The sequence below is a fragment of the Pimephales promelas genome, chromosome 2 (genome assembly GCF_988280905.1).
Source record: "Pimephales promelas chromosome 2, fPimPro1.hap1.1, whole genome shotgun sequence".
Classification (NCBI taxonomy): Eukaryota; Metazoa; Chordata; class Actinopteri; order Cypriniformes; family Leuciscidae; genus Pimephales; species Pimephales promelas.
In genome coordinates this window covers 2,458,271-2,561,688 of record NC_142770.1, presented here as the reverse complement: position 1 = coordinate 2,561,688, position 103,418 = coordinate 2,458,271, and the positions used below count along the sequence as shown (strand labels likewise).

General features: G+C 37.0%; 9 protein-coding genes across 15 annotated transcripts in view; 4 read left to right on the top strand and 5 right to left on the bottom strand.

Moving 5' to 3' along the window:
• Positions 1 to 7,660, bottom strand: part of cherp (calcium homeostasis endoplasmic reticulum protein) — a 17,683-nt gene extending 10,023 nt beyond the window's left edge. The window contains exons 1-6 of one of the 3 annotated variants that reach the window (XM_039682360.2): positions 7,451 to 7,659; positions 6,760 to 6,933; positions 6,504 to 6,539; positions 5,724 to 5,887; positions 3,698 to 3,835; positions 2,419 to 2,570 (exon numbers count right to left, since the gene is read on the bottom strand). In XM_039682360.2, coding sequence (XP_039538294.2) covers positions 2,419 to 2,570; positions 3,698 to 3,835; positions 5,724 to 5,887; positions 6,504 to 6,539; positions 6,760 to 6,933; positions 7,451 to 7,475 — 689 coding nt within the window. In that variant the 5' untranslated portion in view covers positions 7,476 to 7,659. Of the gene's footprint in view, positions 1 to 2,418; positions 2,571 to 3,697; positions 3,836 to 5,723; positions 5,888 to 6,503; positions 6,540 to 6,759; positions 6,934 to 7,450 lie in introns of all 3 variants that reach the window. The other 2 variants (XM_039682362.2, XM_039682361.2) reach the window with 2 other exon arrangements.
• Positions 7,661 to 12,167: 4,507 nt separating this feature from the next.
• Positions 12,168 to 22,055, bottom strand: rx1 (retinal homeobox gene 1). The gene is made up of 5 exons (XM_039682397.2): positions 21,913 to 22,055; positions 18,289 to 18,511; positions 17,370 to 17,722; positions 14,281 to 14,531; positions 12,168 to 13,949 (listed from the first exon to the last, which is right to left on the bottom strand). The coding sequence occupies exons 3-5, from the start codon at positions 17,656 to 17,658 to the stop codon at positions 13,515 to 13,517; spliced, it is 975 nt and encodes a 324-aa protein (XP_039538331.2). The 5' UTR covers positions 17,659 to 17,722; positions 18,289 to 18,511; positions 21,913 to 22,055; the 3' UTR covers positions 12,168 to 13,514.
• A 5,190-nt stretch (positions 22,056 to 27,245) lies between these two features.
• matk (megakaryocyte-associated tyrosine kinase) lies at positions 27,246 to 40,693 on the bottom strand. Of its 2 annotated transcripts, none has more exons than XM_039682369.2 (13): positions 40,555 to 40,693; positions 39,467 to 39,527; positions 39,279 to 39,392; positions 37,380 to 37,495; positions 37,037 to 37,256; positions 35,016 to 35,109; positions 34,875 to 34,940; positions 34,534 to 34,633; positions 34,373 to 34,457; positions 34,223 to 34,296; positions 32,289 to 32,484; positions 31,401 to 31,487; positions 27,246 to 28,886 (listed from the first exon to the last, which is right to left on the bottom strand). In XM_039682369.2, the coding sequence occupies exons 2-13, from the start codon at positions 39,473 to 39,475 to the stop codon at positions 28,704 to 28,706; spliced, it is 1,344 nt and encodes a 447-aa protein (XP_039538303.2). In that variant the 5' UTR covers positions 39,476 to 39,527; positions 40,555 to 40,693; the 3' UTR covers positions 27,246 to 28,703. The 2 variants fall into 2 exon arrangements, with proteins under 2 accessions (XP_039538303.2, XP_039538304.2); XM_039682370.2 differs by having other exon boundaries at positions 39,279 to 39,389.
• Positions 40,694 to 40,786: 93 nt separating this feature from the next.
• zfr2 (zinc finger RNA binding protein 2) lies at positions 40,787 to 66,487 on the bottom strand. 2 transcript variants are annotated; one of them, XM_039682358.2, is made up of 19 exons: positions 66,334 to 66,487; positions 64,478 to 64,724; positions 63,659 to 63,773; positions 62,944 to 63,156; positions 62,495 to 62,769; positions 59,635 to 59,817; positions 58,382 to 58,598; positions 55,283 to 55,431; positions 52,554 to 52,673; positions 51,928 to 52,073; positions 50,741 to 50,870; positions 50,125 to 50,327; positions 49,773 to 49,941; positions 47,313 to 47,460; positions 45,670 to 45,755; positions 43,548 to 43,643; positions 43,352 to 43,463; positions 42,327 to 42,424; positions 40,787 to 42,249 (listed from the first exon to the last, which is right to left on the bottom strand). In XM_039682358.2, the coding sequence occupies exons 1-19, from the start codon at positions 66,399 to 66,401 to the stop codon at positions 42,079 to 42,081; spliced, it is 2,946 nt and encodes a 981-aa protein (XP_039538292.2). In that variant the 5' UTR covers positions 66,402 to 66,487; the 3' UTR covers positions 40,787 to 42,078. The 2 variants fall into 2 exon arrangements, with proteins under 2 accessions (XP_039538292.2, XP_039538293.2); XM_039682359.2 differs by having other exon boundaries at positions 50,741 to 50,867; positions 66,334 to 66,486.
• A 962-nt stretch (positions 66,488 to 67,449) lies between these two features.
• Positions 67,450 to 76,934, top strand: atcaya (ATCAY kinesin light chain interacting caytaxin a). Of its 2 annotated transcripts, XM_039682393.2 has the most exons (12): positions 67,450 to 67,785; positions 69,075 to 69,152; positions 71,881 to 71,939; positions 72,029 to 72,265; positions 73,193 to 73,369; positions 73,543 to 73,645; positions 74,443 to 74,574; positions 75,482 to 75,568; positions 75,652 to 75,750; positions 75,826 to 75,861; positions 76,269 to 76,334; positions 76,422 to 76,934. In XM_039682393.2, the coding sequence occupies exons 2-12, from the start codon at positions 69,076 to 69,078 to the stop codon at positions 76,450 to 76,452; spliced, it is 1,104 nt and encodes a 367-aa protein (XP_039538327.1). In that variant the 5' UTR covers positions 67,450 to 67,785; position 69,075; the 3' UTR covers positions 76,453 to 76,934. The 2 variants fall into 2 exon arrangements, with proteins under 2 accessions (XP_039538327.1, XP_039538328.1); XM_039682394.2 differs by lacking the exons at positions 67,450 to 67,785; positions 69,075 to 69,152 and adding an exon at positions 70,391 to 70,554.
• A 926-nt stretch (positions 76,935 to 77,860) lies between these two features.
• On the top strand, positions 77,861 to 80,883 carry mibp (muscle-specific beta 1 integrin binding protein). 2 transcript variants are annotated; one of them, XM_039682407.2, is made up of 8 exons: positions 77,861 to 78,042; positions 78,768 to 78,858; positions 79,337 to 79,385; positions 79,554 to 79,728; positions 80,010 to 80,081; positions 80,163 to 80,269; positions 80,363 to 80,448; positions 80,544 to 80,883. In XM_039682407.2, exons 1-7 carry the CDS (start codon positions 78,017 to 78,019, stop codon positions 80,446 to 80,448), a joined length of 606 nt encoding a protein of 201 aa, XP_039538341.2. In that variant the 5' UTR covers positions 77,861 to 78,016; the 3' UTR covers positions 80,544 to 80,883. The 2 variants fall into 2 exon arrangements, with proteins under 2 accessions (XP_039538341.2, XP_088977779.1); XM_089121653.1 differs by lacking the exon at positions 79,337 to 79,385 and having other exon boundaries at positions 77,867 to 78,042.
• Positions 80,884 to 82,393: 1,510 nt separating this feature from the next.
• On the top strand, positions 82,394 to 85,688 carry loxl5a (lysyl oxidase-like 5a). Its single transcript, XM_039682413.2, has 6 exons — positions 82,394 to 83,237; positions 83,735 to 83,843; positions 83,917 to 84,054; positions 84,688 to 84,844; positions 84,949 to 85,044; positions 85,527 to 85,688. The coding sequence occupies exons 1-6, from the start codon at positions 82,394 to 82,396 to the stop codon at positions 85,644 to 85,646; spliced, it is 1,464 nt and encodes a 487-aa protein (XP_039538347.2). The 3' UTR covers positions 85,647 to 85,688.
• A 1,328-nt stretch (positions 85,689 to 87,016) lies between these two features.
• On the top strand, positions 87,017 to 92,462 carry mydgf (myeloid-derived growth factor). Its single transcript, XM_039682411.2, has 6 exons — positions 87,017 to 87,271; positions 88,571 to 88,621; positions 88,702 to 88,763; positions 88,935 to 89,016; positions 89,469 to 89,541; positions 91,861 to 92,462. The coding sequence occupies exons 1-6, from the start codon at positions 87,122 to 87,124 to the stop codon at positions 91,938 to 91,940; spliced, it is 498 nt and encodes a 165-aa protein (XP_039538345.1). The 5' UTR covers positions 87,017 to 87,121; the 3' UTR covers positions 91,941 to 92,462.
• A 1,973-nt stretch (positions 92,463 to 94,435) lies between these two features.
• On the bottom strand, positions 94,436 to 100,736 carry LOC120486379 (uncharacterized). Its single transcript, XM_039682388.2, has 3 exons — positions 100,608 to 100,736; positions 96,835 to 98,148; positions 94,436 to 94,848 (listed from the first exon to the last, which is right to left on the bottom strand). Exons 2-3 carry the CDS (start codon positions 97,645 to 97,647, stop codon positions 94,513 to 94,515), a joined length of 1,149 nt encoding a protein of 382 aa, XP_039538322.2. The 5' UTR covers positions 97,648 to 98,148; positions 100,608 to 100,736; the 3' UTR covers positions 94,436 to 94,512.
• Between the last annotated feature and the right edge of the window lie 2,682 nt (positions 100,737 to 103,418).

The window sequence follows — 103,418 nt, the reverse complement described above, 5'->3', positions numbered from 1 at the left end:
GTGCTGGGGTGAAACGGACCGCAGATGATCCGTGATCTGTACGGATCAGCCGCCCCGCAGTTCGGCACGCATGCGATTCGCCGATTAACTGCTAAATTTAACCGTCATAGAGTGAAAGTTTATCATTTGGACGTGTTTTGTCTTGCCAATTTGATTGGCAATTGATCCGTTCCCCCACTACATGCGCCAGTTCCCCAGGAAGTAGGGGTGCAACGGATCAAAAAACTCACGGATCGGATCATTTTTCGGATCAGCAAAAAAAAAAAAAAAAAAAAAAATTTCCCCCAAAATAACTGTAATAGCCTACTGACAAATTCTTTAATAATAAATAGACTTAACATTATGATATTCTGTTTTATTTTAACTTCACAGGGTTCCCTCAAATGAGAACTCACAGCGAGTTCTACAAAAAAAAAAAAAAAAAAATTCTGGTAGCACTGGGGCTGACAATAAATCACTAAGCTTAATTTAGGGTGTAGATGAAATTAACTTAGTTATTATCATTTATAATGTCTTAATATCAATTAATAAAGTAGTGAAAATATCATCGTACTTTTTTCATTTTAGGACAATCTTTAAAGGATAAACAAAAAATGTGTTGGTAATCACATTAAAAATTCAAAAAAATAAAACATTTATTTATGATATTATTGAAGTGCTGGGAAAAGATGTGTAGTAGGCTACTTGTAAGCATTTGACTATTTCTTAAACATTATCATATATAGGCTGATTTGTGGACTGAAAGCCTTCTATAAGTGTTTCTCCTGGTTTCCACGTCAGCTCTGTTTGATCTGATATGGTTTATAACAGAAACCTGCGCCGAATCGGACTGTTTCTCACTGGATCTCGTGGTGTTGATGTTATTAATTCTGAGGCGAATTCAATGGATTTCTTCACTGGATCTCCTAGTAACAGTGTTGCGTGAGCGAGATCGGCCCACGACTGTCAAGTTCGGGGCTTTATTTTGTCAATGGATCGCTGCTGCTGCTCCACGGTCCTAATCGTATTTTCGTTCCACTTTCATTTTGTTTGCATTCGCTGCTAGGCAACGACTAACGAGTCGATAGATCGCTGATTGCTCAGACGCACATCAGGTTGTGATATTTGTCTCCGTCTCCCTCCCACAGATGTTTACGCGCGCTATTCTTGTCACGGATTCATTGACGCGCCGCTTTACCATGCGTTTAACGTGTGGCAAATTTACTGGTCGCACATGTGCGACTGGATGTAAAATTCAGTCGCACACTCTCAAATTTTGGTCGCAGTCTGGTCTGGAGCCCTGAAATGACGCGGGGCGTTCAAGCTTCTCCGTTCCTCCGCTCGCTATGACGAAGCTGTGCGTTGACTGAACAACATGCGCATTTTTTTTTTTTTTTTTTTCATAATCAATCCGCGGATCACGTGTGTGCCGAACCGAAGACATTGATCCGAACGGATCACGGATCAGTGATGATCCGTTGCACCACTACCAGGAAGTGATGAGTGTTATCTTGAAAACATGGGATGGAATGTTTTCTGATAAATAGGGAAGCGCAGCTATGAACATTTCGGCCGATACCGATAACCGATAATTCTTTATATTTGAAAGCCGCTCACCGATATATCGGCCGATAAATTTAAATTAAAATTTTTATAGAATATTTGAGAGTAGGGTTGGGTATCGTTTGAATTTGAACGATTCCGATTCCTTGTTTCGATTCCGGTTCCTAAAGATTCTCGATTCCGATTCTTTTAAGAGGCAGGGTCAAAAAAGTTTAGCTAACCTTGCTAACCAACGGTCTTTCTGAAGGAAATACTTCTTTTGTCACAAATTTTGCATTTTGCCGAGATTTCGTTATTTTTAGAAAAGTGAAGCCACACTTTGGATCGCTGACGTAAGCTACTAATGTTCGACTCGCGCGGTTATGCCAACACTTCCGGTAGACGCTTCTTCGTTGGTGTTGTTCAGCGGTTTCTTCTTCCGCTCGGCGGACTGTGAATATCGAAACTAGGAATCGAAATTTTAACTTTTGAACGATTCCGGGAAAAACGAAAAGTTAGTCCCGGTTCCAATCGATACTCGATTCTCGATACCCAACCCTATTTGAGAGCCTGATTACAAAACCAAAAGTCTCACCATTAAAATCCACGTCCAAAACACACAATTATGACGTTATCATTATAATTTTATTTGGCCTATATTTTCCTTTTTTTCAAACAATTGAAAACCATCATGTTGAACAGTGCGCATCTTAGGTGTCTCAGCTGAAGGAAATTCTATATTATTTATCGGATTTAATAAAATCGACCAAATTTTCATATCAGACGGATAACATATCGGCCGATATATCGTGTATCCCTATTTTTGCACACAAGTTAACTTTGCAACTTTAAGATGAAAACACAACTATTGCCACATAACACAGTTGTGCGTCTCACCAGTGATGCAGGACGTCGTTGGTGAGATAGATGAGGTGCAGGCGGAGCTCGAAGTGCGCATCGTCCGCAGTGATGCGGTTTCGGAGATGCGACGACATCAGTTCGCAGTGCTGCGGGGTCTTGGCATTCCCAAACATCCAGTTCTTCCCAGCCTGAGAGAGAAATAACCCATAAATAACTCATCTAACAGACAGATCAGTGGCGAGCGAGGCCGAAGTCCCTTTAAAGGAGTAGTTCACTTTTAAAAAAACTTTTGCTGATAATTTACTCGCCCCCATGTCATCCAAGATGTCCACGTCTTTCTTTCTTCAGTCGAAAAGAAATTAAGGTTTTTGATGAAAACATTCCAGGATTTTCTCCATATAATGGACTTCAATGGGGTCCAAACGGTTCAAGGTCCAAATGAGAGTTTCAGTGCAGCTTCAAATGTCTTTAAACGACACCAGACGATGAATAAGGGTCTTATCAAGTGAAACGATCTGTCATTTCAAAAATAAATAAAAAACTTTAAGTTTTATAACCACAAATGGTTGCCTTGCTCTGTTCTGTGATGCGCGTTCGTGACTCTCCTGTTCGAACTCGTTCATCAAAATGAACAAATCTTTTCAAATCGAGTTATGACTCGAAGGGTCCTTGATAAGACCCTTATTCATCGTCTGGTGTCGTTTAAAGCCCTTTGAAGATGCACTGAAACTCTCATTTGGACCTTGAACCGTTTGGACCCCATTGAAGTCCATTATATGGAGAAAAATCCTGGAATGTTTTCATCAAAAACCTTAATTTCTTTTCGACTGAAGAAAGAAAGACATGGACATCTTGGATGACATGGGGGCGAGTAAATTATCAGCAAAAGTTTTTTTTAAAAGTGAACTAATCCTTTAAGACAAGTCCTTTCAATCGGCGGCCATCTTTGAAACGCAAGTACAGCTTACGTCTCTTTGAATATCTCCAAAACTGTTCGCCATCCTTACAATTAAATATCATATTTGAAATCACCAATGAGCAATTGTCTCGTGAATTTTGTTTCTAAACCATTACAGAAAATGACATTTTTCATTTTTCGCTTGATGTTTAAACTGTCAGGCTCGTAATGTATGCGCTGGTGCAAAAACAAACATCACCGCCCCCACACTCACGTCAAACACACAGGAATGATCATCGGCTTATTCACATCAGCCCTATTTTGACATCGGAACGATACGATGTGTAAAAAATTGACCATATCGACCATTCAAAACAATACGCGTCTTGTGTAATCCTATAGTCGTTGGGCACGTACCGAGATGGCGTCTTTCGTGCAGGTGTCTATGATGGGCTGAAGGAGGCTGTCCAACTCGTTCGTGTCCAGCTGCGTCTCCACCACCAGCTTCTGCATCTGTTGCTCCATCGCCAGAGAGATGGCGGCCGTCACCTGCTCCTAGAGGCCCAAACACACGTTTACACAACACCGCTTTTCAATTAGAAACAGAAAACGTACGACTTTTGACACGGCAACAGCGTTTTTTGGGGGGGCGCAAACTTTTGAAAATGCGAATCTGCGAAAACAACGCAAATTTATGATTCATAACCTTAACCCAGAGTCCTAACTTAGTGATGCGATAAGATTCCAGCGACAAATAATTTGTCTGTCCACGCCAGTCGTGACTATGGGACGTGATTAAAATCACAGCCAATCAGAAGAGCGCGTGGACGGTAATATTAACCATTAATATTACACCATTTTAACATTATAAAATACATACTGAGTTTACTAAAACAATCATTGTCTTAGAATACACTTATCTGTTAACAACGAGTACACATTTTAAACGTTTTTGTTCATTTATTTATTTTGAAGATCCAAGGTGAGTTGCTTTCAGCACGGCTATAAAAAACACACTCGAGTGATATATTAACTCACACAGACGCTTTTAACATTAATATTAAATAAAGCACATAAACAGTAAAAATATTGATTTCTCAATTTTAATCGATTCTCATTTTTACGAACCGATATCGACTCTTAAATCCCAAGAATTGATTAGTCGTCCTGTTTTCAGTTGACGAATGAATTGAACATTGTAGCGCGCATCCCATCCAATAAATCGCAATGATCTTTATGCTTGTGTTACTATTGATATGAAACAAAGTCTCAGATTTCTAAGTACGTTCATTTTCTCACGAAATTACAAAAAAATTAACCGTTTTGTCTCGAACGGGCTCGAGAGAAGCAGCAGATGCACATGATCCTCTCTTCCGCCTTAATAATACCAGTTACAGCGCCAAATAAACATGAATGAGTGTGTTAAAAGATAGAGTACAACTTATCGAAATCCATATCATGTCTCATGTAATCGCTCAATCAGTGTTTCAACTGTGGAAAGACGTCAGTAAAACGCTTGTAAACAATGTCATGTAACGTCACATTTACCTCAGAAAAACCATGTGACCAAAAACTCGTTAAAAATTAACTCCAAATTTAAAAAATATATGCACCATATTACACATGCATTATTATCTTAATGTCCTTCAATATGTAATGCATATTTGAATAAATCTGGCAAGTTTTTATGAAGGCCACCATTTAAATGTTTATATTTCATATAACTTTATTATTATAAAAATAAATAAAAGTGTAATTTAAGTATTTATATACAAATCAGTATATAATTACTAGGGTTGTGAAACGATTAATCGCATCCAAAAGAAAAGCTTGTGTTTACATAATATACTGGTGTAGTGTGTAAAATTACTTAGTATATATAACTACACACATATGCATGTTTATATGCATATATTTAAGAAAAATGTGTTATTAATATATCAAATATTTATATTTATGTATAATATTATATGTATAAACATATATAAAGTATATACATGCAAATATTTCTTAAATGTTTACATGCATGTGTGTGTATTTATATAATACTACACACACATATATTATGTAGACACAAACTTACTTTGGATGCGATTAATCACGATTAATCGTTTCCCAGCCCTAATAATTACCAATATTATAGTAGGCTACAACTGACTCCCATAGTTTACAGCATTAGTTTAGATTTGTTTCGTACCTGATATCCAAAATAATCAATATTGAATCGAATCGTGAAATTTGTGTCAATACCCAGCCCTAATAAACAGTACCTGAGATTATCATACTTTCTCTTGTTGTTGCAGTCTGGTTAGGATGGTGTTAGGCTAGCATAATCATACTAAAAGCTAAGAAAATGACATTTTGTTTTCAGAAAATCAAACTATCATTATCGGCAAATATCATTCTGAATAATCAGTATCGGTGTGTGTGTGTGTGTGTGTACCTGTCTGAGGCTGAGCAGGTGTTGCTCCTGTTGCTGCAGGTTCCACTGGCTCTGCTGGACGAGCTCATCCACTGACGGTGTCGTTGGTGGGATCGGCGGAGGCGCGAGCATCGTCAACGACGCAGGAACATCGGACACCTCTTTACCCGCAGGATTACAGAGCACTGCGAACACACAAACGCAAAGAACATGACTTCTCCTACTGTACGCCGTGACCTCTTCACCTCTCGCCTGCCAGCACGGCCAAACACTGGGAAGAGGGACTCTCGTTTGAATGGCCGTTTCCAGCGCAAAGCCATTCAGATCAGAGACACATGCAGAAAATCACTCATGCTGGCTCTGGTCTTTCCATGTCCAACGCGAAAACATTTTAAGTCAAGGGAAGCATGGGGATACTAAATCGACTCCCAAGAAACCAAAAGAAGAAACCAAGAGAGAACCCAAAGACGCTTGCGGATTAAGATTTTGACTGAATATTAAACAAAAAACATCATGATTCATGTATAAAGCAAAAAACAGTGCTGGAAAGTTACGTGTGTAACGGTAAAACTTTGATAAAACTATCAAATCCCTAGATGTGAGAAACAGTAACAGCAATGCTTGGCAAATGCCACCAAAAGTGCTGTTTTTACTCATTACACAGGTTAAAGTATGACTGAGAAAACGTAAGCCATAACATAATTTAACAAATAAAAAAACATTTCAAGCACTGATGATGCAGAAAAACTCCATGAATACCAGGCAAAATTAAACATTACTGATGATCGATCTAATAAATACCTTCCATATTATATTCATCATCATGACTGGAAGAATCTATAAAGGAGAGAAGCACACCTTAAAGACGAATATATATATATAAACACAATACAGTAAAATCTAGCTGCACATTTCCATCACAAATGCCCAGTGTTAGTAGCAGGGTTACTTTTGGTTAAATACAACTATTAATTGAAATATAAACATAAAATGAAAGCTATTTCAAAATATGAGTAACAAAATAAAACCGGTTAGTAAGAATAAATGTGATGCGTACGCTGCTGTTGTTCGATGGCCAGTTTGTATTTGTAGTAGCCGAAATATTCCCCTCCGAAGAGAAACGAGAACTTGGGGTTGTCCTTCTGCTTCTCCATGGTCATCTTCTCAAACTCGGGGCCATTTCGGGCCACAAACTGGGCCAGTTTGTCGATGACATTTCGCAGCTCTTGATCTGATGGGGAAAAATCAGAGAAAAACGATAAGATACAATAGGCTATACAAAATAATGTATTTTTTTATATATATATATTTACTTTTTTTTTACACAATTTATTTTTATTAATATAACGAGTTATTTCAATAATTATTAACCAAAATTAACATTCGATCTTTCAAAAAAATGTAACAAAAAAATCACTCTTTTTATCCTCTCTTTTTGTGACGACAGCGACGGCTAAGCGTCCACGGTTTTACTGTAGTAAATATGGTATTTTTACTGGAATCGTTGGTTATCTAACGTTAGCGTTACTGTAAAATTGTTTTATGTACAAAACTATACTCAATGAAAACACGCCAAACGATTTGACTACTTCATTTGCCATCCTGCCCACACAAGTCAGTCAATATAAACTAACTCTGCTGATTTCATGTGTCAAGAGTGTGTTTATTACTGTCGTTTTGATAATAATATCAGTTCATTCGCGCTCGCGCTGCATTTCTCTCACTCACGAGCGCGAGCGCACTGTTACCTTCTGGTGGCGTGGAAATATCCATCTTTCTCACGATTACACGCTAGTATAAGACCAGGAATTCATTTATACCTTATGACGCTGAGACGCGAAACAAAAATAAATCGTTTTTAAACAGGTGCGACCATTATATCGGCATGAGTTTGTTGTGTTTTAGCTCAAGATGAGGCCACAGGAAACCGAATCCTGAGCACTTCCTCCGGCGCATGCGCGTTGGCGACATAGGTGACATGCAGAAGAGTCGTGACGTCACAGCGTCGCCTGCCGTCGGGAGGCCGTTACTTACAACGAGTTTTTAACGTTTTAATACTGACTGGATTTTGGACGTGATAACTAATGAACTTGTTTGTAAGTAATCTTAATTTACTGCTCGGATACTTCCCTTTTCCTTTGGCCAATTTGCTTTCTGAAGATGTTTAGCCTTCGAAAATCCATATGCAATTAATTATTAAAAAACACTTGATTATGAGCATGTCCGAATATAACATAGAGCAAGTATTTCACAGCATTATGATTGGTAAAATATTCTCTGTGTTGGTGTTTGATAGAATATTTATTGTTATAATATTATAGTTATTGTGGTGAACCGCAGGTGGCTTTAAACAACTAGGTCAATCTATCAGCACAGTTGACTCTCTTCACTTTTAGGATGATTTGACATTTAATCTGGTTATAAATGAAGGTGGTTTATATAGGTTTTTTTAATAGTGCGTGTTTACAGGCGTCTAGCCTTTCTCTCATGCAGATTACAGATTACTACTAGATTATAAACATGACGCCAGTGCTGATTGATTCACCCAGATGTGTTTGTGAAAAAGATGTTAAAGTGAGACCTTTTAGACTTTTTTATGACACACAACATCATGAAAAAAGCATAGTTTTGCCCAACAGAAATTGGAATGAATGAACTGCATAATAGTACTATAAATTAAAAACAAATTTATTTCAGTAAAATTAATAAATTGTATTACCACATATTAAGCATGCGTGACAACTTGCCCTTTACAAAACATACCTCATAAAAAAAGAGTTCAACTTTTCATCAAAGTTCTTATGAAAAAGTGTAATTTCTGATCTGAACACGTTGTTCACATCCTTGCCAATTCCAAGATTTCAACAATAAAAAGTTTCATAGCAATTGTAGATATATTTGATCACCTTTAGGAGTCAGAAAAAGTGCCCTAATTGAAAAAATCACCCATATAAGTTATTATGTCTCTAAATGATTCATGTCCAACTGTCCTACTAATCATTAGCACTCCACATGTTTACAAAGGATGACAAAAAACCCTTTTCACGTCCACTGATGAGAAGAACACTGGCGCCAGCTCTCAAATCCACCCCACACCTCCCACCCATTCTCCATGACCTCTAATTATGTCATGCGAAAAGAGCCGTATCCCATTGAAAACCTCTCTTAATCAAACCCAATTAATTCCGCTCGCTTCCCTTATTATCCCCTTCGAGGAACGCGTCATCCCCATCAGCCTGTTAACTTCAGCCTTCGCTGTGTTGAGGGAGCGAAATAATAGATTATGCAATTAATTTAGTCGTTAGAGACTTGATTGTTCTTAATGAATACAGTAACTCAGTGTTGTACAGTACAGTGCGGGGGTGTCCTGTGATTCAGAATATCCCCTCTTGTTCTCCGCCGATAACCTTATGATCACTCAGCAAAATATCTCTGAATTTGCTGAATTTTTTATTTTATAGCTCACAGGGATTACAAATAATTATACTTACATTTGTCAATTCTGATAGCCAGTATTAAAAATATTGTTTGCCTGAATAAGCATGAAAGCGAAAGCAAAAATATGTCCAGGTCAAATCTCACACAAAACAGAACCAACAGAATCCCGAAAGAAATTATATTTTGCATAAAGCTCTTATTCACATTAGATCAAATTACTATAGTATACGTATATAAGTAGCTTAAAAACAGCACAGTTAATCCATCCCTAACATATATAAAAATAAAATAATATTATTAATTTAAATTGTATTATTGTAATATTAACATTTAAAAATTTATCACTTTTTTCATATTATAGTACTGAGATATTTGGCAAAAAAAAAAAAGAAATTTCTGCATTAAATATACTATATTATATACTTTCCTATATTATAACCCAACACTGATATTGTGACCGTCATATTGTGCATCTGTAATCAGTCTTATAGGCCTAGTAGATTAGACGGTAAACACCACATGCATTAGTATGGTGACTTTGAAAATGAGAAGACCGTGCATCGCTCTGAAGAAATCGTCTTAGTAGCCGAGGTCATGGATTAACCTTTGGTTTATGTTTCTTGCTACCAGATGTGTGTCTAAAAAAAAATGTGCCGTATTTTTCCAGTCGGTTCATGATGAGGCATTTTTAGCTATTTTGAAAGTTACACTCCTGGACCTGCAAGGTTTTAAGCTTTTAAGCTTTACTTGCATATAAACAAGCATTTAAAGGTGCACTATGTAACTTTTTGGTTCAAAATGCACAAAATGTAAATAACGAGTTAATACACCATCAATACTCTCGTCTTAGCTTGATTCACTATGGGAAGCCTGTTATAAGTGTTTATATTTTAGACCTGTTGCCGTTGGGATGTTTTGTGTGGGAAATTGTCATTGCGTGTCATCATATATCCATAAATACAGAATAGTTGCCCTAGCTACTTTTTTTATACGCATGTATGATGTGGCAGTGGCATAGTGACATGGAGCAGCTAAATGTCTTGCCCTTTTAAAACAAACCCCGAATAGTTGAGAGTCGGCCGGCAAAAAGAAAACGTGATAGAGCTCGTAATAAAACAAAAATCAACATTAGCTTGGCTTTTCGGAGATGTCAAGAACTAAAAATGTTGTAAAGTGATGCGGAGATGGCATTTTTTAGCCTGGATGCCAGCCCGAACTCCACCCACAACATTTTTTGGTCGGGAAGTTCGGTCTGGACTCGATCCATTGAGGAGAAATTATGATCAGGCAAAAAATGATCGGGCCAATCAAATTGCCAGGGCGGGCTTTATACGATGATGGACAGATGATCTGCAGGGACGTAATCATCACGTTATCAAAGAGCGCTTGTCAAAGATGACTGCAGCGGGAGAATTGAGATCGCGTCTTTTGTAAAATAAATCGACAGCGCATTCATTTTAATAGACAAACAGAGAACTGCAATCAAGGCATTTGTCGATCGGAAAGATATTTTTGGCGTCCTTCCTACATGATTCGGGAAAAGTGTAACTTATCAGCTGGCTCTGACGGTCGTTAAGTAGATGGGACGTAATGAAAAGCCTGTGGTCGTTGTGGTTTCTCCTTTGGTGGCACTCATGGAGAAGTAAGTAAAAGAAGCAACAATCGTTATTTAACTTCTAAAATAAATAAAGTTAGGCTACGTTCTGTATTTGAAAACTGCGCTATGCAAAGGAGTTGACTTATGCGTTGCTCTGATTGGTTGTAGGTCTACCGACTATCCAATTGAGTGCAGAGGTTTTTTTGTTTCTTGGTTCGGTTACGACACGCCTCATAATCAAAGCCCAACTGAGGAGTTTCAGACTCATATTCTCTCTTGAATATGAGTATGACGAAGTCAGGCTAGGCATTTTTATCACCGTATTCCGAATATAAGATGACCCTGAATGGGCCTTGATTATAAGGCTATTGTTGTACCCTACTCGAATAATATGTCACTCAAACATGTGAACCAAGCTTGAGATTATCAAATGGACCTTAAACACAACAGACTGACCCACATTCAATGCATGAGAGTGGAAAAACAGCAGATTCCGCTCAGCTTGGCGAACAAAGCTTTTCGCAGTGGATGAACTGCTGCTTTCCCATGATTCCTTTGTGCCAGTCCAGCCGAACGCATGCCTACCCACAACCCAGCCACCCGTGTGCCAAGATGTGCAGCGGTCAGTGGCTGTTCGGTCTCAGCCTGGGCACTAATCCTTGCACTGAACTCATCCTGGCCTGCGGGAAAAAGCTCTAATTGGGGGATTTTCTCCATCATTAACCTTGATGAGCGGCCTTCCCACCCTCTGTTCCCATCCGCGCAATAGCTAATACTTCCTACCTTGATCACCGTAAAGTTCAGCCACAGTACTTATGTTTTTTTTTACTGTGCATTTACAACAGCAAAACAGATGGTAAGGAGTGTATATTCCCACGAAGATTAATGCCATCTGTTTTTAATGCCACCAGATTGTAACATTAGTAGTACATTAAAGTACTGTAAAAACACGATACCATTGGCACTGCTACGCAAGTGTTCAGAATGCTTCATATGTTGCTTGGGTACTAACACACTAGTTACTAGTGTAAAATCTGGACGTTCTGGACTGTGCTAAACATCATCGGGAAAGAACACACATTCACATCCCTTTTGCTCATTTCCCAGCACATGTTTTTTTGGGGGGGCCCCAGATGGCCCCTGTAGTGTCCCGTCTGTCCAAGAGCATTGCTCACACATCATGAATACAGCCGAGCACCAGACACTCTGAACATGTGCCTTTACAGCAGCGTCATGAGGCAATTAGGGAAAGGCGGACCCTTGGGCCAATACCCCCTCCCGGGCAAGGCTGATTGACTGGAACCTCATCTTCCTAACAGGCTGGCTTGGCGCCACCAGTTAGGAGAAACAGGGCAATGAAATAGACAGTCTTTCCAATAGTTCAGACTTCTAAACAATCTTTCCAGGAATGGATGAGTCAACAGCAAATCTCTGAGAAACTAGATTTGTTTATTCTTAAGAATATTTGTGGACATTCATTCATCTGTTCAAGGGTAATTGTGGAAACGTCTAGGACACATTTTAAACATGTAACGGAAATAACATCATACACACACGCACACACTCATATTAATGATTGTCATTATTGCTGTCTAACTTTGGCGTTTTTTAATTGTTCAAACTGTGCAAGTTACCAAAAACATCATAGATTGCCCCATAACAGGACTGCGATAAACAATGAAAAACATCTATAACTCCTTTACACAACTAAACTTAAAACATTATTAGTAGTTTTGTCGATTGAATAATTCAATCATCCCGAAAGTTTAATATTCTTCCTCGTGGGAGTCAATATCTTATTAGTCAAACACAACTACACAATGTATTGCTACAAAAACTGTGAGTTTCCTTTCAAAAATAAGCAGTGAATTCCACTTGCGTGTTTGTGGGCAACACATGACATCACAATTGGGGTCCTTTGATGATAAGCCAGGTCTGTTTTGATGGTAAATTATTCTCTTAGTAATCCTGAAATTAACCTTTAAGCACATTGATGGTGTTTTATCTAAAAATAATTGTGATTGGTTTCTTAGAGTGACAGTCTCTGATTGTCTTTCCCTCTAAAAAAGTGAAAACAAAGATCAGACTTGGATCAGCTGGCACAAACAAAGGGGGAGTCATGGTCGGGTGACGGCAGATAGTTTCCCCTTCTGCTCCTCTGCACGTACAGAAGAATGGTCTGCCAATAAGCCTTTGCCTCTAATGAACACTGAGGCGTACAAATTTTCCCCCCAAACCAATCATTTCTGTCCCCTGTCCCTGACTTTTTGATCAAAATGAGGGATTACTCGAAGTGAAATCAGTTCCCTGTGTGAGAGGTCTTTTCCGACAACTGGCCATATTTATCGTCTGTCAACCCAAAACATTTGGATCAGTCCTTAAGGAGGAGGTGTGAATTTGCAGACAGAGGTCATGTGATGCTAAACACACCCTCATATTCACATTTCAGTAACTCTGGCTCTAGAAACCATTTCAAGAAACCAATTTAACTTGCCATTGTGTGCTGTATGTGATATGGAACAGCATTGCTAAGCAATGCTTCTTCATTCAGATTCAACAGCTGCTGGTTTTCTTGGAGCCTGTTGTTGTTGTACATCCAGTAATAATAAATAAATGGCACCCTATTCAATTAGCACCATTTCGGTGTACCAACATTTTCTGAACTGAAGAACAAGATAACCATCCAATTCAAGAATCATGGTTCTTGATTAACCTTCAGTACCAATTAGTTACCAAGAAACATGAAGGCCCACAGTCAAAGAGAGATGTACCCTGTCTTAGCACATGGGTTGCCAGGTTTTGTCCATGGACTGGATGTGTTCCTTTGCTTTCATCCTCAGAGCAGCGATGCTTGAACTGCGCTGATCTAAGTCCTCCAGAGGGTATTTGTCGGTGAAGGGAGGATGGCATTGATATGGAGGTGGTGCCATGGACTGCATGGATTGGGGTGGGCTGAGGAAACCGTGACTTGGATAACCCGCTTGCAATCCTTGTGTAGGACCCATGAACCCTGGGATGCTGTGCACTGGAGTGGCACTGGATAGAGGCGATGTCAGCCAAGGGTCAAGGGGAAGCGAGTTGTTCATGGGCCCCATGGTGGTGTGCATGGGCGTGCGGTTGAAGGAGAGCATGGGAGAGTCATGGAGCTTCATGGTGCTTGCATCTATTTTCTCCTGTCGCCTCCATTTGGCTCTGCGATTCTGAAACCAAACCTGGACAAAAAATGATTTAAATAATCAATGTGTTTTGGTAGTGCTATGCCAACAAGAATATTTGCTTCCAAAACTAAGTGGGAAACAACCAAAGTTGAAAAAGCTTGAAAAGCTTGGTCTTTCCCAATGAAGCTGCTTGACCATGATGGTCTTGCAGGATAATCTGGCTCTTGTTGCTTAAAGTGACCAATCAAATTGGCCTTGCTAGTTAAGAAGTTAAAGCAAGCTGGTCAGCAAGACTGTGGTTGAGCAACTAGGTGAGGATAAACCAGAACACCAGCATCTCAAGGTATAGCGGATCCTTTAATTTCACAAAGTGATTCAAACACACCTGAACTCGAACTTCAGGTAGGTTGACTTTCATGGCTAGCTCCTCTCTGCTGTAAACATCAGGGTAGTGGGACTTCTCGAAGGCTCGCTCAAGCTCGTGGAGCTGGTAGGTTGTGAAAGTGGTGCGGTTGCGTCGGTGCTTTTTCTTGGGCTGCTCCCCGTCCGCCGAGTCCGGAGACTTGCTGTCACTCTCGATGGACTTCCGTAGGTCGCCCAAGTCCCCGTCACACTTGTTGGAGAATATATCAGCATCTAAAGCAACAGGTGACACAAGAACAAAAGACATGACTTGACAGTTCACATTATACTTGTTCTGACAGAATTGCACTGCATAAAACCAGCCAACTGGAGCAATTTCACATTGCAATGAAATTGAGCAGTGACAAGATGACTAATATGATCTCAGTTATTTACGGGTGGTGACTACATGTAAATTCATTACTGATATGGTATTTCCAAAAATGAGATCCTAATCCCGTAATACTCCTGGCCGAAAGCTCTTGTAATACACAGACCTGGACTAGAGCAGTTTTATTGTCACTGATGGTAGGCATAGCTTTCACTGAGTGTTTCCCGTCCCGTAATCCAAGTAGAACAGATGCAGCCTGTTAATTCCCCTGATGGTTTCCCCATAGACCAGGCCCTAATCTACCTAAGGGCTTCATTTGATTCTACCCCCATGTCCTCAACATAAGGTTCTAGGAAAAGCTTTATCTTGGCGAACTGGTGAGGCACATTGGAAAGCAAATTTAATTATTTCAATTAAAAGCTGGTTCAGGGCAGGTGAACGCGTCTACTGCCTCACAAGATGTTGTTGACATACTCTAATTACTACTGTCAGAACACGTGCTGACTAAACAAGTTAACATTAGAAATAGCTACAATGTTGTGGTGTACATGCAAGCCAAGTAGTGGAAGTTACAGATGTCCGCCAAGGTGGAATCTGTTATTATATTTTCTTTTTTTGAAATGCATAACTGTATGTGGAAAGGAAATATACAGGACATTTCGCAGAGATCTGTCTGGTCATGGGTTCATTTCCCAAGGAGCTGCTAACACATGAATGGCAAGTGAACATAACATGTAAATATCCTTGCTTGACTAGTAGCTCAAATGTTACAGGTTTAATCCCAGATGAGATCAACCAACGAACTGGAGAGTGAAGAGACTCTCTATCATCGTGTCCTTGAGTAGGACACTTGACCGCAGGTTTAAGCTTCCCTGGGTGCAATCAATTCACAGTAAGTCCACACTTTAGGAAAATTGTATGCAAATCAACGTACCCTTTCTGACTGCCTGAATACAGTTTCAGGTTAGGTTAGGTTAGCTAGAGTGGTTGACACTCCTCAAAATATTGATTACAAGAAAGTAAAGCATGAAAACACCACTCACTTTGGCAACATTAGAAGGACAATGTTTAATAATTATAAGGCAAGAATAAGTGTCCTAGGCTAGCGGAGCTAGCATCATTAACAAGCAATAGACTGAACTCGCACAATGGTAGTAGGTCAATCCTGGTTCAAGGATCACCACACCGCCTGTCAGATTCAAGACAGCCCAAAAAGAAAAGCTCAGACTTGCTGGCAACTCCTGTCAAATGAGGACAATCGATCTTAAATGCCCAAACCATTCAAAAGAAACTTGTCTCTTCTGAGTCACGATAACAGACAATTCAACTCTGGGCCGTGCAAGAGATTCTCTCATCACAGGACTAAAGAAGCATGATGGATTATGAGCCCAATGGGAAAAAAAATTGGCGCAGAATGGAAAAATGATTATGTCGGCATGCACTGTTGTGCAATCTTATTTAAGATAGAGGAAGATTAGAGGAATTCCACAAGGGGATGAGAACCAGTGATGAGCCAAGTCAAGTCAAGTCAAATATATTTATATAGCGCTTTTCACAATACAGATTGCATCAAAGCTGCTTCACAGTATCAATCAAGACAACTTAACAGTGTTTGTTTATTCATGAAAACGACAATCAAGTTTGGTAGAGCTGATCAATGGTATGATGGGTCATTCAATCCCCAACTGAGCAAGCCAAAGTCAACAATGAGCCCCCTTGCCAAATGATTTTCAGGTTTGAAAGGGCCTTGTAACGTGAAAATGCGATTGCTCTGTCGTATTTGGATTCCATTAAGTCTGGCATTTTACCACAGCCAGAAACATCCCATAAAATACAAGATGTTTAATATCGTTTCTCCTAAAAATCAATGAGATTGAAATCAAGACAAATGGACGTCTCCTGCGTCCCATTAAGCAATCGGTCATCGAAAGAAATCTCAACCTCTTAAGATTCTTCCAAGACCAAATGTTCAAATTCTTCCAAGACCAAAACAATCTTCTTCCTTTACATCAGTCATTTTTAGTGAAACATCTGAGGTGAATCATCTGCACGATGAAAGAACAACTAAATCAAAAGATAGTGTCTATAGAGCGTCCATCTTTCTACAATCTATAGAGTTAATGGACACTAAGAATGGCATCCCAGACAGCAAACTGACATTGAATCAACGTGGAAACGACATCTCACATGACATCGAAACAACGTTGATCTGGCATTGTTTTGCTCATCGAATTAACGTTGAACCAACGTCAGACGCGGCATTCTTCAAAGCTAAATGAAAATCGAAAATTGGTTTGCTTTCATAACATTAGAACAACGTTGATTTCAAGTTGATTTTCCGTTAGTTTTGAAAGAACCAGTCTGACGTTGGTTCAACGTTAATTCGATGAGCAAAACAATGTCAGATCAACGTTGTTTCGATGTCATGTTTCCACGTTGATTCAATGTCAGTTTGCTATCTGGGATAGTAACAATCTATTTAGGGCTAGTTTTTAAATCTGCGTGAAAACTCGTCCGACTTTCGTTTAGGTCTTTAAGGTGACACTTGATGCTAATCTCCTGGCGCATTGCCACCGTCGCCTTGAAGTCTCAGCATAAGAACTCGGCTTGTGTCAGTCTCTGTGTTTAGTAACAGTGTGTCTTAGTGTTATAACCATCACAGGAAGCTTGTTAGGTAGTAATTGTACATAAACACCATTTATGGCTCAACAACACCCTAGTTTCATCCATGTAGGACTCACCATGAAACGCAGGTTGTTCCGAGTCGTCCCTGAGGCTTGGCAGGTGCCCGTAGTGATGTGAATCCTGCTTCCCCGGCTCTCCAAGACTATCCCCTCCAACTCGGTGTGCTACAGCATTGCCTCCAGGGTTGAGCAAAGGGTCCTGGTCCTTGTTGAAGCCCAGGATGACATCTATGCTGTGGACACGGGTGCCCATCGCCTCACTCCCCGCTTTGACCATCTCGTGGAAGTTATTGGGCGAAAGACAGCTGTCATCCACCATGTTCATGGTGTCCAGTGACAAATGCATTCGAATGCTGGAATGAGGACGTCCAACTGATAAAACCACTTGACCAAAACGCACCGGTTTTTACCTTGTTGAACATATCAAAAAGAGACTAAAATCAACAAGTGCACCAAATAAGGCGATTTCTTCATTAATATTAGTTTTATTAATGTGGTGCCAATGTATATTTATATACTCTGCATTCAGCTGGTTTTCAGTAGTACAAAATACTGTAGTATCTACATTCAAATCCTGGGCTTCAAAGACTACGTATGTGCTTACATTGAAATTATTAATTTGATACCACCACACCTGTCCCTAATCTCACCCGTATCACACCTCAATAGCACCAAAAGTGTTTTACAATACAACATGAACACAATACGTACATTGTACTTAAATCCACTTAATATAAAGCGGGACCCATATTTTAGATTCAAATAGCAATGTGTAAACCCCTCAAATTTTTTAATTGTTCCATAAAATATAAAATATTAACTAGATGTATTAGATATTCCTTGTAATGCATGTACACGTGGGTCTCATAACGTACATCTTTCAAAGCACATGCATTTATAAACGTTATATATTCAATTGACAAAAGCCAAGAAAGAAAGTTTCCTCAGGACAGAGTGACCGCGGTTCGGGACGTACCTCTGACACGAGATGCTCCCTGCGCTCTCCGTCTCCAGTCTGACCCGCATCCACCTGTTTCTGCCGGCAGCAGGGTCACACGGTGATGAACACGCCTCCGTCTGCTACTGTATGCCCCAACCCGCCTCGAGCGCTCTCACGTTAAGCGTGAAAAACATATACGAATGCACAGATATTCTCCAGTGGATTCCGCTGGACAGAGAGCTGGTGTGTGTGTGAGTCTCTTCAGAAGGGAAATAATAGCAAGGGATTACAGGAGCTCATTAATTGGGACTCTTCCCCCTTAAGAATGATTGACAGACGGTTTCTGCTCAAGTAATTGCTCTAAATGGAGCTTGAATTCACCCCACAGGAGGAGGGCGACACTAATGAAGCCGTTTCTCCTTCCTTTACAAAATTCAATTGTTTTAAAGACAAAAGGATGAACTGAAAGTTTTCCCTGATGCCTGTCGTCAAGTAAAAGATTGTTATTTAGAAAGCTTTTTTTGACAATCATAATTTTTGTCATATTCTTATCAAATTTTAATACAATTTCAATTAGATTATAACATCACACATTGACCGCTGGCACATAGATCGCGTGTTTGGATTGTTACGTTAACGACACGCATCACAGCAGGTATTACGGTAAATACTCAATACTACCGCACGAGGAATAATTAGCCGAGTAATTAAAGCAAACGACGAGAGAGCAGACTCGTTTAACAACTCATTAAAGAGTTAACCCAGGCAAACTCAGGAGTGATCGGCGCTTATTAAGACATACGACCTCGGAACAAGATTAACTCGCTCGCTTTCAAACGAATCCATGCAAATGGTCTTATTGCAAATGACCAGTCCAGTAAATTATGACATATTTGCCAATTTCTCAACTATACTTGTGCATCAAATATAACAATAAATACTGTAGAAACATTTATCTGATATTATGAAACCGAGTTAAGCGCCTAAAGTCACTTTGTATGTTGTACTCAATCACAGGGAGAGCATATGAAGACCAAATGAATCTCAATTAAGTCTTAAAAGGTGCCCCGATCACTGCATTTGTTTTGGCTTAGCGTTAGTGAATCTTATGCAGTACAGAACCAGGATGAGTCCTTAACCCTTGTGCATCCTTATGGACATTTTTGTCCTTTTCAGTTTTGTTTTTTTGATCACTTTGTGTTAAAGCTAACTGCAAAAAACTTGGCACAGGTGTGTATTTTTATTGGAATTTTACTATTTCACCGTCATTTTCTTAAAAAAATATTTTTTGCATTAGGTATAAAAAATACTCCCTCTCAGCGCCTTTTGGACAAAAATGTCCCCATTGAAACCCATTAAAACTGCCATTTTTAATCCCCGGTTCAGTTAACTATAACATTATGCAATCTTTGTTAAGAGGCTTTCATTCTGATGGCAAGGCTTCAAAATTTTATTTTGTACAATTTTTTATCAGATGTTGCCATTTTTTTTTAAGTTTGGCCAATAAAACAAATATCGCTTTATTCCTGTTTTCTGCTTCGGCATATTATAGAGCCAACGGGATAAATGATGCAACAATATTTGTGTGGGTGTGTTGGTATGAATGTCAGAGTGTGGTTAGTATGTGTGTTATAAAAAAATATGTGTGTGTGTGCGCATGTGTGTGTTTATAATACTGAGAGAGAAAAACTGCAAATTTAAATCCAATCACTGTGAGCTCCAGTGGGGTTTTGCTGGGACCCAATGGGGAAAATATGTTACTACGCCCAAACAAACTGTTACCCAAAGCTCATTTTTTGAGATATCATCCTCAAATTTGGAACACAACCTATTTAGATTTATGGCTTTGATTTTATTGCAGTTTTGAGTTCAACCTGATTTAAAAAAATATATATTTTATATAAAATATTTTTTATAAATAATTTTCATAAACTTATACCTATATAACTTTTTTTGGATTTACTTATTATTATTTTTTTACTTCAGCAATAATCTGCAAAGGGTCTTCTTTAAAATGATACCAAACTTAAGTCTGTGCTCCAAAGCGTCACGTTTTTATGACAGTTTTTTGACATGGACATTTTTGTCCTCTTTTTACCTATGTGTAACTTTTTTAAATTGATGCACAAGGGTTAAGGGCAAAGAAATGGTCTGAAATTTTGGTAAATGGACTGCGAATACGTCTCGGATCTCACTGAAACCCATCAAACCTTGGCTCAGCCAAAGGTTAAAGCCAGTGCACGTGACCAACACGCATGAAAGACCTCAAGCGAAGACTGACTTTAAACATATGTTTGCGTACACAATCCCAGATAGATGCCAAAGTCTCGTGAGCAAGAGTCAATCCTTGAAAGACAATTTAGTGATCAGAACTAGCGAAAGCTCGGAGTTAGAAAATACCTGGAAAGCTTGGAGTTGGCACCGGACAGCTGTTTCCTAGAAAGGAATCTGTCTATCCATTCATCCTCCAATCCTCCTACTTATCGCCATTTATCTCCCTACGTATATATTTTTTAGACGTCAATGAGCCTAATCAAACAACTCTAGAGTATTTTAGTGCAATTGGGTTTTACTTTGTAGAATCTAGTCAAACATGGGACCGGTTGAGGAAACGCCACTTGACCATTTTGGCCAACTTCTTCCAAGTAAAACCAAATTGCGTCCAAAGAGTTTGATTGGGCGCATTAAAAAAACCTTAACGCTCAAGTGACTGCGTAGCAACCATTCGATTTTGTACAATTAACAATTGTGATAGGGTGTTTGGATAACCAGTTGAGAACCATTGATCCAAGCAACCAGAGTGTTAATGTGCTCACAAACGTGACGTAAAAATGCAATCGTAACCAGCTTGTTTTTGAACGGGATTCGTACCCGAGCTGTAAACCTACATCTGCATCTGTAAAACCGAACGTATGGAGCTGGTTACCCTTACGAAAAAGAAGTTTATTCAAGTGTCTCATTAGTATACTTCTTTTAAACTAAAAAAATAAGAAAGTATACTTTCAGTTTATTTTTCCTGTACTTCTCAGAAGTATAATTCAAATTACACTTAAGTGTACTTGACTTATACTGAGAGAAAAGCAAGTATATTTGTCCTGTTCTTGTACTCAATCTTTTGATCCAGAAATACTTAAAAGTATAATTGAGTATTCAAAGTATACTTGTATAAGTAAAAAAGTAAACTACTAGTATACCCATAAACTCACTTGCAGTACACATGAGATACATAATTATGAACTAGTTGTGCACTTGCTGTTACACTTATAGTACACTTAAACATATACTTTTATGTACTAAAAGTGGGCCAATTTAGTCCCAAGCGGTATTAAAATAGTACACTTACAAGTTTACTACTAGTACATAGTGACATTAGTATACTTACTACATAATGTATACTTAAAAATATACTTGAACATTACACTACATAAAAATGAACTTGAAATATACTTCTTTTTCGTAAGGGTAAGTGATGCAAACTCCAAAATATATTTGTTTACAAATCATGCACTATGGTAAACAAAGGGTTAACATAATTGTGCAAGGAACCGCGTTAAAACAAGTCTTTATTAAGTCCTAATCTGCCCCTATAATCATAATGTGTGAAAATGATTAAAAGTGCTTGCTGTTTTACAGCCAATACTATGTATGTACGATTGCTACCTTGGTACGTTTTTCCAATAAGCCTGTGTTGGAGCCAGGCTTTCGATCTGGTCATTCGAGGCATCTCGGGAAAGAGAGGTGAGTTCTTGTCACGATCCGAGTTCTCGGTTTGATGTTTGATGGGATTGGGTAAGAGACTCAATCAGGATTCGATCACGCTGATGTAGTTCCTGAAGCTCCGCGCTTGTTTCCTCATTACGCTAATTGAGTGCAAATTGGCTCAGAAGGTGCAGCACAGCTATCAAGAGGATTAGGTTTATCAGATGACAACGTAAAGCCCTCTGATCCTATTAGACGCAAAGCAGCTAACGCAGAGGAGCTGTGTCAGCTCACCGGGGGGAAGCGAGGAGAAAGACGAGAGGCAGAAAGTTGGCTGTTGGACACAACATTTTGTGTAATGAAAGCATTTCACACTGATCACCAGTACAACTAGCCGAACTCTAGCCTTCATACGCATGATAATTACGAGTAAAATGGATTTGTGAATCTCCAAAATAAGACCCCATGGTTGACAAGTGTTGTTTTTATTTATCTAATGACCTTTAAATCCCAGTTTTTAGCATGACTCGCTACTTGCAATTGCTAATTTGAAAGATTGGATTTGTGTGCCCAAGGAAACAACAGATGTGAATTGTGTCAGCTTTGATTAGCATGTTAGCTATAGATGCTAGCCTCAACAATCCACAAAACTTCAGGTTTGATTTAATGGGCATTAGATGTGCAAACCTGACCCATAAATAAGATTCACTGAGATGAATGCGAATGCTAATGGACAGTTAGCGATATAGCATTGGCCTTGGACACTACCACCTGGAGTTTCTTGGTTATTGATGCCACAGCCAAAATGCACTATTAGCAACTCTTAGTGTATTTCTAGTGACATGGGAGTCACCAGGATGAAGTGGTTTTCAGCTAGTCATGCAATCACAAAATCTCACCTTTGGAGGCAGATATTTGTCTGTCGCAAACAACCTGTAGTGTAACGAAAACAAACGCAAATGGACAGATAGTTATCTTCTTATGGAAAATGTTTATCAAAGTTATCAAAGTTAGCGAATAGGTGACTTGGACTTACATTGACACCTAACAGTGAAAGCAAATGCTAAATGCTAATGAATAATTGATAACAGTAGCCTTGGACTTACACTAACACCCAGCTAATGCTAATGGCCAGTTAACGATATGCTAATGTAAAACACTAATGGATAGTAAACGATATAACATTCGCCTTGGATTTACACCGCCACCTTGCGGCCTGGAGTTTTTCGGTTATGGTTTTCGGTTATGGTTTTCGTCATGCAATCTCAAGATGTCTGTTCGTTAGGCAAGAAAGACGAGAGATTTGTCAGACAGTCGCACATGGAAATGCTAATGGACAGGTAGCGATATGCTAACGGAAAGTGCTAATCACGGTTAATCATATAAAAGTTGCCTTGTTACTTGATTTACCTTGCGGCATGGAGTTTTTTTGTTACTGAAGCCACTGCGAAAATGCAATATTAGGAATCAATAGCATGATTAGCGTATTTCAAATGGCATGTTAGTGATGAAACGAGTGATTTTCAGCTAGTCATGCGATTTCAAGATGTCTGATCTTCGTTAGGGGAGAAAGACGAGGCAGAAAGTTGGCTGTCGCACACGTTTCATGGAACAAAAGCAAATTTAAAATGTACAGTTAGCGATGTGCTAATGGAAAATACTAATCACAGTTAACAATTTATCAGTCTCCTTGGACATACATTGACACTTGAAGGCAAAAGCAAATGCTAACTGCTAAAGGATAATATAACGTGTTGTTAGCAATAAATCGGTTACCATTAACTTACACTAACACCCAGCTAATGCTAATGGCCAGTTAACAATATGCTAATGTAAAACACTAATGGATAGTAAACGATATAACATTCGCCTTGGATTTACACCGCCACCTTGCGGCCTGGAGTTTTTCGGTTATGGTTTTCGTCATGCAATCTCAAGATGTCTGTTCGTTAGGCAAGAAAGACGAGAGATTTGTCAGACAGTCGCACATGGAAATGCTAATGGACAGGTAGCGATATGCTAACGGAAAGTGCTAATCACGGTTAATCATATAAAAGTTGCCTTGTTACTCGATTTACCTTGCGGCATGGAGTTTTTTTGTTACTGAAGCCACTGCGAAAATGCAATATTAGGAATCAATAGCATGATTAGCGTATTTCAAATGGCACGGGAGTGATGAAACGAGTGATTTTCAGCTAGTCATGCGATTTCAAGATGTCTGCTCTTCGTTAGGGGAGAAAGACGAGGCAGAAAGCTGGCTGTCGCACACGTTTCATGGAACAAAAGCAAATTTAAAATGTACAGTTAGCGATGTGCTAATGGAAAATACTAATCACAGTTAACAATATATCAGTCTCCTTGGACATACATTGACACTTGAAGGCAAAAGCAAATGCTAAATGCTAACTGCTAAAGGATAATATAACGTGTTGTTAGCGATAAATCGGTTACCATTGACTTACACTGACACCTAGAGGCCTGGAGTGTTTTGGTTGTTGAAGCCACTGTGGAAACGCACTATTTCATTTATTAGCATGAATAGTGAAGAGACACATGAGTCACCAGAATCAAGCGCATGGTTTAAGGCTAGCTATGCGATGTCTGTTCCCCATTACGCAACCCATTCAATGAAGAATAAAATGGCTTTTAACATCCTTTTAAGTGCAAGACATTTCATGAAGTGTAAAACACGTCCGTGACGTCACCCGTAGTGTTTCTGAAGAGCATTTTTGAAGCCAAAAGTGGGCGGAGCCGGCCGTCGCCATCTTGGCTGCGCGTTAATCCCGGATAACCAAAAATGGGCTAAAAGGCGTATTAGCTGAGGTGACGTGACGCTAACACACAGCAGACAAGCGGCTAGTAGTGACATCAGCGACAATCCACCTGTCAATTAAGTAGCCACGCGCTTAATTATGCAGAAATTTAAGGCCTAATATAATTTAAAAGGATGAGTTATAAAAACATTCACCTCCCTCACAGTCGTCATGAAGGGCAGAATTAGCTATATAGACCAAAACCACTTTTTTTACCAGGCTATAAACATATTTTTTCCGTTGGGCATATTAACACTGGATTGAGCAGCCTGTCTCTAGTGGCCAGTCGATGAATTGCAGTTTGAGAATTCAAGAGAGAGACGGGAAGGTTGTCGCTTGGTAAAACAAGATTAAATGAACTAAAAATGACGCGTGGCATGTCAGAAGCCGAGACCCGAAATGAACCTGTTCAGAATGACTGACACGCGTTTATCCCTCCTTCGAGTCCCCGTTCTCCTGACTTCTTTCAGTAATCTGTAGATTAGCGCATAAGACCCCTCTGTCGACCACGTTCACCTGTACTGCGATTAACCAAACCACCATATGGAGACTGCTGGGATTCATCGGCAAACTCTCACAAATCTCAGCACCTAGTTTCCTTTAACACAGACGGGTCTTAAAATGCATGCTAGTTTAATCAAATTAACTTAACTCTTTAACCGATTAAAACCAACGCATTCAATTGCATAGTGAGATGCGCCACACGTCAATTGCTGAACTAATTATGTGGTTTTGTAATCAGTGGCTCTTGGCAAATCATGTATCAACGTATTTCTGGATCTACACTCCAACCGTTCAATCGAAAACCAAACATCTAGAGCTCACGGAGATAATATTAGTGATCTGATCAACTAACTTTAGCTGTAACTCGTCCAGATATTTGTGCACCAAACAGGAATGATTCCTCAAATCTGCATAGTAACAAAATAAAAACACCTTAGTGACGGCATAGCAACCGGCTAAAAATAAATAAAATACCTTAGTGACATGTTACGTGAAATAAATGTGAGAAAATGGAACAATGGTGTTTTATACTGTTGATTATGAATGTTTTTTGCGGTGTCATGTCCTTAATTAGCGTTTTTGTCCCCGATTCCCCCCTGTAGGATCAGAAGACGCTCCTGCTATCGAGAGCCTCTTCACAGCCCGGAAGAGCAAGGTTAAACTTTCCTCCTTAACACTTAATCTGATACTCTTAGCATCGATAAAGCGGATGTTCCTTGGGGTGCGCTGACGTACTTACACCATTAATCGGCTGATTCGACGCGTCGCCTGTCAGTCAAACATCTTCTCCGCCCCCTTTAGTCTATAAGGCTTCGAGGCTCCTCCCACTCTGACATCACTGGGCAAATCTTTCCATGACTGTGAGAGAGAGATTAATGCAGCCGCTCGTACCGTACACACACAGAAAGGGCAATTCAACTGAAAAAATGAGAACATTTGAAGAGTTCAGATGCAAAAGCCTCTAAATGCCATTTGAAATTTTCTTCTTTAATGACCATTTTTATCAAACTTGTATATTTAAGTTCAGTAATTTCACTTAAATAACAATTAATAGGTAATTATCATTGCCATTTAAGTGAAATTACTGAACTTAAATATACAAGTTTGATAAAAAATCATCATTAAAGAAGAAAATTTCAAATGGCATTTAGAGGCTTTTGCATCTGAACTCTTCATTTACTCACCCTCATGTCTTTCCGAACTCGAAATAGGTGAAATTTTTGATGAATCTAAATTTTAGCTGTTTTCCATGCAACAATATTCATAGTGATGACTATCAAACTCCAATCATTTTAAAAAGACTTATGTGAGACAGAGAGACAAACATAAATAATAATCATTATTATTTTTAAATGTACGCTTAACTATTACGTCTGATATTCAACTGGTGTGTTTTAAGGTTGTGTTTTCATATACATTTACACACACACACATAGGGTCATTCCTGGTTTTCTGTGCCTTTTGACCATCATAAAATGCAAAAAATCCCTTTTTTTGAGTGTAGTCATGATCTAAAATAAATATTTCTGGTCAAGCATCTGGGAAATAAATGTAAACGTTTACTGAAGAAAATAAATGAAATGGAAGATCAAGTTGCAAACGCCTAAAATACATTTTTGTTCACTTTTTAAGGTACTACATTATAGTAAATTATTAGTACGTTTTTTTTAAAATTATTATTATTTATGCTTGGATGGACATTCCAGTTCGAAGATTTTAAAAGGGAATAAAGACAGGAACTTCAATCTGCCGACGGTCTCACGGGTGACAGATCAACACAAATCCAATGACATGGGATGCCGAAATACATTCAAAATCATTTCCCATGAGCCTTTGAGTCATTACTGGCATGACGAGCCATTTCTCTCAAAATAAACTGGATTTGTGGAAATTTGCCGCCATGATGCAAGATTTCCTGCATTAATCTGAATCCCTGGACATATTGCTGGAGAATTACTGGAGATCCGGACACTAATCCTGGATTGTGACCACTTTATTCCTCAACAAGAAATCAAGATTAGAACACAAGACTTCCTTAGGAAAACCCATTTCCGTGTGTTTATTACTGCCGTTACAATAAATACATACATTCCTGAATTGCATATGAGCAGAAAGTCTCTTATTCTACAGGACCTCATTGAGGACTGACATCTTTTATTTACACTCACAAAAAGCTGGGTTATTTTAACCCAAATTTGGGTCAAATATGGACAAACCCAAATGCTGGGTTAAAAATGTAATTAAAAAATGTACAGTTGAAGTTGGGTTAAAATTATAAATTACATTTTTTTACCAAACATTTGGGTTTGTCCATATTTGACCCAATTTGGGGTTAAAACAACCCAGCATTGTTTAGAGTGAAGGCATTTGGGTGAAACCCGTCAGTCATTTTTCTCCCTAAAATGAACTGAACAACACCAGAATATATTTTTTAAGACTATTGTGATATTATTTTCATGACAATTAAGCACATTTCCACACACACAAAATAAACAGAGCAAATCCAATAATCAAACTAAATTTATACGTCAAATAATGCTAAATTATTTACAAAATTATATTATTTGCTGTACTGTTTTACTGATTTAAATAAAATAATAATAACGACAACATGTTTAACAGTCTATTAATAATTCAAATAATTTATAATAAAAATAATTAATAAAATAAAAATATAAAAACCTAAATCAATAATGCTACAGTAATAGGAACCACTTTTGAGAATAACTCAATTTATATGTAAAATATACTATTTATGCATAACATTGTGGTATTACTTCCTGTACTGCTTACCATTTAAAATAAAATAAATGAAAAAATAATAAAATAAAATGTGTATTACAGTCTATCAATATATATATATATATATATATATATATAAACTAAATAAATAATATTAGATAATCAGATTAAAACCAGAGAGTTAGTGTGTTAGTGTGTTTGGATCTGACGTTATATCCAGAGCAAGAAACTTAGCCATTGACTCATCAGATCAGCGTTTTTGGTTGGAATATGAAACATCAGCTGCGCTAATCACGCCTTCTGAGAATATAGTTCCCAATATTTATACGGTTAAAATATGGCTGTGTCTCATATGACTTTGTTATTTGTACACTCAGTGACTATACAAATCTCAAAATTGTAAATAGGAAAATGTTTGCGTTATTTTGTCACTTATTTGGGATTAGTATGCTAGCTGTAGCCATTTACATCCAGTCTTTGTGCTAAGCTAAGCTAGCGTCAGATAGAGTTACAGCACGCACGGAGATGAAAAAGGTGTGTATGGACTTATCTAACTCTTAGGGATACGGTGAACAAGCCAAAGTCCCCAAAAAGTCGGAGTGTTCCTTTAAAGTATAATTCGTCTTATGATTTTGAATCGATGAAACAAAGAAACATAAATATAAAGTGTGCTGAGTAACAGGTTGAGTGTGTCTAAGCAGACGTGAAGCTGGCGAGCTCTTTCTCCAGCGTGTCTCTGAGCTTGTGGAAGGCCGGTCTCTTCTTCGGGTCGCTCTCCCAGCACGAGCTCATGATGGAGTACACCTGAGGCGGACACTCGTCCGGCGGATCCATGCGGTATCCCTGATCCACACGCTCCCTCACCTCACACACCGACTGACACACACACCAGAGAAACGTTAACAAATATCAGGTTTCACTTTATTTTGATGGTCTTTCACACATTCTGTTGACTATAAATAACGCTGCACCTGTCTGCTAACTCAGTAGAGTATTAAAGGTGCAATATGTAGGATTTTTCGCCACCAGGGGTCGCTAACCTCTTACAATAACAAAGGCGTATATTAATGACGTATATTCCGCATCAAGCTGATGGATCTGTTATGGATGAGTGAAAACATTGATGTTTTTAACATGACTGTGGTGAAGTAGGGCGTGATTGCTAGACGTATACCAGCGACACACGCGAGTCCCGCGGATATAAAGGAATAAGGACATTTAATTCTACCGAACTACACACAAGTGCTGAATAATACTCACACAGGTCAGTTTATTAGAGGAATTAAACTTGAGGTAACACACTTTCTCTAACAGTTACACTATCACACTGAGTCTGTATTCATGTTGTTAGTTAGTTTGTGTGTTAGCTATATGACACTAGCATATAGTGAGCTAGATCAACATTAGCATAACCTACAGATCATATTTTAACATTTCATTATGTTAAACTAAATAACATTGATTAGTTATATGTGCACTTTGCTAACCTGTCTAATAAAGCAGTCCCTCCAGAAAAACGCGATTATGCGATCACTGAATTCAATGCAAAATCAGCCAAAGTCCGCATATTTATGCGGGGGCCGTTTTTTTTAAACACGCCGCACTTTTGCCGCATAAATTGCAGATTTCCGTGCAAAATATGCGGGGTTTGCATAATTTCATTATCCTCGCATTTTCGTTGCAAAACAAGTCACATGTATCTTAGCAGAAAGTTGAAAAATGTTCGTTTGCTTCACACAAGAGCAGCCATTTCCCTCTGTTTCCATGGGAACGTTATGACGTGACGCAATTACGCAACGCCAGACTCACGGAGGCGATTGAAATCTCACAAATCGAACTCGTATAACTGTCTGTCACACGTTCTACCGCCACATCGTTACTTAATAAACAACATAAGATAAAAGAAGTAGCGTCAAACAGAAATTACACGCACACACGGGGTGTTCGAGGAGCTCTTAAAGGGGCCACACCTTATTTACACTCGTTACAGTCTGAAATCAAACAAGATGAGAAATTAAATATTCCCAGCACTTTCTATGACGTAGTATGCTTGTTTATCAAAGGAAGTAATAAGAAATGACTCTTACATTAGCCTAGTGAGAACAGGATGTTGGGGGAATTACTTTTTTTTATCTTTTTCATCAAACCGCAATTTTTGCAAGTTCCCTCAATTTTTGCGAATTCCTGCAATTTCATCGCATAAAATTGCATAAATATCCCGCATATTCCATCACATTTTTTAAGAAAACGGGCGGCGTAATCAATCAATTTTTGCCCGCAATAATCACAAAAAAACTCCGCGTTTTTCTGGAAGGACTGAATACTATTATGGTAAATGTTGTATATAAATCGCAAATTTTTTTTACAAATTTTTGGAAATTACCACCACAAAATCAGTCATTTTGATTGCAAAAATCACACAAAAAAATCGTGAAATCCTAGAGGGACTGATAAAGTAACATGCAACACTCGCGAAGTTAGTCGCGGACGCTAGCTCTCGCCGTCTCCAAAGATGTTCGTTCTATTCCTCTTTTCGTCTCAAAGTCTGCTCGCCATGATCCATAATGTATGAACAAAACAACAGCGTGAGCGTCCTGCTAGGCGTAACCCAGTTGTCCATGTCTGTCGCCATGGTTACTATAGCAGTGCGAGCGGATATGACGTCATTGACTGGCGATTCCTCAGCGCTGCTAACACGCCCTGTTTTATTGGCTAAAATCGCAATTTTCTCACGATTTACAAATGGGTGGAAACATTGGGGATATTGTAATTAATAAACTGAACTAAATATATAACACTGGCCTAGTGGTTTTTGGATATTTTACTGCAAAATTTTTACATATTGTACCTTTAAAGGGATACTCCACTTTTTTTTTGGAAATAGGCTCATTTTACCACTCCCCCAGAGTTAAACAGTTAGGTTTTACCATTTTCTAATGTATTGAGCCGATTTATTTTTATATTTAGAAGAATATCAGTGACCAGACAGTTTCTGGTCTCATTGACTTCCGTAGTATATTTTTTTCCTATATGGAAGTCAATGAGACCAGAAACTGTCCGGTTAACGATATTCTTCTAAATATCAGAAAATCGTCTGAATGGATTTGAAAACGGTAAAACTCGACTGTTTAACTTTGGGGGAGTGGTAAAATGAGCCTATTTCCAAAAAAAAATGGAGTATCCCTTTAATAGAGTATTAGAGTGAGTTTGTGTCAGAATAAGTTGACAAAGTTATTTATACTCAGTGTAATGTCTGTTGTTGGAGGAGCATCACGCAGATGCTCTACTAATACTATATGAGAGTTACTTATAGCGTACAGAATGTTCAAAAGGGACCATCAAAATAAAGTGTTGGCAAATATCTTTATAGTGAGAGGGAAAGAAACGCACCATCTTGGGATACGGCTGTCGGCCGAAAGAGAAGATCTCCCACAGAAGCACTCCGTAACTCCACACGTCCGACTGAGTGGAGAACTTCTACAGGAACAGAGCAGTTCACTTATAAAGCTGTTGATAAATGTCTTAATGTTGTTTTCAGGCTTGAATGTTGATTATTCTCCTCATATTCTCCATTGTTGCGGCTCCTCTCTTCCCAGTCTGTCAGTAACGCTCTGTTTACTTCCTGTCTCTATGAAGCCCCTCCTTCTGAAAAGCACACTGTGCTCTGATTGGTCGGCTGGATCAGTGTGTTGTGATTGGTCGAGTGCGTTTGGGAAATGTCCCGCCCCTTTCCATAACCGCCAGTTTAACACACTAGTAACTAACTGAACCAGGCCCCGCCCCTTTATTCTGCGTATGAGTTATTATAATGAGGAATATTGTGACGTGTTCCCGGAAGAAACTCAAGACTATATATATATATATATATATATTTATATATAATTCAGAAAGTAAAAAAAGAGGCTGGAACGATTTATATAGATATCCTATATTGGATATTAACCCTAGCGTCACTGCGGACTCGTGAACGCGGATCCACAACAGAACCGGAATAAAGTCTTTGTTTTTGTTATTTTTGGACCAAAATGTATTTCCGATGCCTCAAAACATTGCAACTAACCCACTGATGTCACATGACTACTTTGATGATGTCTTTATTACCTTTCTGGACAAGGACAGTATACCTTACACACATTTACAAAGCTCTCGGACTAAATCTAAAATATCTTAAACTGTGTTCTGAAGATGAATTGACGGGCTTGGGACGAGTCATTAATGACATCATCTTAATTTTTGGGTGAACTGGCCCTTTAAGAGTGATGTTCCTCCAGCGCTCACCTGGCTCCTCAGGGCTTCGGGTGCCGTCCACTTCACGGGGAGTTTGGAGTTGTCGGTTGTCGTTGAACTGACCTTGGCCAGACCGAAATCACTGATTTTGGCAATGGTGTCCTCCGACACCAGGATGTTTCGTCCGGCGAGGTCTCGGTGCAGGAGCTTCTTACACTCCAGGTGCTCCATACCCTCACACACATCTCTGAGGGAAACACACACAGTCACATGGTCACCTTTTTCAAGCTCATTTCTAATGTCACATTTCACTTTTTTTATATTGTAAATATTTGTACATTTATTTTTATAAATAAGTAAAATTTAATTTTTTAATAAGTAAAAAGTTTAATTCTCAGCACTATAATACCAAAAATTGCATAAAAAGTCTAAACTTTAAAAATAAAAATTAAGTCATTTTTATTAGCTTGATAGAAAATAAGTATATAAATGAAGGCCATTTTACAAAAAGAAAAAATAATTCTTACTACCGTAATACCAGAAACAGCACAAAATAAGAAAATAATGCATCTTTTCGCAAAATCTCATTACATAACATAAAATAACAATTATAAACGAAAAAATAAATAACTTTAAATTTAAATAGAAATTAATTCTCACCATCACAAAACCTAAAATAGCACAAAATAAAAAAGTAAAGGCTACTGTTTTAAAATAAAAATAAAATTCTCATTTAATATGTTTATAAAAAGAATATTATTAATAGAAAATAAATAAATAAATAAATAAAATTTTACTTTAACCCTTATGCTGCATTAGGGACATTTTTGGTCTTTTGCAGTTTAATTTCTTTGACCATTTTGGCTGTTTTAATGCAAATGGTATGAAATTTGGCAAAATTGTGACTTTTTGGATACATGTAAAAAATGTGATCCCATTTTGCAAAATATGTATAACACACACTGTGTAGATCAAATAGTAACACTCAGCACCATAAAGACCAAAAATGGCCCATTGAAACCCATTAAAACGTTGTTTAAATCTGAGGCTGTCAGTAATACATGAAACATGATTTTTGCACAAACATCCTTTCATTTTGAAGCAAAAGCATTATATTTGCATTATATAGTGTATTCCACCAGATGACGTCACTACATATTTATTCCCTATGGGTGGAAATGCACCTTATTTTAGGCAATAGGCAATGTTTAATAGGTGGCCATTTTTGGTCTCAAATTTTTTGCAAAGTGGGACTGTGATAATCCAAATCTAAAGTTTTCTCTTTGCATTTAGTTTATTGAAAATAATTGAATTTTTGTGTTTTTTCCTCTTATACAAATCGATGGTTTCGCAAACAAAACTGGTAATTAAAGGGTTAAAATCCTGAAATTGAATACATTTTTGGTAGTTATGATGAGGACTGATGCTGGTTAAAAGATTTAACTTGGTAAAAGTGGAAAATAATAATAATATATAATATTTTAGGCAATGTTTAATATGTGGCCATTTTGGTGTTAAAAATCTAATGCAGCACAAGGGTTAAATAAATAAAAATAAAATAATTCTTACAAACATAATACCAAAAATAGCACACCTTTTTTTTTTTTAAGAACAAAGGCTATACATTCTTTTAAAATAAAATTATCATTACCGTAATACAAAATAATAAAAATAAACAAATAAATAATCCTGTGTGTCTGGGCATTTTTTTTGACTTTTTGAAATTATTCTTATTAAATTCAAAATAACGCACTGTTAAATAATGTTTGCATTTTGGAGATGAGAACAGAGGAAACATTTTTTTTTAAATTAATTGTAGAGCAAAAATATATATAATCTTGATTTTAATGTAATTTCTTCTTGTTTCGAGTGAAATACTAATTCTATTTCTACATTTAAATGATTGATTTACTTTATTAAGACGATGTGAATGTTAATTTTACAGCTTGTTACATCATAAGTTAGTGTAGTTGTGTGACGCTTACAGTGCGAAGCGCAGCAGCTGACACACACTGACCGCGAAACGTCCTCGCGAGCGCAGGAAATTCACCAGATTCCCCTGCGACGAGAACACACACACTCATCAGAACACACACACACTCATCAGAACACACACACTCCTCTGACAGCGGTACCTTGGTCATTAACTCGGTGACGATGTGAAGGCCGTTGTGGAGAATCACCCCTAATAACTGCACCAGATTCTTATGATGGAGATTCCTGCACAAGAGGATGTTATATTAGTGAATGCTAGCATGACACACACACACACAAATAAACACACACACACTCTTACGTCATAACCGACGTCTCCTCGAGGAAAGCCTGAGCCGTGACGTCACATTTGATGTTCTTCACGGCGACTCTCTGGCCGGCGTACTCTCCCTCGAACACGGCTGGACACAACAGCAGAGTCCCGTCACACACTACAGCACAACACCTATACACACATCCTCACGCAGACGTGATGTGTGTATGTGTGTATCAGCAGAGGTGATGCTTCTGATGAATAGTTTGTGTAAATTATTAAATAACTGTCCCTTTAATATCAGTTCAGATCACGTGCTGCCCTCTAGTGGCTCTCTGAGAGAACACAACTACAACACCCATACAGTAGATTACAGCAGAAGTGCTCACCGCCGAACTCTCCCTGTCCCAGGAGCTCTCCCACCGTCAGCTTGGACAGATCCAGGAGCCAGCCGGCTGAGGAACACAGAGGTTACACTGCTGGAGCTCAGTCTCAGAGGATTTCTGGGGCTCTTTTGCATTAACACTTACATTTCAACAGCTTGGTCTCGGCAGATTTCGTGCCTTCCTTCTTCTTGTGCTTCAGCAGAACCGTAGCGAGAGCGCCTTGACTTCTGCTGTAGAACTGCAACGACACAGAATTGTCAGAATTGCGTGAATATAAAGTCAGAATTGCGTGATATATAGTCGCAATTGCGTGATGTAAAGTCCGAATTGCGTGATATATAATCGCAAATGTGTGTTGTAAAGTCAGAATTGCGAGATATATAGTCGCAATTGCGTGTTGTAAAGTCAGAATTGCGAGATATAAAGTGATAATTGCATGATATATAGTCGCAATAGTGTGTTGTAAAGTCAGAATTGCGAGATATATAGTCACAAATGTGTTATAAAGTCAGAATTGCGAGATATAAAGTGATAATTGCATGATATATAGTCGCAATTGTGTGTTGTAAAGTCTGAATTGCATGATATATAGTCGCAATTGCGTGTTGTAAAGTCAGAATTGCGAGATATAAAGTGATAATTGCATGATATATAGTCGCAATAGTGTGATGTAAAGTCCGAATTGCGTGATATATAATCGCAAATGTGTTATAAAGTCAGAATTGTGTGATATATAGTCGCAATTGCATGTTGTAATGTCCGAATTGTGTGATATAAAGTCAGAATTGTGTGATATAAAGTCGCAATTGCGTGATGTAAAGTCCGAATTGCGTGATATATAGTCGCAAATGTGTTATAAAGTCAGAATTGTGTGATATATAGTCGCAATTGCGTGATGTAAAGTCCGAATTGCGTGATATAGTCGCAATTGCGTGTTGTAATGTCCGAATTGTGTGATATAAAGTCAGAATTGCGTGATATAAAGTCGCAATTGCGTTTTATAAAGTCAGAGTTGCGAGATATAAAGTCAGAATTGCGTGATATAGTCACAATTGCGTGATTTAAAGTCAGAATTGAGTGATTTAAAGTCAAAATTGCGTGATATAAAGTCGCAATTGCGTGTTATAAAGTCAGAGTTGTGAGATATGTCTGAATTGTATGTTGTAATGTCAGAATTGCGTGATATAAAGTCAGAATTGCATGATATATAGTTGCAATTGCGTGTTGTAAAGTCAGAATTGCATGATATAAAGTCGCAATTGCGTGTTGTAAAGTCCGAATTGTGTGATATAAAGTCAGAATTGCGTGATATAAAGTCGCAAATGTGTGATTTAAAGTCGCAATTGCGTGTTATAAAGTCAAGAGTTGCGAGATATGTCTGAATTGTGTGTTGTAATGTCAGAATTGTGTGATATAAAGTTACAATTGAGAGATATAAAGTCAGAATCAGAGCCGTTATCGGCTCTGGTCAGAATTAATCGATTTAAAATGTGAGAATTGCGAGATATAAAGTCAGAATTGATTGATAGTCAGAATTGCGTGATATATATTCACAAATTCGTGTTATATAGTCAGAATTGCTTGTTATATAGACACAATTGCGTGTTGTAAAGTCAGAATTGTGAGATATAAATTATTCTAAGGGGAAAAAAAGTCTGCCCCCCCCCCCCCCCCATAGTAAAAATGTAAAAAATGAAACGGTAAAAATGGGCTTTTTTTTTAAGTGGATCAAAACCTTTAATCAAAGTTATACATGAATTACAACAATACCCCATCTCGACTTAGCACACCTATGATGAACCTTTTTTACCCACTTCAAATGTTGACTCACTGTAATAATTTGTTGCACCACAAAAGGTGATTAAAAATGGTGAAAACAATAATAATCTCACCGCCTACAGCACTTTGAAAATCAAAAATAATCAATACATAAATACAATTATGATATGTTGCAACTCTGACGTAGCCTATGACGTTTTGCCAGCAAAAAAAATGTTAAAAGGGAACAAAAAAAGTGTTGAAACGTACAATAATAAACCACCACACAGCCACTTTAAAAACACCCAAAAGTATTTCGACTATGAGCACAAGCTAGTTTTAGAGTTGCTGCTTCCCCTTTAAACCACAGACACCAGCAGCCCGAGATAGCATCGCCTCTGACGCACCTCGATCATGTCGATGAGGTTGTAGAAGAACTCTTTGTTGTCGATGGACAGTCTGTTGCTCTGGAAGATGACGCGGTAGTGAAACACCTTCTGGTTGCAGCACACACACAGCACGAAGTCTCCGGGGTGCCGGACCGACTCGCGCACCAGGAACAGCCCGTCCTCCGCCGGCTTGAGTTTGCCCACGGCCTGCAGTCCGGAGATCTTACCGTGAAACCATCTGAGGAGCATCAGAGAGGTCGTCGGCTTATTTTCAGCCCAACCACACCAACCACATCCTTCCCGTGTGTAGTGGAACAACAACAACAGCGCGTTCCTCGTAACTCAGAGGCTGGACACTTACGGCATGAGGCTCAGTTTCGGGTCGATACGGAGGGCTTCTCGTTCCCTGAGGTTTGAACCCGACACCAGCCCTTCCTCTCCCGTCGTGTTGTGTCTGGCTCGGTATTCTCCTTTTCTCTGAAAACATATTTTAATAAAAAAAAAAACCGTCTGTTCACACGAGCATTACTGTTCACACCAGTGGTTAATATCATTCTGATTATTAAAGGAATAGTTCACCCATATAGTCCATAGAGTTATGTTAAAAATACCCTGGCTCTTCCCAGCTTTATAATGGGAGTGAATAGAGTTTTTGACAGTGTTGTAGTCGAGACCACCTCACTCGAGTCCGAGTCGACACCGAGACCAGAGAGAGTCGAGTCCGAGTCAAGACCGAGTCCATAGAGAGTCGAGTCCGAGACCAGAGACGGTCGAGTCCGAGTCGAGACCGAGACCAGTGAGGGTTGATTACCTAATTTACTTTTATTTACTTAGAGAAATCCTTTTTTTTTTCTGAATTTACTTAGAGTTTAAAAAATATGATCAGTTTAGGGTAAAAAGGCGGTGGTGTTAAAAGTAATTTTATTACAATTTGTCATGCGCAGTTGCGCACTAGAAAATCGCCAATCACTGGGGGTGTCAATCAATTTAAAAAAAATATTTTATTAACATACATTAATAATCATGAAAAATATTTTGAATTGAACTCGAGTGGACTCGGGAATAAGTCCGAGTCCTAAAAAAAAAATGTTCGAGTACGAGTCAATTCCGAGTCCATGACAAGACCAAGACCATTAAAATATGGTCTCGAGACCGAGTCTGAGACGAGTCCGAGTCGCGAGTACTACAACACTGGTTTTTGAAGCCCAAAAAAGCTCGTCGATCCATCACAAAAGTAATCAGCACGACTCCAGTGGGGTAATAAATAAGAAAAATATCTATTTAATAACTATAATATGGATATTTTCTTTCATTTTAGGGTGAACTGTTCCTTTAAGCGAGCGCCTGTAGCTTTAAATGCTAGGTGGATTTTGATTGGCTGTAAATGTTTTTTATCCTTAATAAGCATCACCTCCAAAAGTGTTATCGCTATAGCTGTGGTGTGGACTTACCCTTATAGAATATATAATATAATATATTTCTAAGTATAGTTAAGGTCCACACCAACTGACGAAACATTGTTTGTTTTGTTAAAGGGGTGGTTGATTATGATTTGACTTTTCTAACTTTAGTCAGTGTGTAATGTTGCTGTTTGAGTATAAACAACATCTGCAAAGTTACATCACTCAAAGATCAAAGCAAAAGGAAGATATTTGCTTTGAGAGAAATCGTTTTTTAAGGACTACAACAATTACAAGTGCTTCCCAAAATTTACATAAACCCCGCCCCCCAGGAACGCGATTTATAGGTTATCATGACAGAATCATTGTCTGACTCTAGTTTGAACAAGACAGACTAAAAGTTTTTGAAATCTTCATGATGTAAATAATGAATATTGCTGTTGTAGCCCCGCCCCCTGTGCCAGGAGCAGCAGCTCATTTGCATTTAAAGGGACACACACAAAAACAGTGTATTTTTGTTCATCCTCAAAAAGTGGCAACTTTAACTTGCTATAAAATATCTGTGTATCTCACACACACTCTGGGGACATCAGAGACTCATTTTACACCCTGTGACAAGGGCATTAGCACCGCTTTAAGCGGAAGTGTGCGCTATTGCTGCTGCTTTCAGGCTCTTTAACCGCTCGACCGTTTCTATCAATCATGACAAAAAACGATCTGAAAGTTATTCAGACAATGTGTTATCATCGCTATAACTGCTAATTGTTGTATAGTTAGAATGATTATTATTGGCATCGCTCTTTGTGTGAATGTAAACTTGTATAGGAGAATGTTTTTAGAAAGAAAGCTGCTTGTGTTACCGTTCCAGGCCCCACGAGCGTCAAGACGTCGCCTTTGCGGTACGTTATCGCCCCCGCTTTAGGTTTGCAGTGCTCCTTTTTGGCGACGCACTGCGTTCCTGCCGTCCATTTCTTCTAGAAAGAAGTTAAAGACGTGAGTGTGAGAAGAACATCGAGGTTTCAGACATTTAACTAGACGTCTCGCTTACCATGTCCATGTGTTTATAGAGTAGCGAACATCCGCAGGTCGTCTTCAAGATGTTAAAATAACTTCACACACCACATGGCCACAAAAAAAGAAATGCAGAAAGTTCATTTACAAAAAACTCCATGCACTTAAATTTAATACAAATTGTCACATTTATCATTACCGCTAACTAAGTGATTAAAAATGGTGTAAAATAGGCCCAAAAAACTTGACTCAACCCCATCAGCGAGATGTTATGCCCTAAATTAATACATGATTTACTAACTGTATATTTCTATGTACATTTCTGAAACACACTCTCTGTAAAGCTGCTTTGAAACAATAAAGTTTGACTTTTTTTGTTAATAAATCACATAAAATACACACAAAACAGTCCCACACCACATTTAATTAAAGCTAAAATGTGATTTAAAACTAAAACGCCCAAATAATTTATTTTAAAAGCCCTCAATACACACAATAACTAAATAAGTAGAATATATATACATATATATATATATATATATATATATATATATATATATATATACACACACATACATATATATACACACATACATATACATTTATATATATATATATATATATATATGAAGAGTTCAGATGCAAAAGCCTCTAAATGCCATTTGAAATTTTCTTCTAGAATGATCATTTTTATCAAGCTTGTATATTTAAGTTCAGTGATTTCACTTAAATGGGCATGATAATTACCTATTTATTGTTATTTAAGTGAAATTACTGAACTTAAATATACAAGTTTAATAAAAATCATCATTAAAGAAGAAAATTTCAAATGGCATTTAGAGGCTTTTGCATCTGAACTCTTCATATATATATATATATATATATATTACAACAATTTGTATTAATGTCACATAACCCCTTGACTGCAAAAAAGCTAAAATGCCTTTTAAAATGGTCTAGAAAAACCTCAAATGAATTGACCACTTAACCTTAAAAAGCCAAAAGGTAGTTAAAATGTAGATGCATAAATGCACAAAATATATTTCATAAAATAAAACGTATAAACGATAATAACCAAGTAGTATAGTAGCCTATCTTTGTAAATGCAGTGAAATTAAAACCGACCTAAATGATGTTTCCACACTTCCTTGGTTCGGCTGACAGAAGAGCGTGTTGCTTGTGTCTTAGTCCATGTGAGCGGTTACACACTCATCAGAGGTTTATTACACACGAGCTCACTTCCTCCTGACATCGCAGCTCTGACGTGTTTTTCCACCCCATTTATGACCATACATGATGGCAAAAATATAAAGCAAAAAAAAAAAAAACTTGAGCCAAAGCACACACACACACTCACTTTAGTCCGATCGTTTTTCTGTTTATTTAGTTAAGCAGCACTACACCGATATTCTAAAAGAAAGATCACAATATCATTTTTCACAGTCCTACAAAACGAGAACAAACACTCAGCAGGAACATTTAAAAATGCGATTATACATAAAAACATGTGGCAGAACATAATCCAGGCGATATCAATAATCAATTTAAATGTGCTAACAGCAATCTTCCTAGTGCGCATCTTTACTCTTTTGTATAAAAAACTTAAGAATAGAGAGGTATTATTACATTATATTATATTGCAATATGAAAAACCGTAAATTCACCTCCTCGTTCACATTTCAAGTACTTTAAATCTCTAGCGCAGGCACGTGTGAAGAACCACAGACTCGCGAAACTAGCGCGTACGATACCCTGTCTTCTCACTGTGAAATCAGCGATTATTCAGTATGCAAATTAAAATAATGATAAGTAACAAGTCTATTTTTGTGCATTTTTGCCCTCAGATCGGATACCCAAACGTGTATAAATCCAGTGTCGGGTTAATAAACAACCACACAAAGCCGATTCGTGTCGCTTTAAACAGCTTATTAGTGAACACTACCAACTACCTATTTTAAAAACGTCATTTTTTTTTTTTTTAAAGATACAACTCATTTCTTTGCATTCACATAATACATAATATTATTATATAGAATAAAACTGATTTATAAATATATCTAAATATTTTGATTTATATGCAGTGGGATCCAAAAGTCTGAGACTTTTACATTCCCTCCCCAAAAAATATATTTTTTAAATCAAATTATAACAATTTGCGTTTAGCCGTTTACATATTCAATGTTATTAACGTGCCGCCATATCATTAGTTACGGAGAAATCTGAAATATTTCTTATTTTGTTACAATGATTGTTGTACATTATTCTAAATCATAAAACGTGTTTATTTCCAAAATCTCAGAGTGTTCTCAGACTTTTAGGCCCCACTATACATCTGATGTAAACATAAAAAAGACTGGCCTGTGTCGAGATAATTAAAGCTTTTAATTAAGTGCCATTAATATGTGAAAGTGCCTAATAGATCTAACGTGACGTTCAGTTTATTTTATATGTCGGTTTGAACCTCATGAGCATTTCGGCCTATTTGCAGCTCAGATGTAATAGAACGACGCAATACATCATAAAAGGGGAACTACTGTTTTTTTTCCATTTCTTGTCCTTTTGAAAAAAACGGAACCATCAAGTGCTATTTTTTTCCTCGTTGAGTGATATTTATACATTTTAGAGGACATAGAAGATTACGCAGACATCTCAAGGATTGGAATCTTCTTTTTTATCCTTCTTTCCGTCGGTTTCTCCCTCGCCGGGGTCGCTGGCCTCTCGCCGCCTCTTGCGGTTTCGAGCGGCGGCTTTAGAGGCCGCTAAGGAGCCCATGCCCAGGACTTTATGGATCTGACGGAAAGCCAGAAGTCGCAGGGCGTGCTGAAAAACACACAGCGCTTTCAGAAGAGCTACAGTGAAATGGAGGGAAATGTTGGCAAGTCACACCCGTTTAGTACCTGTGCGCTCGCGGTCACGTCTTCCCTCGCTTGTTTTGACATGCTTCCCAGAGAGTCCGTTTGACCTTTCTCACAGGGGTCTTGAAGACCTGGACCATCTGAGGGTCGGAGAGACGTTCCATGAAATAAATATTAGATGAAAACTTAAACACCGCCTTGGCACTCCACCCAAAATAAATATTCAATGAGACACTTAAACTTTGAAAGACTTAAAATCAAAAAAAATGAGACATTTCATTAAATAAATATTAGATGAAAAACTTAAACACATGAAACTTAAACGAAAAGTATAAATTTTGCCTTGGCAACAAACTGAAATAAATATCAGATGAAAAACATAAAACTAAAAAATAAAAATTAGAAATGTTGCCTTGGCAACTAAATTTAGTAATTTTTTTGATGGAAAACTTAAGTAAAAACGAGAAATGTTGCCTTGGCAACTAACTGAAATAAGTATCAGATGAAAAACGTATAAAACTTAAAACAAAAATTAGAAATGTTGCCTTGGCAACTAAATTAAATAAATATTACATGAAAGACTTAAACTTTGAAAAATTTGAAATGTTGTCTTGGCAACTAAATGAAATATTAGATGAAAAACATAAACAAAAACGATAAATGTTGCCTTGGCAACTAAATTAAAAATCAGATGGAAAACAAAAAAGAAAATTAGAAATATTGCCTTGGCAACTAAATTAAATAAATATTAGATGAAAAACTTAAACTTTGAAAAATTCGAAATGTAAATTTAGAAAATTTAAGCGAAAATTAGAAATGTTGACTTCGAAATTAGAAATGTTGTAACTAACTGAAATAAAATAAGTTCAATTTAACTAATTTACTAAAACTGGAATAAAATAGAAAGATAAATAGAATTTTTGGGGAAAACATGTATTAATAAAAATGCCAAAAGCCAGACAGAATTACTAAAACTTAAACTAGAATTAAAAAGAAAAATAAAAGATAATGAAATGTTTCTTATAAATATTACAACAGTATATAAATGTTCCTATATTAACTCCTACCAGGCAGGAGAATCCCAGTGGTGATGCACTCGAGGACCCTCCGCAGAGCCTCTCCAGGGCCTAGCGGACCGGTTGCGCTGCTAATTGCTTTCTCCACCAGCAGCTCCATAGCCTTTGCGAAAGAAACAACACATTAGTTATTACGACCATTATTAGCTGTAGCTAAAATCACCGTTAGCGAACAAGGCTAACTGACCCAGTTGGGCATCTTGCCCCAGGAAGGTACGCGCTGACACAGGTCCCGCAGAACACGAATAATGATGACGCAAGATTGAAGACCGTTTGCCCGAGCCTGTGGATAAAAAATCATTAAAACGCAACATAGCTAAAAATGGCATTTCAATTGTTAATATAAACACAAGTGCTAATGCCAAACTGCTAATACAATTACACTGTTCTGAACAACGGTTGAGTCAAAGGTCAGAAACGTACTTTAAGTATGCAAACACTTGTAAGCTACCAGTTCAATTAAAAAAATACTTAACGGTTACTTATTCAGGTAACTAGCTAGCAAACATGTTGACATTGAAAGTTTTAACTTTGAGCGCACTGCCAACGGTGTGTGTCCTGCACTTAAGCCTATAATTTAGTTTTTTAAAATATAATTATGCATTTAAAAGTTGCAGAATGGATTCATTTGGAGACTTCGAAATCGAAATCTCTTCCGGTCTCGACTTGGTCTTGGTCTCGACTTGGTCTTTGTCCTCGGTCTCGACTTGGTCTTGGTCCTTGACCCAAGTCTTGGTCTCGGTCCTTGGCCTCGGTCTTGGTCCTTGGCCTTAGTCTTGGTCTTGACTTGGTCTCGGTCCTTGGCCTCGGTCTTGGTCCTTGGTCTTGGTCTCGACTTGGTCTTGGTCCTTGACCTAAGTCTTGGTCTCGGTCCTTGGCCTCGGTCTTGGTCCTTGGCCTTGGTCCTGGGCCTCGGTCTTGGTCTCGACTTGGTCTTGGTCCTTGACCTAAGTCTTGGTCTCGGTCCTTGGCCTCGGTCCTTGGCCTTGGTCCTGGGCCTCGGTCTTGGTCTCGACTTGGTCTTGGTCTCGGTCTTGACCCTTGGCCTCGGTCTTGGTCTCTGGCCTCGGTCTTGGTCCTGGGCCTTGGTCTCGACTTGGTCTTGGTCCTTGGCCTCGGTCTTTGTCTCGACTTGGTCTTGGTCCTTGGCCTCGGTCTTTGTCTCGACTTGGTCTTGGTCTCAGATTCGACTTGGTCTCTGTCTTGGTCTTTGGCCTCGGTCTTGGTCTCGACTTGGTCTTGGTCCTTGGCCTCAGTCTTTGTCTCGACTTGGTCTTGGTCTCAGATTCGACTTGGTCTCGGTCTTGGTCTTTGGCCTCGGTCTTGGTCTCGACTTGGTCTTGGTCTCAGATTCGACTTGGTCTCGACTTGGTCTTTGTCCTTGGTCTCGGTCTCGACTTGGTCTTGGTCCTTGGCCTCGGTCTTTGTCTCGACTTGGTCTTGGTCTCAGATTCGACTTGGTCTCGGTCTTGACCCTTGGCCTCGGTCTTGGTCTCTGGCCTCGGTCTTGGTCCTGGGCCTTGGCCTTGGTCTCGACTTGGTCTCGGTCCTTGGCCTCGGTCTTGGTCCTTGGCCTTGGTCTTGACTTGGTCTTGGTCCTGGGCCTCGGTCTTGGTCTCGACTTGGTCTTGGTCTCGGTCTTGACCCTTGGCCTCGGTCTTGGTCTCTGGCCTCGGTCTTGGTCCTGGGCCTTGGTCTCGACTTGGTCTTGGTCCTTGGCCTCGGTCTTTGTCTCGACTTGGTCTTGGTCCTTGGCCTCGGTCTTTGTCTCGACTTGGTCTTGGTCTCAGATTCGACTTGGTCTCTGTCTTGGTCTTTGGCCTCGGTCTTGGTCTCGACTTGGTCTTGGTCCTTGGCCTCGGTCTTTGTCTCGACTTGGTCTTGGTCTCAGATTCGACTTGGTCTCGGTCTTGGTCTTTGGCCTCGGTCTTGGTCTCGACTTGGTCTTGGTCTCAGATTCGACTTGGTCTCGACTTGGTCTTTGTCCTTGGTCTCGGTCTCGACTTGGTCTTGGTCCTTGGCCTCGGACTTGGTCTCGGTCCTTGGCCTCGGTCTTTGTCTCGACTTGGTCTTGGTCTCAGATTCGACTTGGTCTTGGTCTTTGGCCTTGGTCTTGGTCTCGATACCCTCTGGTCTTGGTAGTGTCTTGGTCTCGTTTTAGGCGGTCTTGGCTACAAGTCTACGTTACGTCTGTATGCAACTACTTTATAATTTAAGTTTAGTGTGAGTAGCTTGTAGAGTAGCAAACTCAAAGTGTATTTATTTAAATATTAAGTGTATTTAAATTTTTTTAAGTTTTTTTTTTTTACCTGAAACCATTTAGCATGTCGCAGAGCCGCTAAATACTCAAGGCACTTGATCCTGTTGAGGACATCCGGAGGGTCTTTCTCAGACACTGCCAGGACACACGTAGAGAACATCATCAATTGTATTTAATGCTTTACTATCATAATAAAAAGGTTATAAAATTACAAAATTATTAAGTAAATAAAAGAAAAAGTTTTGTAGGTGATTTGTCAAACTAGATAGTGTTCATTACAACACACATCAAAACAAACAACACCAAAATGTCACAATACAAGGGTTTTTCCAACACGTCCAGGTTCCTAAAAAAATTGTTGCAATGTTATGCAAAAGATGTAAATGGCAAGTATTTTTGCTTGGGTCTGTTGATGCAGCCGAGGGCGAATGATTAACAAACCCAAACAGGACAAATATAGAGAGAACCGTTTGGTGGTTTGAAAGAAGCAGAACTGAGAATATCGTTAGCAAAATAAAACAGTCTACACAATGACCTCAGGTTACAAGTCGGAATTTCAGAGGTTGTTTGAGGTCACCGTTCGAAAACTTCAGGATGAAAGGACGAATTGTTTCCCATGGTGGATGAGAATATAACCGTTCTCAGTCGGTTCGGTTAAATATACCAATCGAGTTAAACTTTAGATTAGATTTAGACTTATTTACAGACATGAAACTCCAAAATGTTGCTGTTATCACTATGAAAAACTATTAATACATCGTCAGTCCCAAAATATTGCAATTCATTATTAGAGTTTATTTACAGGAGTGACAAATGCATTTCACAACTGAATCGCTGTATGAAAAAAAAGCTTTTTTAAAAAAAAAAAAAAAAATAAGTGTAAAGTAGGGTAATTTACGCAAATTCTTATAATTTGATAAGATTATTATCAAATTATCAGACTTTTGGATCCCACTGCATATAAAACAAAATATTTAGATACATTTATAAATGTATAAATCAGTTTTATTCTATATAATATTATAATGTAGTATATATATAATAGTTACTTCAAAATAAAATAAATTCAATAAAAATAAAACTAATATATAAATTGTTAGTAACAATAAAATGTTAGCAACTTTATTCTTGAAGTGTTTTAAAATGTAAAAAAATGACGTATCTTATAAAAATGGCAACAATCACAATTTTGCAGGAATGGAGGAGCGACTTCTGTTGTCTGCACACATGCAAAAAATAAATGCGATTGTCACTCCTAACAAATTGTTTACCAGCACTTTTATTATATATATCTATATATATATATATACACACACACACATATATATATATATATATATATATATGAAAAACTTGGCATGGAAAAGTTTGTGGTCAAAGCTAAAAATCGTTCTCATCCTGAAGTCTTACAACACAACTTGTACAATATTGCGCCACAGTGGTAAAGAAAGGTCAGAGATCCTGTTTTTGATTCCTTTAAACACTTTCAGAAAGCAACGCAAAACCGAACGAGGGCAAATAATGGACTCCACCGAAAGAAAAGAAGAAAAGAAAATGAAGGCGGGGAAGGGGAATAACAATGAACAGGAAGGCCAATTCACTGATGGCAATTTTTCTGCATGGAAATATCCTTGTTTTTGTTTTGTTTTTTACACATATAGTGCTGCTGAGGGAAAGCACGGGTTCTCTAACCTTTCTCCATGTTGGGGACGGGGTCTTCGCGCATCACTGGCGAGGTAAGAGAGATGGTGACCTGCATTTTTGGTTCCTTGCTTGAAAAAATGACGATGTTGGCTTCCTCAGGGTGTACCTGCACCTCATACTGATCTTCAGAAAAGGTCTGCCGGTTAAAAGGACACTTTGCATTACTACAGAGGAGACGGCGGGGGCCTGAGTAAATGGGCTCTGTATTTTGTCCCTTATAGTCCCAGTGGAGCCATATATTCCCATAATGCACTGGTTAAATGGCGATGTAAAGTAAGTACACGCCCCAGTCTCTCTCTGTAGGTGTCGTAACCAGGCAGTGAACTAAAGATCAGTTAAAGATACATGGACCACAAAAGCAGCAGTGTAAAAAGCTCATTTTTTTAATAACATATGAGTGGATCACATGATAAACGATCCAAAATGTGTCTAGGTCGTATTTCATCCCTAAAATCAAAAGGGAAAAAACATGAAATTATATACGGCATTGAGTAAATAAAGGTGTTTTTAAGGTTTTTTTGCCCATTTTAAATGACACGCATCACATTTTCAGCTCGTAATCAGTCATTACCGCAACATACAACAATCTCATTACTGTAATGTGAACAAAATTTAGTTTGTAAAACATAATTAATGACAGTATTGTACAAATCGATGCTGGTTTTAAATGATGTGTAAGTTATGGTAATGATTTTTTTCTCTGTATCAATAGCTATGTTTCCATCCAAAGTTGTGATATTAAAAAAAAAAATTTAATTTGAAATTATATCCTGCATCGAGTAAATAAAGCGCGTTTTTAAGATCATGCATCACATTTTCCCCTCGTAATTAGTCATTACCGCAATGTACAACAATCTCATTACTGTAATGTGACCAAAATTTTGATTGTAAAACATATTCATGCATAATTAATGACAGTATTGTACAAATCTATGCTGGTTTTAAATGATGTGTAAGTTACGGTAATGATTTTTTTTCTCTGTATCAATAGCTATGTTTCCATCCAAAGTTGTGATATTAAAAAAAATAATTAATTTGAAATTATATCCTGCAGCGAGTAAATAAAGCGTGTTTTTAAGATCATGCATCACATTTTCCCCTCGTAATTAGTCATTACCGCAATGTACAACAATCTCATTACTGTCATTTGACCAAAATTTTGATTGTAAAACATATTCATGCATAATTAATGACAGTATTGTACAAATCTATGCTGGTTTTAAATGATGTGTAAGTTACGGTAATGATTTTTTTCTCTGTATCAATAGCTATGTTTCCATCCAAAGTTGTGATATTAAAAAAAATAATTAATTTGAAATTATATCCTGCTTCGAGTAAGTAAAGCGTGTTTTTAAGATCATGCATCACGTTTTCCCCTCGTAATTAGTCATTACCGCAATGTACAACAATCTCATTACTGTAATGTGACCAAAATTTTGATTGTAAAACATATTCATGCATAATTGATGACAGTATTGTACAAATCTATGCTGGTTTTAAATGATGTGTAAGTTACGGTAATGATTTTTTTTTCTCTGCATCAATAGCTATGTTTCCATCCAAAGTTGTGAATATCACATTTATCATTTGCGAATAAAAGCACAGTTTCTATCTCAAGTGTTCAAGAGAATAAAATCATCAATTTCTGGGAAATTTCTGGAAATTGCTGCAATCGGGGAAGAAACTGAGGCTCTTTTTCCTCCATTATAATTGACTTGAGTCTCGGTGTCAGACGAGACGAAATAAAAGCCGTGTTCGTGAACACATTTGAGATGCTGCGATGCCATTGGTCCACTGGTTAGTCCAGTTATCCAATCACAGCCTCTGCTGAGGAAAAGTCACGGAAGTTTTTTTGTTGCACATCAAGGGATTTACTTGGTATATGCGTTTCCATAGCAGTTTGATGCAGGTCATATTATCGGATAAAAAAAAAATCCTCCTAAATTGAAAGCATGTTTTTTCTATGCGCATTTTGGCGGTGTTTTGTTTTATGCGACATCCCAAAATGCGCATCAAAAATAGGTGGATGGAATCACAGTAATGACATTTTAGGGAAAATGTTTACTTGTCAAGTAAAAACTAAAAATATACTTCAACTGCTTTATGCGAAACATACATTTAAATATTTATACGGTTAAAAAAAGGAAATTCCCTTCTGATTCTGTTGAGAAATTTGACCTGAATGTGTCTGTGAGACTCACAACCAAGCTTTAAGAAATTGAACATCAACCACAGACTCTACATGTCACTATAAATAGACCTGTCATGACACCAGTGATCATGTGACTTCTCGTGTAGGTGATTTCCAGCCAGAAAGAAAGGAAACAAGGTGATAAAATCACAAGTGCAAAGATATGAGTATAAACAGATCAATAATGCTTTTCAGTAGCTTCGACAAAAAAAAAAAAAACGTTATTTTTCATGCATCCTAACGCAAGACAGTCTTACCGCTAGTTGTTTGGGCAGCTGCTCCGCGACGGTTCTCAGAAGACTGACGGTGGGTTTCTTGGCCGCGAGCAGGATGAGCTGCACGTTGCGGTCGCCGCGCAGGAGGAGACCTTTAGCCAGGATTCCCACACGCATGACTCCTTTGAGAACACGAGCCTGAGACTCGGACCTGCCCGCGAGGAAGAGCGGAAAGGCCCGTTCACACCAAGAACGAGAACTATAAACTTCTTTAATGTTGGGAATGATTTGTCGAACGATATATTTATCGTCCTTGGTGTGAACGGGCCTTAAATCTAAACGCCCGCTACAATTCAACGGTATAAAAAGTCAGGTAGCCAATACAAGTACTCACTTTTTGTCCGTCACGTCATCGGCGGTGTCGTCGTCCGCAGAACACGCCTCCTTCTCCAGCAGCGAATCAGACACCAGCTTGAGAGCGCGCTCAGCATGCGAGACGATTCGCTGGACGGCCTGAAGCTCCTCCTCCACGGGGTATATGGCCGAGTGTTTGGACATGATGTGCCGGTCGTCGGGCGAATCTGGCCGCCGCACGGGCTGAAGAAAAATTGGTGCGGTTTACCATTTAATAAAAGCTTGTACACACCTAAAAGTAGTTCGAATTTAAATTTCCTGATAATTTACGTAAAATCACGTCAATTACGTAAAAAATGGCGGACTGTTTGTCTAGATCAGACTCTTATTCCTCGGCTGGATCATGTCGAGACTTTGAAGCTTACATTTGGACCTGTTGAAGTCACTTTATGGAGTGTTTTCCTCAAAAACCTTAATTTCTTTTCGACTGAAGAAAGAAAGACATGAACATCTTGGATGACGTGGAAGAGAGTAAATTATCAGGAAATGTTCATTCTGACATGAACTACTCCTTAATCTTCTAGCATCAGTTTTGGTCTTGGTGAAAAATGTCCTATCTGGGAATGCCCTTGATCAAGGTCAATGCATTTACTGACCAGTAGGGGCGGCACCGGCATGTTGGGCCGGCCCATCAGAGGAGGCGGAGCCATCCTGTGCCTCTGATCCCCCCAGTACAACTGGTCCTCCTCCATCCTCCTCCAGTACATGTCCTCCTCGTACCTCCTGCTGGACCACACGAGAAATCAGGACATAATCAGGCTGGCGTAAGCAACAACAAAACTAAATGATTACGTCGATATTATTTACAGTATAATATTTGCAAACGGTATACACAAATGATTTAAAGACTGCTGAATTGTAGTTATTGTATGTAAAATGTTTGGAGATATAAACACATTTTCAGATTGCCTTGAATATAAAAATTATTGTTATTCAAAGTGACTTAAATCGTGTTTGCTGCATATCTAATACAAAAAAATAAAGTGTTTCAGACTCCTATTTGAGATGCATTTTTTTTGTATTTGAATGTGTTTTTCATACCTAAAATTGATATATATATATATATATATTTTTTTTTTAAATTTATTTATTATTTAATATTTTGTTTTGTTTACAAAGAAAGCTATATAATAGCTATATATATTAGGTATTTTTCATATTGTGCTGAATATAAATTATACAGATTAATTATTCAAAGGGACTTAAATCCTGTTTGATACAAAGTTGTGAAAATGTCAAAGATTCACAATTTTTTTGCACCAAAATTAGTTCACCAAAAACTGCTTCAATAAAAAGCATTTTTCAGACTCTGATTGAAGGAGTTAATTGAGATGCATATTTTTGTATTTTAATGTTTTTCATGCTTAAAATTGAAAAACAAAAAATGAAAAGGCCTCCTGAAATTATCAATAAATGTTTCAATGATCAAAAAATATGAGAAAATTATTATTTTGTATTTATAATTATATTAATATTACATTTGCAAAATGTAGTCTTTATATGAAAATTTACAGGCATTTTTTCCCCAAAATATAAAAATGATTTATTTTGATGCATATTAAAAAAAAACACAAATATTTAAAGTATTTGCACCAAAATAATGGACCATTTTCACAGACTGAAAATAAATTCTTAGATAAAAAAAAAAACAGATGAAATAAACAACAGTATGTTTTGGATTCTGATTGAAGTCATTGATATAATTGAAATGCATGTTGTTATTTTTGTGCATTATTTTCATTAAAAGGCCTACTGAAATGTGCGATAAACGGGAAAGGATGACCTCATCTCCATGTGCCAGCGCTGCTCGTCCTCTTGCTGTCTCTTCAGCACAGACTTCTGCTTCTGTTTGCGTAACTTGACTTCCAGAAGCTTCCGCGCTCGATTGCTGGGCTTGATCTCCACAGGGAGGTCTGGGTTCACTTTTTTCTAAAAAAATAAATAAATAAATCATAACAGGATAAAAACTGATCATAACGTTTCCATGGCAACAGGGGGAAACGGCGGCTCTCGTGTGACACAAACGCAACATACTTCAACTTTCTGCTCCGTTATATGTGACTTTTGCAAGGAAAATGCAAGGATTATGAAATCATGCAAGCCCCGCATATTTTGCAGGGAAATCTGCGATTTATGTTCAAAAGTGCAGAGTATCAGCATAAATATGCAGACTTTGGCCGATTATGCACTGAATCACGTTTTTCTGGAGGGACTGATATTTACAACATGTTTCTGAAGCGCTGATCATTGTAGCCAATCACAGACATATTTGATGAGCTCGTGAACACAATGGCCAATCAGAGGATTTCACGATTCATATTTTTTAACCTGGTACCAAAGTCGATATTTTTGACAAAACTAGACAGGAATATCGTTATTGTGGTGTTTTTGGGGGTGATGATGCGTTACCTTGTACTGCAGCCGGTGTCTCCGTCCTTTCAGGTGCATGTCTTTAGCGTTGGGATCGTTGAAACTGCATTCACACAGTTTACAGTGGAAGCGAATCACCTTCCCGTCGTCGTTTCGAACCTGAGGAGGGAAAACGCATGATTCAAAGACCAGTTCGCCTTACGCATCACACACATTTACTAGAGGAAACACTTTTGATCCAGACTGATTTGCTCATATATCGAATTCGGATGTGTTCACACTTGTAGTTCGGTTCACTTGGTTCTTTTGGTCCGAAACAAAAAGAAAATGATACATTTAGTTAGGGGTGGGCGATATGGAAAAAATATCATATCACGATTTTTTTAGGAAAATCACGATCACGATTTTTTATCACGATTCTTTTTCAAGTTGGTTTTAATATTTTGCAAGTGGCTGTTCATTACAGCCAAACTAATGTCCCTATGTTAAAAACAAAGCCTTAGGTAACAAAATAAAAAAGAAAGGCATACATTTAGGCCAGTGGCGAAGATAAAAATCTTTGTCATTATTTTCTTTGTTATTAAAAAAATAAGACAAGATAAACATTACACAAATTAATATTCATATTAAATAAATAGTGCTTTATTTTTTCAGATGCAGTAGGTGTATTTAGCAGTAGCATTGAAGTAATTAAAATGAACAAATATGAAATTAAAACACTACATAGACTTCACTGAATAAATTGATTCTTATTAAAACTACTATTAAAGTTCTCAGTCAGTGAGTGATTTTCTCCTTGTGTTTTTTTGTGTGTTATTAACACTAAAGGGATAGTTCCCTCAAAAAGGAAAATTGTCTTAATTTACTTACTTTTAAACCCGAATAAGTTTCTTTCTTCTGTTGAAAATAAAAGTTATTTTAAATAATGTGGGTAACCGAACAGTTGCTGGTCCCCTTATAGTTTTTTTTTATAGGTTCTCTCCTGGAAGTTAATGGGGACCAGCAACTGTTTGGTTACCCACATTAAAAAAAATTGTCTTTTGTGTTCAGCACAAGAAGTAAATTAATACAGGTTTGGAACAACATTAGAGTGAGTAAATAATGACGGATTTTTTTTTTTTTTTGTGAACTATCCCTTTAAGGACAAGCGGCAGTAATATTTATTCCTGTCGCTTTTAGACCAGCACGCGACGCGTTTAATATAGACGCATATTACACCAGATATTCTCTCAAATGTTTGCTTTCACTTTAGACATAGCCTGTTTATGTAAACATTGTGTGTATTTAACAGTATTAGCATAATAAGACTCGAGAGATAACTTAGTCCAGTATTCAGGCGCTGTTTGACAGGCTTCTAGTGCCTGTGAGCGTCGGGGATATGCGGTCAGGAAAGCGCATGTTAGAACAGCGCATCATCACATGAATTAAATGTTTAACCGGCAAGGCTTATGCAAATAATGAACTTTTTTGAATTGCAGTGTACCGTACCTATTGATTAACGTGTGATCATGTGTAGGCTACGTCGCGTTGTACAGTTTAGAGACGGAGGCGCCAGAACTGAACTGATAGAATGCACTGTAACACGATACTACGATATTTCTTCAAAAGCAGATCGTGGAGACATTTTAATCGTCCACGATTAAAAATCGTCATATCGCACACCCCTACATTTAGTCCTGCCTCTTTATAACACCAAACCTTAAAGGAGTAGTTCACTTTTAAAAAAACTTTTGCTGATAATTTACTCACCCCCATGTCATCCAAGATGTCCATGTCTTTCTTTCCTCAGTCGAAAAGAAATTAAGGTTTTTGATGAAAACATTCCAGGATTTTTCTCCATATAATGGACTTCAATGGGAACCAAACGGTCCATGCAGGAGATGCAGCTTCAAATGTCTTTAAACGACACCAGACGATGAATAAGGGTCTTATCATGCGAAACGATCGGTTATTTCAAAACTTATTCCAAAAATGTAACTTTAAGGACAAATGCTAGCCTTGCTCTATTCTGTGAGGCGCGTTTGTAACGTCAAGTAATACGTAATTACGTTCAAAAGGTCACGGGCGGCGTAGCCGGAAGTACAGAGTCAGAGTGTTTACAAGTTGAACGCATAGGTTGAACGTGCAAACTAACTCAAACGCCGTTTACAAAAAAAGGAATTAAAAGGTAAAACAACGATGTCGGACGATTTTGATTCTGTACTTCCGGCTACGTCGCCCGTGACCTTTTGAACGTAATTACGTATCACGTGACGTTACAAACGCGCCTCACAGAATAGAGCAAGGCTAGCATTTGTCCTTAGAAAAGTTACATTTTTGGAATAAGTTTTGAAATAAGCGATCGTTTCGCATGATAAGACCCTTATTCATCGTCTGGTGTCGTTTAAAGCCCTTTGAAGCTGCACTGAAACTCTCATTTGGACCTTGGACCGTTTGGACCCCATTGAAGTCCATTAAAAATCTTGGAATGTTTTCATCAAAAACCTTAATTTCTTTTCGACTGAGGAAAGAAAGACATGGACATCTTGGATGACATGGGGGTGAGTAAATTATCAGCAAAAGTTTTTTCAAAAGTGAACTAATCCTTTAAGGTTGAGCCACTGTAGCCTATGGAGGAGTGATCCAGCTCTCAAATTTAATAAAAAATATCTTAATTTGTGTTCTGAAGATGAACGAAAGTCTTACGGGATTGAACAACATGAGGGAGTTTTCATTTTGGGTATGAACTGTCCTTTAAAACTATATGTGCAATAATTGAGAGTTCTCACCTCTTCTACGTAATCGTGTCCCACAGGCTGGATGTCTCCTTGAGCTCCGGCTCCGTCACCGTCCTCATCCTCACTCGAAGGGTCCGTCTTCACCGCGGCCGGCTTCACCTCCTCCATCTTCGCCGGAGCCGCTGTGGAGGCTCGGCTGCCTGAAGACAAATGCATTTTGGGAGATTTATTTCTAATTCACTTCATTTATGCGTGGCTGATCATACACTGGGGACACAAAAAAATAGTTTCTTTACCAAATTACACTCAGAAACTGCTCGTAAATTTCACAATTAGCTACGATTATAACGGAGGACTATAGAAACAATGACAGACGTTAGCTTCAGCGTCAGTAAAGCTTCCTTTGGGGTTTGTAGTCTTTGTAATTACGTGTTTTCAGTCTTATAACTCAACAGTTTTACATCAAACTGTGACTTTCTTGACTTTAAAATGTATGTTTTACATTGACAAACATCATGTGTGTAATTCAGGGCACAATTAAAAAACGAGATCAAAATATTTGTTGTCTCTCGCCATTGATTACCATACATATTTTTCCGAAATAAGGTCCCATGGTGGACGACCGGACGACCGGAAGGCTTAGACTCTATATACTAAAAACATAAACGTTTTTCCTTTGCGTTTCCTTTAAGTTTACGCGAAAATTAAAAAAAAAAAGCTGTATTCTGCTGTCAGGCCAGTAGGTGGCGATGTCACAAGGTTACTAACCAGACACCGTTTTTACAAATTTGAGCTTTTGTAGTTTAGACAGAGACGATAACGGTATCAAATTTCAAAATTTGAACACCACCGTCATGTAAATGAATGGCCAAAATGCATCAAAGTTTTTAGTTAAAAACAGTGTCGTGAAAATGAACCCTTTAGCATGAAAATTACAATTATTTATTTAGTTAAAAGTACGAATGAACATTGCTAAAATGTGGAAATTTAATACGTAATTAAAATACATGAGTAGTTTCTTGTGTGATTACTTCTGAATCTATTACCTCATGACCCGATGAGTAAGATTACGTGGAATAAATATCACAACTCTATAAAGCAGAAGCAGAAAGATTGAGCAAGCGTTACGTGTTCATTTCATGTCTTAATCTGAAAGACTGAATTACGGCAACATGACTAAATCTGTATAAATAGACGCTTCTTCTGCAAAGCATCGGATGTAAAGCATCTATTTCCTCATGCGGGTTTTGCGAGTGATGCATTAAAGAGGAATTAGTGTGATCAAGATTGCTGAAGATTAAAGTAAAGTGACATCATTGCATCACACTAAATATGGAAAAATCACATCCCTGGTAAATGATTCATAAAAATAATTCTTGCAATAAATAATTTGTAAAATATTCTTGCATTTGTGGATACATTTCTGAGTGAATCATTCTTAAATTAATTCTTGCGATTGCGAATAAATTTCGGTGTAAATCATTCTTACAATAATTTTTGTGATTGTGAATAAATTTTGGTGTAAATCATTCTTAAATTAATTCTTGCGATTGCAAAATAAATTTCGGTGTAAATCATTCTTAAAATTAATTTTTGTGATTGAGAATAAATTTTAGCATAAATCATTCTTAAAATTATTTCTTGCAATTGTGAATACATTTCTGTGTAAATGATTTTTAAAATAATTCTTGCAATTGCGAATAAATTTTGGTGTAAATCATTCTTAAAATTAATTCTTGCGATTGTGAATAAATTTTGGTGTAAATCATTCTTAAATTAATTCTTGCGATTGCAAAATAAATTTCGGTGTAAATCATTCTTAAAATTAATTTTTGTGATTGAGAATAAATTTCGGCATAAATCATTCTTAAAATTATTTCTTGCAATTGTGAATAAATTTCTGTGTAAATGATTTTTAAAATAATTCTTGCAATTGCGAATAAATTTTGGTGTAAATCATTCTTAAAATTAATTCTTGCGATTGTGAATAAATTTTGGTGTAAATCATTCTTAAATTAATTCTTGCGATTGCAAAATAAATTTCGGTGTAAATCATTCTTAAAATTAATTTTTGTGATTGAGAATAAATTTCGGCATAAATCATTCTTAAAATTATTTCTTGCAATTGTGAATAAATTTCTGTGTAAATGATTTTTAAAATAATTCTTGCAATTGCGAATAAATTTTGGTGTAAATCATTCTTAAAATTAATTCTTGCGATTGTGAATATATTTCGGTGTAAATCATTCTTAAATTAATTCTTGCGATTGTGAATAAATTTCGGAGTAAATCATTCTTAAAATTAATTCTTGCGATTGTGAATAAATTTCGGTGTAAATCATTCTTAAATTAATTCTTGCGATTGTGAATACTTTTTGGCATAGATAATTCTTAAATTAATTCTTGCGATTGCAAATAAATTTCGGTGTAAATCATTCTTACAATAATTTTTGCGATTGCGAATAAATTGGCATAAATCATTCTTAAAATTAATTCTTGCAATTGCAAATAAATTTGTGTAAATGATTTTTAAAATAATTCTTGCAATTGCAAATAAATTTTGGTGTAAATCATTCTTAAATGAATTCTTGCAATTGCAAAATAAATTTTGGTGTAAATCATTCTTAAAATTAATTCTTGCAATTGCAAATAAATTTCTGTGTAAATGATTCTTAAAATAATTCTTGCAATTGCAAATAAATTTTGGTGTAAATCATTCTTAAATGAATTCTTGCAATTGCAAAATAAATTTTGGTGTAAATCATTCTTAAAATTAATTCTTGCAATTGCAAAATAAATTTCTGAGTAAATCACTTATAATAATTTTTGCGATTGCGAATACATTTTGGCGTAAATCATTGTTAAAATCTTGTAAAAGATTCAGGTCTCTCTTGTAAAAGAGATTTTTAATCTCAATGAGTTTTTACCTGATTAAATAAAGGATAAAAAAAAAAAAATTAACTCTTGCAATTGCGAAATAAATTTCTGCATAAATCACAATAATTCTCATGATTGCGAATAAATTTCTTAAATTAATTCTTGCGATTGTGAATACATTTCTTTGTAAATCAACCGTAAAATGAATTATTTTGAACACAGTTAGTATTACGAAAGATTGGCAGAAATTCGTTCTGCTCAGACTCCACTCACCGACGACGGCCACCTTAGCAGCGGGGGGTTTTCTCACAGGTTTGGACGGAGCCGCCGCCGCTAGCGTCTTCTGCGCCACTGATGCCGGGGTTGTAGCGGCTGTCGTCGTCGCGGCTGCTTTACTAGTAGTCGTCGTCATGGCAACAGAGGCAGAGCTCACGAAAACGGGCTCGGTGGAAGGGATGGGTTTGCCAAGTTTGGTGTGTAACTTCACGACCTGACGAAAGGTTTGCATTTCAGATTAATCAATCATATCTGATACGCAAATCTCTACGTTATTAACATGATCAAAACTTTCCTACTACATGCCTTTTGATTAATCATCTGATTAATAGCTTATACTTTTTCATTACCTAAATGGCCAGCTCGTGCTTCATGTGTGTTTTTGCTGTGAAATCTTTATTGATAAGAATATCTTTTACATTGTTAGTAATATTTCCAGATGAACACTTACTGCACTGAAGGAAGTTGGGATTAATAGATTATCTATCCATTATATTTTAGTAACATCTGTGATCTCAATCATCATTGCATTTTACATTTTAAAACTACAAAGCTTTGATCAAAAAACTAAGATTTTAAATCTCATCCAAGAGATATTATTGAGAGATGACTGATATTTATGATTTATGACTGTTAAAAAGATTGATTTACATTAAAAACAATCATAATTTTATATTTTTTACTTACTGTATGTTTTTTTCAGTCAAAAGTTTTGGTCAGTAAGAACGTTTTATTGTTTGGGGGGGAAATAAATCATAAGAAATCAATACTTTTATTTATCAAGAATGAATTAAATTGATCAAAAGTGACAGTAAAGACATTTATAATGTTACAAAAGATTATATTTCAAACAAACGCTGTTCTTTTGAACTTTCTATTCATTAAAGAATCCTGAATTTGTTTTTTTTACACAACTGTTTTCAACACTGACAATAATAATTTATGTTTTATATATTAGAGTGATTTCTGAAGGATCATGTGACACTGAACACTGTAGTAATGATGCTGAAAATACAGGAATAAATTACATTTTAACATATATTAAAATTGAAAACAGTTATTTTAAATATATATTACTGTTTTTTAATCAAATAAATGCAGTTTTGGTGCGCAGAAGAGTTAAGTTGACTTATTTTAAAAAACTCTAAAAAAAAACTCTAAAAGTCTAAAGCTTCAATAAAAACCGTTCCATAAAAATAAAAATATTTCTCCAAGACTATTATTTCATGTTTTGCTAATATTAGCCTCACCTTCTGGTGCTTGGATCCCCGAATGTGTGCGGCATACGCATCGGCGCCGGTGCAGGAGACGTCACACAACTCACAGCGCAACTGCGTCTGCACGCCGCGAGGCCCGTTGGTCACCTGACTGACACTGCTCTGAGACGCCTCCTTCTTCTTGTGCTTCTGTCCTTCCAGATGCTCTCGATACGTCTGCAGGAGAGGAAGGAGGAAACAAGTTAACCTTCAGTGATGCAATCATGGAATCTACATTAAAAAATGGAATTCACAGAATAACGCGGAATGTCGCGGAACTTTTGGAATCAGAAGGTGATAGATACTCGCGTCTGTGAATAATATTGTTATTCAAATATAAATAGTCACTTCACCATTTCATTTCAGAAAAAGTATCATCTGAAAATACACTGAAACTCAAAGCTCTTCAAGGCAACCCGCCAAAACAACAGTTTGGTTTAACTCAAAATTGTGACAGAAAAACATCACAATAGATATAACTTACTGTAATACAAAAATGTACTTCCATTTATTAATTTATTTAACATTTAGTTTAATAACAATTAATTAATTAGACATGCTTTTCTATTTACAAAATGGTATTTAACCATTAAAATGGAAAGCAGATAAAAATGTAAAGGAATTTGGAAAATTTTGAATTTGGGAGAGAAAACAAAATGAAAATTTAAATAAACCATTCAAATATGGGGCCCTAAAAAATATACGTTTTGTTTTTAAACTGTATAAGTTTTAGAATTGAAATTAATTAGACATGTTTGTTGAAATTAAAATTAATATTTCTATTTTATCTATTTAAAAGAACCATAAACCTGGAAAAAAAGGAGGAAAAAACATAAAACGGATTTCGTGGGGCCCTAAAAATATACATTTTGTTTTTAATAAATGGTATAAGCTTCACGATTGCAATTAATTAGATATGCTTTTTGAAAATTAAAATAGAATGAGAACACAAAAAAAAAAACCTGAATAAAAAATTAGGCCGTAAAAATATACGTTTTGATTTTAAAATGGTACATCACAATTTAAATTATAGCATTAACATAGAATTCAGAAAAAAATAAAAGAATTTCGGAAAGATAAAACATGAATTTGGGAAAAAATTAAACGGATTTCAAATGTTTTAAAAAAAATAACAGTAAAAATGTAAAACAGAAAGTAAGTTGTTTTTAAACGGAATAAGTTTCACATTTAATTAGAAAATTAAAATAAACCATTAAAATAGAATGAGAACAGACAAAAAAAGAATTTGAAAAGAAAACCTGAATATAAAAATAAAAACAGATTTCATTGGGCCTTAAAAATATACGTTTTGTTTTTAAATGGTATATCACAACTGCAATTAATTAGACGTGCTTTTTGAAAATTTAAATTATATCATTAAAAAACAATCCCAAAAAAAAAAATTTAATGGATTTCATTGGGCCCTTAAAATAGGTTTTGTTTTTAAATGGTAAAAAAAAAATAACAGTAAAAATGTAAAACAGAATGTACCTGTTGTTTTTAAATGGAATTTTTGGAAGTTTCACAATTAATTACAAAATTAAAATGAGAATGAGAAGATTTCAGAGGTTTGCTAAAGCAGTTACCATTAAAATAGAATCCAGAAAAAAATAAGATAATTTGGGAATTTGGGAAAAAAAATTAAACTGATTTCATTGGGCCCTAAATAAATGTTTATTTTTTTTAAATGGTATAAAAAAATAACAGTAAAAATGTAAATCAGAATGTAAGATCAATTAGCAAATTAAAATAAACCATTAAAATAGAATGAGAACAGAAAAAAAAGAATTTGAAAAGAAAACCTGAATATAAAAATAAAAATATACGTTTTGTTTTTAAATGGAATATCACAACTGCAATTAATTAGACGTGCTTTTTGAAAATTTAAATAATATCATTAAAAAACAATCTAAAAAGAAAAAAATTTAATGGATTTCATTGGGCCCTAAAAATAGGTTTTGTTTTTAAATGGTTAAAAAAAATAACAGTAAAAATGAAAAACAGAATGTACCTGTAAGTTGTTTTTAAATGGAATAAGTTTCACAATTAATTACAAAATTAAAATGAGAATGAGAAGATTTCAGAGGTTTGCTAAAGCAGTTACCATTAAAATAGAATCCAGAAAAAAATAAGATAATTTGGGAATTTGGGAAAAAAAATTAAACTGATTTCATTGGGCCCTAAATAAATGTTTATTTTTTTTAAATGGTATAAAAAAATAACAGTAAAAATGTAAATCAGAATGTAAGATCAATTAGCAAATTAAAATAAACCATTAAAATAGAATGAGAACAGAAAAAAAAGACTTTGAAAAGAAAACCTGAATATAAAAATAAAAATATACGTTTTGTTTTTAAATGGAATATCACAACTGCAATTAATTAGACGTGCTTTTTGAAAATTTAAATTATATCATTAAAAAACAATCCAAAAAAAAAAAAAAATTAATGGATTTCATTGGGCCCTAAAAATAGGTTTTGTTTTTAAATGGTTAAAAAAAATAACAGTAAAAATGTAAAACAGAATGTACCTGTAAGTTGTTTTTAAAAGGATTAAGTTTCACAATTAATTACAAAATTAAAATGAGAATGAGAAGATTTCAGAGGTTTGCTAAAGCAGTTACCATTAAAATAGAATCCAGAAAAAAATAAGATAATTTGGGAATTTGGGAAAAAAAAAATTTAACTGATTTCATTGGGCCCTAAATAAATGTTTATTTTTTTTAAATGGTATAAAAAATAACAGTAAAAATGTAAATCAGAATGTAAGATCAATTAGCAAATTAAAATAAACCATTAAAATGAGAATGAGGCGATTGCCGGGTTTGCTAAAGCAGTTGTGGGCGAGCGCTGACCTGTGGCCCGGCGCAGCTGATCTTGCAGATGTCGCAGTAGTGCAGCTGAGGCTGTTTCGGCGGGCCTTTGGGCTTCTGGATCTTGTTCTGGTGGAAGACGGGCTTCTTGTACGCGGGGCCGCCGCTCCAGGACGAGTTGGCGAGCTGTTTGGGAGGCTGTGGCGGTGGAGGCGGAGCCTGCTGAAGAGGAGCCTGAGGAGGACACGGACTCGGCTGGAAGTACGACGGCGCGGACGTGTAACCGCTAGACTCGTAGCTGGAGTAACTGAGGCCGGCTGGAAGAGAGTTAGACGTGGAATATTAGCGCTGTCACTTTAAGAGTTGCACACACAAAAAACAGTGCTTGAATGGTTTAATCATATTGAAATGCTCAAAATCTGATTCCTGATATCAAGTATTCGATTTTCGATCCCCAACCCTACACGAGTGTGAATGTGACGCAGGCGTACCGGAGTAGGACGTGGCGGCGGTGGAGTTGAAGGAAGAGCTGTGTGTGTAAGTGGAGATGGGGGCTGGAGTTTGCTGGACGCTGGTGGACGTGGGGTAGATGGTGTAGCTGGAGGACACGGCGCTGGCGGCGGGGGGCGGTTTCAGAGCCGAGACCTGTCTCAGGACCGGCTGACTGTACACTGTGCTCACGGGGGTGTAGCCACTCTTCAGCCCTGACGAAACACAACAGTTACACCTAAACCATTAAAACCAAACCAAAAACTACAGTAGTCGACATTTGACAGAACAAAACTTGATCAGAAACTTTTGATCCACTTCAAATGTTGATATTGTTCTGAATAGTGACAAGTTTTGATTGGCCTGAAATAGCTTGATATGCATCAGTTCAACCAATCAGTGACGTAAAAAAGAAAAAGTACAATTTTGCCATCTGTAATTCAAAACAGATCGTGCGATTAATCTTCAAATTCACATCATACAGAAAAGCAGAGCGTTTTTGTGAATAGAAATGTTGCAGACCAGACTCGAACCTGCATCACCCGCATGAGTGCCAAAGCTCAACATGTCCGCGTCAGGCAAAAGCTAAACCTCCATACTTGCTCAAATTTGTTTTTGATCATTTTTAACCCGAAAAACTTGCGGACTGCAGCTTTTAGGACACATGACTGTAACCTTACTAAATCCGGTGAGCACGCAGAGAGAGCTGAGGTTCACCTGTCTGGAAGTAGGCCTCTGTGGCGGTTCTCTGCGCGGGAGTGATGCTCGTCTGGAAATACTGCTTGTTCTCGAAGCTGCTGACCGCCGGCGGGCGGCCGTAAGTATAATTCTCCTGGAAGATCAATTCATACATGAGTGGACAAGAAATACTAATGTAGACAACTGGGGTAACATCACTAAAGGGATAGTTCACCCAAAAATTAAAATTAGCCCATGATTTACTCACCCTAAAGCCATCCTAGGTGTATATGACATTCTTCTTTCAGACGAATACAATCAGAGTTATATTAAAAAAATATAGTCTCTTCCAAGCTTTATAATGGCAGTGAATGGCCGTTTCTGTTTTGAAGTCCATAAAAGTACATCTTTCCATGATAAAAGTGCATCTGTCCATCATTAAACTGCATCTATATCCATCATAAAAGTGCATCTGTCCATCATAAAAGTGCATCTGTCCATCATAAAAGTGCATCTATCCATCATAAAAGTGCATCTGTCCATCATAAAAGTGCATCTGTCCATCATAAAAGTGCATCTATCCATCATAAAAGTGCATCTATCCATCATAAAAGTGCATCTATCATCATAAAAGTCCATCTGTCCATCATAAAAGTGCATCTATCCATGATAAAAGTGCATCTATCCATGATAAAAGTGCATCTATCCATGATAAAAGTACATCTATCCATGATAAAAGTACATCTATCCATGATAAAAGTGCATCTATCCATCATAAAAGTGCATCTGTCCATCATAAAAGTGCAAATTTTCATTTTTGGGTGAACTATCCATAAGAGTAGTCAAGAAAACACTGACCGGTTCAGTCAACACCTGGTATGTTTGAGGGGTGGTTGTGGGCTGCGGGGTCGTTTCGGGCGGCCGGTAGCCGTAGTTGGGGGTGGGATGGGGCTGGTAGGTGGGGTAGGGGGCGGTCACTGCGGGACGGGCCGGTTGGGCAGTGGGCACAGGGTACGAGGCCGTCACCGCGTGTGCCACTCCAGGGGCGGGCTGGACACTATAGCTGCCCGTGGTTGGGTGAGAATATGCTGGAGGCGGCTGGGCGCTGGATGGAAATTTTGGGATTTAAAATCAATATAGTCACTGTCAGTTTGGAACAATTGCATTTTTTTTAAGTAAGAAGTCACTTATGCTCATTTCATCATCATTTCTAAAACAAAACAAAAACAGCAAAAAACATTTTCAGCATTGATAAGAAAAATAATCATATTTAAACACTCTTCAGTCGCTCTTAAGTCATTTTTGACTGAAAATTTTTAAAACAACAACATTTTTTTTTTACTTCATCGCAATTGTAGGAAACTTGGTTAAGGATTTGCACTTGCTTTGTGTGAAAAATGAGCGCATTGGAAATGAATGGGTGACAAATTTCATCTAGTGGAAACTTTTGGTACTGCAGCCAAACGAACTCTTACTGAAAGCTCATTTTTGTAGATATCAGCGTCAAATTTGGAACACAACTTGTTTATATTTATGGCTTTGATTTTCTCACATTTTTCATAACAATAAACGTAATTGTGTAACTTTTCAAAACTTTTCACTTAATCTGCCAAGTGTCGTCTATGAAAAGAGATCAAACTTAAGTCTGCGCTCTAAAGCATTCAAGATTTTCAGGACTATGCTAAAAAAAATTAATAAATGGATTATAAATACAGCGTTAATATAATTCAGTACCATAAATCCCCTTAAAAATACAAAATCTTAAATTTAAAACATTAATATAGAACTAGGAACTAAAATATAGTCCATTAATCTCATTGGAAATAAATAATAAAAAAAAATCATTTTTGACCAACACGTGAAAAGCAATAATAATTGAGCAGCAAATCAGATCTCTTATCATGAGATGATTAAATGATCCCGAGCCATAGTTGCACTAAAGTTAAGTTTTACATTTCAATAATGTGCAATATAACAAAATAAGTAGAAAGTTTGGCCTAATTATCTTGCAGAATTCCACAGAAGATATGTATAATATATATATATATATATATATATATATAGAGAGAGAGAGAGAGAGAGAGAGAGAGAGAGAGAGAGAGAGAGACCAGTTCTATTGTAAACAAATATTGCTTACCCTACCTTTAATATTTTGAAATAGTAAACATGTAGCAGCTATTTTAAATTGTAATGATATTTCACAGCATTACTGTTACTGTATTTTTAATCAAATAAATGCAGCCTCGGTGAGCATAACAAACATCTTTCAAAAATATTTGTAAAATCTGAATTATTCCAAACTTTTATAGGGCATGGCCCCAAATACAACGAGAGTACAAAAAAAGAGTAGACTAGAGGTACTTATTTTAAACATTGTACTTTCGCGTATATATGATCCATTTACAGTGCTTATAGGAGTAAAACGTTAAAATGACAACTATATGTTTACCATGGTATTTCCATGCAGTACCATGATATTCTGGAAGGTAGTAACTGTCAATAAGCATGACAGCACCATCGTGCTTGTACTAGCACTCGCCTATATCCCGCAAACACACTTTCACGATATTAAAAATCATGCAAGCATCAATAAAAACACGAACAACAGCAGCTCATGGAGATTTGATCCCTGGCCGTCCTCAACACACAGGTTTTGTGTCTCTGTGCCTGCTGTAAATAAGCGATGTGATCATACACATGTGTTTATCTTGTACCTGTACTGCGGGCCGGCGGCAGCAGCGGCTGCATGTGTGAATCCATAATAATTACTGGCCGCCATCATAGAAACTTCAGCAGCAGCAGCAGAGCAACGGCGGCTCCGGGGGGGTCACGTGATCAGTCACGTGTCTGTGACGTCGCCTGTCACATTCGCGCCACTGCCCCCCGCGGCGCCTAAAAATAAAACCGTCACGATGCCACGACGAATTTATCGTTTATATTATTAATAAATATAATTATAGCAAGTTAATCTATGTCAATATCTATCAATTGGTTACTGTGGTGTTCTGAAATGGTGAGGTTAGGATTTTATAAATTGAGAATGCAGAAACAAATTTCACATTTTGTGTAGGCTATATGAAGAGTTCAGATGCAAAAGCCTCTAAATGCCATTTGAAATTTTCTTCTAAAATGACCATTTTTATCAAGCTTGTATATTTAAGTTCAGTAATTTCACTTAAATGACATTTAATAGGTAATCTTCATTGCCATTTAAGTGAAATTTCAAATGGCACTTGGCTTTTGCATCTGAACTCTTCATATGTTTTTGTGAAATGATGTTCAACCATTCAAATGCTCGATAAACAACCATGATGGTCTCTCAGGCTTTCATTTGACTAAAAAAAACCCCATCTCAGTCACCTCATCATTTTCCAGTTTACCCAGATGCGTGTGAATAACCAAATTTACTAAACTTTATTTAAAAATTACAATATTTTACCTTAGAAATTTTCAATATTATTGAAATTATTAATAAAATGCACAACATGCAAGATTAATGTCTATATCAAAAAAGACTAACACCAGGCAAATATTTGCAAATAACCAAATTTACAACACAAAGAAATTGCAATATTTTACAAAAGAAAGTTTCAATATTATGTAAAAAATAAATTAATATAAATAATATACATGCATATATATATATATAAATTATTGCAATATAATAATATAATATTTTAAAAGATAAACAACTAAATCTGCAGATTTTGATTACAGATATTATGTATTTTTATTAGTAAATAATGTAATCGTCTCGCTCATCCTAAAGCAGATGTCTTGTAGGCTACATCAGCGCCACCTGTGGGTTCAGAGGTGTCAGGCTGGTTTGAAAGGCTGTGGTGTTTCGAGGATGTGGAAGTGCCTCAGCAACAGATGCTCTATTTATCCGGAGATCCAGCATTCAGGACAAGTAGGAATATGACGAAGCATTGCTGATATTCCTGAAGATCCTCACTGGTCATTTCTTCACTGAAACCGCAGCTTCTAGAAACTACATGGGTTGAATCAGTGTTAAAGTGTGTGTGTGTGTGTGTGTGTGTGTGTGAGCTGGAGAGTGTGTAGTGCTCACAGAGTGAACAGAGGACTCTTGTGTTTCTTCTGGACCAACACCTGCGTTCTGCTCTCTGGATGAAGATCAGCAGTTCACCGGGAAGATCCTGATCTGTGTGAGTAACAGTGGCTTAATGTAACGTTATTATTTTAATCTATCAAAGATTTGACCTGTTAATATACTTTGAATGGGATGCATTTATTGCAAAATAGTGCATTAGTGCTTTCAAGCGATTACCATAAAGTTTCAAGTTACAATTTATAATTTACTTTCTATTACAGTTTTTATGAATAGGCCTGTTTTTTTTTTTTTTTTAGATATTTTTATTTGTAGTATTTTTTTTGTCATTTTTAGCTGTTGTTGCTTTAAAAAAAAACATTTACAAAAAATTTGAAAAGTTGTATTGATTTTTGTGGTAACTGTTTACAATAAGGTGTCATAAATTAAATCGTTGTTAATAATAATAATACTTCCAGTCCTTGATTCTGATTGGTCAATAGCTTATTCATGATAAAACACGGCTATGACCGCTTCACCACGGTTCTGTGATTCACTGCGCAATTCACGGTCAGGGACGATTTTTGTTCTAGCGGAAGGAAGGTTTTTAGTGATTTTACTTCATGAAAGTTGCAGTAATACATTTTTTTTTACTTTAATATTTTAATTGTGTGGTAACGGTTTAATAAAAGCAATAAGGTACTCGAGGCAAGTGCTGTATCGTGAATAAGTAACGGCTGAAGGGGTTACTCCGCTTCGCGTCGAGCCTAACAACGCCCTTAAGCCGTTACTCAAAGCCTCTCGCACCTTATTGCTTACTTAACGAACACAATTTAACACAACTTTTGATTTTTAATAATTTCATTAAATGTTGAAATTAACATTAACTACGATTAATAACATTAACTACGATTAATAAATGCTGTAGAAGTGCGGTTCATTTTTTTTCTTTTATTTTCAGATATGTAATTGAGAAAAGTTGTATTAACAACTAGTTTATTTGAGTTAACGTTTATTTTATTTGAAGTAACAATTTTTGGGAAAAAAATGGTTTTAGTAAAATGTTTGTTGTAGTTAACTATAATAACCCAGTTTGAATATAAATTCTTCAGACAAATGTTCAGACAAAAAAAAAAAAAACACCCCTCCGACGATTCAAAGGTGAACAAAAGGGATTTATCTCCACATCAAAGTGAAGACTAGGGATTAAAAGAGGGATTTAAATGATTTTCCATTAATCCGCAGCACACTAACTTTCCTGTGGTGTGGATTGACTCTTGGGTTGCAGTTGATGAAGCCAGTGTCACATGACACCCGTATCGGCCTGCGACCTGAAAATATTTCCCTATATGAAAAATAATCGTGTTTAGATAAAACGCATGAAGATAATTTGAGTGTTTTCTTCAGCATGGGCAGCGCTGACTTCGGCCGGCTGATGGACACGATCGAGGCCAGAGACGAGTGGCTGGACGATGATTTTCCCGGGTATGTGCATCTTTTCTTTTTGTGAAAATCCATAGGTTGCCACTACAGAACACGGTGTAACGAGACCCTCACGATTCGATACATATCACGATACTGAACTCACGATACGATATTATCCAGATACTCCAAAAAACATGATAAAAGCTTTCCCAAAAATGGACTGTAGATTAAAATACTAAATTTGATATAACATCGTGTGCGTGAATGAATAGGATTGGATTTGATGCTGCAAACCGGACACCAGAATAACAATATTCACACTGAAAAAAATAATATGCTTTATCTAATCAATAAAATTGTGGCAACATATTACAAGCAATATTATTAATTAAATTTTACAAATTAGAATTAATTAGAATGTTAATTTGATTAACTATTACTCAATTCTAATTTGTTCAATTTAATAAATAATATTGCTTGTAATCTGTTGCCACAATTTTATTGATTAGATAAAGCATATTAATTTTTACAGTGCATAATTATGAAGATGAAATTACAGAAATCGTTTAGATGAATATGCTTGCACACTTTCACTGAATGCAGCACTTTTTCCTGGTAACATAAAACAATAAGGCATTATCAGGACACAAATATTCCCCCTGTTGCATTATTATACATTATAATCAACATTATATAGAGTAGTTTAATTTTGTACTGACACTAAAACTCTGAAATCTTGATTTTTTTTTTTTTCTCACACAGTAATTTTTATTTTGGGTGAACTATACACAATACATACAGGTGAAACTGGAAAAATTAGAATAATTCAACTTAAAAGGTGAAACTAATATATTATATAGACTCATTACATACAAAGTTAAATATTTCAAGCCTTTGTTTGTTATAATTATAACAAACAAAGGCTTGAAATATCTCATTTTGCATGTAATGAGTCTATATAATATATTAGTTTCACCTTTTAAGTTGAATTACTGAAATAAATTAACTTTTGCACCATAGTTACACTATTTTCACCTGTATTGTTGCATTTTTGTATTACATAAACATAAAGCACATTTATGGCCTTTGTGGGATGCATGAAATTTGAATTCTGCTGAAGATGCATTTAAGTGTTTTTATAAGGAAACTAGATTTAAAAAAGCCTATAGCCTAAAAGCTTGAAGTGTGAAATACTTAAGAGAGAAAGAAAGAGAGTTTGAAGGCTATTACAGATAATAAAAGAAAAGAGAGTCAGCGAATCGGGAGCAGGTGCAGCTCTCTCAGGGACGAGCCGCGTCATGTGACTCAGTGACATGCCAACAACACCACACAGCATCAGCAGGAAAATGGAGACAGGAGCAGCTCCAGCATGATGCTCGAGAAACACTAAACAGCGCTAAGACCATGACAGTTCACGCTAGCGTGGAGTAAGACCTCGCAGAATATTCGTCTTTAACAGCAGGTGAGCCAGAGTCTCGATTTTATAAATCATACATTTGATCAAACACACACTGATTGAAACCGTTTTGGATGATGCATTATGGTAACAGCAATCTGATGACGCTCTACAGGGAAGCTGCTGCTGTTGTTATAAATAACATGGTGCCAAATTTAGTCTGTGATTCATACATTTACGTACACATGTTAGTACTGTGCATTTCTTCGGTGTGTTTTCGCGCTGATCACAGTCTTTGGATTTGTCGTTGTCGTCTGAAATGGGGGAAACAATGAGAACTGCGAGTTGAATAGTGTGTTAGCACAGGAACAGCATCTGTGAACCCCAGCGGACCTGACAACCCCCTCTCTGTTTATCAGCTGCGTGTGCACCGACCCCCGAGGGCCCATGCTGATCATTAGCATATCACAATCTGCTACCGTCTTAAAGAAACAGTTCACCTATTTAATTTTTTTTTAAATAACTAAAATATAAAAAATTACAAACGTAGGGCTTTCTTTCCTACAAAAATGAGTACTTAAAAATATTTCAATTAAAAATCAGGTGCCGTTTTAGGTTAATTTAAATATTGAAGAGTACTGTCTTAAAGAAACAGTTCACCTATTTAATTTTTTTTAAATAATTAAAATAAACAAATTACAAACGTAGGGCTTTCTTTGCCACAAAAATGTGTACTTACAAATATTTCGATTAAAAATAAGATGGCTTTTTAAGTTAATTTAAATATTGACGAGTACTGTCTTAAAGAAACAGTTCACCTATTTAAAAAAAATGAATTAAAAAATAACTAAAATAAACAAATTACAAACGTAGGGCTTTCTTTGCCACAAAAATGTGTACTTACAAATATTTCGATTAAAAATAAGATGGCTTTTTAAGTTAATTTAAATATTGACGAGTACTGTCTTAAAGAAACAGTTCACCTATTTAAAAAAAATGAATTAAAAAATAACTAAAATAAACAAATTACAAACGTAGGGCTTTCTTTGCCACAAAAATGTGTACTTACAAATATTTCGATTCAAAATCAGGTGGCATTTTAAGTTCATTTAAATGTTGACGAGTACCGTCTTAAAGAAACAGTTCACCTATTTAAAAAAATGAATTAAAAAATAACCAAAATAAACAAATTACAAACGTAGGGCTTTCTTTCCTACAAAAATGTGTACTTACAAATATTTCGATTAAAAATCAGATGGCGTTTTAAGTTAATTTAAATATTGACGAGTATCGTCTTAAAGAAACAGTTCACCTAAAAATGAATTTACTTAAATTTTATTGTGAATTTTGTTAAAAATGTACTCACCCTCATGTTATATTGTCTTTTGCTAGGCCACTTCCTGCGGAGGGTGAGATGGACTCTTCCTGCGCCCTGAGCGAGGGGAGAACTTGTAAGTGGCTTTGTTTCATACGCAAACGTTTATTTTAAAGTGATAATTTTCATTTGCATAATGCTCATCTGTCGTATTGATTGGCTCAGCTCCCCCAAACTCTCTCCTCATTGGTGGAGCCGGAGGGGGCGGAGCTCACCGGAAGCGGCGCACGCTGGTGGCGCCAGATATGAACGTGTCTTTGGACCAGAGCGAAGGGTCCTTGCTCTCCGATGACTTCCTGGATACGCCTGATGATCTGGATATTAATGTGGATGATATCGAGACGCCCGATGACACAGACTCGCTCGAGTTTATAACCAACGGCAATGACCTGGAGTGGGAGGGTAAGAATACACTGTTCTTCATGGATCCAGGACAGACAGACAGACAGACAGACAGACAGACAGACAGACAGACAGACAGACAGACAGACAGACAGACAGATAGATAGATAGATAGATAGATAGATAGATAGATAGATAGATAGATAGATAGATAGATAGATGGATGAATGGATGGACGGATAGATAGATAGATAGACAGATGGATAGACAGATGGATAGATGATAGATGGATGGATGGATAGATAGATAGATAGATAGATAGATAGATAGACAGACAGACAGACAGACAGACAGACAGACAGACAGACAGATAGACAGACAGACAGACAGACAGACAGACAGATAGACAGACAGACAGACAGACAGACAGACAGACAGACAGATAGACAGACAGACAGACAGACAGACAGACAGACAGACAGACAGACAGACAGACAGACAGACAGACAGACAGATAGATAGACAGACAGACAGACAGATAGATAGATAGATAGACAGACAGACGGATATATAGATAGATAGACAGACATACAGACAGACGGATAGATAGACAGACAGACGGATAGATAGACAGACAGACAGACAGATAGACAGATAGATAGACAGACAGACGGATAGATAGATAGATAGACAGACATACAGACAGACGGATAGATAGACAGACATACAGACAGACGGATAGATAGACAGACAGACGGATAGATAGATAGATAGACAGACATACAGACGGATAGATAGATAGACAGACAGACAGACAGATAGATAGACAGACAGACAGACAGACAGATAGATAGATAGACAGACAGACAGACAGACAGACAGACAGATAGATAGATAGATAGATAGATAGATAGATAGATAGATAGATAGATAGATAGATAGATAGATGGACAGACACACAGACACTGATGTCGTCTCGTTGGTCAGATGACACCCCCGTGGCCTCAGTTAAAGCTCCTCCTGCTGACAGTGAGGCTGATGGAGAAGGTCTGGACGGGACGGGGGTCAGCGGGCGTCTGTGGAGGACCGTCATCATCGGGGAACAGGAACACCGCATCGACATGCAGGTCATACGACCCTATCTGCGCGTCATCTCGCATGGAGGTACGGCACGTTATCTGCGCATTAGCCGGACAGTCACTTTATTCTAGAGCTGCCAAAACAACCTGTTACTGTAATCTCCTGTTATCTCTGTAGAGCCGCTCTGAAACAGTGTGTATTGTTAAAAGCGCTGTATAAATGAAGGTGCCTTGACTCTCTCTCTCTCTCTTCTTCAGGATACTATGGCGAGGGCTTGAACGCCATCATTGTGTTCACAGCGTGTTATCTCCCCGACAGCAGCTGCCAGGATTACCACTACCTGATGGAGAACCTCTTTCTGTAAGACACACTCCACAGTCCTTTGCTTACTTAACTTACTTACTTAAAGGAGTAGTTGACCTCAAAATGAGCATGATAATTTACTCTCCCCCACGCCATCCAAGATGTTCATGTCTTTCTTTCTTCAGTGGAAAAGAAATTATGTTTTTTGATGAAAACATTTCAGGATTTTTCTCCACACAATGGACTTCAAAGGGCTTCAATGCAAGTTCGTCTGAAACGAAATTAAAATAAATGTTTATTTTGAGGTGAACTACTCCTTTAAAAGCAATGTATTCCAATATTATAAGTTAGTAATTGCATTACTTGGTTACTTTTTACGATACGTTACATTACTTTTGCATTGCTGTTTCTCACCTGGGCTGGGCTTGCTTGTTTGTTTCTTAATAACAACAAAAAAAGTACTATTTTCGGCAAATGTTAAGGCCCTTTCACACTATAAGAAGTGAAAGTGAGATGAATAATACTCAGGCTGGAGGAAATGCATACTGACGGCTGTACAGTAGAGGGCGCCGCTCACACACACCTCTCTCTGATGTGCTGCCGATTACAGAACAACACAAGTTCAACACTCTTATTTCTAAATCTAATCTAAACTCATGTTTGCTTATTAATATGGTTGAATTAGATAATTGCAGCAAAGACTTATTAATATGAAAATTGAGATTAAATACATTTAAAAAAAGTTAAAAAATTGAGATTAAATACATAAAGTATATCTGTGCAATTTAATATAGTTAATTATAAAAGTTTTGCGCACAATTCTTGAGATTGCATGCACCCCTGTCCTCCCGCAGGTATGTGGTGAGCAGTCTGGAGATGCTGGTGGCGGAGGATTACCTGATCATCTACATGAACGGAGGAACGCCGCGGAGTAAGATGCCCGGCATCAGCTGGCTGAAGAAGTGCTATCAGATGATCGACAGACGGTACGGAAGAGTGATCCACACTTTAATGCACACAGAGCTATAGATTCAAGTTAATTTTATCTACATCTATCTATCTATCTATCTATCTATCTATCTATCTATCTATCTATCTATCTATCTATCTATCTATCTATCTATCTATCATCTATCTATCTATCTATCTATCTATCTATCTATCTATCTATCTATCTATCTATCTATCTATCTATCTATGTCTGTATCTATCTATCTATGTCTGTATCTATCTATCTGTCTATGTCTGTTTGTATCTATCTATCTATCTATCTATGTCTGTATCTATATCTATCTATCTATCTATCTATCTATCTATCTATCTATCTATCTATCTATCTATCTATCTATCTATCTATCTATGTCTGTTTCTATCTATCTATCTATGTCTGTATCTATCTATCTATGTCTGTTTGTATCTATCTATCTATCTATCTATCTATCTATCTATCTATCTATCTATCTATCTATCTATCTATCTATCTATTTATCATCTATCTATCTATCTATCTATCTATCTATCTATCTATCTATCTATCTATCTATCTATCTATCTATGTCTGTATCTATCTATCTATGTCTGTATCTATCTATCTGTCTATCTATCTATCTATCTATCTCTATCTATCTATCTATGTCTGCTTGTATCTATCTATCTATCTATCTATCTATCTATCTATCTATCTATCTATGTCTGCTTGTATCTGTCTGTCCATCTATCTATCTATCTATCTATCTATCTATCTATCTATCTATCTATCTATTTATGTCTGCTTGTATCTGTCTGTCTGTCCATCTATCTATCTATCTATCTATCTATCTATCTATCTATCTATCTATCTATCTATCTATCTATCTATCTATCTATCTATCTATCTATCTATCTATCTATCAGACTGAGGAAAAACCTAAAGTCACTGATCATCACTCACCCTTCCTGGTTTATCCGGACAGTCCTCGCGATTTCCAAACCCTTCATCAGGTAAACATGGATAATAATGCATGGATCTAAAGTTCACTGAAGGTTCACAGAACTACTCATAAATGATATCGTTTGCTCCACAGCGTGAAGTTCATGAACAAGATCCGCTACGTGCACAGCCTGGAAGAGCTGGAAAAGATTGTTCCTATGGACCATATTCAGATCCCAGAGTGCATCTTACAGTAAGGAGATTACCCTCTTCTAACCAAACCCATAACCTGATAAAATTTACAAGGTCAATTTGTCCATTTTTGCAGATTTGAAGAGGAAAGAATCAATGCTAGAAAAGAGAGGTAATCATCAAAATCCTTAAAATTGGTTTATTTGACTCCTATTAGTTCAACCGGACGAGGAGAGTCCCATTTGCTGCGTCCCAATTCACCTTCTTACACTACACCCTAAAAAATATGTACTGTTTTTGTGAAGAAAAAGTACATTTTGTGAGTGTGTAGCAGAAGAGTAGTAGCCATGTTTGTAGTTTTTTACCCTTTTTTTACTCATGTTTGTAGTTCTAATCGAATCCTCGTCCAACGTGCAATGGGTTGTGGGTAATATTACAGATTTCAACTGGAAAAAGTATCTTTGGAAACACTCTACGAATTGGAATATTAATTCTAATTTCGAATGGTATGCGAATTGGGACGCAACAATTGTGACTGGATAATAGAATAAGTTACCCAGAATGCCCTTTTCTTTGTAGAATGGAGCAGGAACAGAAAGAACAACAGCATCAAGAACAGCAACAGAAGCCAACCAATCCAGAGCGGTGAGCGAACACGCATAACACGTCATTATTCCATGATTGGTTCGTATAACGGCACATTAAAATACTCAAACGACTTTCTGTCTCCAGGACAACAACGACTGAAGAGCCTGGACTCTGAGCGGGACGAGCTTGAACGTTCTTGTTGCAGATCTTGGACCATTTGTCACATTCCCAAATTATTCGAATACATATTAGACGACGCAAAACTAGTTTCAGATCAGCAACAAAGCAGAAAATAAATTTACAGAGAAACGTTGCTGTTTTCGGTATCAGGATGTACCATCATGCATTGTAGCCTCTTTGCAGTTAACGCTTTTTTAAATAGGCTGTTCCCTGCTTTCTGAGAATGTCATGTGACCTGCCTTTAATTGACGGATGTGTCCGCTCAGGATTCGATTGGTGGTGCACGTGCTTCTCTGTGTGTATGCGCTCAAATCCAATGTGACTTTATTCCATTTCGCCCGTTCTGTTTGTTTAATGAGCAGCTTTTGTAAATGATAAGTGCCAGTCTGAAAACATTCATGTATTCAGCAGTATTTTTATTTTGCCTTATGTTTGCTATGAAAAATTAAACATCCTGCTACGTGTACGAGAACAATATTGATCTGTCTATATTGTCTATATCTGAATCAGCGATCATGTGTTCTGAAAGCTAATGTATAAATGTAAAGAGTAAAAACATTTCTTTATGATATTACATATTACCTCATCATCAGACAAATCAACATCCTTAGTTTTACAAAGTCTCGCATCTAATCACAAGATAGTTATTTCCGTATTTCCATGATGTGACAGACAGACTATTTATATGTGTGTGTTTGTGTGTGTGTGAGACTATTATATCAGCTTTACGATAGAGTGACCAGTCACACTCTTTGACCAAAATAAAAAATGACCCTCACTGTCATTTGGACACAAACAATTGTCATTAACCGTAAGCTTTGAATCATTTACACCTGGATTTAATTGTTCTAGTCAATAACATTCAAGTGAATATGAATTTTTAATTTTGATTATAAAAGATATGTCATGTATTTTTAACTGTCCCAGCCACAATGCATGTGATTTTGCCCTTCAATTATTTCTGACCCCTCACCTAAATATTTGAGAGTCCATTGAGGATATCCATAAACTGTCAGTATTTTGTGATAACATAAAACAGATAGACCAAAATAAGTGTAAGCGACACTACCCTTGACATATGATTTATAATATTGTATTGTGTGGCACTGTTAACTTTCCTTAAACTGTTGTTAATTTTAATATAGGCTACGTTTCAATGCTCTACAGTCCTATAAAGAGAACTAAAATGATTCAGTAGAGTTTCTCCGTGCTGATTTAGATAAACAACATTTAAAAACTGTTTTCTTATTTGTTCTAATTGTACCAAAAAAATGTATGTGAGATACGTGAGGATCTATGGGCTGAATTTGTTCTATGTATGTTCCCTCTGAGTGAACCGCGATTGGTTGCCTAGCAATTTAGCCTCGCCCCTTTCTATGACGTAAAACTGTGGTTATATGCCCACGTGCAACTTTTGTTCCCATAACGCAGCAGTCAGTCACTACGGAGAGCTGAGACTAGATTGAAAATTTACCTACAAGCAAGACTTTTTAATCTAACTTTTAATTTGAGGCGCTTTGCGGAGTTTAAATTGTTAAACTCCAACCAGATCGGATACAATGAAGTACATCATTGGAATCGGAGGGTAAGTGACTTTTTAGAGTTATATTGTGAACAACTAGTTGTAATAGTTTCAGTCCAGCCATGTGGCTTTTAATATATTTAATTAAGTTAATATATTATACAGATGGTAGCCTAATTTATTACATTATTTCCGTCTTATATTCTCACTCACGACGTGTTGGATGCGTGCTTTGACAGGATCGCGAGCTTTGAAGCGTTGTTTATGTTTTGAGCGGGAGATTTAAAATTGTAAGCGCGCCGAAGTTGCTGAAAGTTTATAACGGCTATTCGCGCCTTATATATCTATTCATTTATTATTCTTGTATTAATGTTATGTGTGTTAAGTAAATCAACAGTTTTTTATTCACTCTCTGTTTTAGGTTTAATTTTTAATGTTATTTGGGATTTGTAATGTTTGTGCCTCACCGCTATTTGCTTTAATACAAAAGTAGTAAGTTAAAAGTGACTTTAAAGACGATGAAAGTTACTTATGTGTTTTTAGTTTATAAAATAATTTAAGAGGTATTGTATTGAACTCGAGAGTAATTAACAACAATGGGATCTTTTTTGTTGTTATTAGCAAACTGAGGAATCCATCCCGCCAATTTTATAAGAATAAATTGTTAACTTGCACTATTAAATATTATATTAACTTAAAATAAGTTTATTTTTTCTGATTTTCATTTTAACTTTTAACTGTGTTGTTATTTTTTTTAACATTTTCTTTTATTATTTACTCATTTTCAGTGTGACTAATGGTGGTAAAACCACCCTGACGGACAGGTTAACCAAAGCCTTGCCAAACTGCTGTGTGGTTCACCAGGATGACTTTTTCAAGGTGAGCTCATCTAAATACAGGCTACTATTGTTATTTAATATTTCTGCTTAGTTTTCTAAAAGTTACAGCTAAGATCCCTTGTAGTGTATCAGTTTTGTAATTAAACAATAGATTTTTAATTTTTTAAATATTTAATTTGCTATGCCATTTTAATTGTAGCTTTCTTGCCTGTTAGTAGAACTGCATGCATGACTTAAATAAGAAATAAGGTTAACTTTAATATAATGTACCTTTTGATAACTCTACATTCGCTTTTCCTCTATTTATCTGATAAAACTTTAATTTGGCTACTTGTATAAGAGCTGTCATATGGCATGTAAGAACTCAAAAGTGCTGCTCCAAGATCAGTTTCCTCCCATCTATTAAGTTCTATTCATCAGGTCATGGTGGCCGAGAGCTGATTCTAGATCAGCAGTCTGGCTCTGTAATATACATGACGGCATTTGCTGCAGTGTTTTACTGGTCACTGTTATTTCAGCCGCCGGATCAGATAGCAGTCGGAGCGGATGGCTTTAAACAGTGGGATGGTAAGAATATAAATTGTAGGAGAGAATAACTCATTCTACGCATCGCCTCCCATAACTAAGATTTTACAATGTCCCTCCCAACCCATTGTCATTCTCTCCAGTGTGGCTTTGCTAAATTAAAATTCAACATTTGTCCTTGCGCTAAAAGATTTCGTCCTGCTTTTGTAGTGATCACATCTTTAGATATGGAGGCCATGGTGAATACCATCAAGGGCTGGGAGGAGAACCCAGTTAAATTCGCCCGATCTCACGGCATCCAGTTGACCCCGGCCGCAGAAATGGACGACCCCGAGAGCCAAGTGCACATTCTCATCGTAGAAGGATTTCTACTGTACAACTACAAGTGAGTGTCATAACTATATGTTGGCATGAACCGAATGAACTGAAAAGATTAGGTTTCTTGGAACATTTGGTTACATAAGCTCAGTGCATGTAAGGAGACATTGGGGTACACGATGTACACGCCAGTCATGTGACTCCCTGGGGGGGTGTAGATAAGGAGACTCTGAGCTATTGGCGTGGAACTGGCATGTGCTGATTTCCATACCGGCTATGTAGAAGTACAGTAATCAGCAAATGACTTCGTTCACGGTCTTCACTTTTTATCTTTTTCTCCCTAAACAGGCCTTTGCTGGAAGTCTTTGACAAGTCTTATTACATAACCATCCCGTACGAGGAGTGCAAGCGGCGGAGAAGGTGTGATATAATTGTATACAAACCCTCAGAATTGTGCTAAATATGAGCATCTTGAATAAATATGTGTATTATTGATTTCAGTACAAGGCAGTACACTGTTCCTGACCCTCCTGGACTGTTTGACGGTCACGTTTGGCCCATGTACCTCAAACACAGATGTGACATGGAGAACTGCGGTTTGCCAATCAGTACGACATAAGTTCCTTACATTGGGTTTAAAACAAAAAACGCACTTTTTTTTTTAGATAAATATTAATTTTGTGTCACGTCTGCTTTAACAGAATACTTGGATGGCTTGAAAACAAAAGACGAAATGTACAACCAGGTTCACGAAGACATCCACAATACACTTCTGAACCGCTTATAGGTGAGATGACCAATCCAGATGTAGTCAGGTGGAATTATTAATTGCGTAAGTTTGTGCCATAATAAAGGAACTTGTCTTGTTTTGTTGTCTTTCAGCAGGAACAGGCTGCCGCCCATCATCTGTACTATATTGTAAATAGGGGTCTTGCTTAAATGGGCCTTTTCTTCTGTTTTGTTTTGTTTTTTACCCGAAATTGTTGTAAATAGTTTGACTGGAATTTAATTTAAATACTTGTGGAGGAAGTTTTTTGCATTACCTCTTTAAGGACCATCTCCATATTTTAAGTTTTTTTTTACATTTATATATATATAGTTTTTGTGACTCTTTCAAAGCACTCATTTGTGACTTCATTCTTGAAATCGTGTTTACCGCATAAAAATGAATTTCCAAAGCTTGATTGTACTTGAACCAATAAACATTGTGCTTTGACTTTTATATTTACATTTGTCAGTCTTTCCATTTTACACTCAAATTTAACATTACCTTATTTTACTGTATAATGCCCTACTTTTTTGTTTTATTATACATTTTAATTTGGATTCTTAAACTTTCCTTACCCAGATACTCAATCCAAAGTCTTCCTTTTATGAAAATGCTAGTGTTCATTTTAACTTTTACAATTTGAAGTGTGTACTCGATTTGTTGCCCATTGTGACCTTTCTTATGTTATTATAATCTTAATTGAACCTGATCTGAACAAGGGTAAAGGGTTTAAAGCTCAAATACTATGAATATGTGCACTTAAAGATAAGAGCTGAACATGTTAGTATGATCAATAACAGGACCAGTAGCTATTAAATAACCATGTTTTTCCCTCCTGACGTCATCCTAACAGTATTAAAATGAAAAATAACCTGACAAATCTCATTCCTGGGATCTTTTTTTTTTCCTCCCAAATTTGTTTACATTAAACTCATGGATTATTTTCATAAAGATATAACCTTTTGAATGTATATGATGATCTCTATAATCAGCTTTTCCGCTCCGCAAGTTCCAGCTCGGCTCTTCAATGTATCGCTCTGTGTAATAAAGCCTATGCTTAACTTCAACTTGCATGAAAACAAACATTGTCTAGACATTTTCCTGAATAAACCTTTAGCTCATGCCCTGTTTCAATAGTGTCCCTTTCTCAGGACAAATGCCTACACACTTGAGATATTTGTGCAAGGGGAAAGAGAAGATATTCATCACTATTAGGAGCAATTGTCGTCATTGGAACGGTTTAAGCATTTCGTAGGGCAGATTTTCTAGCGATAATGGCGTGACTTATACTTTCCTAATATTTCATTTAATGTATTGACAAAGGTAGTCATTTTGTTTAAATTATTCTAATAATAAACTATTATGCCGGTCTCAAATATTAAATTTAGCTCCCTCTAGTGGCAAAAACTGTCATATTCAATAATCTGCTATGATAAAAGACTACAAAACAAATAGTCTATGAGCGTTTTTAAACTTAATTTTAGTTGTTATACAGGTTGTCAACTAACTTCATCTTTCCCATTAAAGTGGTATCACATTTCCCATTTGTGGTAACACTTTACAATAAGGTTCATTAGTTAGCATGAACTAATAAAAAACTGGATTTATAAAGCATTTAGTAATTTAATTTCAACATTTAATAATTATTAAAATCTTGTTCACGTTAGTTAATGAAACAAACAAAAAGTTTTATTTGTATTAACTAACATTAACAACGATGAATAAATACAGTAAAACATGTATTGCTCGTGGTAAGTTAATACATAATGTTAACTAATGAACCTTATTGTAAATGTGTGGTGTGCCTATTGGTGTCTATGTGAAACTTTCAAGAGGAAAAGTGGGAAAGTTTGTAGAGAAACGCCTCCAATGCACGCCTTCATCTGTACGGGCTCTTATTTAACAGCTTTGAGGAGCACAAAGTGCCACACTTTCTATTCTATCCTGGTCCAAACATTTCGAAATGAAGAAATATTTGTTTATTTTCTTCTTCTCCTTCATAAAGCTGTGCGTCCTGGTGTGTTTTAGTACCGCGCAGCGTAATGGACCCTGGAGACACAAGATTAAGTGGGAAACGAACGGACAGGTTTACAGTTTACTGGGCACCGGTTCTCAATATCACACACCTGTTTCTGGAAAACATGCAAGAGTCTTATTGACCAGGCACATGATGCCAACAGGTAGGATTTTCATGGGACGCTTCCCCAATTATAGGATGCACAGAGTTGGGCATGTGGTCCATTCAAACTCAGTGCCAGAGCACAGTCTGGGAATGGATCATGGAAGACACTACATGATGTCTGGTACATCTCATATGAGGAATAATCAGTTGTCTTTGCATGCAAAAAGAACTGAACTTTCTTCAGATGAGGCACTGCAGACCCAGTTTACGCTCTACAGGACAGCCGCCCCAACTGAACAACCTACACTGGCACCTGTGAAAGCTTCAAGGGCACCAGGACACCGTAACACACTTACCAAAACCCCAAAACGAACATCACCCTCTATCAATACTGAGGAGAATCCACTTCCACTTTACACTTCGACTCGGAGTAAAATTGCTAATAACTCTAAACTTTCATCAAGAACCAATTCAGCTTCACCTTCAGCATATGTTAATAACAGAAATATGGGAAATCCTCCCTTCCAGGTTGAGGAAAGAGGAGGAGAAACTATCACTGGCGATGAACCATCGAATCATCACGTAAACAGCAGGAACTCTTTCTACTTTAATCTGCTCCCGTATGGAAGCGTCAATAGATTTCCTCACAGACAAACGGGTCAGGGTACAAAGTATTTCCATAATGGTAAAACAACAATTTTAACTTTTTAGTCAATGTGCCAATTTTACCATGTCAGTCGGCATTAAAGTAATTTTTAGTACATTTTCGCGGCGCGAGCTGATGCTGATCTCGCGCAACGCGCGTCTTTTTGGCGCCAACTGTTGGCCAGAAATCAGCATTTTAAAACACAAACGGTATTTAACCACTACTATGATGTTAACTTATAAGTAAGTGACTTGTCCTGGTTTCTAATATATTGTGTCGAATCCCGATGAAAAACGTAACGTTACTGTTGCTATGATTACCTCAGGTTTATATAAATACTGAAACGGTGTTTGCATAGGCCTACCTTGGTTAAACATTTGAAATGACAAACGACCTCATTTATTCATCATAGAGACAGCATTGAGATACAATTTTGAGGCTATTTTGGTTTCTAAACTGCATTTGAATATAGCGTATTAAATTTGTTTCTCTTTATAGTCTGAACATTTAAATTAAAGACTAATAACATTTTCCAGGACTGCCCGATCTCATTCCTGATCCACACTATATCCAAGCTGCATCTTATATCCAGAGAGTGCAGATGTACACATTAAGATGTGCCGCAGAAGAAGACTGTCTCTCCAGGTGCTGACTCGGAAAATAGAAAATACAACTTTTATTGACCATTTTAAATTGAATATTTGCCTTTTCCCTCAAGTTCAGCGTATGGTGCGAGAGTGAGGGACCTTGATTACAGAGTGCTTCTCCGATTTCCTCAGAGGGTCAGAAATCAAGGCACGGCAGATTTTCTCCCTGTGAAACCTCATCATCAGTGGGAATGGCACAGCTGCCATCAGTAGGTTCCTGACAATTTTATGCTCTAATCTAGAACGTTACGTACTTACACCTATGCATATTTGTTAAAGTCCCCCTTTAGTCAATCATTTATCCCTTAAAACTCATCATTGATCACCAATATTACATATTTAAACATTTTGTCCTTGAAATAAATTTCTTCATGCCTTATTCTTGAATGTAACTCTACACCCTTGCCTCAATGAATATCCAAATAAGCCCCGCCTCAACTCACTCAGCTCAGAGATCCACTTGTTGGCGATCACACGTTGATTCTGATTGGTTACAAGGTCGTTTGTGACGTCAGAAACACCAGCGATTTCAAACCGTGTTTTTGAGACTGTCTTTGGTTCTCTGCAGTTTTAAGGAGAAAATACTCAGCAATTCTGTCGACTTATGAATTTACACATGGGTTCTCTTAAAATGTATTAAAAACACCACATGGACATATAAACAACATTGAAAACTGGATTTTCACCACAGGGTGACTTTAAATGCTTTGCGTTTTTTATTTTTATTTTTTTACGTTGGCGTTACTAGCTAAAGAAACTCAAAGTATATAGTTAAAAATGACTCTTCTATTAATTTTTTGATAACAAAGTGATTATTTTACTATATTTGTTTTCATCATAAGACATTATCACAGCATGGATGCCTTCAGCAATTACGACCTCCTGGACGCCTCCACGGGCAAAAAAGTGGCTGAGGGTCATAAAGCCAGTTTCTGTCTGGAGGACACCAGCTGTGATCCAGGTGTGAGGAGAAGATACGCCTGCACTGCTCACACACAGGTGCGGAGAATAATGTCACTCATGGCAGTGCAAAATGTCTTATTTTTTCCACTATTAAGCTGTTTTATCAGCCAGTTAAGAAAGTTTTGTCTTTGGTGGAGCAGGGATTGAGCCCAGGCTGTTATGACACCTACCACGCCAACATCGACTGTCAGTGGATTGATGTTACCGATGTTTCTCCTGGAGATTATGTTCTAAAGGTGAGTCATTGGATTATTTACGTAGTCGCCGTTTACACAACTTTTTCAAAAAAAAAAAAAAAACAGTTTTGTGGGCCTGAAAACGCAAACTTTTGAAAAGTATACCGTTATTGCCTCTGTGTAAACTACAAAAATGAGAATTTGTGAAAACAATGATATCATGCAAGTTTTTGCACCAAAAAATAAATAAATACGCCCAAATATTGTCAATCACGTTGATCAACGCCCATACGTTGTCAATTTACACAATGTCTCCGAAACTTTCGTCAAACATATAAATATTCGGATACGAAAAAACGCTTGCGAAAATTCTTTAGAAAGTGATATCGCCATCTACTGGCCTGGAAGAATACAACGTTTTTAGTCGTTTTCGCAGATCAGTGTGAAAGGGGATCGTTTTGGCGATGTTTTTGATGCGAAAAACGCAAAGGAAAAACTTTTCTTTTTTAGTGCATCGTGAAACCATGTGATCCACTTTACAGGTGACCGTGAACCCAGGTTTCCAGGTGCAAGAGACTGACTTCTCCAATAACGTTGTTAGATGTGACATCAGATACACGGGGTCGTACGTCCAAGCACACAACTGCAGAATCACAGGGTGAGTTTAAGAGTGGAATCGGAAATCTTATTAAAACTCCTGCCGCATTAATAATGTTTATTTATTTCACAGATACTGATACAGTACTTGAAATCAACCAAAGTCACATTGTCATGTGGATCGACTGGGCATTAACTTGATTATTTTTATGTATCTGGATTTATGTTCGCGACAGACTCTTCTAGCAAAATGACATATTTGGTAAAGCTTAACATCCAATGCCAATAAATTCTAACTTATTAACCTTTTGTAATTTTTTAATAAAAAAAGTATTCAATTACATTTTCATCATATTTTATTTTTGTCTTTATTTCTGTAATTTTGTGTCATTTCCCACCGGAGCCCTCAAATTAAAGTTTCAGTTACATGAAGTAAATGATGAATAGTTTCAGTCAAAGAAGATCAATAAAATACTAGTGTTTCACAAAGGTGGACAGCATAAAATATGTATGAAAGGGCAGATTTTTATAGTCCACTTATAAATTGATTTTACTACTAGTTGATGTTTTTTAACTACTGGTTCATATATATATGATCTTCTGAAGTAGTTCAGGTCATGGCTCATTTGAAAATGGGTCTTTGGGGTCAAATCAGCACAGCCAGACGTCAGTGTCATGAAAGTTTAGTTTGCTCAAGATCTCCAAACGTGCTGAGAGTGCAACAACGTCCCGGAAACATTCCTATCTGTCTGAACGTTTAAAATGACACGAGAAAGAGAAATGCCGGAGTGGAATTTGTGGACAGAGAAACATTCATATGTGAGAAGGAAACTCATCCTTGTTGACAATGGAGAAGACTTCGGTTAAAAAGTTTTAAAATAAGCAAAATGTGATTATAATTCTGTGTTTGGGGAAATTTGATTCAAATGTGTTTTGTGAATTGCATTTTTCAAGGGTAGTCAAAAACAAAACAAAACACAAGCTTGTGACTAAATCATTGACAATGTACTCATTGAGAAGTGTTAGTTAGGAAAAACAGACACATTCTGATGGTGAATGATATTTAGATTCAGTCAATTAATCCATTACCTAGTCTGTAAAATTGTTAATGTTCAGGATTAGAAGTTACAGAGGAGCCAGTGTGTTTCCAGTTCAGACAAAGACGTGATTCTTTTCAATTCGTCCCGAATGAAAGACAACTATTGTGTTGCAATATATACCCTTGAGGATTTAACTGCATATTTTACAGACATCTAATGCTTCCAATCATCGGACAATTTGAAATGACAATGATCTTTTTGTACATTCAAAAAGCTATGTCATGAAAATGTTATTCATAAATGCACATTTGAATATAAATTACCCAAGTTGCCAATTTTTTTGGGCTACTGTAAATTGTAGAGTTGTTATTCAACTCCAGTCCACTAGATGCTCAACACCTCGCTACACCGAACTATCCCATCCTATGAAGGACATACAGGAACAGTGCTGGCAGCTTTTCATCACAACATCAACACAGATCTCTGCCACATAAAGCATCATGGCATGCGATGATCACATAAACTCGTGTGTGAAGCTTCTACTACTGTTGGTTGTGTTGTGCGCGGCGCGCGCTTCCGCTGAAAGGACCAAAACACTCGACTTCGACGTCAAACCTGGGGGAGTTGTGCAGACTTTCTCAGCTAAACTGGTGAGTATTACGCACATTAATAATAGCAACGTAATAAATATGACACAACATGTTTTGTTGGATAGAAACGTAAACGAATAATTGTCGCGGTTTTCCTCATTGATTACTACGGACTCGATTTCGTGTCGTTTCCCAGTTCTTCTCAGTCATTATTACGTTTGAAACTATGCAATGTACTTCGTATGCAATGTACTTCGTAATGCGTTCGTTTTAAACTCTACAGTAATTAATGGATACTGTGTGTGTTTGGAAAAACCGCGACGCTTTGAAAGCAAATCCACACGTCATCTTCTCATTGGACTGTTGTGGAGGCGCGGACGGACGTGCAGCGCGCGCCACCTAACGGCTCAAAAATACGTTAAAGTAATAGTTTTAGTTAGTAAAAAGTATTATTTACTCACTCATGTCGTTCCAAATCCGCATGACTTAATGTTGTCTCTGAAACCCCAGTATTTTGATGATTTTCCGAAGGTTTTTTTCCCTAAAATTGAATCGAGGAAAAAATATCGTCCATATCACCTGTGCGCCATTCGACAGTTGTGAGGGACAGATCAATGAGCTCTAGCTCTTAAAGTGGTAGTGCACCCCAATTAAAGTGGTAGTTCACCCTGTCATCAGTTACTTACCCTAAAGTTGTTTCAATCCTGTATTAATTTCTTTCTCCTGCTAAACACAAAAGAAGGTATTTTGAAAGCTTTCAGTAAGTTAACTAAAAAGTTGACAGTCCTGTTGACTTCCATAAACCTATGGAAGTCAGTAGGGCCCATCATGTTTGGTTACCAACATTCTTCAAAGTATCCTCTTTTGTGATTAGCAGGAGAAAGAAACTCATAGAGATTTGAGAGTGACTAAATTATGGCAGAATTTTCATTTTTGGGTGAACTATACCTTTAAGAGCCACAGCAGAGCGTAATATTTTGGTCTGTCCCTCACATAAAGCTATTGAATTAATTTTATTTAATTTAATTTGGGTTCCTATATCAAATATCAATTATTGAAACGCAAGTTGTGTCAGGTGTGACACCAGTGGCCATGTGTATCTCGTGCACCAAATGTAAATCTATATTTAATCTGAAGAATCCTTGTCATTGTCAGTTTATATATATATATATATAAACTGACAGTAAAAATAGCTGTCAGGCTTTTGACAGGAACAATGGTTACCATGGTTATTTTTGTAAGGGTCAGCATATTTTCAATAGGAGTCATTCTCAAAAGATCAGTCTGGGAAATTTGCATATTTCGTGGGAGGAAGCTTGGCATGTTTATCTATTCACAATGATCTATTTCTTGTTTTAGAAAAAGTATAAATGCACCTTCACATATGCGTCTCAAGGAGGAACCAACGAGGTAAGACCTTTTCTGTTATTTATAATCTCAGATAATACACAGTTTCTGACTTAAACCCTTTGTGCTTTTATTCCCCGTAGCAATGGCAAATGAGCGTCGGACTGAGTGACGACGAACAGATGTTTTCCTGTTCGGTGTGGAGGTAACTTTAAAAAAAACACTGTTATATTGCTGTTACAAAAAGCTCGACTCAATATGCAATACTAAAAAGTAGAAGTACAAGCAAATCTAGTCTAGTGTTTTCAAACGTCGTGGTGAAACTTGAGATGAAAGAGGGAACGATATTGATTTTTCTCTGTCATTTTCACGATAGGCCTCAAGGAAAGTCCTACTTGTTTTTTACCCAGTTCAAAGCCGAGATAAAAGGAGCGAAGATTGAGTACGCCACCGCATATGTAAGTATCACAGCTATCCATCACCACCTCAATGAGTGAAACACACAGCAATAGGCATGATTCAATACGAGGAAACCTGCTTTTAATGTGTTGTTGCATTTCATAGACCATAGATTTTAATTTGCGCATAAAATGTTTTTTTTAGAATTTATCCTCAGTCGTGACATTGACATTTGCCGCAGATCAAACCGCAATTCAGATTCCTAACGCTCGTCGCTCTCGGATCAAAAGCAGTCAGCCCTTTTTTATACAGGTGTTGCATATCAAGACTTTTGAGATTCAAGACCGCATTGAGATTCTCGATGGCCTTGTTCCCTGGTGCAAAAACGAAAAGTTCATGTGTCTTTTTGTTTTTCTTAGATGAGATCTCTCTGTTATCAAAGCCCACTCCTCTAGGCTTCTCCGCTAATGTCTCGTGTCGCTCATCCTCTCTCTCGTTCTCTTCTTCTCAGTCCCAGACGGCCGTGGGTGGACAGAAGGATGTTGCTTTGAAAGAAGAAGAGTACATTGTGTCAGAGTCTGCAGGTGAGTCAGCGTATTACTGCTTTCAGATGGGTTCATACAGACGTGGAAAACATGGAACATTTTAAAGCTGACACATTTTTACAGGACGTAATATTAATAATATATATATATACACAGTTAGCTGGGCATTGTCACAAAATAAACCCCACCAGGGTGATAAGCTACCCTTAAGTGGTTTATTTTTATGTTAATGACCCGATGCACGGACATGATCACACTTAATACACCGCTACTTGCCCAATGAATTCAGGGTGATTGATACACTCTTTACTATTGAGATAAGTGTCCCAATCAACCTGAATTCACCCCAAAAACATAACGAATATATTAGGGCTGTGCAAAAGTTAATTGCGATTAATCGCATCCAAAATAAAAGTCTGTGTTTACATAATATATGTGTGTGTGCTGTATATAATTATTTTCTATATATAAATACCTATGCATGCATGTATATATTTAAGAATTATTTGCGCTTAAATTCTGTATATATTTATAAATACATAATCTATATTATATAAATACAAATATTTTATATATGAATAACACATTTTCTTAAATATATACATGCATGTGTGTGTATTTATATATACAAAATGATTATATACAGCACACACAAATATATTATGTAAACACAGACTTTTATTTTGGTTGCGATTAATCGCAATTAATTTTTGCACAGCCCTAGAATATATATATATATATTAGAGCCCAAACGATAAAGGATTTTGAAGGCCGATACGATACAAATATTTTTTGGTTTTAAAATCCGATATATCGGCCGATATTTTTTTTATTTCAGAAACGCGCAACCAAACATTAACAGATTTCCCTAACATTAGTTATTTATGAGTTTTAACTAAAGTAATATGATAATGCATTTTAAAAAGAAACTTCTTTTATTGTCACAACAGAACAGACTGATGATATTGGGATTAGCTAGCTTTATGGTTAGCTAGCCTATGAGTGTTTAGCTTGTCAACAGGAACGGTGTAGAGTGCCCTCTGGTGGACAAACTATACAACTCCAACACTCATGACATGGTTCAAGCGTGTTTCGTCCGTTTGTATTTTATTTTTTAAATATTCATTTATCGGCCATTATAACTGCCGATACCGATAGTTTGGAAAATGCCTAATATCGGCCGATAATATCGGCCTACCGATATATCGGTCTGGCTCTAATATATATATATATATATATATATATATAAGGGGAGCGAAATCTGATCGGATTATTTTTTGACATGTTTGCAGAGAAAGGCTCAGCAATACAAAGTTACTGGGTTGTCACTTTTCATGTTTTCTGGGAAAAAAAGTCAGATTTTCATGATTTGTCCCCTTTAAAATATGTTTTTATTATTAGTATTATTATTATTGCTGCTACTACTATTACTAGTCTTACTATTATTGTATTATCATATAAGACTTTATTATCATATCTTCCTCATCCTCCAGTTATTTATTTATTTATTTATTTATTTATTTATTTGTACTAGAGCCAGACCGATATATCGGCCGATATTAGGCATTTTACATAATATCGGTATCGGCAGTTATAATGGCCGATTAATGAATATTTTCAAAATAAAATAAAAACGGATGAAACACGCTTCAATAATCTCTCCTTGGCCTGTTATATTGAAAATGTATGTTTTACAATTTGCAGTATGATGTTATCTATTGCTAAATTATGGCTCATTAGACTAGCTAATGCCACTATCATCAGTGGAAGACCGCTAACGTTAACATTAATGAGCTTGGAAACCACAATGAACTTTTTCTGCCTAAATAAAGTAATGATTACTGTATTTATAACTAGCATATCTCTAGTTACAGTCCCTGCATTGTAAAATGTAAGTTATACTTTGCGAGGAGTGAACATTTAGACATAGAGAAAAAGTATCAAACGTATCTTGTGCAGAAAAGTTAGCTTTTCTTTTACACGTGTGTGAAATCCAACAATATTTAATAATAAAAAAAAAATATCGGCCGATATATCGGATTTTAAAACCCCAAAATATTTGTATCGGTATCGGCTTTCAAAAACCTTTATCGGTTGGTCTAATTTGTACTAGTATTATCATCATCATTATTATTGTTGTCATCAGTATGTTTTTTTTTTATTGATTAATATTTATTACGTCTGTTGTATAAGATATTTTCACTCACACGCCCAGATATAGTTGCGCGCACACACACACACACACACCATGTTTTGTGTGTTTATGTATGTGGCCTTGGTGTTTTTGTTGTGTTATAGATAAACAAACTTGCAATACTGAATATGAACGTTGCTAATCTTTCCCATCTTGTTTTTCAGTGACCCACAGAGACGGGAAGTTTCGCTCCGAGCTTTCCAAGCTCCTCGTCATTGCTCGGACACGCCACGATGAGCTCTGATTGGCCGATCCGAAAGAGGATTGTCCTATTGCGCGAGGACATTGGTTATTTGACGGCTATGGACTATATCACTATATCAAGACACAGGAACTTCCTATGATAGGAAATATTACATATTTTCTATAGCGGCAGCGTTACGCCAATGGCCATGAACTGGACTGATCATCCAATGAAGTAGACGACAAATTTCAAAGGGGAATAAAAATTATCAAATGTTTGTGATGTGTTATGAAGGCTTCATCAAATTCGTTTCTGATTTCTATGCTTGGCAGCTTTTATGGGTTTAGGGTTTCAGCCTTGATACCTGCAAATGTGATTATCAAGAGTGTGTTTATGCTCTTACTGTACTTACTGTCTTAAGCGGGCGCTTGTAGAGTATTCCCACAGCGGTCTTTGGGGTATGTCCGAGTCCTTCGATTATTTCTGAGGTGGAGGAAAAAACAGGGAAACAGTTACACTTCCGATCGTGCTTTATTCTGATAGCCGATGTCCTGGAAATTTGTAATAAATCTGTTATCAGAACGCTTTGTTTCTCGCGTCACAATTTGATGATGCGCAGATGTGTCCGCTATTTCTTTTCAGGGGATCTTTGTAATGAAAATTAAGTGTTTTTGTTTGCAGATTCTGGTCATATTGTGATATTTGTCCACTCAGCTTTGTACATCTGCACATACGAGTGTCATAATCCTCATTGTCAGCAATTTTCTAAGTGAACAGGTAACGCTTTACAATCAGGATCATTAGTGAACATGAACAATACTACTTAAGCATTTATTCATTTTAGTTAATATAAATTTTAATATTTAATAATTATGGCAAACCATTTTAACTTTCATTAATTTCCAGAATATGAATTCTTGATATCAACAATTCAATTGCTACTAGTACAAATTTTCATTTTCAATATTATTTATTCAGATATCTAAAATAGCTTTCTTACTAGTAACGATCACATTCATGATATCATAAATAAACAGTCACTAGTAAAAAATATTAATTAAAAATAAATAAATATTTAAAGAATGTGAATAAATAATTAAATAAAATGTATTTAATTAATATAAAAAAATACATATCAATTAAAATTAAATATCAAATAAATTGATATCAATAATTGCAGCAATTGAATTGTTGATATCAAGAATAGACATTTCAACTAGTGACAATTAAATTCTTGATATCAGGAATTCGCATTTTTACTAGTAACAATGTAATTATTGATATCAAAAATTATATTTCTACTAGTAAAAAATAATTTCTTGATAACAATTGATTTTGAATGGCAGTCTACAGTGACATTTCACATTTTACAGGTATCAACAATTAAATTGTAACAAATGTATTTATCATAGTTAATGTTTGTTAATGCATTAACGAACCTTGTTGTAAAGAGCAATCAATGAATGTGAAAGCGTGACTGGAAAAGCTTTGAAATGAGCATTGCAGCACACATGAGGGAGACATATTATGCTTACCCTAGTTTCCATTCAGTACCTGTTGAGAAGCGCTGTGAGTTTGCTAAAACACCCTCAGGACGTGTATCGGAGAACATCATATTTTTAAGGCTAGACTTCAAGCGCTACTAGACCAGAGTTAGGAAAGCAATAAAAAAAATAATCCTTTTTTTACAGATTTGGTTTGCAGGGAGATCATAGGAATTGAGATTGCATCCCACTCCAGATGTCATCTAAGGCTAGAAATAATCTCCCGCTACCTTTGACTTGCGTACAGTATTTCTAAGAAGTCACGCTCTAGATTTATTATTTCTGGCCTGTCCTCTTTATCGACCTAAAGCGAAAAGGCATTGCATGGTTTTGCCGGACTTTACCGGACATTAAAGGAGTAGTTCGCTTTAAAAAAAGCTTTTGCTGATAATTTACTCACCCCCATGTCATCCAAGATGTCCATGTCTGTTTTTTTGATGAAAACATTCCAGGATTTTCTCCATATAATGGACTTCAATGGGGTCCAAACGGTTGAAGGCCCAAATGAGAGTTTCAAAGGGCTTTAAACGACACCAGACGATGAATAAGAGTCTTATCAAGCGAAACGATCGCTCATTTAAAAAATAAATAAAGTTTAGGTTTTATGAGCACAAATGCTTGCCTTGCTCTGTTATGTGCGTTCGTGACGTCATGTAATACGCAATTATGTTGAAAAGGTCTCAGAACAGAGCAAGGCAAGCATTTGAGCTTATAAAACTTAAACTTTTTTATTTTTTTTTAAAATGAGCGCTCGTTTCGCTTGATAAGACCCTTATTCATCATCTGGTGTCGTTTAAAGCCCTTTGAAGCTGCACTGAAACTCTCATTTGGAACTTGAACCGTTTGGACCCCATTGAAGTCCATTATATGGAGAAAAATCCTGGAATGTTTCCATTAAAAACCTTAATTTCTTTTCGACTGAAGAAAGAATGACGTGGACATCTTGGATAACATGGGGGTGAGTAAATTATCAGCAAAAGTTTTTAAAAAAGTGAACTATTTTTAACTTACTAGAACGGTGCCTGTAACCCGTTATACCACATCGGGCGAGTGATGCTCCGCTTCGGTATCCTGGAGCCACGGTCTGCTCAAACAATGGTCGAGAGCAGTGTCCGTTTAAAGGGGTAGGGTGGCGTCTTCTGCACTTTGTCTTTAGCTTTGGGATTTACTCTTCCTATTGTACTGGCGTAGGGGTACGGAGGAGGCTTCTTGCTCCTGCGCCCTGATGCGTGTTGCGAATTGACCGTCTCCTGAGTTGGTTCCTGATCTCCGGTCGGATACGGTGGTGGGGACACCGATAGAGTCGGTGTTTCGACTCCTTGAGAAGACGCCACTTCCATGTCCGACTTTCCTCTGAAAGTGTCGCCTTGTTCCTCTTTGCAAATATCAATGTCAGCCGTCAGCAGGTCTATCTTCTGGACCACCTGGGATGACAAGGCATTTAGTTAAACACCCAAAAATAAAAATTCTGTCAGTAATTACTCGCCCTCATGTCGTTCCAACCCCCTGTAAGACTTTCGGCCATCTTCGGGACACAAATGAGGATCTTTTTGATGAAATCTGAGGCTACGTCTACGTATACGGAAAGATTTGAAATGAGAGTTTTTGCTTCAAAACGCTCTCCATCCACACTAGCGTTTTCTAAGTTTCGAAGAAAACGCTAAATTGACCTTACAGCGCATGTGTAAACCCTCATAAAAGCTCACTGATATGATAGACTTTATTTACAGTGTCCTTGTTACATGTACTTATCAAATCCTAATCCTACCCTAACTCTATAGTAAGTACATGTTGTTAATTAATATTAATCAGTATTATATTAATATATAATTACACTAACAATGACACCTTAAAATAAAGTGTAACCTAAAGTTCTCATGCAATTCTTTTGGATTTAGCTAAATATCTCGCCATTCACTGATGCGCCCAGGTCGAAACCAATCGACATTAAACTTTTGGTGTAAAAATGCATGTTTTGGCAAATGCGAGTCATCTTTGCAGGACTGTGCAAAATAGCATCTTTTAGCAACTGTGTGAAAGCGATTAGCACTTATAAACATGAATATGGGTTCAATATGCGTCACATGACTTAACTTGCATCATGGTTTTCACAGTCCACACTACAGCACGAAAACCAACACTTTAAACTAACTCTTAACTAACACGAATGTTATAATTGGGACAGGAGGAAGTACTTAAGTATCATTTCAAGTGTTTGAGCAAAGATGCTAACGGAAACGCATTTCAGTATAACGAAAAATCCTTCACAAAAGTAAAACTAGCTAATCTGCTTAACGGCAAAGAATATGCAGAGTTACTTAATATGCGGTAAATATGCAAATAAAATAAATTTATTTTTCTTGAATAGTGCGAAAATATGTGGCGCTGTTTAAAAATGTCTCTGTTTGAGAATTTCCAACCCGATCTCACGGGAATTTGTACGAATTTTACGAGGTGGCTAATTCGCAACAATTCACTCGTACAAATTAGTACGATTTTGCTAAATCGTACATATTTTACGAATTGGCCAATTCATATGAATTCGTACGAATGACCTACCCCTGACCCCGCCCCTAAACCTAACCATCACGTGGGTTTAGACAAATCGTATGAATTCGTACGAGTGAGGTCGTACGAATTAGCCACTTTTTAATCACTTGTACGAATTGGTCGTGAGATAGGGTAGGAATTTCGTATTAGTGTGGACAAGGCGTGAGAGCTTTCCGTCGCGCCATTGACAGGCTACGCAACTACCACACTGACACGTTAAAACGTTCATATAGAGATCGTAAAACTAATCCATATGAATTGAACAGTTTAGTCCAAATTTTCGGTTCTATAGAGGCATCAAAACTGGTAGTTGCGTAGCTTTCAAAGGAAGGACGTAAATCTCTCAGATGTCATCAAAAAGATCTTGCGTTTTTGATGAATTTTGGGTGAACTATCCCTTCAATGCAAATAGTTCCTTGAAACGTATTATACGAGTTCGAGTTCCCGAATACGAAAACTCGTTCAAAACTTACTCGTTCAAGGACACATTTCACGCAAGAGTGTTTACAAGATTATGAAACTGCTCTTCTCGCCCATCTGAGGGAACCATAAACCACTAGCCAACGTTCCTCTCCGATACTGAATGTATTTGCTAAATGGAGCGTATCAGACCAATCCTCTCCGCATTAAAGTTTAACCATCCCCTCGCAGAAGTGAAATTACCCAATGTGCTATAAATTCAGGAGTCTCTATAAACAGTATTAATTATTAATATGAAAACTCAAAACTCATGGTCCGTGCGTTATCTTAAGTGCGGCCGTTAAGAGTATCCAGAACTTGAGGATTGATAATAAAGAGTTTGGGATTTAACCAAACGAAGACCATCTGTTATCATCCCCAAGTGATAGATAAACCTTTACCTCCTTCATTTCCAGATGTATCTCTTTCAGGCCGTGCAAAACCTCCTCGAGATTCACAACAACTCTTTGGATCTGGTCCCGAATTGCCCTTTCCGAGCTAAAAGCCCCTCGCCCTGGTTCATTGAGGTCCACTCGGGCAACTTTTACTTGGCACTTAATATTGGGTTTGTTGACATCTTTGGTTGACTCCATAACCTCACGGCCAAGACTCGGTCCGCTCAAGTCTTGCATTACACGTCCGAGGCGTCTACTTAAAGCTCCCTGTCCGTTAGAAGTGCAAATTTCTGAATCCCTTTTAAAGGTGGGATTGTGACTCGCGTCCATCCAGTTTGGTCCATGCCGCACAGAGCCTGATTGTTGGTCCGCCGCACACACAGGCTCTCCACAGTTTCCATGACCTCTGAACTGTGTTGGCGTGTCCAAAGCACACTTCCTCAAGAAGGGGTGCGTCTCGGATTGGCCTACAAAGCTGCATTCTCTCAAGCTGTAGTTCACAGAGACGCTGTTATGTTGCCGATCCCACCGCACACTCCTATGACAAATTTGTCCAGTTACGTCATGCCGTCGACCCCCCTGGAAGGCAAGACATTGCTTGGGAGTGTATCCATTCAGCAACTTTGGTCCGCAGGTGTTCGATACAGGCTCCCCATTCCCAAAACAGGCAAGGAGGTCAGCTTGAGGTCCATTTTGGGTTGGGTTAATGGGTTGAATGCACTGCTCTCCGGTCCTTTTTGTCTCGGAAAACATTCTTCGGCCTAAGAATGGGACTCTCGAGAGGACACGTCCCGTCTTTAAATGTCCCGGCCTTGTCATTACCAGATGTTTTTCTTATCTGGCAAAGTTTCTTCAGTCTTCCTAGGGTCCTCTTGGTGTGTTTTCTTCCTCTGGATCCTTGCCCTTCTTTCTCCCTCACCTTGCTTTGTTCCCGTCGTCCCGCCAGCCTCCGTCTCTCTCAAACTCCCTGCATTTCTGTTCCACCGGTTGTTGCTTTGCTTTCCTGGCTTTGACTCCCTCTCTCTCGCGCGCTCACTCACTCCCTTTTTCTTCCTCCCACTCCCTCTCACGGCTTTTCCTCGCGCTCTCTCTCTCTCTACTTGCAGGAACTCATCGTACCTCAATCAGTAAAGGGGGGACGTGGTGGGGGGTTTAATCCAGTGGCGATGCTAAATCTCCATGCATGTTCCCAGCCTCGGGACTGATCTGATTACTCCTGTTCTGCCTCAGTACGCTACAATTACATCCTGGATTTTATAGCAGGGAATGAGAAGACTCCCCCTCTAGTGCTTTATGGGGCAGCGCAAGCAGGGCTAGTCCCTAAAAAAAGAAAAAAGACCAAAAAATGCATGAGGATGCGACTTTTTAAATTAATAACCCAGCAGACTGCAGCATGAAAATACTTCTTCATGTCTTTGGTTTATTTTCGGGTTTATCTGGTATGGAGGGGGTTCCCAGACTCAAGTTTGAATTCTGCTGCATTTTCAAACGTTTTACGAGTTTTTTGGTCACATCACAAACTAAACAAATTGAAAACATTTAGATTCCACAAGGTGCCATTTTTGGTGCAATTGAATGCGATTAACCTGAAACTCGCATGTTTTTTTTAAGTGTTTATTTGTTGTTTGGTTATAGTTCAATGCCAGTATGCAAGATTGAAAGGTCACAAATGCAAACTTTCACCAGTGTGACTCTCAGCCGCTTTCGTGTTTCGCTTCTTTTCTCATTTCCACATAATCTTGACCGATCATTTTGAGAAAGGTCAAGAATTTTACCCTTGACACAGTCTCTGATGCATATCAAACCAAAGTGCTTTCAACAGATCTTACACTGCGACTGCAGACACTTACTTTTATCCTAAACAACTTTTTTAGATACTTATTTTGTTGTTATGTTCAAAAGTTTGGGATCTGTACGTTATTTTTTTTTTTACGCTTTTAAAAGAAGTCTCTTCTGATCACCAAGGCTGCATTTATTTGGTTAAAAATACAAAACAAACAGCAATATTGTGAGATATTATTGCAATTTAAAATAACTATTTTTTTATTTATTTGAATATATTTTAAACTGTAATTCTTGTGATCAAAGCTGAATTTTCTAAACATTAGAAATATCATTCTAATATGATTTGCTGCTCAGGAAACATTTATTATTATTATCTTCAATGTTGAAAACACTTTTTTTCATGATTCTTTGAACAGAAAGTTTAAAAAAAAGTGAAGACTGGAGCAATAATGCTGAAAATACAGCTTTGATCACAGGAATAAATTACATTTTAAAGATACTTGCATAGAAAACAATCAATTTAAAGTGTAATATTTCATTTCATCAATGTTTTTGTTGTTGTATTTTTAATCAAATAAATGCAGCCTTAATGAGCAGAAGAGACTTCTTTTAAAAACAAAAAAATCCCAAACTTTTGAACAGCAGTGTATGCTACTTAATATTTAAACTCATGACCTTGATTCTCTGCTTACACTATACACACTGTAAACTTATAGAAATATATTGCTAAATGAACAACTGAAACACAAGTATGCTTCATTTTCATCTCATGACCTCATCGTACTGTACACAAGTGGTGTCCGATTAGCATCTTGAAAATAAATGCAGCTATTTTGGGGGTAATTTCGGGGGTTTTAACTCAATTTTGATCGATTATAAATAAAGATGCTCAGAATTGTTGCTGTAATTACTTCCAGTCACACTGAATGGGAAGGTCAAGTCGAGTACGTTGCATTGTGGGATACAATCCTGCATTTTGAAACTGGTTGTGATGCTAATACTGTAGGAGTTTAATCGCTTAAGAAGAATACATTACGAATAAAAGCAGTAAATATATTTTTGTTTAGCGCTTGGTAGAGCAGCCAACAGAAACATGAGTCACTGTTCAACATTACTGATAAGCAGCTTGAGCGCAGCCACAGAGATGCTATCGTCGTCGTAGCTTCTGAGGGCTAACGGTCCCAGAGCGCGGGTCAGAGGCCCTTTTGTTTGACACCAGGCGCTTTGCTTTGAGACGTCGATCTCACGCTGACAGCGAGCCAGAAATAGCTTAAAAACACAGCAGTTCATTTGAAATTCAGTTTGGACGGGTAAGTGCTGATACCTGTCAAGTCTGATGACACTATATACCAGCAATGGCCTGCAGATGCTATTACCACAGCTGTGGTGTGTTTAGGTTTAACCAGACTGTAAAAAATATGGATGACGACCCTTCATTCCCCACAAAGTCTGTTGGTGCCTATTATAGACTGTAAAAAAAGAGGTGACTACTTTGTTTAGAGAAACTGTCAATCACAGCTGTCAATCATGACGTCACATTACCGTTTTTATAGCATCAAATAACTAAGACCAAACTTGTTTTAAAAAATGAACACTTAAAGGGGTGGTTGTTTATGTTGCTGTTTGAGTATAAACAACATCTGCAAAGTTACAACGCTCAATGTTCAAAGCAAAGGGAGAGATTTTCTTTTAAAGAAATCGTTTTTTAAGGACTACAACAAACGGCTGGTAGGAACTACACGAGCTTCCTCCCAGACATCGACCCTAAAATGTACATAAACCCGCCCCTGGGACATGCAGTCCATGTTGTGAAGAGAAAGAGTTGTAGTAAAGCACATTTGTGAGTCTGCTCAAACTGTCGCATCCATCTTGTAACACGCAATAGAAAGTCACTTTCACAAGTTCCCTTTACAAGCAATTTATAGATTATCCTGACAGATATGCTAATTGAAGATAGTTAACTCCACATCAGCAACATAAACTCATTAACTCACCATTCAGAGATGTCCTGTTGCTTCTACATGTTGTCACTTCTTCTTGAGTCTCTCCATCTTTGTCTGACTTCGGTTTAAACATAAAAGGCAGAACAGTTTCTGACATTTTAGCGTGTCTGCGTGAGGTAATCGCAGCTGCACTCTTGAAGCTCCGCCCACTGTGTCGGGATTAGCAGCTCGTTTGCATTTAAAGGGCCAGACACAAAACGGTGCGGTTTCGCTAACCTTCAAAAAGTGACTTTAACATGCTATATAAAAATATCTGTGGGGTATTTTGAGCTTCACATTAGTCTTCATTGGGAGGCCGCGTTTATGACCTATAATGGGACCAGCCACCAGGGAGCGTTCAAGACACTTTGGCCTCACTTTTCATAGACTGTAAAAAATTGAATGGATTCGAGAAGTTTTACCAAACTTTATCAAAAAAATATTTTATATTGTCTAAATGTGAATGCTTACTCAAGTGAACTGACTTTAGGACCCGGTGGAACAGCTTGTCTGATTCATAGAGCCATAAGGCCATCTAGAGTCATGAAATATCATAATAAATTTTTTTTTTCAAAGACACCCAATGTATGATATTTTGAGCCGAATTAAAAGGGTTAAAAAGCATTAAATTGAGAGTTATTTTGAATTTAAGTGTGAACGAATGAGAGGAATGTTCTCAAAGGTCATTTAAAGGTAAATAAAATAAAAATTATCCCCCAAAAATTGCATTAAAAATAGAAAAGAAATATCAAAATGAAATCAAATAAGTTTTCTGGACAAAAATAAAATTAAAAAATCAGTATAATTTTAAGGGCGTCGGGTCATTTTGACCCTCAAGGGTTCGACACCATACACATCAGCGCCAGGTTTTACAAGCTGACCGTCGTCTTTGTCTTGTGGTCAGCTGGTCATTTCTAGACTCCTGATGGCTGTTACCAAGACAACCGCTGGGGCAGAAGAGAAGGCAAGCGTGCATTTAGCAGGTCAGGTGCTTTTTACAGTGTATGCTTAGGTGTGAAGGGACATTGCGGGGAACGGGTCGAGCGTGATGTCATCTCCAGCTATTAATAACTCAGGAATTCCACTTCCAGTGCGATAAACAAGGTGATGTGACAGAATTCATCATCGCTGCATGCATAACCTTGAGGGGCGTGCAGAATATCAATGATTTCTGTATCTAGGCCATGCTTTTATTATATAAATAATTGCTTTACATGCACACTCGCTTTTAAGTGAAAACAAACACAGCAGGTTTTAGAAGCCAGAGGACGTTCTGGAGGAGAGAAAAGCGAAGGAGGAGGAGGAGGAGGAGGGCGGATAAAAGAGAAGAGCTTTCCAGGTTGAAGAGCTCCAGTCCCCGGTAACTCACGTCTCGGGTATCAGCCGGAGGGGGATTGAGCGTCGGCACAGAATACAGAAGCCGTGTCAGAAAACGGCACATCGAAACAGCCGTGAGAAGAATAACAAACCAAACCAGCGTGTCATCACACATTTACAGACTCTTTACATTGTCCCGCACTCGACAGGCCTGTCAACATCCTGCTACTGGTTTCAGGATCAGGACCACCTCAGGGAGAACTGGGATTATCATTTCACACTGATACCACACTATACACACTGGTGTTTTCTATATACTGTAGATGTGTGTGTGTATAAATATGTATATGTCTATTATACATGTATATATTGTATATTTCCATGTATGTCTATGTAATTTATATAGACATAAGTAGACAGACATATATATATATATATATATATAAAATATAGAAATATAGCCTGCATATACATATATAGACACGTGTCTATATACATGTCTATGTATAACATATATTTACATGTCTATATATATATATATATATATATGCACACACATTATATATATATATATATATATATATATATATATGCATGTATAGATATAAGACACGTGTATATATATATATATATATATACATATATAGACAAATACATGCGTGCCTACACATACACACACATTATATATATGCATGTATATATAGACATAAGACACACATATACATATATATATATATAAAGATATACAGTATAGACAAATAAATGTGTGCCTATACACACTATATATATATATATATATATATATATATATGAAGAGTTCAGATGCAAAAGCCTCTAAGTGCCATTTGAAATTTTCTTCTTGAATGATGATTTTTATAAAATTTGTATATTTAAGTTCAGTAATTTCACTTAAATAACAATTAATAGGTAATTATCATTGCCATTTAAGTGAAATTACTGAACTTAAATATACAAGTTTGATAAAAATCATCATTAAAGAAGAAAATTTCAAATGGCACTTAGAGGCTTTTGTATCTGAACTCTTCATATATATATATATATATATATATATATATATATATATATACACATACACACACATATACATACATACATGTTTACATATGACATAAGTAGACATATATAAACATACACGTGTGTGTGTGTGTGTGTTGGGGGTCTATATCCATATATAGACACATCAGTTCAGAATTTTTGTGAAAATGAAGTAAAAAATGACTTCATTAATAAATATTCCTGGTCTTACTGTGAATGATTCATCAGTGCATGTTCTTCCAACAAAAAAACAAAACAAAAAGTTTGTTAATCTTTCAAAATGTAATTATGCATCTGGAACGACCGTCCTTTTTGGCTTACGTCACTAAAACCCTCATCCAACCACCGGTCGTACAGAGCAGATCCATGCTGGTATGAAACACACACTTTCCACAATCCAATCAATAATAATCATAAACCCCCACCCAAATACATCACAATAGGTTGGAT

Coding starts and splice junctions, on each gene's coding strand:
- rx1 (XM_039682397.2), bottom strand. CDS start 17,658: ATGCATTTGTCACTGGACACCATGAACATGGTGGATGACAGCTGTCTT. Junction 14,532..17,369: donor GGAACAACCTGCGTTTCATG/GTGAGTCCTACA, acceptor CTGTTGCTTTAG/ATGCTGATATATTCTCCAAC. Junction 13,950..14,280: donor TACCTGAAGTTCGAGTTCAG/GTGTGTTTGAAT, acceptor TTTTTTGTCCAG/GTTTGGTTTCAGAATCGCAG.
- atcaya (XM_039682393.2), top strand. CDS start 69,076: ATGGGCAGCGCTGACTTCGGCCGGCTGATGGACACGATCGAGGCCAGA. Junction 69,153..71,880: donor CTGGACGATGATTTTCCCGG/GTATGTGCATCT, acceptor GTCTTTTGCTAG/GCCACTTCCTGCGGAGGGTG. Junction 75,862..76,268: donor ATCAATGCTAGAAAAGAGAG/GTAATCATCAAA, acceptor TTTTCTTTGTAG/AATGGAGCAGGAACAGAAAG.
- zfr2 (XM_039682358.2), bottom strand. CDS start 66,401: ATGATGGCGGCCAGTAATTATTATGGATTCACACATGCAGCCGCTGCT. Junction 63,774..64,477: donor ACCAGGTGTTGACTGAACCG/GTCAGTGTTTTC, acceptor TTGATCTTCCAG/GAGAATTATACTTACGGCCG. Junction 59,818..62,494: donor TCAGCTGCGCCGGGCCACAG/GTCAGCGCTCGC, acceptor CCTCTCCTGCAG/ACGTATCGAGAGCATCTGGA.
- LOC120486379 (XM_039682388.2), bottom strand. CDS start 97,647: ATGACAAGGCCGGGACATTTAAAGACGGGACGTGTCCTCTCGAGAGTC. Junction 94,849..96,834: donor TACATCTGGAAATGAAGGAG/GTAAAGGTTTAT, acceptor TTGTCATCCCAG/GTGGTCCAGAAGATAGACCT.
- matk (XM_039682369.2), bottom strand. Junction 34,634..34,874: donor GGGACAGGGAGAGTTCGGCG/GTGAGCACTTCT, acceptor TGTTGTGTCCAG/CCGTGTTCGAGGGAGAGTAC. Junction 28,887..31,400: donor GACAGCCGTATCCCAAGATG/GTGCGTTTCTTT, acceptor TGTGTGTGTCAG/TCGGTGTGTGAGGTGAGGGA.
- loxl5a (XM_039682413.2), top strand. CDS start 82,394: ATGAAGAAATATTTGTTTATTTTCTTCTTCTCCTTCATAAAGCTGTGC. Junction 83,238..83,734: donor TACAAAGTATTTCCATAATG/GTAAAACAACAA, acceptor AACATTTTCCAG/GACTGCCCGATCTCATTCCT. Junction 84,055..84,687: donor GAATGGCACAGCTGCCATCA/GTAGGTTCCTGA, acceptor TTTCATCATAAG/ACATTATCACAGCATGGATG.
- mydgf (XM_039682411.2), top strand. CDS start 87,122: ATGGCATGCGATGATCACATAAACTCGTGTGTGAAGCTTCTACTACTG. Junction 88,764..88,934: donor TTTTCCTGTTCGGTGTGGAG/GTAACTTTAAAA, acceptor TTTTCACGATAG/GCCTCAAGGAAAGTCCTACT. Junction 89,017..89,468: donor TTGAGTACGCCACCGCATAT/GTAAGTATCACA, acceptor TCTTCTTCTCAG/TCCCAGACGGCCGTGGGTGG.
- mibp (XM_039682407.2), top strand. CDS start 78,017: ATGAAGTACATCATTGGAATCGGAGG. Junction 79,729..80,009: donor TTTCTACTGTACAACTACAA/GTGAGTGTCATA, acceptor CTCCCTAAACAG/GCCTTTGCTGGAAGTCTTTG. Junction 80,270..80,362: donor GAACTGCGGTTTGCCAATCA/GTACGACATAAG, acceptor CTGCTTTAACAG/AATACTTGGATGGCTTGAAA.